General features: G+C 34.9%; 3 protein-coding genes and 1 non-coding gene across 4 annotated transcripts; 1 reads left to right on the top strand and 3 right to left on the bottom strand.

The window, feature by feature from the left end:
- Positions 1 to 11,490: 11,490 nt before the first annotated feature.
- LOC146138103 (uncharacterized) lies at positions 11,491 to 48,936 on the top strand. The gene is made up of 9 exons (XM_083394517.1): positions 11,491 to 11,612; positions 11,695 to 11,801; positions 12,583 to 12,746; positions 14,811 to 14,939; positions 33,215 to 33,308; positions 38,739 to 38,860; positions 40,673 to 40,776; positions 44,774 to 44,954; positions 48,068 to 48,936. Exons 1-9 carry the CDS (start codon positions 11,491 to 11,493, stop codon positions 48,233 to 48,235), a joined length of 1,191 nt encoding a protein of 396 aa, XP_083250643.1. The 3' UTR covers positions 48,236 to 48,936.
- Positions 22,717 to 22,791, bottom strand: Trnaa-ggc (transfer RNA alanine (anticodon GGC)). Its single transcript has one exon. It is a non-coding gene; the product is annotated as a tRNA-Ala (tRNA).
- Positions 48,937 to 57,300: 8,364 nt separating the features above from the next.
- LOC146138102 (protein O-mannose kinase-like) lies at positions 57,301 to 61,930 on the bottom strand. The gene is made up of 6 exons (XM_083393954.1): positions 61,755 to 61,930; positions 61,326 to 61,464; positions 60,982 to 61,143; positions 60,416 to 60,625; positions 60,236 to 60,339; positions 57,301 to 58,054 (listed from the first exon to the last, which is right to left on the bottom strand). Exons 1-6 carry the CDS (start codon positions 61,907 to 61,909, stop codon positions 57,733 to 57,735), a joined length of 1,092 nt encoding a protein of 363 aa, XP_083250080.1. The 5' UTR covers positions 61,910 to 61,930; the 3' UTR covers positions 57,301 to 57,732.
- A 3-nt stretch (positions 61,931 to 61,933) lies between these two features.
- Positions 61,934 to 135,268, bottom strand: LOC146138101 (ectopic P granules protein 5 homolog). The gene is made up of 51 exons (XM_083393953.1): positions 135,042 to 135,268; positions 125,415 to 125,482; positions 124,967 to 125,086; positions 120,686 to 120,826; positions 120,430 to 120,540; positions 120,099 to 120,336; positions 118,783 to 118,934; positions 117,794 to 117,928; positions 117,400 to 117,564; positions 115,588 to 115,711; positions 111,691 to 111,811; positions 111,403 to 111,513; positions 109,778 to 110,022; positions 108,016 to 108,167; positions 106,907 to 107,033; positions 104,673 to 104,824; positions 104,462 to 104,611; positions 99,789 to 99,903; positions 99,587 to 99,725; positions 99,359 to 99,499; positions 99,128 to 99,273; positions 98,902 to 99,058; positions 95,702 to 95,893; positions 95,500 to 95,646; positions 94,937 to 95,056; positions 94,738 to 94,869; positions 94,470 to 94,634; positions 93,644 to 93,740; positions 92,507 to 92,671; positions 92,334 to 92,444; positions 89,563 to 89,702; positions 89,364 to 89,507; positions 89,045 to 89,165; positions 88,729 to 88,956; positions 88,239 to 88,369; positions 88,036 to 88,175; positions 87,774 to 87,978; positions 84,672 to 84,887; positions 83,199 to 83,291; positions 78,587 to 78,761; positions 73,806 to 73,968; positions 71,764 to 72,008; positions 71,525 to 71,708; positions 65,485 to 65,660; positions 65,268 to 65,412; positions 64,752 to 64,846; positions 64,471 to 64,661; positions 64,316 to 64,410; positions 64,120 to 64,251; positions 63,955 to 64,052; positions 61,934 to 63,330 (listed from the first exon to the last, which is right to left on the bottom strand). Exons 1-51 carry the CDS (start codon positions 135,085 to 135,087, stop codon positions 63,136 to 63,138), a joined length of 7,497 nt encoding a protein of 2,498 aa, XP_083250079.1. The 5' UTR covers positions 135,088 to 135,268; the 3' UTR covers positions 61,934 to 63,135.
- Positions 135,269 to 144,179: the final 8,911 nt, after the last annotated feature.

The following is a 144,179-nucleotide window of genomic DNA, read 5'->3' as shown; positions in this document are numbered from 1 at the left end:
TAGGTTAAAATAAAAATGGCCCTTGTAATAAGATCAAAAACAGATTAACGTAAACTTCGGAATAATTCAAACGTTACAACTCCGCCAAGGCAACTAAAGGTCCTATATTTTAATAAAATCGACACTGGATTAACAGCCAGAGCGGATTTAAGCCATCAATGGAATTAACAATAAAACGGAATAGGATATACACCATAGGAAAAAGACCTAAAGCGGAAAACTATCAAAATCTGTTGAATTAACACCCAATTCGTCAAATTATCATCCAAAATTATCGGAATAACACCAAAATACCCCAGAATAAGATCTAAAACTGTCGGAACATGATCGAAAGCTATCAGAAAAAAACCTAAATTGGTTGGAACACGACCTAAATAGTCACAATTAAATCTTATCCTATCGGATTATAACCTAAAGCCGTCTGAATAAGACCTAAAACTGGCGGAATAACCACTAAAGGCGCCGCCTTAAATTAAGCTAGTAGACTAAGACATAAAGCTTTCCCAACAAGACATAAAGCTTTCGGACTAGGACATAAAGCTTTCGGAACAGGACATAAAGCTTTCGGAACAGGACATAAATCTTTCGGAACAAGACATAAGGCTTTCGGAACCAGATATAAAGCTTTCGGAACCGTAAAGCCGTCGGAAAAAGATCGGAATAATAAAGCTGTCAGGATAAGGTCCAAAGCTGTCGAAATAAGACCTAAAGCTGTAGGGAAAAGGTCTAAAGTTCTCGGAATAAAACCTAAAGCTGTCGGTATAATATCTAAAGCTGTCAGAATAAGCCGTTAAGCCGTCGGAATAAGGCCTAAAACTGTCGGAACCAAGTCGGAAATTTTTCCCCGTTTATCCCCGGGCCATCACGGAAAATATTTATATCCGGCTAAAGGTATATAACCCTGACAATAATCGGTGATATATGACATATTTTTCTGGGTTATTTCTGTCGAAGCTTCATAATCATCGGCGCTTCCCAGAATTTTGGTGATAAATGTGGTTTTCGTAACTTATTCGGCGATTACCATATTTTCTGGGAAAAATCGAACCTAACCACAAAGTTGTTTTTTTTTACTTTGTAGACTCGCCTATTTTAACAGTTTCTTTGCTAAACCAAAATTTTAACCTATATCATACACATATGTAATAATGTTTTGGGGGTTACTATTTTTACTTGGGTATAAGTTAGCTGTTATAATCTTTATAGTTTTCTTGTTTAGGCAACATATTTAGCAAAGTTAAGAAGGTATATTTAGATATGCTGAAAAAAAAGATGTTAATTGATAAAATTTATTACATTAGTAAAGGTTAAGTTGCCTGAACACAAATCTTTTGGAAAAGTACTATTCGTACCAACGCGATACACATGGTTTCCTACTGAAGGCAACAATACTGGCTAGGTTACCCGCTGATTCAACTTCGCGCCGACCTTTCCCCGCTCTGTCCTTGCAATTTATTATATTGCGTTTTTTTTTTATTTACAAACGGCGCGCATATTTTTGAACTCCAGACGTCCGATTGGCCGATATACGGATGACATCACAATCGAGTTTGAACGTTTATTGTTAAGACAATTGAAATCACAAATCAGTTGAAAGCTATAGGGCAGCTGAGTGTTAGACTTTTTCGTCAGTTGTTGTTTTCTTTTTTTACCTGCCCTAAAATTTTTACCTTAGCCCTAAAGATCAGGTTAGCTATCAAATATATGTTTAGGATAGTGTAGGCTAAGCTATATTTGAAGTTTTATATCAGAATAAAAAAATAAATTCATTGAATAAAATAACTTTTAGCAAGAACTAAATTTGTATCTAAACAAAGTAGGAAACAAGCTCCATTTTTACATCTGTTGACAAGTTTATTTCTGTGGCAGGTGCACATCCCAGATTTTTTACGCAATCTAAAGTCACATCTAAATATTTGTATTAAGTGAGCATAAAATCCTGACTAAATACCTGGAAATCTTAAAAAAACTAAAGATATCGACATAAAGTGCCAATAAATGCCAACACCAACATGGCCTCTGGGATTAAAAGCTGATGGATGTTAAAGATTTTCCTAATTGGGGCGGCTGCTTATCAAAATTTGCAGGTAAGTTAGTTAAATATCATACTGTATAAGGTGCATGTGATTTTTATTTATTATTTCATATGTTGGGCTCTAATGTTTTGCCAATAGTTTTTTTTTAATTTTGTAAACGAATAATGTGTATTTTTGACTGATTTTAACTTGAAATAATTTTGCTTGTCAACAAATAATAATCGTCCTACTTATTAGTTACAAGCTAATTTTTTAGGCCTTCTCCTGTTCATAGGTCACAAAGACCAAACTGCATCTGTTATCGACTACAAGGTGCAATAGACTGGGATGGTGGCAGAGGTGCAAGAAGACAAGCCAATACCATTGCTAATAAAGAAAACACAGAACCTGTGATGACCACTCCCTGCGAATCAAGTCCGATATAGCTGAACCTGTGTTGACTGACTCATTTTCAGAATCTATATTTCTGACAGTGAATAAATCATACAAATGGAACCTTCAGACAATTATTGATGTCTTTTTAAACTGCAGTTTGTTATTGCCTTGTACAGTTTCTATTTCTGTGTTTCTTTTTGTTTCTTTCCATATTTTTAACGTGCATGAATAAAAGCTCAATGTAAATTTACCCATGGTGTTTTGCAGATTTATAGTCGTAATTTGACAGGATGCCCAACCATATTTATACCTTATGGCCATGACTGGGCCATGTACCTGCCGGTGTTGAATTTCCGTGCTTACATAACCGATTTATCACTGAACATATGTAGTTGGCCCTTGCAAGGCGAGGGGATAAAACAGGCATGGCACATGGATAATTTTCCGACTGGGAATAAGGCCTAAAGCTGCCGGAATAAAACCTAAAGCTGTCGGTATAATATCTAAAGCTGTCAGAATAAGCCGTTAAGCCGTCGAAATAAGACCTAAAGCCGTCGGAATAAGGCCTAAAACTGTCGGAATAAAACCTAAAACTGTCGGAATACGGCCTAAAGCTCTCGGAATAAAACGTAAACCTGTCGGAATAATGTCTAAAGCTGTCAGAATAAACCATAAAGCCGTCGGAATAATGTATAAAGCTGTCAAAATAAGACCTAAAGCTGTCGGAATAAAACCTAAAGCTTTTGGAATAAGGCCTAAAGCTGTCGGAATAAAGCCTAAAGCTGTCGGAATAAGGTATAAAGCTGTCAAAATAAGACCTAAAGCTGTCGGAATAAAACCTAAAGCTTTTGGAATAAGGCCTAAAGCTGTCGGAATAAAGTATAAAGCTGGCAGAATAAGGTATAAAGCTGTCGGAATAGGACCTAAAGCTGTCGGAATAAACCTAAAGCTTTTGGAATAAGGCCTAAAGCTGTCGGAATAAAGCCTAAAGCTGTCGGAATAAGGTATAAAGCTGTCGGAATAGGACCTAAAGCTGTCGGAATAAAACCTAAAGCTTTTGGAATAAGGCCTAAAGCTGTCGGAATAAAGCCTAAAGCTGTCGGAATAAAGCCTAAAGCTGTCGGAATAAAGCCTAAAGCTGTCGGAATAAGGTATAAAGCTGTCGGAATAGGACCTAAAGTTTATTATGTAACTTTGGTTTATAGGTTTAAAATTATGAGCGGGTCCTATTTTTTCGCAATAAAATAGTGTGACGTTAAGTTATTTTAACCTCTCTACACCTACCTAGAGACAGTAATATATAGCAATATATCTCCCTTTTGTAGTGTTCGCCAATATGCTATTTATGTAAATCGAACCGCTAGTAAACTATAAAATTGATACTACGAATCACTTGTTTGTTTTTCAGGCCTAAACAACCCAACAATCGGGTGCTTTTGTGGGAAATTAATGCAAAAAGTTAATTTGAGTTTAGATAAAAAAGATGATGAAGAAGGTTGTAGATTTTTGTGATTTTGGCCCAAGGGTTGGGGTAGCATTTTTTGAAGGGCGTTTGAAAAAAAAATTCAAGAATAGTGTTTTGTTAATGAAATATTTACTTCCGGGTGTAGAATGTTAGTTTTGTTTATCGTTTATCTTTGGTTTCGGAGGAATCTAAAATATTTTTTTAATGGATTGCAGGTTTTTTATTAATAGGGGGGAAATAAGTTTTATTTGGTTTGGGGGGAGGGGGTAAAATCGATAGGCATTTTTGTTTTGTAAAAATATTTGCATCTACGTCAGAATTTAAGGCAGGAAATTTTCGGCCCATATTTGTTTTTGCTTGCAGAAACAAGACAAGAGAAAGTACAACTTAATGTAAAGCGTAAAACGAATAAACCAAATTATAATACGTAATACTACAAAAAATAACCTGGTAGAACTCTATTTATAATGACCCAATTATTGAATCACCCATGAAAATAAGGCCCTGAAATATACCCCATGACAAAATATACAACAACCGCAACCCCGTCTAGTTATATGGGCCGAAAATTTATTTTCGGGACATATCTTGTTTTTGCCCGAAAATGTTTCAGACCGATATTTGTCCGGAGCTTTATAGAAAAAGTATACATCGTAGAACCTTCAAACTTTCAGACATGGCGTAGAGTGGTATGTAGGTGCTTTGTAGAAGTTTATGAGGCTGCACCCCCAGGGGCCTTTGCTTGGGGGGCAAAAATCTGAAATATTGCGTTTTGGCTCTTTGTAGCTAACGACTGCCATTTAGCAGCAGAAAAACTTTCATACAGAATTCGTTCATATTCGCTTGCTTTGTCCAGCTTGTAAAGTGACGAAGCTACTCACCGCCTGCTGCGCTTTATTGTCCCGCGCGTGAGACTTTCATTGTGCGAAGTGGCAGGTCCAAAACTGGGCTCGTGCGACTTGCATTTTAAAAAGAGGCTTCTCTCTAATGGTCTTAAGAAACAACTTATTTTACCGCTGCAAATTTAAATGCGAAATCTGGTGGCGACTCCAATCCAACATAACAACACCAGGCCTACACAACTTAAAATTGTGTGTTGATATGTTGGATTGGAGTAACATACTATACAGGTGCAAATAGCAAATATTCTCCAAATACAATTTTTCCAATATTCTTCAAATCGTATTTCATCGTATTGTCGCGGTAATACATAAAGAGGTAAGGCCGTGAATAAAGTTTCACCCACCGTACAAGAGTAAAAGTTTGCAAAAGTATAGCAAACCATAGGCGTTAAACCATTTTTAGTCTTTAAGAGAATAATAATATTTGCTTTTCAAACACGTAAGCTGGTCAAAATTTAATAAAATGACCATACGCATTATCTACGTAAATTCTATTTATCAAATATATGTTTCGATCATTCCCCAAATTCTACGCCATATTTGAACCCCTTTCGCATCAAAGGCATATTTTAAGTGGGAAGTTTTCGGCCCATATCTGTTTTTGCTTGCAGAAACAAGTTAAGGAAAATAAAAAACAAAATATATAACATAAAGTACACAATACAAAATATTAAAAAAATAAAAATAAAAAAAATAAAATAAAAAAAATAAAATAAAGTAAAAATTGAAAATAAACACTAAGCCCTGAAAATATACCTCCTGACAAAATATACAACAACCGCACCCCCGTCTAGTTCTTTTATGTTTTTTTTGGTTTGTTTCAGACCGTTTTTTGTCCAGAGTTTTACAGGAAAACTATAATTTGGTGAGACTTCAAATGTCCATAAAAGATGGAAGCGTATATGTAAATGAGCCTTTAGGGGTTTAGAAGTCTATTTACCCAGGGGCCTTCAGCTAGGGGTAGAAATTGGAAACAAAATATGACGTCGTCGTAAAATTGGTTTTAGCTCTGTACTCCCACCTAGCGGTGTCAATATTTCCTAAAAAAAGAATCTGGTTAAAACGACACCGGTTATACCGACCGTCTCGCGTTAATACGCGACAAAGGGGCACTGTTCAAAGCATCGAAACAGATTCCGCCAAAGGAGTACATTCTGCTTTGGAACGACAGACACAAATATGTCAATATTTACAGCCGAAACCTAAACATATTCCCTGCCATCGGCTGATATATGCAATATGAAAACTGACCATTATGTTTTTATAAGCCTTTAAATTTGTGTATTTTTTTTATCAATCATTAATGCATTAGGCAAACCATAACATAATCAATTCTTTGAAACGTATAACGTCACTCTAAAAAAACACGTACTACGGTATGTTGTGGCTACGGTATGTTATGGATTCTACACTAAAATCTAACATTGCATAACGTTGTAGCCCTAGTATGATTTAGCTCGTTTTAATGGAATCGTTGCGCAATTTTATAAGATTTACAAAAGTCAACTTTGTATCTCATGCAGCCCTTTGTAACAAACTTACCCATTTTGATTTAAACGTTTAAAAAACGATCTTCAATTGAAAAATCATTTTTTCAAATTTAATGTCACAATGATATGTTATTGCAGTCTTAGGATTTTAGGAAAATCATTTTAAAACCAAAATACAATTTATCAGCGTCTTTCATCCATTATGTCACGGTTGGGCGCACAAACGTTTGACGTCTTTTTCGCAGTTGCAGTCTGGGGGAGTTTATACTGCTCTGTTGTGTAAATATCTTTGGTTGGCTGCTTTATCTTGAAACTGATGCCTGGCCGCACTAAACAGACACCGCGTAACGCAATATAATTTCTCTTTATTGTCGCATACAAACTGCAGTGATGTGGTTCTAGTGACCTCCAATGCACCTCATGAAAACGAAAATACGTAATAAATAGCGAAACATAATTATCAAACCGAATTAGGCTACGCTTAATCAGAACCGGAACCTTTCACGCGCTTGCGATTACCCAACAACGTTTATTTATTGCTTCACTACCGTAAAACTATAATTATTCGCAAGGATTAGGAAGAATTACATTTTTGAATTTTAACTGGAAAAATTAATTACACAAAAACCGCAAAATTTTTCGCTTGAAATGGTAGAATATCATGGGCAATTATAAAACGAAATCAGTCTTTGAATATAACGCCACAAATTTTTTGTGGTCTTGGAAATTTCGTTTCCTGTTTTAAAAGAACTAAACGAGTTTGCCGCAATCTATTAAGTGGAACTTGCACTAAATGTTTTATAAATGTACAGAGCAAAGTATTTTCACTTTTAGCCAAAACACACACTTCAACGAAACATTACAATCTCCATTACCAGGATTAACATTTAAAACGCAAAGGCTGGCATAAGTTTTGTTAAAAGTCGAATATTGGACAAGATCCATTATAAGTGTGGTACAACTTTAATATTTGGTACAGCTGTTTGGAATGTAATTTCGATAGCCATAATTGATTGAAAGGAAAATGTTGTGGTGGCTGTTTCGCGCTAATAAATGACAAAGTGGCACTTTGATTGCAGCCAAACAGATTACGTCAAAGCGTTGTATTTTGCTTTAAAACGCCAGAAGCCAGTATGCCAAACAAATACAGACAAAACCTAAAAGTCTCCCTGGCCATCGGATGTCATATGCATTTATGGAAACTGTTTAATATGTTACCATAAGCTTTTATATTTCACCAGTTCATCGGAATGTATAACGTCATCTTGAAATTGTGTGCGCATTCTAAATTTTTGTCTTAATAAACAAATACGGAATACGGTAGGAAACAGTCTAATGAATTCTAGACAAAAATCTCACAGTTTTAAGAAGGAAATGTAATTTTTGAAAATCCGCAAATTATTTTGACTATATTGGTAAAAGCAGTCATCTATTTATACAACGAAGATGATATAATGATTTTATATTCACAAGTAAACAAAACAAAATCTGTTGGGGAATACTATTTACTAGGGGTGATGGTTTAAGGGGCATAAAAAAAGCCGGAAACGTCATGACGTTTTTAAACTTTAAGAAACTTGCTGTTGTCACGCGAAACAGACCGCAAACAAGCAGCTTAAGTTAAGTGTTTTTGCGCAAAGCGCGAAAATGTTTTTTTTAATTGTTTTTACCATGTTCATTGTTCTCATTTAAAAACGTTGTTTGTTAATTGTGCCTTGAGGGTCTATAATCTGGTACTCATAAAGTTAACCTTTAAAACTTGACATATTCGGCTTTCCTCTTTAAAATTTATGTTTATTATGTAAATTTGGTTCATAGATTTAAAATTATGAACGGGTCCTATTTTTTCGCAATAAAATAGTGTGACGTTTAGTTATTTGAAGCTCTCTACGCCTACCTAGCGACAGTAATATCTAAGAATATATCTCCCTTTTGTAGTGTTGGCCATTATGCTATTTATGTAATTCAAACCGCTAGTAAACCATAAAAATGATACTAAGAATCACTTGTTTGTTTTGTGGGAAATTAATACAAAAAGTTGATTTGAATTTAGATAAAAAAAGATGATGAATAAGGTTGTAGATTTTTGTGGTTTTGGCTCAAGGGTTGTGGTAGCATTTTTTGAAGGGCGTTTGAAAAAAAAATTTAATAATATTGTTTTGTTAATGAAATATTTACTCCCGGGAAGAGAATGTTAGTTTTGTTTATCGTTTATCTTTGGTTTCGGGGGAATCAAAAATATTTTTTTAATGGATTGCAAGTTTTTTATTAATAGGGGGGAAATAATTTTTAGTTGGTTTGGTGGAGGGGGTTAAATCAATGGCATTTTTGTTTTTGTAAAAATATTTGCATCTACGTCAGAAGTGAAGGCAGGGAATTTTCGGCCCGTATTTGTTTTTGCTTGCAGAAACAAGACAAGAGAAAGTACAACTTAATGTAAAGCGTAAAACGAATAAACCAAAGTGTGCTTTATAATATTACAAAATTAACCTGGTAAATAACTCTATTTATAATGACCCAATTATTGAACCACCGATGAAAATAAGGCCCTGAGAAATACCCCCTGACAAAATATACAACAACCGCAACCCCGTCTAGTTCTGACTGTTTTCGGTTTTATTTCAAAGGATTTTGCTTCTATTCCGACAGGATTCGGCCTTATTTTGATGATTTTAGGTTCAATTCCGACGTGTTGCGGACTTAGACGTGTGGTTTTACAAGTTATTCCGTTTTAGAAAGTACTCCGTATGGTTTTGGTTTTATTCCATCTGAGGTTTTAGTGCAAAAAGTAAATTATTCCAACGTAGGTCTCAATACTAATTAACCCTTGTTGCGCTATAGGTAGTTTTTATTCAGGCGTGAAACTTATTCCGCGTTTGGTCCAATTCGGTATTATACATAAATAGTGCGTTGTACTTATTGTATAGTGTCGGTCGTGTTGTGTGTTCCCTAAAAAAATATTTTTGAACCATTGTAACGTAATACGAATTCGTTTATTTATGCGATTCCTAACATCGACCATTTGTAACGCATTTGTCAATGTGCGATGGTTAAAATTGTACTGGATAGAGATCAATTTCAAAATGAAGTTGATTAAAAGCTATCTGCGAAACACAATGGGGAAAGAGCGGCTACCCTAACGCTTTTGAGTATTAAAAATGACGTTCTGAAGTCATTGAACTCATGTGAAATAATTGCCAAATTTGCAGAAATCAAAATGCATTGAACAGACCTTTGAATGATATTGTTGAAGTTTAATATTCTCCTTGCAAATAAAACATTACATTACATTTTTGTTGTTGTAGAATGTAAATTAAATCTATAAAATATTCAATTACTTCCCGGTAATTATTTGTAAATCAAATCGGCTACAGGCCGCGCACTTAGTTAATCCGGCACTGGGCTTACATAGGTTTCGTGCGTAACCTGCCAAATTTTATTGCGTTTTGTACGAGTACACGTGCATTTTGTGTCTTCCGAGACTATGTCACGTGGCCTTCCCCTGGATCCGCTCCTGCTAAACACTTCACTTTGTGGTAAAACAGAAAAATTGTCGGTTAGAATTTATTTCGGCCCTGCGCCGAGACCTTTACAGGGCACATCGCAAATGACCACCGCATGTTAGGACCAGTTAAAAAAAGGCATAATATTAATTTTCACCATCAGCCTTTCCCATCATGTAATGTCACGCGCCTTACAATATTCGAAAGGTTGCTGTTTACCAAACCGACCATCGTAATTTAAAATAAACTACCAGTTGTGACCTGGCCTGGTCGAACAGCAATACCCAAAGTACAAACAACTTATTTTTTTTAAAGCAAAAAAGGGATGCAGAAATATATATATTGCCACTATCTCGCAGTATTCGTTAGCGATTTTTGTAGCAGCATTAAAATGTAAGGAGAATAAGAAATAAAATTAACTAAAACAAGTGTTTTTAAGACAAATAAACTATTTTTCTAGGACCAATAAAATATGTTCAGCAAACCCACTGCGCCAAAATAGATGCTCTATGCGTTTTTGCCGAATAGTGATAATATCCCTTACTACAGCAAAATAAAAAGAACCTTATCCCTAGGACGATTGTATTTTGACTTGTCAACAGGGAGCCATGCCCCCCAAAATATTTATGTATATTTTACTCTTAATAGTGTTTTTTAAACATTTATTACCACAACAGTTGATCACAGGCATGCCACACCTTCAATTGTCATGCAATGTTACGTCACAAACGATGTAGTTAACATTACGTAACAATACATCAATGTAGTTTTACTACTTTTAGTCAGTTTTTTCTATTTGAATGTTTTTTTAGTATTGCGTTAACACTCAGTCAGTTGCTGCTCGAAACTGTTTGCTAACATATTTATTTGCGTTCGTTACGGCAGTTAATACGAAGATAAACAAAAAAGTTCAAACTCCCCCACCCAAATTTTGGTACGCCACTGGTATGAGCAAGAGAATTACCCACCGAGGCCTTTGGACAAATATGTTGAACAGTATTTGCTGTCTTTTTTCTCTTGTGATTTGCAATTATCACATTTCCTATTTCTATAGCTTGGTCTTTGTTAATTTTCTGCAATTATTTTTACGTTGCTTTTCAAACGTTTACACGACATTTTTTATATTCGCATTTTTATAGCTGTTTGTCGGTTTAAAATGACAAAATATTTGTATGAGTTTTGTATTAATCCGAAAAAAAACCTGATTATTGTGTTCGACTTGTAGTCGGCAATATATCAAAAACGTGTGGTTGACGACACCAAGGCACTAATGCAGTACTTCAAACAACAATATTTTGTTTAAATCAATGTAGTCAAAATAAATTATTTTTAGGTCAAAATTGTAAATCTTCAGGTCAAAATTTCCTATTTTTTAGGCCAAAAAATAATCTCCCTACTGATCACTTAAAGACGATGTCGCTAAATTGTTTTCCTATTTGCAAAAGCTTTAAGAAAAATCTAGTCTCCTTTCACATCGTGTAAAATTTGACACCACAACGAGATCTATAATCCAATGCGTTCAATTTAGACAAATCTAAAAACTTTGAAAGCCAGTTACATATTCTATCTATTGTGACAAAACAATTAGCAAATATCACCATAAATGTTGCATTTAAGGTTAAGTTTTTTATAATGTTTCGTTAAATTGTTATGTCGTCGTTTCGTTTTCTGCGTTGCAATGAAGAATTTAGTTTGTTATTTTTTATATTTTAAAAAAATATGATTACCCCGATACATCTTGAGGATACACATAAACGTGTAAACCAAAAAAAACCATCCAAAAAGCAACCCAAACCCTCATGTGCAAGATGTGTGACAACTAGATTTTTAGAGGATCCCCGGTAAGTTTAACTTGTATTAAGATTTTATGGTGTTAGTATCTCTCATAGTAGTACTTTTTGACACATTTGAAGTTTTCTTAAGTTTTGACATAAATGGAATATCAACGTACGGAGGTTATGGATTCGCGTCAAGGCCACCAGGAAACCGCCATTTCATTCCACGACGGGCTAAACTTAAAGCTTCCGGGGGTATTTTGAATCTTATTAAAATGTTGTGTTAAACGCAACTTTGCAAAGCGTTTTTATAAATTGAAAATAATTGTCTTTACATAAACTGAATTAAATCATAAATTTCTGTGTAAAATAGAAACCGTATTTCATGATAGCTTTGCTATTTTTACGAATCTTCTTCGACCGGTTAATAAACCTCGTTAAAACTTCTTGGCACACGTTTTTTATATAAAAAAAAATTCAAACCTAGACTAGGCTACTATAAGGATTGCGATTCATGGAATTTTATTGACTAAATATTTAACTAATGTGCTTTTTAACTTTGTAGCCTACTAAACGTTTTCCGTTTTTCGTAACAATGGTTTGAAATACACATGTCAAGGGTTAATAATATGCAAGCATTTCATTGCTGAAATAGGGTTTAGATATGAAACGAAATCAAGGTGAAACTTCCTTGGAAAGGTAAAACGGCGCACAGTTTAACAACCTCTGCGTTTGACTATCGAAATTTAAGTTATTGCAAACAGCCTAAGCCTAATAATAGTCAGTATGATTTACGCAGTTATTGGTTATGACTATGAAGTTTGAGTCATCCAAAAAAATTGTTTAATATCATATTGATACATACCGTACCCATTTTGTTCAAAAACATGATAATATAGGCTACATGTTACTCATATTGTATTTTAAGGTGTTTGTGGCTCGTACTGGCTTTTTTCATCCTGCTTCTATATAGTTGCATTTAAAAACAGAAAACTTTTATGCACTTTTTTACTCAATAATGAACGATTTAATTTAGGTCGTTCAATTTCCCTTTACGAAAAATGGCGTCTTATGCAATATCAAAGCAACTGTATCATGAAGCGATTTCTGGACCGACATCACATTAACGTATCTGTGTTGCCTCCATGTGTCAACTATGACTTGTGGAAGTATCCAAAATGGAAAGCTTTGTACGACAAGGTAAGTACTAGTTAATCAATTACATATTAAGAATATAACGTAAGAAGTATTACGCTATAAGCCTCCGACCATGTGCACTGTGCAGTTTGAAAAAAAATATTATGCAAGGGGAAAGTACCAGTGTTGTAATTTTGAAATGATTTAAGTATCGGTCAAGTCATTTGTAAATAACTTAATTTTAAGTGAAGTCTTTTTAAATAAATAACAGGTCAAGTTCCAGTCAAGTCATAATTAAACCAAGTCAGTGTTTATTTACACCTAAACGTTGCACTACATTGTGCTACACATTCGGTAACTATAAATTTAATAACATATGATGAGTTTTTGCATTCGCATGTAATCTGTCCTATACATTGTAAAACGGAAATGGCCAAGATTATCGTTTGACTGTTTGCCGTTGATTGTGTATGGAAGGGTTTAACTAAATGCTTTCCCACAATGACATCTAATCGACTGTCGTGGCATAAATGAGGGTTTAGCTAAAATCCTTACAGTAAAACACTGTTAAGTATTCCACATGTGTGGAAGCGGCGGTATAAAAGTATAAAGCAGCCGATGGTTTGAAAAAGATTATGACAATTTAGCATGCAACCAATGTGCATATTCTTGAGAAGGTTTGTTGTTACGATATCCGTGTAGGATTCCTGATGTTTAATAAAAGTATGTTTAGGATACGACTAGTGCGGTAGCAGTATTTGTTAGACTTGTGTGATATTCAAGCAAACACGTAATTCCGGTATTAAATGGTGTACAACGTAAGAAAAATTCGTATCGTGTTAAAAAAATAAAATCTTTTGCATTAAACGCCATAGTTTGCGAACTCAAATTGTGCGTGGGTGCCATATCATTTGTTCAAAAACAAATTTGCCCAAAAGACTTAAGTCAAGTCATTCACTTGAGTCATTACAACACTCTATTGAATCCACAGCTGTGTTATGCGTGGAACCACGTAAAAAGTTTGCTTTTTAGGTGAAATATTACACGGCGCCTTTATGCCGAAAACTCTGCCATAGCATATTATAAAACATACTATACAAGGAAGAATATACGCGCGAACCGCGAAAAATTTTTCAATTACACATAGTTAAAGTTGACAAAAAATATATTTCGACAGGCATTTAGGACCACATTGGGCACGTGAGTCTTTTTAAACTGAGCCAAATTAAAAATCGGCCCACAACTACATGACAACACTCAGCTACTAAAAAGTAACTCGCGGCCCACTAAAAATGGCTCTGCGGCCCACATTTGGGCCGCAGCCCACAGTTTGCCGACCACTGCCGTAGAGTGTGCAAAAATGATACACGCAATATGACGTCATACTTTGACAGTATAAAACAAAGTAGCTAACGAACTTGTTATTACGTTTGGAGTTGTACGAAAATGTGCAATTTAAAGAAGGCCACGAGACGTCGCGCAAAGCGCTAAAAAATTGCGACTATATTTGTTTTAAAATGCAAATTTTAATTTAGATTTAGAGGGAAACGCAACACATTGATTACTTTCGACCGAAGCGCAAAAACTATATAAATAATAAACTAAATTAGTAAACTTTCGTTTACTAAAAGGAGAGAGTGCAATAGTGCAGAGGACGCTATTTGTCTGTAAAGGTGACAAAAAATCGCTTTGATATACGACAAAGACAGAAGAGATTCGCGCGAAGCCCGAAATCAATTTTCGTTTTGGTAGTTTAAACACGCTAAAAATCGAATTCGGTCGAGTCATGACTAGACCCATCCCTGAAAAGAGTGTTTAGGATACAACCAAACATGTAGAAACAGGCCCTTGTTTTCGCTTAGCCTATAAGGAAAATAAGCCGCAGGCCGGATTAAATTGCTTAGCGGGCCGTATGTTGCCCAGGTGTAAAGTGGGACGTGGCATGGCCATTCGCGTGCAGCTTGGTACCATGGTATTCATGTTGCTCATGTGCAATGCAAAAAAGTAAAATAACCTTATCATTTCCGTTTGCTAATTGCCTGAAATTAAACTTATTGATCAAATCTGAATAGCGTGGTCAATTTTTTTGCATTTAAGGTTTTACAGAACTTTTTCTACTTTTTGCAGCCTTTGGACGAAGACCCTTGCCCTGATTGTGATGTAAGGTTTACAGCTGATAGCAATGGACGGTACAAACCAAAGATTGCACCAGCCAGTATACTAATGCAATCGCGTTGGAAAAAGAGGCCATTTTTGGTAAAAAATTTTATGATTCATGGTTTAGTCTACAAGTTTCGATATTATTTTTCAGGTTATGATAAATACCAAACAGGCGATATACTACAACGTAATATCTCCAATAATAACTGTTCCTAACATTCGGCATGAAAATTGCAAAATAACCTACACTAAAAAAAACAAACAATTAACTTCTTCTTTTCGTGCATGGGAATTTTCATCAGTTTAAAATTCGTCACCTTTCCTTACCATATCCTACAATGATTCATAACTTTTATTCACAAGTTAATTATTTAATCAATGGCGCCATGTTCCAAATAAAGTGTTGTACGAATTGACATACTAAAAGGAGAAAGAGCCTACGTTTTTGGCATACAATTTTAAGTGGTTTAGCTCAGAAGTATCCCCCAATGGCAACCCAATGGCAAATCCACATACTTACTAGTAAGAGCCCTTTTCTTAAATGAAAAGAGCTAAATATAGTAGATAGGGCGTTTACAAGTGACGTCAGGCAGCATCGCCGACACATTCGAGGCCTCGATCACATTTTAGTTAAAATTATAGGTTACAAGTTTAGTCAAATTTGGTTTCAATACTATAACATTGTAATTATTTACCGACCAAAGTCTTGTAAATTGCACTTCTTGCCATACCGGATCAGTGAATACTGAAGGCTTTGAATAGAATACTAGACAAAATACCCGGCGTTGCCTGGGTTAAATAGAATATTTACCGATTATTCGTAAGATCATCGTAAAAGACATAAATAATGCAAACATATTTTTTTTAAAGTCATAACAAATTTGCTTATGCCTAAACGTTTGAACTGAGTGTCACTAAATAGAAATTTCAAATCATGTGATGTGTTTCAAACCATTTTTTTATCGCGTGGTTAAAGTCGGTTAACCTAATGCTCTGATTGTACAATATATTCAATAAGTATTGCAATATGAAGCGGGTCTGTGCGCCACTTTGAATTAAAAATGCAATCTAAAGCTGGGTACCTTATGCTGAAAGTACAATTTCCCTCGCCTTTTTCTGTGTTGTACGCCAGTTGACCTCTACATTGTTTGTAAAGTGTTTCTATTTGACCGTAATGGAATCTAAACAAAAAAGTAGCTTTGCCACCTGTGAGGTTTGAACTCACGCCTCTCACCACGTGCGCGAAAAATGCAATTACGAAAATTGCACCCGATCCGTCAGAAATTAGTGCAGTTTTAAGCAAAAAGGTCTACGACAATCAGTGCATTGAAAGGATTAAAAGGTCTGACTTTTAGACTTTGAGGTCTTGTGTGCAGAGCCCTTAACGCGTCTAATGTGAACCAGCCTTAAGAAGATTAAGTTAAATAATACTGACCCACCCTAACCCAAACGCTAACCAGCACCCTAACCCAAATATTGTACGTTGATTTAATAATTATATAAACAATTTAGGTCCCAACACATCAATGTGTGACGTAACAACCCTATAGACGAGTGGTCGGCAAACTGTTGGCCGCAGAGCCATTTTGAGTGGGTCGCGAGTTACTTTTGAATAGTTTAATGTTATTATATAGTTGTGGTCCGCGTGATAGCCGTGCATTCATTGCACTGTATTTTAAAAGTTCAACTGGCTAAGAATTTATTTTATATGGTCTCAGCGTGGTTCAGGCCCACAGGCCAAATGTGGCCCTAAGAGTGCCTGTCAAACTATTTTTTGCCAACTTTCACTACATGTTAACGCAAAAAAAATTTTTTTTGGGCAGTCATGCACCGTGTAATAACTGTGTGAACTTAGACTCCCTGCAAAATGCAATTTCTACCAAAATATATCTAATTAATATACTTTTTTATTTTTTTTGATAGAAACATTTATTCAAATTTTAAAACAAGATTGACGTAATGTACGTATATTTTTTATGTGTTTATTGCGAACTTTTTACGTGATTAGGGGCCGTCATTTATCTGTGGAGATGATATAGTATCAATCTTCTATGTATTAAGACTAATGTATATAAGTACACGTTTAAGGTAAACGATTTGCCAACTGAAACCAAATTGACGCATCTTTCTTTGCGTTTCGCGATAAACTTTGAATTGCTTGAACTACGACGCTACTTGTGAAGTCAAATGTGAGGATTCTTATGTACTTTTATAAGTTATATACTTAAATCTATCAGCTCAAAAGCGATATTCTATGATTTCTTGCGTCGTGTGACTCATAACTGTAATTTAGAATTTCTATTGATTTATACTATAAATTCCGTTATTTCGAGCAATATTCAAGTCCTTTTATGTGCCATATGCGTCAAGTATCCTTTTAATTGAAGTTTTACCAATTTATATTTTTTATGTTTTATTCGCACAATTAAACTTAATTTTAGCTTCATATTTGTGCACGAGTTCATTTGAGGACAACAAGTGTTTTCAATAGGTAATAACAATTATTTTACAAGGTAACTTTGTGACGTCATTCTAATGCGTCCATCTCAAAACAAATATCCAGAATCAACAACTATTTTCGTAGTGGTTTTACATAGTGGGCCTTCAATAGCTTTAAAAAGAGTACAACCTTTCACGAAAAAGTTTGCCGACCACTGCTATAGATCCTGGACGAGAAATTATCTTATGCCCACCCACCCGAGTTTGGGCCTTTTTCCCAAGCGTTCAAATAATTATTAAATTACCGCAGACTATTTGGGCTGGGGTTCGGTTAGCGTTTGGTTGGGTGGGTCAAGTGTTGTTCATTTTATCTCACACTTTATGTTATCTTTTGTGAATTTTCAGCGAATATTTTTAATTTATCTACGCTGGAGTTCACCTAAAGGTCCAATTAGTGCATTGCCACGACCTCAAGGTCTAAAAGTCAGGCTTTTGTGCCCTTGGATGTCCTATTTGTCGTAGACCTTTTTGCTTAGAAATGCACTAATTGCTAACGGATCGGGTGACAATTGAGCGGCGTGGACTTGGCTTGACGTTGCGTGCGCAGCATAGCGCTGAAAGTCTGAAACAACAAGGCAGAGCGACGACTTAAGGCCCGCTAACACTACAGCTGAGGTGAACAAAGCGTAATTTTCGTTTAATTTTTATTGTGGCGAGAGGTTCATGCTTTGCTAAACTCAAGCCCCATGCAGCTAGCAAAAATTACGTTTGGGAACGATTTTCCCGCTTTGCTCGACTGCCAGCGAAGCGTGAGAGTGATTTTGCTTTGTCTGTTACGCAGCCAAAGTAGAAACGCTATTTCGCGCTCAGCTCAGCTGTAGTGCAAATAATTTCACGCCCGGCTCAGCTCAGCGCAGCTGTAGTGTAAACATGCATTTAACACAGGGGTGGGCAACCTGTTCAACACAAGGGCCAGTTAGGAAATGTACTGCTTACAGGAGGGCCGCACACCAAATAAACACTAATTCATATTTTCAGCTTTTACTAGAAAAACTAATGAGCTACTAGGCTGCAGCTACGGCAGTTTTGTCAGTACTATCTACTTGTGGATTCTGAAATAACTTTTTCTGCAATTCCAATGACGCCTTTCTCGTACGGATCGGCTAGTACAATTTAATTAGCAGCCTTAATTCAAAACCAGCTGTTAAACATAACATCTCAGTTGTATATTTCAACAGGTGAGACATGACCACCGTGCTATCTGAACTCCACTTAATCGAAACTAAACAAACTGTCATAGCATTTCAAAGTGCATACTGTCAGGTCGCTTATAGATTTATTGTACATTCACATAATTTAGCATATTTCGCTTTCAATAAAAGAGCTTACAGCGCAGTAAAAACACGTGTTACCAGTAAGGCATACATCTGTTGACTGTTGTGTTTAATCCAACAGCAGCGTGACACTATATAGCACAAGAGCGACTTCGATGGAGATTAGCTGAGTTGAATGTCGGCTAGATTTGCCAGAACGGCCACGAAAGGAAATGAGTATCTAGGTGAAATATTTAACACTTTACCAGGCGAACACGCTATAATTACAAGCACAAACAGGGGCGTCGTTTCTCTACATCATTTCCTTCCTCACTGGAAAACGAAAAAGGTCTCGAGCAGTTCGTTGGGCCGCGCTTCTTCTTTAAAATCTTCCCAGGATCCGATCACGAGTCGACCAGCAAACGCAGAATGTTTGACATTTGTGCAATATCGATCCAGCACGTATTGGAAATCGTGGTGTTCAATAGAGCGAAAAATGTTCATGAATTCCTTGTCTTGGCGGCAAACGGACAATTCCAGGGATAGCTGATCGTACGACACGATGCAAGTCTGAAATGGTACTTAAAAGGCACAATAAACAACAATGCAAAACACTTTTGAATAGCCTATAATGCAGAAAATTATCGTCTTAAAACGCAGTTCGAATTTCAAATAGCAAAACTGAAGTTAGTTGCTTAGAGTCTTTTGCTCTAGAATACCAATTAAAAGGGGGTAAGGTGCTAATCTCAAAAACGCGAAAACAAATTACATCGCCTAGTCCACATTAGATGGGTTCCCTAAAGCAGACATAATAACCTTGGCGCAAAAGGTTATTCTAGAAAGTTACTCTCTGCATGCTAGTAACTTCATGTGGGCTATATGACGGTTATCTCACACCGTCTGAAAGGTAAATGAGGCATCAAAGGCCTTAGCAATCATGGGTTTATAATACCCAGAGCATTTTCGCTTGCAGTCACAAATGAGATAAATCTCGCGTTATGTTGGGAATTGGCAACAAGGTTTGGCCTTCTGCTCTGTTTTCCTTCTTATAAATCATAACGGTTAAGTGACGCAAGAATTTCAGACAAAGTGATCAGGTTATTTTGGGTGAGATATAAAACATCAATCACCATAACACGTGACCAGAGACAGTAGCCGCAGTGGCTTTGACACTTTAGAAGTAACGACTTCTGTAAGTGCTGGTTGAGATAGAATCTATCCATTTATTGGTTTTGAGATTAGATATCACGAGAGGTGTTCGCAGTCAACCTCGATCGTAATATTTTCACCTTAAAAACTTTATCAAAAAAAAGGGCCATAATTTCGCAACAATAACTATAACAGTCTTGCGTAACCACTAATTTAAAGCGTCAAACGATTTTTCTCTGCATTACGGCTAATCAAATATCAAATTGACAAGCAATAACGCTGGCATAAACTTGTTAACAAACGTTTCAACAAATCATAACTGATCGGCGTAGCTTAAAAAAATACTTACAAACGAGAAAACTGCGCTAGCAAACCAAAATAATTCATACATTCTATGGAACCTGACAGTATGCATAAAATTTCATTCAGAAGGATTTATTTGCATGTTCATATCACGTCGGGGTCACCAATGTATATTTCAACAGCTGAGACATGACCACCGTGCTATCTGAACTCCACTTAATCGAAACTAAACAAACTGTCATAGCATTTCAAAGTGCATACTGTCAGGTCGCTTATAGATTTATTGTACATTCACATAATTTAGCATATTTCGCTTTCAATAAAAGAGCTTACAGTGCAGTAAAAACACTGTGTTGCCAGTAAGGCATACATCTGTTGACTGTTGTGTTTAATCCAACAGCAGCGTGACACTATATAGCACAAGAGCGACTGCGATGGAGATTAGCTGAGTCGAATGTCGGCTAGATTTGCCAGAACGGCCACGAAAGGAAATGAGTATCTAGGTGAAATATTTAACACTTTACCAGGCGAACACGCTATAATCACAAGCACAAACAGACATGCGTCGTTTCTCTACACAGTCAATATGCGTGGCAAAAGTCTGTTACACCTTGACCAAACTAGAGACAAGTGTAATTGCTGCAATACAATTCTTAATCATACAACGTGACACAAGTAAAACTTTATGAATGAAGTTTGTTTTCTAATAGATGCTTCCCATTTGAGTTAGCGGTGTAGCCTATGGGTTACATCGCACTTCAAACAGGAAACTGACAGAGCAAAAGTCCCAACGTGGTGCACACTTATAGCTCCCTTATTTAGGAAAAAATAGCTGGTAGAAGGTGAAAAAACGCGGGCCGCACGTTGCCCACCCCTGATTTAACACATTCGCTGGCATGCTTCGCGTTGCAGTGGCAATTCAGTAATCACTACCCACTTCGCGCCTGTTTGTTTCCGCCGATTTTTTGGGCGATTTTGATACAAATTACATAATTAATGTCACGCTCGAGTTACCACACTGTAGATAACGAAGCGTAAAGTTGTCTTTTTCGTGTATGCGTTTTCGCCAATGTTGTTTGGTTACGTCACAGATAATATTGCGCATTTATTTTATTATGTCGTTTGTTATTTTACCTTGGCGTTATGCATATTACTAGTGTAACTAGTGTTGACTTATAAACCAGTGGTTCTCAACCTTTTTTATCTTACGAACCGGTAAAATTTTAAAACAAATTTTGCAGACCGGTGGACCTTAAAATCAAAATCAACCCAAAAAACAAATATGACAAAAGTATGCAACTCAACAGCAAAGAATGAAAACTTAAATTAAATTGCTGCTGTCTCTTTGATATCACACGTGTTATACGTGGTTCCTTTACAGTTTTTACATACAATTGGTAATAACATTTAAGACTTAAACGATCAGTAGCCTACTTTTAAACAGTTGGACACAACACTTGCATTGTGTCGTACGATAAAGTCCAAACTAGACCATTAACTCTATGTTACCTCATAATGTTACAAATTACGAAGCTGGCGAAGTTCTAAATTTGATGGACAAGCCTTCAGCATCTTGCATTTTGTCGTTGAAATTTAAGATATTTTAGAACAACTGTGCATCAAGCGGGCCTTGGATCTTTTTTGCACTTAAAACGTGTTTATTTAAATTACGGAGTCTGTAAAGTGTTTGCGCAAAGCGCGAAAAAAAGCGTTTGTTTGGTTCAAAATTCGAGTTCACACGTCGTCATTCATACTACTAATGAAAAGTGTTATAAAACTTCTTTTGGGAACGCGATAATATTTAAAGTTAAGCTAGCTCAGTGTTTGTAAACTTTTTGAAGTGAAGACACAACTATAGCGAACGAAGCGAGCGCGATTTTTTTTTGGTATACCGGCTTTCTTTTAAATTTAAATTCTTGCAAGTTTTTATTACCTTGCCGAAAATAAAAATAAAAAAATGCTAAAAAAATATGTCCAATATTTTTAAATACGTTTTCCGGTTTTCCGCGACGCACTTTGCCAGCTGTCCACTGTGCAACGGTAAAGAAGTGCTGATCTAGTTGAAAAGACAGCATCAAAACGTAAAAAAACGGACTTCGAAAGATCTTTCGCGCGAAGCGCGAAAATTTTTCGCACTTGTATAGTTAAAATAGTCAAAAAGTATGTGAAATAGTGTCTATAATTTGTCAAAGAGGCGGCTGGCCGGATGAATTACATCGGCGGACCGGATCCGGCCTGCGGGCCGTAGGTTGCCGACCCCTGCTCTAGAATTTAGATGCCAAAAAATTACAAGTTTGAAAATTTGGAAAACACTTAAAAAAATTCCAACTATTAAATCATTTATTCAGTGATAACAAATTTCTAAAACAAATTAAGTTTCTTCTAATTCGAAAAACTAACCAAATTGTTATTGTTCCGCTTGAAAAAAAGCGGTTCACTCCAGCATGATGTCACAACTTGTATTTTACTGAGAAGTCATGCTAAGTTCGAACTTTTAGGAAAGAATGAAACATTCACACATATGTGTGTTAATAGCTGAGATCTAGCCCTTCGAAGCTGCTTTTTGACCAACGACTACGGCTTACGTATAATTAGTACACCGAGAGCCATCGCAGACTCACTGAGTCTGTTGATCTATGATGCAAGCAGGGCAGACTAGAAAAACAACTAGCCTGCAGTGAGGTTCGAACTCACGACCTCCGGTCAAGCCGGGACCGTCGCTCTACCAACTGAGCTATGCAGGCTCAGAAGGGGACGAGTCGAGAAACAACCATACGCCAATGCTTGCTCAATTTGTTAGTACAAGCAGCCTCATTGAAGGGGATCCACAGTACCATATCATTTATTCAATGAAACATTCACACATATGTGTGTTAATAGCTGAGATCTAGCCCTTCGAAGCTGCTTTTTGACCAACGACTACGGCTTACGTATAATTAGTACACAACAGATAGATCAACAGATTCGGTGAGTCTGCAATGGCTTTCTGTGTACTAATTATACGTAAGCCGTAGTCGTTGGTCAAAAAGCAGCTTCGAAGGGGTAGATCTCAGTTATTAACACACATATGTGTGAATGTTTCATTGAATAAATGATATGGTACTGTGGATCCCCTTCTATGAGGTTGCTTGTACTAACAGATTGAGCAAGCATTGGCGGATGGTTGTTTCTCGACTTGTTCCCTTCTGAGCCTGCATAGCTTAGTTGGTAGAGCGACGGTACCGGAAGTCGTGAGTTCGAACCTCACTGCAGGCTAGTTGTTTTTCTAGTCTGCTCTGCTTGCATCATTGATCGACAGATTCGGTGAGTCTGCAATGGCTTTTCGGTGTACTTTTAGGAAAGAAATAAATGTTTATCAAATAAAACGTTGGTTTTTGAAACGCCACGAAACTTAGATTTCATACAAGTTACAATTCAATAAATATTCTTCATATTTATTGATCCACATTTTTGGATTTAACGCAACTTATATTGTATCCGAACCGAAACTTTATAAACCCGTTTTGAAATAACAATGGTAAAAAAATTACGTTTACTATGTTAAAATTGTCAAAAAATATAGTTTTAAAGGCACTCTCAAGGCCACATATCGTACGCGGGCATGAACTACGCTGAAACACATGGCGCCCGCATAGGGGGCAAGGAGGGGCACTTGCCCCCCTGGAATTTTTAAAATGCGATTATTAGTATTATTTGTAAGTGTAATATGTATTACTTATGAAGGTTTAAAACATTATCCAATGACCCCAGTGGCGTATCCAGGGGTGGGTTCTTAACCCCTTTTTGTAAGTGATATTAGCGTTTTTTTGTTCGTTTTTGTCACGGTTTAACAAACTGTTCGAAGCGGCGTGCGTTTGAAGTTATTGGGTAACGCGTCTTAAGCTAATGCGAAACTAAAATGGAGCGCAAAACGCCGTTTTTTTTTGTCTTTTGTTTGGTCGACCGTAAACGCCGGATAGTTTTTCTCTTTCGTTACTCGTTTAGTTAGGTTAGGAGGGCGATTATTTCTTAACCTAAAAAATAAAAAAAATTTACCCAAAAATTAAAATTTTGACAAATTTTGACCTAAAAATATATTTTTTTAACAAAGTTTAGACCTATTACATTGATTTAAACAACATATTGTTTTTGAAGTACTGCAATAGTGTCTTTGCGTCGTCAATCATACGTTTGGCCGGATCGCCAAGCGGTTTAATCCGGCCCGCGGCTTGTTTTCCTTAAAGTCGGCCTACATACTAAGCGAAAACCAGAGTGAGTTTCTACATGTTTGGTTGTATCGTAAACACTCTTTTCAGGGACGGATCTAATCTTGACCCCGCAAAATTCGATTTTTAGCTTGTTTGAACTACAAAAACGGAAATTGTTTTCGCGCTTCACGCGAATCTATTCTGTCATTCTCGTATCTTCCGTGCAATTTTGGGGAAACTTTACAGACAAATGGCGTCCAATGCACTGTGGCAACTCTCTCCAACAAAAGTTTAACAAACTTAGCCTAATATTTACATATTTTTTGCGCGTCGAAAGTAATCTGTTAATACAGCTATATTTGGAAGTTTTGTGGACCCCCGGTTGAGAACCGCTGTTATAAACTATGCTAACAAACGTGTGCAACGTTCCAAGTAAAGACTTAAGTTTAACAATGCCAAATTTAGGCAGAGTTCGCAAATATCGCGTTTGTTGTCGCAGTAAGTAAAAGATAGTTCAAGTTTAATTTACCTGCCGGAAAATAAAAAAATAAAACTAAGTACATTTCCTTCATAAAGTAAAATTTTAATGTTTCCAACTAAGACTATTATGCTTAGGAACATATTGATACCTGTTTACGCGTAAAATTTAAGTAGAGTTCGAAATTTACGAAGAATTGAATTTTTATTTTTAAGCCGTTTGGCCTCAAAGCCTAACTTATTACAATGTGTTTACCCACGCAATATTTAGTAGAGTTCGCGAAAAAAGCTTTATTGCATCAGTTAACAGTAAGCATTTGTTTTTTCAATGAGGATTTTTATCACGTTTGACGCAGTTTAGCACCGGGATTACGTATTTCCTTAAATATTGGCAGCCCCTTGACACGGGGTTCAGGCTTTCCACTAAGACTGCCGGCAAAACCTACGCCTTACTTTATACACCAGGGGTGGGCAATTATTTTTCACAAAAATTGATCTCAAATTCACGCAATATGACGTCATAAAACAAATAAGTTAGCAAATTTGTTATTACGTTTATGAAGTTGTGAGAAAATGTGCCATTTAAGTCGAATTTAGAAAAGGCCACAAGACGTCGCGCAAAGCGCGAAAAAATTACGACTATGTTTGTTTTAAAATGCAAACTTTATTTGAGATTTTGAGGGGGGAGCATTGAGCACAGACAAAAAATGTACATTCCTCGATGTATTGGCGTTTATCAAGTTGTGTCCATTTTAACACGGCCGTTTTCGAAATCTTGCCTTTTAACATGGCATTTAAGAGACGTAAAATCTCAGCACAATTTGGTATAAAGCGTCGATAAAACCCAATTACACCTAAAAGGCCACGTAATTCACGTGCGGTTTTGGGTAAAAGGAAAAATTTTGATCACTTTAATCCTTGACTTCACCGGTGACAACCCATATGCGTTGATGTGATGTCCCAAAAAGTTCTCTTTTTTTTGCGTTTATGACCAAACCATTTTGCCTTAACAGGTTTAATACAGTGTGTAAATGATTTTTATGTTCCCTCTCAGATTTGCTATAAATCAGTATGTCGTCAATATAACATTGTACAAATTCTAAATCCCGAAATATGTTATCCATGATTCGTTGGAATGTTAAAGGTGCGTTAGTTAACCCAAAGGGCATTCGCAAAAATTCGAACAATCCGATTGGCGTGCAGACAGCGGTTTTAGCAATTGAAGACTCTTCCATATGCACTTGGAAATAAGCCTTTTCAAGCTCAATTTTGCTGAAAACAGTGTAGCCATCTAATTCGTTGGTGAAATCGGTTAGAAAGCCGATTCCGTACCTATCGCGGACAGTAGTTTTATTTAGCTCTGTGTAGGCCTAATCACCACAAATCCTGGCATCACCGTTAGGTTTTTGCACGAAATGGATTGGACTTGACCAAGGAGAAGACGATGGTCTAATAATGCCACGAGATAAAAGATCTTTGAATTGATTTTTTAAAACTTTGGTTAACTCTGGTGAAATGCGACGTACTTTTCCAAAAACAGGGTGACCATAAGTTATGATCTTATGTTTAACTTTGCATTGAATCGGGTTATTTTTAGACAAAGGTTGTAATACCTCAGGATACTGTTGCACAATATTATCAAATTCATTAGGTGCAGAACCGGTAGCAGAATCACCCCATAGGCTGATTTAGGATGAATTATTGAAGGATTAACTATCAAAGATGTGTTCGCACAGGATTCTGATTTATCTTTGGGTTCTACAACGGTTACTTCAGAAACCCCTTCGGACGGCTTACTGACTTTTACGTCCTGACTCAAATTTACGTCATCGCAAGATGCGACTGTAGCAGGTTTAATGTCAACTTGCTCAACATTTTCTTTTTCAATCTCTAAGGGAAATTCACTGAAACACTGTTTGATTGACGATTTAGGTTGAGGTGACAACGAATAAGTTTCAGACTTAATGAAATCGCTAGGATTGTAAGTAATGTCGTCAATGCTTTCATCACATGATGACAAGAGCGCGTCTGTTTGAGTAGCACAGTCAGCTGTTAAACTTACTTCAGTGGCTGGTTTAATTAGGGTCCAACGAAGTATTTACTTTGGAACTTTGTCAACGACGGCGAAAAGTACAGCTTCGTATGACATTTACAAGCTGTGTGCGAAGTTTTGTCAAGTAGTTGTTTTTTTGCGGGCCCATGCGATGCCCTTCGCACTTCGAACTTTGACGCAGGCGAACGCTTTCGAGCAACAACATTATTCGTTCTGCAAGACGCATTTAATTTTGTAGTGCTTGGCAATAATTTGTTTCGGTAACAATCCACAACTAACTTGAAATGACGCAAAAAATCACATCCCAAAATTCCAATATCTAAATCACAAACTTCAAAATTCCACGGAAATTTGCGATGCAAGTTGAAATCTAATCGTGAATGCATTAATCCATAAGAACGTAAGGGGTGATTTGTGACACCACGCAAATTACAAGGTTTTTCTACGAAATAGTTTTGCGCAAACCACTTTGGAATGATCGAAAAACCCGATCCAGTGTCCACAAGAAATGTTAGATTCAAGAACATCTCATGGACAGTAAATGGTTTAGCGGGGTTCCGGTTCCGTACAATATTTTTCGCTCATTTTTGTAGTAGTATTGGCAACCAGGTTGACAGGATCTCGCATCTATTGCAAAACGAGAATGTGCCCAACACAAACCACCTGAATTTTGAGAGATGCTCGGTTGACCAAATCGCGGCCTAAATGCATTGTCGCGACCATTGCTATAGTTATAGCGTTTAGAAGAATTAAAGGTCGGACGGAATGGTCTGTTAAAACTCCCGTTTTTCCGATAATTGGATCCACTTCTATAATTGCTGCGGAAATCAGAATTCGAATGAAAAGTCTGTTTTTGCAAATCAGAACGCAAAGCATTTATGTCATTCGATAACTGTTGAAACTGATTTTGAAATGTCTGATTTATCAACATTTGCGATGACACTTTAGATTCGGAATTAGAAGGACCAGTAATATCAGGTAACTCAACACGGTCTGACAAACTAGAGCTTCCAGCACTTACTGATAAAATAGTGCCAGCCTTGTGACTTAAAGATTTCAAGTCACAAGTGTAATCACTGGCCAAAATACCAAAAAAAAAAAAAAAAAAATAATAGTTCTTACATTGATCGGCAAATTGTCAGAAACAAATTTTTAATTATTGACTCAGACGCAGATGTCAAAGGTTCCGTCGCAGAAACTAAGGTTTTCATCGCCGTTAAAATCTCGGATGGTCGTTTGTTAGCAAAATTTTTCTTATCTAACAATGCGTTTATACGACTATCCTCGTCGAGATTGTACAACTCCAAAGTTTGACGCTTTAACGTAGTGTACGGACGCCGTGAAGTTGAAAATAAATCACTTCCAAGTTTGTCAATGTACTCTTGACCAATACTGGCAATCGCATAATTAAATAACTGATGTTCACCGACAATATCAACGTCAGCTAAAATTCTTTCTAACACTCCGAACCACGACGATGGGTGTTGGTTCTTGAAGGTCGAAAACTTCGGAATGTCCAAGCGCGGTATTCGGGTGCGATTCGCAAATAAGCTACGATCGTTTCTAAGTAGGTCTGACGACAGTGGATCAAATCCCTCGTTTAAACCCTGGCGATCAGTATTTCCCAATAGGCCTATATCGCTATCCGAATCACCGTTTGAATCTATTACAGATATTCCAACAAACTTTTTATGCGCTTTTTTCCGGCGAGACGTACTAGTTAATAGCCTCACGCACAACACCTTTTGATGTTCCACACTCCAAGTAGTGTTCGAACAATGTAGATCGTTTCCCGAAGTTATTTCCGATGAGATCAGTTCCTCCAAAAGCTGGCTCCTGCAGGTCCCAATCACGACAGCAATTTCAAAAGAAATTCTATTATGAACAACGTCGTTTGATCAACTGGAGTTGTTGTTCCAAAACACGGTTGATGTTGGAATGGTAGTCGTTGCCGGTGATACCAGGACGTAGTCTTTCTGACAATTCTTAACCTTTTAAAACAGGTTTAAGAAAATTGCCAAGAAACAACTCGTTCAAGGTACTGCGAAAATAACCAAACGGCTAAATCGTAAAACAGATGTTCTTGAACTCTTCTTTCCGCCTTAGGGTAACCCAGATAAACGCGGTTTAACCCTTAATTTAACGCTTAAAGGTAGCGAAACATTACTATAGAAACTGATGTTCGGAGACACGTCGAGGTCACCAATTTGTGGGGCACGAGTTTAGTTGTTGAACTCCTGACTCAATTTTAAGTTGACTTGAAGGTTGCGAAGTTAGTTTACAAGCGAAAAGCGGTCTTAAATAGCTACAGACAATCCAACTGCTGACTGCAGAGGTAATCGCAGAACAGGCCATTTAGCATTTAACACTTGGGTGCGAGTAGCGTTGCTTCGCATAGACAATAATTCTCTGACATAAGCAAATACATCATAAAAGTTACTGTAAACACAATAGGTCTTAGTCGGTATATTCATGCACTCTACAGTGGACTATTTTTCAACCATGTATTGTGAGTGAATGATTTATACGACACCCCTATGAGTGGATTGTTGAATATCTACGTTATTCGAGTTCTGTAAATTGACGCAATACAGGCAGGCAGGACTCGGGACTAGACGAAATCAAACATTTGACCGGAGTCGGACTCTTGTTTGACTGAAGCTTTACACTTGATTCATTAATTAAAAAGTATAATTATAAACACGACTGGTTCACTGCATCAAAAACCACATAAACACAAATGTTAGACTGGCGGTTGATTTTGGTTCTTCTATACTGCTATACTTTTAGTTCATATTGCTTATTTGTTAAGCAGTGTTTTTTCTTAATCAAATACTACACGGCGACCCCCTCAGACAACCCCTTGCGACCCCCAGGTTGGGAACCACTGCTCTAGGGCAAGGGGCACACTATCAAACTGTGGTCAGCTGTGAAATCTTTTAAGCAACAGCTTTTGATATTTGTTTCAGATATCACCAAATACATGCTTCGCTTTCCTTGCTTGAAAGTGACTCTGAGAGAAGTAAGCTGTGATGATGATTTGTCATGCTTTGTCGAATTTCTGGAAAATTTAGACACTAGGTTCTGTAACAGGTTCAAGGAATTTTACAAAATCAGTTTAGTTATACAGCTAACTATCATCCCTTGTCTGCTGATGTTGATGGCACTTGAAAAACCCAAAGTTGCACTAAATATGCATTGCCTGGTGTCTAAAATGCTGGTAGAACTGTGGAATATTAAAGGAAATAAAATTTGCATCGCAAATCCAAATGTGTTTTGGTTAAAACTAGTAACGTTGGAAAGGTAGCTATTTATAACCAGGCTGTTTAAAAGGGTCTTTACTTGCTTCGCTTTTACATACCTTTGTGAGTCGTTGTTTTCATCAATGAAGTTTGTAAAAGACAATCATAGAACGAGACTCACAAATGCTCATTTTCATGAGCTTTTGAGGATATCAAGAAGTGACAGAACGCCCTGAATCGATGCTATTGTGAGACTAAAACCAACTCATCATTTTTCTTCTTGAAATAATCTTGTAGCTGTAGCACACTTTTGACTTTTACAAAGTTATTATTTGTTTATAAACTGTTGCTACCAGGCATAAAAATATTACAAAAAACAGATCTAAAAAGAGATCCATTACCAGAAGAGCTGTTTTTTATTGTTATTGCTAAGATGTTTCTTGGTAGGCTACATTTACATAAATAAAGCATTTTAACTATGTTTACTATGTTTACTATTCGTATTTAGTGGAACTTTTATGTTGTGAGGTTTGGCTGTGGTGGATCATGGCAGAAATCATATAAACACCCCTGGCTGACACTTTTCCAGCAAACACACTTTTAATGAGAAATATATATATATATATAAAAGTGCGTACTTTAACTGCGAAGGGCATTTTTTTAATTTGGGCGGTTTAAAAATGAATTTTCGAGGATACAACACTCATTCCGAATCAATTTAAGCATGATTTATGGCTCATTTTGAAGATAGTGCCTCCTAGTTTATATCATTAAAGTTTGAACTTGTTGGCTCAACAGTTAAATGTTAATATCGCTGAATATTTAATATATATATATATATATATATTTTTTTTTTAAATATTTTTTGGCAAAAGTGTGTTTGCTGGAAAGGTGTAGACCAGGGTGGTCTAAATCCAGGCCCGCGGGCCACATGTGGCATCATTGTTTGTGGCCCGCGAATGATTACAATGCATCAAATAAATCCAAATAACAAACGAACAGTAAACATACTGCAATTGTTTGGTTAATATGAAATTTTTTCGCGCTTTGCGCGCACCATTTTTCCTAGTCTACTAATCTACGATTTCATTTGCGCTCAAGTTCGACAAAAGCAGCAAGTTTATGGAGCTTATATGTCTTTGAAGATGATTAGTGACATAAGAGTATAGGTCATTAAAGTAATTTGTGGACGAGATTAAGAGACTAAAATAAATGGGAACACACAATAAGACCTAAAAAGCAATAATACCTTAAGCAGAAAAATCTGTAAAACCATAGTATTAAGACCAACGACATAATACAGCTAAATACGCAGTAATATCCAGTGCAGAATAAGATCGAAATCGTTTGAATAACACCTTATTTGCCGGTATAAGTTGTAAATCCATCGGAATAAGGCCTAAATGGCCAAAATAATGCCTGAAACTGTAGGTAGAGGGTTTGGGACGATCGAAGACCGTCGGTCTGACAACGGTCATTTTGGTGACTAAGTTTGGACGCCCTTGTTTGACCGGCGCACCGTGCCGTTAGGGTGCCGCTGTTTTGGCACCGGATTTTTTGCTATGTTTGGGGCTATTGGTTGAATGGTTTAGGGCAGGGGTGTTCAAATGATATCTGCCATGATCCACCACAGTCAAACCTGACAACATGATGATCCACCAAATGCGAATAGTAAACATATTGGTCACGCTTTAATTTTTATGGTGCTTTATTTATATAAATGTACCCTACAACATATTGACAAGTTTTAAAAGTCAAAAGTGAAGTGTGCTACAGCACCAAGAATGTTTCAGTGAGAAAAATGATGAGTTTGGTTTAGATCAGCTTTATGGGCCGCACAACATGTTAACTGAGAATTGTGTTATTAAATTGTTAGAACAACTTTTAATCAGGCGGACCTCGGATCTCTTTTTTCACTTAAAAGCGTGTTGAATTACATTTAAGGAGGCAGTAAAGTGTTGGCGCAAAGCGCGAAAAAAGGCGTTAGTTTGGTTTAAAATTCGAGCCCAAACGTCGTCATCCATACTAATACTAAATGTGATAAAAGTACTTAGAAGAAACGCGACAACTTTAATAGTTAATCTTGTTTAGTTTTTGCTAACCTTTGTAAGTCAGAGGCACGGGGCGAGCGAACCGAGCGCGATTTTTTTAGGTATACCAGCATTTCTTTTGAATTTCTTGCAAGTTTTTATTGCATTGCCGAAAATAAAAAATGGTAAAAATATATGACCAATATTTTTGAATACGTTTTCCGTTGAAGCGCTGATCTACTTCAAAAGACAGCATCAAAACGTAAACAAGTTTGACGTAGAAAAATCCTTCGCGCGAAGCGCGAAAATTTTTCGCACTTACGTATAGTTAAAATAGTCAAAAAGTAAGTATTTTATTTTTTCAAGACTACATTAGAAGATCCGCGCAAAACGTTGAAAAGATCCGGAACCGGATCGCGATCCGCCATTTGAACATGACCGGTTTAGGGTTAAAATTCTTAGGGGAGTTAGTGATATACTTAGGAGTGGGGTTTAGGGTTAAGTAAAGTGTTGTTTAGGCCTGATTCTGTGCATTTAGGTCTTGTCCGACGGATTTAGGACTTAATACAATTAGACCGTACTAAGACCATTAGGTAAGTCTTACTTTCCGAACTGTTTTATTCTGACATTAATGTTGTTCTTATCTCAGTCTTATGAAAGTACAAATAAGCTATACTTAGTCATAAGCAAAGGACAAAATGTTGTTTAATTTTTAAATAACTTCGCTCGAAACACAACCTGTCAAACTTTTAAAAGATTATTTCCAGAATTTTTACACTCGAATATAGAAATGCAATTTTTAGCCTTTTTATAGTTTCAGCATACGCTTGACCCTAGGATGGGTTCAGTTTTTATCAAGACTAAATTGGTGTAGGATTTTCGTGCAGTCTAACTAAGGTAACCAGGATTTAAACCTCTTCATGATTGTATTGTTTTTTCCTTAAAAAAAAAAAAAAAAAAAAATGCTAACCCTACCTTAAATATCTTTTCAGGTTTTAATTTGGCATATCTTAGATGCTTACGGTGAAAGTGTATTGCTCTCTACGATATTTGAATTTTTTTAATCATGTTCAAGCTTTTTAATTCAATATTGCAATTGCAACTTATGAATGTTGTTGTGGTAAAATTTCCGTTTTAAGAAAGTTTTCGCTTATACCCTGCCTTGTTTTTTTTTCTAGGAAACAATAATTCTCATTGGTCTCCCACAACACATAACTGTGGCATACTTTAAGGAAACAAGCTCGCAAGTCTATGTTGAATACGTTGATCCAGGTAACAGGCCTAAGATTAGGACTATGATACCATAACCTAAACATCATTAAAGTATTCTATGTTGTTTTAACAACGGTAGTTTGAGCAGTGCTGCGTAATTAGTTGAAACAACTCGGTTGCGACTTAACTATAATGTAAAAGTCTACTCCCACTTCGGCTCGGCGTTTAGGAGTATTATATTTGGGACATCATATCAATGTTGAAAACTATCAGATGACCAGGCCAAGCAATTAACACTGAAGTGCTTTTCGCAAATCCATTTTACAAACAAAACGAAATGAATAGAACAAATAAACAATGATTCAGTACGAGTTCGATCTCTAATTAATAATTTCACGATAGCAATAACGAACACATAAATCTGCCAGCTGATCGAAAGTCAGCCCTTCATGCTCGAAATAGACCGCTTTTAACAGTTGTTGCTGGTAATATTTTTGTTTGTTTTTTCTGACAACGTTTGGGTTACTTAAGCATTTAAAAGAAGCTCCTGTAACCAATTGTGGTTGACTTTAAGATTCAAAGAAGATTTTACTTTCCTAGCAAGTAGAGCGATTAATTTTTGACCAAAAAAATTAGAAATTTTTATTTTTTGACAAAATTTTAATTAATTAGATATACGTTAATTTAAACAACATATTTTTATTTTGAAGTAAAGCATTAGTGTCTTGGGATTGTCAACCACACGTTTTGATGTTTTACTGACTACGGTCGAACACAAATTAGTTACTTTTTTTCGGGTTTATGCAAAACTCACGAAAATTCTTAGTTGATATTTTTGTCATTTAAAATAAAAACTATAATACTAACAAAAAAAAAACGAGACGCTGTTGATTGCAGAAAAAATGTTTCGTAAACAGTAGAAATACAACGTAAAAAGAATTGCATAAAATTAACAAAGAGCTAGTTATGGAAATAGGAAATTGGATAATTAAATCACCAGCGAAAAAAAGACAGCAAATACTGGTCAATACATTTGTCCAAATCAGAGATAATTAAACAAGTATATAATGCAATAACCTAGGCCTGGGTGGTAAATTCTACAAGCTTGTGTATACCCTATATTGGCCTAATAAAGATGTAATACAGTTAAAATGTCGTTGAATATAACTCAACACTTTTTAGATAAAATTTTAACTCAACAACAACAAAAAAGCTGACTATAATTTTTTTATTTTTGTAAATGATCTGTGCATTTTTAATTGATTTTGACTTGAAATAATTTTTGAACTTTTACCTAACGTTTAAACGTCAAAAAATAATCGCCCTAGTTATTGAGTGTGACGTAACACTTGCATTGGGAATTGGGATGTAACACATATATATTATAAAATGGAAGTCAGCACCGCAGCACTACAACAGTTCAAAAGTACTGGATTTTGGTTTATGCTATCGTAAGCAAAAATTACATGCGCTCGACCAGTTTAGCATTGTCAAAAACAAAAACACGCATTTAAAGACTTGCTTCGGAGATGCAGCAGCAGAAATTATATTAAAACAAACAGGTAAAAAGTGATTTGTTGTTGTCTGTTACTTCACTCAACTTAAGGTGCACTTTGGCAGATACACTGAATTATTAAAAAGTACTAACTGCAGATATTACACCAGAAATATGTAAGGGCTCCGCGACTATCTGAAAGCATCAAAAAGGGGCCAAGGGTACAAAAAAGTTAGGTCCTGGAAAAATTCGGCCCTCAATTTTTTCAAGGGTTAAATTTTTGTATGGCTTTTGCTAGCTGTAAGCCTAGTAAAATGTAATTTTAAATATACATTCTAATACACTTGAGCAGTGTTCCCTATAAGGTGCGCAACAGCCACCCCAGCCAAATTGCGCAGTAAACTTTGCCCTTTGTGCAATTTAATCAATTCTCAAATTAAAACGAAAATACCTTCACTTTTTTGCCACAACCGTTTGAGCATTTCGCATTGGCCAATCTATCATTGATGTTTGTAGCTAAAAGCAAGTAAACAAATTAAATCCGCACTGACGATTGTAAAGATAATACTTTAATGAGATAAAAGCGAGTTTTGATTGTGTGCTATAAATAGGCTTGCCATACGTCCCGGTTTAACCGGGACAGTCCCGGTTTTAAGGCCTTGTCCCGGTGTCCCGGCCGGTTAATCAATTTGTCCCGGATTTTTCAATCAGAGATTTACAACAACAAAAAATAAAAAATGTTAGCCATTTAGCAATTCTTTCTCAAAACTATAAAAGTAATACTTTTTGCTTGTCTTTCTATTCTTTTCTTTGTTTCATACTTTTGTCGTAATTATATTTTGGGTTGATTTTTTCGTTTTTGAAGGTCCACCGGTCCGTAAAATTTGTTGTAAAATTTTACCGGTCCGTAAGCTAATAAGGTTAAGAACCACTGGTTTAGACGATGCACGTGTTTGCTTTGCGTCTAAACAGGACCGGATTAAGGTTTTCATGGACCTGGGGCTGTAGGGCATGAAGACATCAGGGTTGGTAGCCGATGTCGCATATACGGGCGTTCGCATAATGTCGCATATACGGGCGAATTTCTCTGCCAAAAGTACTGTGTGGTGTAAGGCGTCAGAATGGCGTTCTATCAGATTTTAGTTGGCCATTATGAAGTGCTTGTGTTGCCCGACAGTTATGACGTCATATCATGTCTTTATCGTGACGTCACACTAATCAAGTGCTGTAGTAAATAGTTCATATTTGGCTAAATGTCTAAAATAGTTCCCAGAACTGTACGTCGAGGGTATGGGACGATCGGTGGCCGTCGGTCAGGCATCGGCTGTTTTGGTTTGGACGCCCTAGTTTGACCGGTGCCCTCGCTGTTTTAGCACCGGATTTTTGGTCGTGTTTTGGGTTATTGGTGGGTAATTGTTGGGATTATAAAATGGTTTAGGATTATTAGGGAAGTTAGTGATGTACTTCGGGGTGGGGTTTGGGGTTAGTTAAAGTGTTGTTTAGACCTGATTCTGACCTATATAGGTCTTATTCCGACGGATTTCGGATTTGTTACAATTTAGACTGTAATACGAATATTAGGTATTAGTCTTATTTTGGTCTTATTCCGAACTGTGTTCCATTCCGACGTTGATGTTGTTCTTAACTCGGTCTTCTTATTACTGTAGTCCGTGGTGATATCTCTATAACAGCGGTTTCCAAAAGTATTGTGGTACACTAGTGCAGTAACGATTCTTTCTAGAGTACCGGTAACAACTTTTTGACTAATGCGAACTATTCGCTGACAGCGGATAGTAGGCTTTGTGATGTCACGAGAGACATCATAAAACACGCTATATCGAATAATAAAGCATAACTAAAGACAATAATGATGATAGATATAATGTTTAAAACATAGACTAATGCTTAAAAACTTAAAGACTATTTCTCCTTGCGGACCCTCTGAAACTTGGGAACCGCTGCCCTATGGAATATAACTTTTTATAAAAGATGACATTGGTTGGTCCTATTAAATTGTTAGTGATGGGCCTATTTTTTTGGTGGGCCTGGGGCTGCAGCCCCCTCAGCCCCCGCCCTAATCCGCCCTGTGTCTAAAGGTTCGATTTTGCTGGACGGTAATTCGTTGCTTCTTAAATTTTTTTTAATACTTATGATGTCATTAACATTGTAGTATATGACGTCATATCCGTCACTATTTTATGACGTAATCAACGTCAGACGGAAAAACGCGGCCTGAGTTGAACATTCGGGACTCCCCCTTTTGGAATTTCTGGATACGATCCGTTAGAAATTAGTGCATTTCTAAGCAAAAAGGTCTACGACAATTAGGGCATCCAATGGCAGAAAAGTCTAGACTTTTAGACCTTGAGGTCCTGGCAATGCACTAATTTGGACCTTTAGGTAAACTCCCGGCGTCGATAAATTGAAAATACTCGTTGAACATTCACAAAAGATTACAAAAAGTGTGAGATGGCATTGATAACACTTGACTCACCCCAACCCAAACGCGAACCCTAACCCAAATAATGTGCGTTAATGTAATAATTATTTGAATGCTGGTGATAAAGCCCAAACTCAGGTGGGCATAAGATAGCTTCTCGTCTATGGTACCATAGGATTGTTACGTCACAAATTGAGGTATTGAAGCCTAAAGCGTTTATGTAATTATCAATTCAATGCACATTATTGGGGTTAGGGTGCTGGTTAGCGTTTGGGTTTAGGTAGGTCAAGTATTATTAAACTTAATCTTTTGAAGCACATTGTTAAGTCAAATTAGTGCATTGTCCGAGACCTCAAAGTCTAAAAGTCGGACTTTTTGATCCTTTGGATGCACTGATTGTTGTAGACCTTTTGGCGCTGGTCCAGAATCCTACCACATTATTAAAACAACACACAATATTTGAGTTAGGGTGTCGGTTAGTGTTTGGGTAAGGGTGGGTCAAGTATTAATATATTTATTATTTAATAATAATACTTGACCCACCCTAACCCAAACGCTAACCCCGCACCCTAACCCAAGTAATTTGCATTGTGGTAGGATTCTAGACCAGCGCCGACCTTTTTGCTTAGAAATGCACTAATTTCTAACGGATCAGGTGATTTTCCAATGTTTAACCAAAATGCTTTTAAAAATCCTCATTCCATGGCATCAAAGCGAAGCCCTAAGAGCACCACATAAGAAAGTACTACACTTGCGGTTCTTTTAAAGCAATGAGAAACATAAAATATGGTTTAAACAATATACTACCAGACTGCACAGCTTCATGTAAAAATAAAATATTGCATTATGAATTCATAGGCCACAGCCTAGCCAACCATCATTTGTAGGAAAACAAACATATCTAGAATTTAGATGGGGTGGGGAGGGATTGTTTTCTGTGATGCGGATTACTGTTTATTTTATTTTGTGTTGATGAGTCTTTATAAATAGCATTACTTGATGTTATATTATATAACTATATTGTTTCTAAAGTATTATAAGTTTTTTCACTTTTAAAGCTCTTGTTTAGAGCACAATAAATGACTCATGGCAGATGCTGGGCCACTGAGACACCATGTTATTAATAAACGCCAGTATACCAGTTAATCATACTAAAATACTCTTTTGATGAAAAATAAACATGCATATATCTTGGCAGCCTAAACGCCCCCAACTTGGTGTCCATAGTATGTAGGAGATTGCCTCAATCCATAATCACATCATTCACAGGAGGAATTCACAAATCAAATATGAATTTTCGTTATATTATTCATGGAGTGTCAGCATTGTTAAAAAGGTTTATTATTATTACATTTTTAATTTCATTCACAGCTGTAATGTTTTCAAAACACATATTAATCGTTACCGAGTGGTCTGATCCACTTGTTAGTTAGGAGTTTAGCGAGATTTGGTTAATGAGAAGTTGGTTCATAATACCAAAAGTCATGCGTCATTAGCAAGCTTGTTCAACTTAGCAAGGTCCGTTCTTAATTCCGCCCCTTACATCTTTTTCAAGCTGGACCGTCTGGAGATAAACGTGGTTCTGACGAAGTTCAAATGTGGATGCATTCCTATCTATCCCCTAAGATTGGAAAGCCAATCAAATTCTACCAAGCAGCTAAGGGAATAAACTTCCAGGTGAATCTTTTAGTTGCTAATTAATGAAAGTAAACAATTTTTATTATGACTCTCATGTCATAGAAAGGTCTTAGCTTACTTTAGTCTATTCATATTTATGTAAATGTAGCGACTGTAAATAATAACACCAATGTGTCATGCTACCCACGGACCGGAAAATAAAGTAAATTAAGAATAACATACGCTATAACTAGGGATGTTCAAAGTAGAATATAGAATCCTTGGATTCGAATCCAGATGGGATTCGAATCCAATTCTGGCGTTTATTTCGGGTAATTGGAACCGATATAATTTAATGCTTTACCGCGGATTGTTGCGCCTAATTGCACAAGCGCATGTGGTAAGTTGGCCTGTCGCCGCGGCGTCCAATTTATAGTGCTTGCTTTAAATGTAACCTCGTAGTGCAGTGTCAGCGTTTTTTCGGGCGACCAATTACCGCGTATCGCGATAAAGTTCGTCTAATAATTAAGTGTCAATCAAGCGTTATTGGGCGAGCGGCTAACGTATAATGTTTGGTGTGGAATTTGCAATTTCCCTAAATGCGTTAAGTTGAAAAAGTAACATAGCGTTGCAAAACGTGCTGGCCGTCCACAAAATGCGCTATAGGGTTCCTTAAGGTCAAATTTAGGCCAATATTCAGTGAAGTTATGGAGTTATGGACAACATAATTGTCAAGAATTCGTTATGTCAATAATAACTTTGTATTCTTTGCAGTACATTATTTGACTGCATAACAGATCATGCTAGTCAAAAAAGAAGCACTAAGACCCAACAATGCTTTCAAAAACAGGACCGAATTGCTTAAGACTTCTGTGTGCAGTGTTGCATTGTACTCACTATTGGCAAAAATATAAGTTTTGGCAACAACCTGGACAGTTGACATATTACAGTTTTCAGAACGGCTTCAGATGACAGTTGTTAAGAATGTTAAACATATGGGAGATTTTTTTTTAATTATAATATACACATGTTAGCAAATTGTTTGGGCGATTTATTGCTGTGATTGTAGGCCCTGTAGGGTAAATAAAGATTAATGCCTTCCCCAAACAAAATCGAGGTTAAATAATTTAATAAAAATATACTAGGATTCGCTATTCTGAGTTCGTTATTCTAGATTCGAAATCTATTATTCTAGAATACCTTGGGATTCTACTTTGAACATCCCTAGCTATAACAAATATTTTGATAGTATGTAAATATTGAATCATGAAATCTATTTTAACAAATAATATTGAGTGGTGTGCATATATTTTTGTTTTGTATGTGTCATGTCTCCTTCTATAGGCTAGACCAGTGGTCGGCAAACTGTTTTTTGTGGGCCGCGAGTTACTTTTGAATAGCTTAGTGTTATCATGTAGTCGTGAGCCGCGCGAGAGTACATTCATCGCACTTTCTTTTAAGTTGGCATATTTTTATATTTGATCAGCTTGGAAAGGCCCATGTGACAAATGTGGTCCTGAGAGCCTGTCAAACTATGTTTTTGTTAACTTTAACTATATGTAAACGCAATTTTTTTCGCGCTTCGCTTCTTTCGGTTTTATAGTAGGCTATGCTTTACATTATGACATGATAGCGTTTGGCTCATAAAGTCGCCGTGTAGTATTTTAACTTTAAATCAAATACCCTGTATCCGCCACTGTTTTCGTAGTAGTTTTACGTAGTGGGCCTTCAATAGCTCTGAAAAGATTACTTTGGGCCGCGACAATAAAAGTTTGCCGACCACTGGGCTAGACGTTAGGTGTTCCTTCATTGTGACGCATGATTTAGTTATAGAAATAGACAAATTGTGAAATTTTGTTTGTTTAAATTTAGTGTGACAAAAACGATGTTATGTGTCAAACGTGGATATGGTATTGGGTGTACTTTCGATGTATTAGAAGAGTAACCGCTGATGTGATGACTCGACACATATACAGGTATATATGTACATATGTTGGAGGGATTTAACATGTTTACACTGGTGTGGGCTCAGATTGAAAACTTTAAATACGGGGTTGTTCCTAAGCAAAAATTTACACTCGCCAGTTTGGCGAGCGGCTATCAATCAGCACTCGCCAGGACGAAATAATACTCGCCAAATTGGTGGCACACCATCTGCACATTTCCGTCCTAGCGCGGTCATTTCTTGGGTTATCGTTAACCTGTCTTTTCTATACGTAAACATCAGAGATTGGAAACTTTAGATTTTGCGCGGGAGAGACAATTTTGCAGCTTGGCTGTAATAAAGTTATCTGTTAAATTTGCTTAACTGAAAATGGAATACTATACTGAAAACCGTTAGCGCGACGAAAGTTTTGCGCATTTGAGCGATTTTTCGCGACTGATTGCATTTTACGTTGATTTTACATAAAATGCACGGCTATGAGCGGCGAGCACGGCCGAGCGGGTACTTTCCAACCAGGCGTAAACATTAGTTTTTATAAAAGTCTGGTCGTTTAGTTTTATGCATGTATGAACAAATGAATGACCCATAAAGCAGTTTACGCTTAAAACAATGATTTTTAGCCGAAATATTTTTTATAAACTTTAGTGAAAAAAATAACACTGACAATTCCTCGCGCTCTTTTATTTTCGTATTCTGTTTTATGTGCTTGCAGGATGTTTCATCGCAGGTTGCTTTGCACCACAAACAAAACGCCAAATTTCGCCTAACACTATAGTTAAAAAAAAAGCAAAAAATGACAAAATAATTTTCGCAAAGTTAACAACCACATGCACTAGAGCAGGGGTGGGCAACCTACGGCCCTCTTTGACAAATTAGACACGAGTCTATTTTAAATGCTTTTTGACTATTTTAACTACGTAATTGCGAAAAATTTTTGTGCTTCGCGCGAATGTTCATTATACGTCCGGTTTGTTTACGTTTGATGCTGCCTTTTCAACTAAATCAGCGATTCTTTACCGTTGCGCCGTGAAGGCTGACAAGTGCGTCGCGCAAAATATTGTATATATATTTTTTAACATTTTTCTATTTTCGGCAAAAAAAGAAATATCGGTACACCAAAAAAAAATTGCGATCGCTTCGCTCTCCAGATGCGCCTTGACTTAAAATAGCAAACACTGAGCTAGATTAACTTTAAATGTTATCGTGTTCCCTCAAAGTAGTTTTTTACTTCGCACTCTCTTTGCGCTATAACTTTAATGCCTCTGTAAATGTAACTAAACACGTTTTTAAGTGCAAAAAATATATGAGGCCTGCCTGATTCGCATTTTTTCTAACATTTTAATAACACCATTCTTAGTTATCAATTTGTGCGGCCCGCAGAGACCTTTTTAAGTTTCGTTTTGGCTTGCCAACCCCTGCACTAGAGGTTCTGTGCGGCGCGACGCCCTATAGTGGGTCGTTTCTATTTTCCAAGGGCGTCCGCAATGGTTTCGATACGTATCTAAACTTAATTACGATATAAAATTTATATCGTAATTACGATATAAGACAGTTATTTTTCAAGCTTTAGCTTGGCTGACCGCTATGAACTTTAAAAGATCGCAACAACATACTTACATAGACTAATTACTAATTATCAGCTGTAGTTACACAATTAAAGGCGATATTTTGAATATCGAAGTGTTCATGGGTCCGTTTCAGTCCCTCAAAACATTTTAAAAACGATGCTTACAAATATTATTATAAGACATTTGCTTCGAACTTATTGTTACCCAAAACTTCAGCAACTGCTTATAATTTTTTTCAATAAATACAGAAAAGTAATTTTTTTATCGCTGGGTATGTCCAATAAACTTTTCCAAAGGCGTCAATGACCGGGTTAAACCTTAACAACGTTCAAGTTAAGCAATAAACCTCATAACTGTTTACCACTGCAGCAATGACATCTTTGGTTGTTTGCCGGTAAACAACTTTTTTAAACGGGACAAAGAGTCTTTATTACGAGCTTCAAACGTGAGTTCGATCAACCTTATTATTTGTGTAGTGTTGCATGTATTTGCACCTTAGTGTTACGGAAATAACTGGCGCTAAGAAATATTTCGCTCAGTAGTGGTGCTTAACACAAGTTGTCCTACACCAACTAATTAAATTTCCCGCTGAATCCACTCGCCAGTCGGGCGAGTGGGTGTCAATCAGCACTCGCCCGGAGCGATTTGCACTCGCATTGGCGAGCGGGCGAGTGCTTAAGCCCAATCCTGAGATATTGCATGGAGGATATGCTTTACAGTCCAAAAAATACCCGGCTGAAAATGAAATTCAGACTAAAATTTGTCAGCTAAAGATAAACCCCTACGGAAGTTGTAAGTTGCGCAATTTAATTAAATGCACAGCTTTCAATAAAGAATTAAGACACTGTGATTTTTGTTAAATGCACAGCTTTCATTGAAGAAATAAACACTAAACTGTTTACTCTTCTTTTTTATGAAGAAAATTGTTAAATTGCCTTTATTTCATCCTCATCATCACAAAAAATCTTTAAAACTTTACCCTTGGTTTTTGAACAAGTGTTTAAAAATATTTTCTACAAAGATGTAAGAAGTTTCAATTTAATCACTTAAATGCTTATTTGAGCATAGCAATATCTTTATGTTGGTATTGAATCAGATTGCGATACATTTTGTTCAAAATGTCGGGTATCGGTATCTAAAGAAAATGTGAAGTCCCTATTCATGATCGAATAATTTCTTTATTAGTTTCACTTTCTTCTGGTACTTATGTTACCTGGTATTTGATTACTTTTGGTACATAGCTTTGAATTTTCTGAATAAGACTAAGAAGCTTGTTTATTTTACCCAAAATACAGCCTGTTAGTTGTCTACCTTAGTGTTTTTAGCTCATGGTCTACAAACAAGCCTCAATATATAGCAGGGGTAGCCAACCAGTCAGACAACAAGAACCGCATTTCTTACTCAGTTAACCGCAAAGAGCCACACCTCACACATGGAAAGAAAAGAATAGCCTATCACTCTATTTCTTGCTCACTTCCACACTCCACAGAGCGAACACACGAAACGTGAAAAAGAGTGCATTTATTCGGTTAAATAGACAAACGTTTAATTTAGAAGGAGACTAAACGCAAAAAATGCACATTTAACGATATATATATATTGTCATTTATCAAGATGATTTGAACAAATAACCTGAGAAACATTGACTCGCAGCTTCATGGCTGTTTTGCGAGGTGAAAATCATACTTTTTGCATTTATCATGTTTTAAAAGTTTTACTAACAATACATGGCCTCAAGGCAAACAGCCTGTCTGAACCTGCAAATAAAAATAACTTTGTCAAACGAAATCACATTCCAAGATATCATAAGTGCATGAACGTCAGAGCCACATAAAACTGGGTGAAGTGCTGCTTGCGAAAAAATCAACAAAATATTTGTTTTGCTTGTTATGCAAAATAAAGCTAGGAATTAAATAAATTATTTCATTTTTACAGAGAGCATATTATTTTATGACAACAATTTATTTTGTTACGACATTGAGTTTGGACATATCTGTATAATGTTAAAAAAAAAAATTCATTTAAAATTATGTTAGTTTGAAATAAGTTGAGTGGAAGTTCATTAATTTAAAATGGCTTGTTTACATCACTGCACTTAACTGCGGCTTTTTCAGTTTAAATGAGCTGTGTTCAAAATCGACTCAAATACAGTGGAAAGCAGTGGTTCTCAAATTTGTCATATTTCTCCGGTACAAACCCTAACCATGTCTATTCTTCCCCTTCAAACATCACAAAGTATTCCACCTTTTTATTTATTATTTTGGTGTACCCCGCAAACAGAAAACAAATCTACAGTAACACCGTCTTTGTCCAAACAACTCTGATGTATATTTCCTTCATAAACAACTAATGTGTAATATATATTAGTTTTGATTCTGTATACTTTTATGTATGCAGTATATATACCTGGTTAAATAGTGCTGGTATCTGGTATATATATATATATTTATACATAAACAGAATAGGATGTGAAAGGCGTAGCTTGGAAAGAGTTCATCTCTTTAATTGTTGGTTGGCTGATCTCTTCAAACTTGGATTTTATACAAATGAATCCCCATCGCAGACAAAAATTGCTCAATTAAACACGCCGCAGCGCCCTAATGGCACATCAAGACCAGAACAAAAACGAAGTCGAATGCAGGTAAATGCAGTATCTCCTATTTAGTGGTGAAAGTAAGCCAGAACAGCCTTCTGGTTAACAATTGCTGCCATAACAAATGCTGAAACATTTTACCGTAAATGTATTCACCTTTCTCAAGGCGATGTCCCAAAGTTTTTTTTTTTGCTCATTTTTGTCATGTAATTGCAAAATCGTGACTCAAATAGTTATAAATCTTATTTTCAGTAAAAAAGTTTAAGTAGACATGGATGAAGGCATGTTTGCTACTCCAAATCCTTTGTTGCCATCTTTTTAAATATATACTAAAATTTTAACTGCATATTTGTGCACGGGATCAAACAAAATAGCAGGTTTCTTGAAGTTGCCTGTGTGTGCTTTTCACAAGGCCATGTTCCTAAACTAAGTTAGCCTTTTTTTAGTTGCATACTTTCCCGACAATGAACGCCAACCCAGGATTTTTAAGGTTGCGTAGAGGTCCTTGTACCACTTTTTTCATTTATTTTTGTCTACATAGATCTATGCAAGCAATACAAAACGTACAAGAAAAAAAAAGAACAAAAGGAGCGCTAATCCATTCACGAAAAGGCATTGTGATGTTTTTTGGTCCTTTTACATTCTTGTTTAAATTTGTAACCCATTTTGTTAAAAAAGATTCATTTATGGGAGAGACGGTCTTTGTATTTTTGCACTATATTTTTTCGTTTAAAAGTTAAATGACAACTACTCCAATCCAAGCTGGATTTCTTATCCGAGATGGGCTAAATAGGTACCAATCAGTGCACTTCTTTTTCTACATCTTTATTTATTACACACCATAGGCCTAACTGTACACACGCAAGTGGCAAGTTAAGGCACGACACATTAATAGCACTTGCTTTAAATGTAGCCATGTAGTTTGACATTAGCAATTTTTTAGGCAATTCATTAAGTGTCAATTAAGCGTTATTGGGCGAGCGACAAGCGTGTAATACCGGGTGCAGAGTTCGCAAGTTTCTTAAATACGATAAGTTGGTTCCAATGGCAGTTGTTTATAGTGGTAAAACATTTGCGAGATTATTTTTTTATTACAATACACACATGTTGTTAGCAAAGGGTTTTCTGATTAATTGCTGTCACTGTAGACCTTTAGGCCAGGCACGTAGGTTGACCTTTTCAAAGGGGTTGTCACATGATCAGCAACAAATAACCTAGGGGGTCTCGGGGTGTGACATGAGCACCCCTAGCGGGTACGAGTGGAACTGGAAAAAAAATTATGTTTTTTGTTCTAGAAAAAAAAAAGGGGGGGGGGGCGATTATTAGTAGCTTCGTTCTGCTCTTTGTTTGTTCGACATTAGAAAAACGCAACACCTCGTTGACGCATTCAAGTCACATAATTTTAATTGCGCGCGAACGCTATGGAATTGCTGTGTCAGAACAGCTGTTGCGCTTCGTTGTCAGCAAAATTAACGATGCCAACAAATTTGATTATATTTGAGGTTTGGTATGAAGCATGCAATGACCGATGGTATGAAGCATGCAATGACTTTGCCTGTTACAACTGCGACGGCTGAGCGTTCCTCTTCGAGATTAAGGCTAATAAAAACGTTCAATAGACCGACATGTGGCGAAGAGCGGTTGACCAGCTTAACGCTAATGAACGTTCACAAAAAAATAAGTAGACAGTAAATTAACGTTCAGTGAAAGCGAACATTTAGACGCAAAGCGAACACGTGCGTCGTCGACACTCCCTGACAGGCGCCAGCTGCGAAACCGCTTTATCTGCAATCGTTAACTTAAGGCGAAAAACTTATCAGCAGCGCATTTCCTAAGTTCCATATACGGAACAATATACGCTAAATTACAAGCACGCCTTTCGCCACATGCACTACTAAACAAAGATCGTTTTACCCGGGTGTTATTATGCCATGATTAGCGCAACATTTGCCCCTAGCTGTGTGCCAAGCCAGCTAAAAAACGAGATAATATGTTGCGCCAATTTACACTAAACACGTGGTCTTGGGATATGCTTATAAAGTAATTTTGCGGTAACTATCATAAGATAAAAAAGCGACTCTGAACAGGGAATCTTCTTCAGTTACAAAAAATACAAACATCGGATATTAGCGCAGACAGCGAACAGCGAGAAACACTAGCTGTGATTAACTCGACGTTTTTAGCGGAAAAAAAGGAAAAAGGACTAAGCGTTATCAATTGTCGAATACACATTTGCTAATCAGCCAACCTGACCGAATAACGAAAGGCGGAAGAGATTTTTTTTACTTAGCCTTTTTCTTGACCTAATCTTCCAAAATAAAAATAAAAGCATTGTTGTTGTTGCAACAACAACAATCAGCAACAACAATCAGCAACAACAATCAGCAACAACAATCAGCAACAGCAACAGCAACAGCAGCAGCAGCAACAACAAAATTTCAAATAAATATAAGCAACAAAATTTCAAATAAATATAAGCAACAAAATTTCAAATAAATACAAGCAACAAAATTTCAAATAAATAGAAGCAACAAAATTTCAAATAAATATAAGCAACAGTTTTTCTGTAAATGTATTGTTATATTGATTTGCCCTGAAACACCCCGATTGTTGGAATGTTAACGCTTGTAAACAAACAAGGAATCTATTTTGCTCAACAACATTATATTATATCACCTTACAAACGTGCCGACTGCTGATACACTGCACCGGGGCTCCAAATTTGTTATATTTTTTGTGAATTATTTAACTAAAAAATAAAGAATACTTGTAATTGTTGATTTTTGTGCCTACAATGAACTCGTATAACGGTAGCTGCTCCAATAAGGCGCTGGTCAACAAAAAGTGTTCTTGGCCACGCTGGGCTCTTTAATAAATTTACAACTTTCTGTTGCATATTAGTTTAATATTTTTGGTATGACCTTTGCTATCTGGAGTGTATTATATTGGCCGAAAATTCATTTTCGGTACATATCTTGTTATAAAGTCAACTAAAAAAATAAAATAAAAAAAAATAAAATAAACACTATGACCTGAAAATATACCCCCAACAGAATAATATATCACAACCGCACCCCTGTCTAGTTTTAATTTAGTTTCGCTTTTCCGTTGAATACTTAAAATAGGGCGATTTTGTAAAACCTTCTACAATGCATTTGCAGGTCGCATTACAAAGGATTTTCAAAAAAACATCTGACTCTTGCTTTTCTAAATCTTACGCAATCCAGTCGTCAGATGAAGACGACGAGAGCATAACCAGTGCTATGGCCATATCGTCAGAAGAACTTGAAGATGTATCTATAGCAACTTTGTCTTCGTTAAGTGAATAAACCCATCGTTTATTAGTATTACACAAGGTTAAATTAAAACAAAATATAAAGTTGTTTAATTTCATCTCACATAATACTGTTTAATAATAATAAGTTAAAATTTGAAAAAAAAATGTTGACTTGTTCAATTTTCTTTAAAGTTGTAAAATATTATCACTCATAATTAGGTCGAATATTAATTTGTCACAATTATATCAGGTCAAAATCGTTCACAAAAGGCACACGAATCGTTTACAAAATTACCAAAAACTGTAGTAATCTTTTCAGTTGAAAATTTAACATTTTAACTGTATTTATACCACCTTCTTAGGGCTATTCGTGGTATCTGCGGCCGGCCGAAATCATCTCGCAAGCTTGGTTATCAGGGGTGTAGCTGAACCTCGTTTTTACTTCATATAGTTCAGGGGTCGGCAACCTTTCGTATACAATGTGCGAGTTTATAAAAAATGTCAAAGTATCAACTAGCGTGCCAAACATTTTTCTATGTTTGTTTTGCACTGGCAACCAGGGCTGCGGAGTCGGTAAAAAACAGACCGTGTCCAACTTCGGCCAAAAAATTTCGGAATATACTTCGACTCTTTTAGCTTTTTAAAGTTTTTTAACCACGTAAAACAGTGGTTTTCAACCTGGGAGTCGCGACCCCGGGTGGGTCGTTTGCCTTTTCTCTGGGGGTCGCGAAGACGCTGATTAAATACCAATCACTATTACGAGAATGTCAATTAATTGCCATAAAAAATATCTGTAGATATTAGTGAATGTTGTTGACAGTGAGTGTTTAAACATCAGCAGCCAGGAAGAAAGTTTCGAGACTATTATTTTAACAGTGTAGGCTTATTTTTGAGTTCCCGGTATCAATCATAGGTAGCCTACGGCAGTGCTTTTCAACCTTTTCTGGAACAGTACACACTTTTACGTTTACTGAAGAACTTGTACAGTAACACACCAGCCATTGCAATTGGTCCAACAACTAAGTGAAAACTCTAACCTGTAATCCAAGTTGCAATTACTTATATTGCGCTATGTTTATTCTCAAATTCAATAAAGACAGAAAAATCAAAAGCTAAACAAGTGTTTACTGTACTGCAAAAAACTGCTATCCATTGTCGCAACAACGGCGTTGTGACAATAACTAGTTATTACATCACAATAACCATTTTATCACGAAAAATATTTGGGTATGATGTCACAAGTAGAGCCCAATCTCAGGTGTGCTCTGGCAACAACAGAGCCACGCGAGCACGCATAGACAAGCTTGTCGCCAAGATGCAACACTAGCCATCTCACTGATGCTGCCTTGTGCATGAATTTTATAAATGAGTATTTTTTTGAACAGAGTGGTACTATAATTTTTGTTATTTTTAATAATATTTTTTTGTTCTATTGCGCATACACAAATGTATCACATATGCAGGAATCTTTTTTTTTGGAGGGGGTCATTTGTTAAAATGGGTCGCGGTATGAAAAAGGTTGAAAACCACTGACGTAAAAGATAGTCTGCAGAATATTCCTTAACATTCTTTCATGAGAATTATAAGACACTTACATAGGCCTCCTCTTTTCTCAAGAAAAGTGAATGGTCCCTCCGAGGACGCTTAAAAATGGCCTTTTTTTCGCATTTCGAGATAGTTGCTTATACTTTCAACAATACTTTTAGGCGAGACGTTGTATTTATTTCCAAAAAAATACTGTAGTCATGAAACATGCCGAATTTGCTGGCAGCCCGCCAAGCAATTTAATCCGGCCCGTGGCTTATTTTCCTTAAAATGCATAAGCGAAAACAAAGACTATAGTTTCTACATGTTTGGTTGTATCGTAAACACTTTTCCAGGAACAAATCTAGTCATCACCCCGCCAACCTCTATTTTAAGCCTGTTTTAAATACTAAAACGGAAATTATTTTCGCGATTTGCGCGGATCTCTTCTGTCTTTCTCGTATGTTCGCGATTTTTCGGCATATTTACAGACAAATAACGTCCTATGTACTGTGGCACTATCTCCAACGAAAGTTTACCAAACTTAGTGTAATATTTACATATCTTTTGCGCTTCTGTCGAAAGTATTCCGTCTTTAAAATATGAACGAAATACCGACCGTTGTTTTCTAAACTCTGAAACATTATACCGATTCACATTTTTTCGACCAAATTTAGTTAAAGCTATGTTGTGTGTTTCTCCTCATTTATATCCTCTTTTCAATATGGCCGTTGTACCGCAAGATCGGTAATTTAAAGCCTTAAAAACAGAAAAAAAGTTTTTTTGTGCGAAATTTCACGTAGGCTATTTTAATATTAAATTTTGGGTCAACGCGCCCCACAACTTGATAAACGCCAATATATCATGCAATGTAGGCTATATTTTTTTATCTGTCTTCAATGTGTCATCATGCCCCTCTAATTCTAAATTAAACTTTGCATTTTAGAACCAATATAGTCGCAATTTTTTCGGGCTTCGCGCGACACGTTGTGGCTTTCTTTAATTTTGACTTAAATTGCGCATTTTCGCACAACTACTTCAACCGTAATAAGAAGTTCGTTAGCTTATTTGTTTTATTGCGTGTATTTGAGATTCTATTTTTGGCCATGGTCCACCACAACATTTTAAGTTTCTCATGCGTCCCGCTGTTAAAAATAATTGCCCACCCCTGTTCTTGATTGTTATTGCAAACATTGCGCCAGAAAAAATTGAAACATAACCTCACATGTAAAAAGGCCTATTAATAAAACAAAGGTGTGTGATTATTCACTTCAAAAAACGTAGGGTTTTTTCGTAGCCGCCAACAGCAAAACAAATAGATCAATATTTGCGATCGAGTCGGCCAGTAACACCTAATTTCCTATCGAAAATTAATCCGAGAATCCCAAAACAACCAAACATCCCGAAAATCAGCATAAAAAAGAAAATCAGCACAGAATTACTATTAAACAAAATTCGATTACTGTTAAGTTCAATTATTGCCTAAAAATAATAACTTAAACAAACTCGAAGGCAAACGAAAAAAACAGCAAAAATTAAACGTTCTCTGAACGTAACGTAACGTTAGACTACTGTAGGTTAGAGATAGTGAGCAGGAGTCGGCAACCTTTTTTGCACTGCGGACCGGTTTAAAACTAAAATTTTGTCGCGGACCAGCCTTAAAATACAACAAATGTTCAGGAAAGAAAAACTAATTACAATTCAATACGAACTGCTTGTTTTGCCGCAAAGAGATGCTCCCATCTAGGAATTATTGAACTTACCGAAACCCGCGGGCGGATTGTTAAGGTGATATAACGTGCGCCTCAAATCATTTGGCGTGCCCTGAAAAATCATCTCACGTGCCATAATTGGCACGCGTGCCAGGGGTTACCGAACCCCAATTATAGTTTGAAAAAAATGTAGTGAATAAGATGTGTAGCGGTTTGCGCTCCATATTGTTACCGGGTTTAAACTCCGGTCATTCAATTGAAACAGTCTGTTGGATTGTAACGTCGTCACAAAAGCCTGTGTGAATTCATCAAACTGTCAACATATTGCTATACTCGTGTTTCGTAAATTCCTTAGAATTTCCTGTTTTTCTTTGCGTGGCAGAACCGCATTGTTATGAAATTTAATTAACGCCATCTGGTATAAAGTATACAAGGGATTTCATTTTATACCAAAAACGAGCAGTCTCAAACTGTTCACTTCTGGAGTCTAGATCGCGTACATTGGAGGTAATTATTGTACGTATGTCGCAAGTACCTGTAAGTACTGTTTGTCGTTTGTTTATTTGCAATAAATATTATTCCATTGTGGCTGCGCCCCACAGATGTATATTTGCTGAGCTTTTTTGGTTGTGTTTTGCGGTTATTCTATTTACCATATCGATAATATTATGCATGATTGGTGTAGCCTACAACGATTTTCAAATAAACAAATCAAGGAAAAATCGTTGCAAGTGTTGCAAACAAATGCATTTTTTGCTCATCCAAAACATCCTTGTGGGAATGTTAGGGGATAAACACGAAGACATTTGCCGTCTTGGTAGTCCGGGTAGTTTCAAGATAACTGTCCATGGGGATTTTGAAGGTACAGGTAATTTTATTGAACCATAACATGGGTTTCAATCAGATGACACCAACCCTGGTCGTTATCTTCCACGCTTTATCATTTCAAGAAAAACATAAAAGCGAAGTCCACCAGAAGATTTTATAGAATTTAATGGATATACACACACTCCCGTTACCAAAACAATCTCTGACCTTGATATTGAAGCAATTGGAAAAACATCTCTCAGATTATTCTGAGATGTCTCAATCAAGCAGTCAAGCGTCACGTCAAGCAAATAACACAAGCTCCATATATTTTCTTGATTTGCAAGACGAGGCTGATTCGGTAAAAAATTAAATCGGGGAAAGTCATGCCATATATTTCCATACAAAGAACCAATTCGTTTGCAAACAGTATATAGTTAAACTTGCCATTTTTTAGAAACGTAAATCCGGGACGAATTTTGAAAACTGCAAATAAACTTAATGTAGACCTAATACAAAAGAATTTAATGCAAATAATTAACTTAACGGGGTTGCGGTTGTTTTATATTTTGTCAGGTTTTTTTTTTCAGGGCCCTAGTTTTAAGGGTGGTTTGTCTGAGTAATTTAAATTGTAGCCGAAAGTAATGTCTGTATTGTGAATCAATGAGTTGGGTAAATACTTTCTACAATTAAAATATGATGCGGCCATCGTGAAAGCAGCAATAATTTTAGGCCGTAGGATAGCCTACATCTTGGCAAAGGCACTGTGGACCAAATCATTCTAAAGCATAAGTTAAACAAAATGCAAGATTCCATCAAGCTGGCCTGTTAAAACTATTACATATTAGGTTGTATTCTGCGTCATTTGCTTGAGGCGCGTGTTATTGCCGATGATTTAAAAAGGTTACTTATCATATGTTACTAAAAAGTAATGTTTGGCTTGAGTGCTAACTAGTGCGTAAAGTCGCAAACATTTTAATTTTTTCTAAACAAAACATTTTAATTTCTCTAATCGTTAATTGTTATAAAGCATTTAGGCTATGTTGGTCGTCCCTTGACTTTTTTTTGCTTATTGTGCCTGAAATGGGTTAACTAAATGACAAATGGAGTCACATTCTTTTTAGCCTGTGTGGAAACAGCATTTTTTTTATCGGATGACGTGTTATAATTCATCGCATTTATCTGTGTGACTGTGAAACTTCTAATTGTTCGTCTTCACAAACTAAAATTTTACAGTTGTTGAAACAAAATTGCAAATAATGTGTGCTTATTTGAAATAAAACGACTAAATACCAATCGGCTAAGCACGTCAAACATCTTTCACTTAACGAAAACCAGTGACGTATATCAATAGGGAACACTCACTAACGTAAAACCTGAAGTTGTAGCAGCCATTGTTCGCATTGCGAGATATTCAGCAAATACGTAATCCTGGTACCATACTGCGTCCAACGTAAGTCAAATCTCGTTTGAAACTGAAAATTGGTTACGGGTACAACCCATCATTTCGCAATGGAAACCGGGAAAACAGGTAGAAGTGGAAACTCCTCTGCGAACATTTCGTCGGGCGTTGACGCTGATGGTAGCTGCGATAAATCTTGAGCAGTTATGAAATTTTTGATCGCATATTAAAGCAAGGCCCGATTGATATTGACTACAATTAAGCTATGGCTCATTTTGAAGAGTATGTCTTGTGGTTTATTTCGTGAAAAAATTAGCGAGAAAGTTTGAAAATTGGGTGTTAATATAGATGAATATTAATATTCATAAAAATGAATATTAATATTTTTTCTAAAAGTGTGATTGCTAGATTGCTGAAGCTATAATAAGGCGTGTGTGAAAATTTCAGATCTCTAACGTGAATATTAGATGGTATTTGGGGCATTTGAAATCGAGAGGCCATATGTCGAACTGGAGCAGTTATGAAATTTTTGATCGCATATTAAAGCAAGGCCCGATTGATATTGACTACAAGCTATGGCTCATTTTGAAGAGTATGTCTTGTAGTTTATTCGTGAAAAAATTAGCGAGAAAGTTTGAAAATTTGGTGTTAATATACCTGAATAAAAATGAATATTAATATTTTTCGCTAAAAGTGTGATTGCTGGAAAGATGTAAGCAATATAAGGATTGTGTAGAAATTTGAACTTTGTATCGTCACAACTTTTGCAGATATTGCCCAAAACCAATCCAACGCGCCAACTTCGCCCAGGTCCATTGTTCGCATTCAGCAAATACGAATCCTGGTACCACACTGCGTACAACTTTAGTAAAATCTCGTTTGAAACTGAAAATTGGTTACTATTAAAACCGCCGCTTTAAATGCGTAATTTTGCGAACTCTACCTAAATTTTGCGCGGTAACAGACATCAAGAAGTTTTTAAACATATAAGTCTTAAGTTGGAAACATTAAAACTTGTTTTTGTTAAGGCAATTGTATATTTCAACAAGGCGAGACATGCCCACAGTGCTATCTGACTCCACTAAATCGAAACTAAAACAAACTGCCATTGTAATTTAAAGAGCATATACTTAAAGGTCGCTTATAGATTTATTGTATATTCACATAATTTAGCATACTTCGCTTTCAATAAAAGAGCTTACAGCGCAGTAAAAACACGTCTCGCAAGTAAGGCATGCATCTGTTTGACTGTCGTTTTGTAGAATTCGGATACAACTAACGTTGCAGTAAAAGGGAATGCGTTGGGGATTAAAACTAGCCAGTTAATGAGCAGGATGCAGGGAACAGGAAATACGCCAGAAAGAATTTAGCAGACTTTTTAGCACACGCACAACAAACACAGTACGGTAAATAACAAATACAGACGCTGGTTCGCTACACAATCAATATCTTATGATTTTAATTTGATTTGTTATGCTGAAAACTCGCGACATTTATCAATCCAGAATTACTAACAAACGTTAAACTTTAGGTTGTAACAGCAATTGTTTAGACTGAATGATACCGGCACCAAACTGCGTCATACGTGAAAAAAATCCTTGAAAATAAAAATTACTTACCGATGAGAGGTTTGCGACGGCGCTCGCTTACCTTCCTCAAAAAGATGTCTCCCAGCACCCGCCGGATAATATCCATTTATTTTTTCTTACTCACCACGCAAAAAATGAATCTAGCCCCAGCAACCGTCCCCCAGAAAAATATTTCTCAACACCCGCTGGAAAATAATTAATTTATGTTAAAAAAATTTGCTTGGCAGCCTTTCCAACCAAAAATCAAAAGTAAAAAGTATTACGTAATTTTGAGAAAGAATTGCTAAATGGCTAACTCAAGAGTTATACATTTTTAGTTTTTTTCTTAAATTTGAAAAATCCGGGACAAATTGGTTAACCGGGAGGGACACCGGGACTGTCCCGGCTTAACCGGGACGTATGGAAAGCCTATATATAGTGTCCAATATCAGTATCGTGATTGGATGGTTATCAATGTGTAATGATGCAGTATTTTTAGATTTTTTATGCAAAATGTCCTAATAATTTCAAAAATATTTTAGAATACCGGTACAACACCCCATCCGTCAGAAATCAGTGCAGTTCTAAGCAAAAAGGTCTACGACAATCAGTGCATTCAAAGGATCAAAAAGTCTGACTTTTAGACTTTGAGGTCTTGGACAATGCACTAATTTGCATTAACAAATGTGCATAAGAAGATTAAGTTTAACAATATTTGACCCAACCAAACCCAAACGCTAACCAGCGCCCTAACCCAAATAATGTGCGATAATTTAATAATTATAACGCTTCAGGCCCCAATACCTCAATTTGTGACGTAATAATCTTAAATACAATGGACGAGAAACCATCTTATGACCATCCGAGTTTGGGCTTTTTTCCCGAGCATTTAAAGAATTATTAAAATAACGCACATTATTTGGGTTAGGATTCGGGTTAGCGTTAGGGTTTAGATGGGTCAAGTGTTATTAATCCTATCTCATACTTTTTGTTATCTTTTCTGAACTTTTAATGAATATTTTTAATTTATCTACGCCGGGAGTTTACCTAAAGGTCCAAATCAGTGCATTGCCAGGACCTCAAGGTCTAAAAGTCTAGACTTTTCTGCCATTGGATGCCCTGATTGTGGTAGACCTTTTTGCTTGAACAATTTAGGAAATTTTCATAAAATTTAGGTTTTTGTAAATTATATGGGTTTCTTTACCGTTTAGAAGAAAAGTTTCCTTTATAATGAATAGAAACGTGTATGTTCTTCTTCTTATGAGCCATTAACCAACTCTCTAGCACATCAATTAAAATAGTTTTGGCCGTGTTGACCTCTGCGTGACCTTTAGGGGGAGGTAGTCAGGTCCAGTCAAGGAGGCAGCTCCCCAAATCCATTTTTTGATGGGTTTAGATGTTTTGTCAGCACTTTAGATCCCCTCAATTTTGATTTAAAAGAAAAATGAGTTTTCACTTTACCCACTGTGTAGCCTGGCCTATATCAACCGTTGCCTGTGTGGCTTTATTAGTTGGAACTCGTCCCCGTATGCCTTGGGACTTCACTGACTTTCTAATTTGTTTCACAGAGTGCTTGAATCTTTTAAACTATGACGGTTTTCTGTTTTAACTATATAGTGTTAAGGTTAAGGTGCCGATGTCGTAATACGTATTTGTGTGTTTAAGGTATACACTCTTTGTGAGTTTCTCTTGTAATATAGTGTTATGGTAGAGCGAACAACACTGAGGGTGGCTTTGATGTGTTGCTGCCTCGCTGGTCTATTTTGATGAAATGGAATTTAGCAAATGGTCCATAATATTCTGCAGTAAAACCAGGGCTTTGGAGCAGTCGTAAATGTTAAACGGCTCGGGCTCCAGCTCCGGAGCTCTCATTTATCATAGGTTAGCTCCAGCTCCGGAGCTTATTGATACCACTGCTCCGGCTCCATTACGTCAAAAACTGAGGTTTAAGGCTGAACACTTAATTTGCAATATTTAGCATTTCAAAATATTCACAAATGAAACACCACAATGGTTAGTTACAAAAGGTGCGCCAAAGAGGCAATAATTCCTAATTTTGTGAAGAGTTGCTGTTAAATTATGTGAATTCAGCTATTAGTGGAAGGCTAGTAGCATAGCATCTTATGAAATACATCGGAGCCGGAGCTATTTTTTAAACAACTGGCTCCAGCTCCTGCTCGACGCTCCAAAGCCCTGGTTAAAACATTGAGGCTTGTTTTATTGTTAGTAAATCAAGTGACTGCACCACCGCCATATTGACTTAAAAACAAAAAAACATTTAAATAGAAACAACTCACAAAAATAATTATGTTAATTTGATTTATGATGCAACTTTGATTAGTATCACTTCCACCTTTAGTTATTAAACCTCAATCACTAAAGATAGTGAATATAGCAAACCTAAAATGCTAAACAGAATTTTTGAGAAACTTCTACTTATATGCACCCTTAACTTCTTTGGTTAGCTAACATACTAGTAGTTATAGGTTTTTCATAGCACCAATTTTATATTGTGTAGCGAATATTAATTCGGTGTTCATTCATAAACACAATTTCCATACAAATTGTTAAACACCGACAGATATGTTTGCAAGACTGAGGTTGCATTTGTACGCTGACAAGGTTCAAGTTCTTTGCAAGCATCATGTATATTTTGTAATAATTTTTTAACTTTTGCAATTTCAGTTTCTTGTGATACGTTTCCAGGTTGTAGTAAAATCCCTGAAATATCAGGTATCTTCCATACATCAGATTTTAGTGATGCTTTCCACCCTTTTGCATTTCTACATTCATTGGTGGTATATCGTTGTTCTGGTGCCAAAAAGCTTCTATTCATCATTTTGCAAAAGCTCTCAAACCTGCAATAAAAATTCCCGAAGGTTATAAAATAATGATATTTAAGTAAATGTATACAAGGCTTGTCCAGTAGGTTTAATAAAACTCGAGTCGGAGTGCTGCCTGGAAAATACGGTCCGCAATATATATAAAAAAAATCAAGCATTAACCAGCATAAAAGAAAAAAGAGGAATCCACTATTTCACTTGTTTATTTATCCATAGTATTCGGTTTGAAAACTTTACCCTATGCTATATTGATTCAAACGCTTCTGCACAAGGAAAAGTCCATCTCGCTCTGCAACCCTGACTAAAAGCGGCCATCCAGTCACTGCATACTATGTGTTAAAATACAACACTCTCTAAAACCTGTGAATCTTGTTCCCGTTATGTTATAAAGTGTATAAAATATTAGCTTGTTGCTCTGAGAAAACTCCTAATTTGGAAGTTTTTTTTAATTTATTTAAAAAGCATTCAACTTTTTTCATTTTGGGGAGTGCATAATATTTTTTTATCTTAATCGATGTATGTAGATTGTATGGGTCCTAATGAGACTTGACTTGGCTATACATAAAGATGAAATTAAATGTAATACAATTTAAAAAAATATGTCAACTAGCTGTCAGACAATTACCATTTTCCAGATTTTTGACTAATTATTGTTTGCGACAGTTACATTCCAGTTAAGTTCGCATCCGTTAAACTTTGCAAAACAACATCGCAAGAAATCTATGTTCACTGTTTTCAGCAATATTTATAAGATATCAAAAATGTTAAAAAAAAGATGAGTTGAACAAGTAACCTTTCAGTGCCATAATTTTACCATGCATTGTCAACTGATGCATCTAACCAGGGATGGGGACCACAGTAAATAACTTAGGCTCCAGCTCCAATAACTACTCAGCAAATGGCTCTGTAGGCTTACCTTTTTTATTTTTTTCAGCACCAAGATAAATAATTGACATTTGCCTTACTAAATTGCTTAATTTTTTTATATTTGAGCTACTACAGCAGATAAAAATTACATAGCTTCAGCTCTACGAATTTTAAAAATTGCTCGAGCTCTGCAAATGTAATAAAAAATAATAAAATGGCTCTGGCAAAATCCTTGGCTTCAGTTTCCCAGCCCTACATTTTACACTGCCTTTACATCTAGCTTCCATAACAACTGGCCCTAATTTTTGGTGAAAGTGTTTGGAGGAACTTTTATCTCCCGCTTGCGTTGGAACATTGGGACAAAGGTGGCCAAACTGTGGCTGGCATCTACACTAGGTTTTATGCTGTTCATCAGTGTGGATTTTGTTCGGTTCATATATTGCAGGTTTCCAAATCCAGTTAACTTTTTGGACAACCAAAGTCATTGTATTCAATGTCCATTGTGAAAAACAAGTTCTGTTGAAGTCGCCTACTCAATATTTTTCTTATGCAATTTTTCCAATAAATCTAGTGGGCAAAGGTGTGTGTTTGAGTAAAACAGAAACGCATTGATTTTCTGCCCATGTGTAAGGTGTGTCTCTTTGCAATGTAAGAAATGTGGATATAATGTGTAAATAGGCAGCTGAAAACCTTTATAATATTGGTTTTATTTGGTTTAAAATGACAAAACTTGTAATTTGAAAAGATGTGTAACACAAGGCACGTAAAAGAAGTACCCACGTTGCTCGCATTTATTTGGTCACATGATGGCATTATGTTGTACAGGCCTGCTCTACCTTAACTTAACTGCCTTGAGTAGTTACATTAGCCCTAGAGTTTGGCGTCTTTTGTGATTTATATATACCTTGTATTATAATAATTCATATTACACTGTATTTGTGATGCTGAATCATTAAACTCCCGCCCAACACATAAGTGCAAGGGCCACAGTTAAGAAACACTGCAGGAGACCTGATATCACAGGTGGAATATATTAACACCAAAATCTATATCTGGAAAATAACCTTCTTGGTCGGCGCAGACCGCACCAAGTTATATAAGAAACAAAAAAATTAGTGTCAATGTGCAATCAGCAATGCCATGGAAATAGCATATCATAGTCACTTTTTATATTTTGCATTCCAGTGATGCAAAGCCAGCTGTCAGACTTTCACCACTTTTTCTCTTAAGATCTAGATAGAAATCAGACAATAACTAAAATATACATTGGAACCACTTATATTTAGCAAAAATAAAAAATTTAAATAGCAAAAAAAAAAAAAAACTTACAGGCAAAAGGCAATTTGATTTTTTGAGGGGTCATCAATTGGCATTTCATCAACATCATTTAAAACAACTCTCATGTCGTTAGTTACTAAGAATTGTCCCATTGCCTAAAACATATAACATAATGTTTAGATAAAAACTACAAGTTAGTTTCATTATACAATGATATTCACTTATTTTTACCTGGTTGCTATCATGAAGATCGCAATGCACTCTCGACAAGGAATGAAGAACCACAAATGCTTGAACAAAATTAATTGCTAGCATTAATTTCTTTTGGGGGGAAATATTTAAAAAATATTGACTTTTTGTGAAGTGATACAGGTCTCCAAACTTACTGCAGTATTCAGTTAAAAGAAACAACTTATTGTCCTGATTACAATAACCAGTAATCTGAAACAATGTAAACAATGATTTGGCCTTAAATCAATGTAAAATTATAGATATTTAGGACAGTATCTGAAAGTAAAAACAGATGTTGCTTTAACATTTTTTATTTACGCCACAAATTAAGTTCACAGAAAAGTAGTTGAAAATAAGAAAACTGTTAAACATACGGAGGCATTGTTTTATTATGTGGCCCTAAAAAACTCCTAAGCAAGCAAAATTGTTTTGTGATTAATCTTTCTGCTAAATTACAGTTGAATTATTATTAATGCGATTAAAAATGATTGTAAACTTACTTTAGACTACATTTAACTTTAATTTTTTTGGTATGTAACAATGGATCAAAACAAGCTGTCAATTACCTGTATTGCATGTAAACTGGGCTGCAAATAAATCAGATTAGATATGCCTGCATGTACTCTTTTGATTGTATTTTGCCAATCAATCCTATCAGGCCTCAACTCAACAAGAGCAAATGGTATATGAGTGGATGTTGACTTATCATACCATTTAACAGAATAAACCTGCAATATAATGACCATTTTAGTAGTTATGCTCTAGAATTGTAAAATGCAGATGAAATCTTAAGTAAACATTAGTAAATATACACAAAAAATATTTTGTTTGTGGTAATATCTTAAAATTAACACTTTTCAGGGATGATAAAACTGTAACTTATGATAAAACACAAGATAGCCAAACCTACCATTTTACCAAGTCCCCCTTGGACTTTTTTTTTCCCAATCTGTAGTTCATCAATCATTTCACACCCAAGCCATGGAATACAAGTCTTCATAGGATCAACTCGAAACCAATATTTTGGGCATAATTTGGGTTGAAGGTAGCTAAGATTAAATTGACATCTTGAAAACATTTAGATAAGCTATTTGCCAGTTTGCTATTGTAGACATTTTACCTTGCTATTGTAGACATTTTACCTTGTATTCATACGCTAAAGCATAATATTACTAAATTTCCTGATAAACATAGCTTTTTACATTGCTCAGTTTTCTTTTAATTTTCAAGACAGCAAAAGGAAATTGTTATTTAACATAGATCAATGAACTTAAAAATGCTGTCTTTAAACATCCATAAAAAGGTATATTTTGTTGCCCTTAGCATAAAAATACAGTACCTCTGGCAGTTGTGAGATGTTCTTTCCTGAAGTTTGTCACTTTTGATATGTTTTTTTTTAAGTAATGTTCTGGTAACAAACTCTTGTAGAAATTTGAAACATAACAATACTACTCCTATATACAAAATATTCTGATAGATATACAAGTGCTTCATGGCTTAAAATAAACTCTGGCAGTATGGAAAGAATTGTTGTATTATTGAAATTGCCTCAGGGTAAATAGAACTTTTGCCTGGGAGGCAAAACAACACTTGTAATGATTCGCATGGAAATTCACATATTGTTATGAATAACAGTAATGTACTCACGAATACATTATAACAGTGGTCTCCAACCTTTTTAATAAGGGGCCCAAGATTAACAATTACATTGCGACGCATATTGTTTTCAGATATCAATATAAAAATATTTAGAATAGTACTAAAACAAAGTAACACAAGCGAATATGCATGAACTGTAAATAATTGCAGAGAACTGTGCTACACATTTGCAAAAAAAGATTGCTTTGGGGAAGTTTTATTTAAAAAATGAATTTGTATTTAACACACGAAAATTTGTTTCAACAATATATTACATCCAGGTTGGGCCTGCACAGTATCCACTGTTTTTTTGCAACGCGTCTTCTATTTGTATAAGTATAACCGCATGTCATGCTCTACTTCCAAGCGAATAATAGGTTTGTTTTTTTAATATGCTTATTGCATTGAATCCCACTTCACAAACCATGTTATTGAAAACGAACGGATCAGCATTGTTCAGACGTTGATTGCATCAAAGTCCAAAAGTTAATATTCGTTGAAACTGTTGAATATTTTACTTTAAACGAGTTATACAAAATGCGTTTTGCTGCATCCACTTTCATAATAAGGAATATAAAGCCTAATTCTTATATCTGCAAACCATGTTACCCAAGTTTAATAACAAAATTTAAAATAATTTGCCAAAGTGGGACATTCGCTGCGCTAAATCTTAAAAACCTAATTTTTATTTAATATCAAGTTAAGTGAGCAGCTCTTGAGAGCTTAAAATGATATTTTATGTAAAATATGCACTCAGTCACATTTACTAGTGTGATGCCAATGTCAAAAAATACAGAAATAGTGAAACAGCAGGAATATGGTGAGTCATAGCAACCAACAAAAATTTTTGGATCGCGACCCACAGGTTGGAGACCACTGCATTATAAAAAACACAAACATATGTAAACAAAACAATTTCTGTATAAATTTAAGACACGGATCTAAAATTTCCAACTATAATTTCATTGGTCAATTTATCCCAATTATAACAAAACCATAGTAACTATTTAATTTTAAACTGTCAACAAAGAAATCATTTTAAACAACACAACAGAGGTGTCACCAGCACAGTTTACTCAAATTTACAGATTGTCCATTAAATGAAATAGGTATAACAAATGTGAATAATAACATGGCACAAATTTCAAAAACACTTTTCGGTAAGTTATTATTTCTAGATTAGGGTCGTTCATAATGCTCAACACTTCTTCAATATTACTTATATATGTTTCGTACTGCTTGTTGCTATTTGCGATGTTCTTCATTTCCCTCAATGCCTTGAGACAAAATAGAAAGTTTTCAAGTCAAATAAATGATTCAAATAGTGTAATCAGCCAGTCATGCAATCAGTTAAGTCATAACATCAATTGTGAACAATAGTGTTTTGTTACTCTAGGCCAGAGTACCATTATTGTGTCTTTTTAGAACCTTGGGCAATACATAATTACGTTAATACAATTAACATATATTGCACCAGCTTATTATTTTAGCCCAATTAAAAAGCTCCAGCCTAGTTAGCGCATGTAGTGTTATTGGGTTAATCCTGTTTTCCCACATTGTCTTGTAAACTAGTTCCAATGTATTTTTGTTTTATTCTTTCACTTCTATATGCATTTTTTGCTCAGTTACAATATCATTACCCTGATGAAGGTTTCCTGTACAGGTTTTTGAAGCGTTGGTATATTTATTAAAATTATTTTTCCAAACAACGATTTTACAATTGATATAATGCCTGGAAGCATATTCAAATAATTTTTCTAAATGTTGCAAATGAAGAAAATATATAATCATGTGTTGATAATATCTAAAAAATGACTACAGCACTTGCATACATTAAAAAAGAGCATCCCACACATCACAATCTTCTGTAAAATGTAACCGAAAATCGAGATTACACTCACTGTATCTGCTCGTCCAGTATTTTCATCAGATTTTTCATAAACCTTTGCAATCCATTGCTTTAAAAACAAGTCTTGCGATCGAGCTATTAAGCGGAATTCTATAAAAATATTTACTAAACATACAAGAATTCTCAAAGATTTTTTTGAAATTTTACAATTAAAGACCTAAAGTAAAAGGTGATTGACTGCTAATCCCAATACTTCCCAACATTCCATTTGTTTTTTTATCAATTAAAAAATCGTGCAGGATAGGTAAAAGTCCAACTATAGCCCCTGCAATATCATCATTTGACACACCTAAATTAAAAATAGAAATATAATCTTGAATGAAGATAAAATATAATATTTTTTATTTAGTTACCAGTAAGTTCATTTAATGCAGCAGAATTCCACATAACCGAGCACAAATAAAGAAAATAATCTACTAGAAGAATTATTTTGCCTTCGTTCTTTGATCTGTTATAAAAAATAATTATAAGTTATCCAAAACTAAACCAGTTTAAAAAGCATAATTACAGTGGAGGAACATCTGATATCCATGCCAAAATTTTATTTGTCAATTCAAGCAAATTGTTAATTGTAGTTTCTATCATGTTAGTATTCCTTTTATTTAAACACCCCAAAAAATCAGGTACAAATTCGACATCCAGCATGACAGCATATAGGGTCAGCAATGAAGAGGATGCAATACATATTCTGGTAAATTCCTAATTAAAATACAAAGTGACTTAAACATTTAAATGAACAAAACTGTGCTACTTTTTCAATCTAAACAAAATTGCATCTAAAAATCTTACCTCATCCACATTTAACTCTTTTAACTTATTTGTAATAGTGATCCAACAGTTAGTGTACCAAGAGTGCGATGTCTCATTTGGAGTAATTTTTTCTACTAAAACAAAACAAGTCACTTTAACATACTTCCAATGTAGGAGAGTGAGTTTACTATAGCTTGTACTTTAGTTAATGTTTATGTCACATGTGTATATTATAAACTAGGAACGGCCATTTTAGAAGGCACAACAATAAATTATGACTTCCTTCTGTAAACCGAAAGGCTTTCTTGCCTATTAATTTCAACTTGTGCGACATTGACAAAATAAATATAGTGATTTTACAAAAAAGTACAAGCCAATAAGGTATGCTTTCAGTTTTTTTAAAACTGGGGGTGCTACCCTGTGCCATTTGCTTATTTCTAATCTTTGGAAATTCATTAAAGTATGTTTTACCACTTTAGTGGTTAGACTTTTTTCTCTTAACAATAAACATATATACGACAGAATTTGTTCGTTAAAGTAAAGACCTATGATTACCTGAAATACTTTCAATGTAACTCATAATACTTGATTCAATGATCTGTACTGAGTAGCTCCTTTCAATCATTTTGCTACAAGATGCACTCATACATGCAAGTATAGTATTGGAACAAATTGTTCTTGAACGAAGATAAATGCATGCCTATAACATAAATATGAATTAAGTTCTAAAATTTACCCAATGGTTTAAAAAATGTGGGTAAATAGTTGTTACCTGACATTGGTCACTTTTTCTATTCAACCGTTTTACACAACATTTTTCACATCTGTATGGTCTTGATAAGGCATCAATAAATGCTTCAAATGCCAGTTTTTGAAAAGTCATGGGTAATACATTAAGGTAATCAAACAAGTTAAAAATCACAGACGAAAAACTTATTGATGGAATTTCTAAAAAAAAGTAAAGTGTTTAAATTCTTGACTAAAAAAATATTTTCTTATGTTACAAAGCGAGAATGTATTAAATACTAGAATAACATTTAATTCATTATTAATCTCTTATAAAAAATGGCAAAGTTTGTCTGCAGGTCAGTAACTGGCTTTGATATTAAAGAGCGGTGACGTCACACTGTGAGCACGAGTAAGGAAGTGAATTGCCACCTAACAAAAGGAGCGGAGACATCAAAGTGTGCTCGCTTTGCCATGGGCACGCTTGCGACATATCGCAAAACTTTTTTCAAGTTCAAGTACCTGCGTGGACATATCAATTAAACTAGGTATATTGCCGTAATAAAAATAAATTTTAATGTTTACAACCTAGACATTTTTAGCCGTTGGGTTCAAAACAAACACACAATATTGCAATTTATTACTGTTTTAACAAAATGTAAAATTTATGGAAATTTCAGTTTACGAACACGACTAATAATATGTTTCACATTACGCAGATATATGCGATAATTACTAACATGCCATCCAATTAAATGCCGCTTTCACACAAGCTTAAAGGTGTGACTCCAATTGTGGGAAAGTATTTCGTTAATCCATTTTAGGCAAGGGCAGCCAACACATATGCTGTTTAACAATTTAAGCTGCATGTTTTCTATGAGCGGTGAAAAGCAAAATAAAACTTCACATGTTTTAAAATGTTAATTTACCGAATGTGTAACGCCGTGAAAAAAGGGGCTTAAGTTTCTTAGTGATTTCCGATCGAAATACATATCACAAAATTTTGCTACATTGGAGCCGGTTGGGTTAGCGCCTATTTACTAAACCATTCTAAGAATAATGGCACCGAAAATGTGTATTGGTGGGCCGACCATCGCCTTTGGTAAAATGTAATGGTGTTGCCACAACAACACTGTCTGTGTGCCAAAAAGGTTTTATTTTAAATGTGCATTTGGACGACCTAATTTAGAAACAATACCAAAGCATTACTTTTCGCTTACAACCTAAATTTCTACAAGTAATATTTAAATCATTGGTTATAAAGATATGAGCACACTGACATGTTATGGGTCAACATAATATGAAATGGAGATTAACAGGGAACAACTTGATGGCCACCCGAGAACGATTGGCACCGCGATTACAAATATGACGCCAATCGTTAATTGCCACTTTTACACGGACCGTTTCCATACCAAGGGTTTTCTGGTATTGTTGGATATATTTTTTTCGGCTAAAAGCATAGGGTCGACCAACTGCCTTGCCACCGCTGTTTTACTATCATAAGCTATCCAATCATAGCGAAACACCAGAAAATTAAAAAAAAATTATTTACACTTACACGGAAAATGGTACACCATAAATATGCAAAGGTTATCAACAATCAACAGCTTGGTAGCTTCATACATTTGTAAACACGCAAAATGGCGGCAATGCACACAATATATATCGAATTTATTGCAAAAGGCTGCATATTATTTTTGTAAGTAAATACCCTATTTAACCTGGGCAACGCCGGGTATTTGGCTAGTGCAAAATCAATTATAACCAAATTACAAAAATGCTAGAATGAGATGGTGCCATTCTAAGCAGAAATAACTTCAAATACAAGTTAGTTAACTACAGTAAATAGTAAAATGGAGTGTAGTCATATAAATAGCCAGGGGGTTCTAATGTTCCAACGAGGTGGTGTATTTCTACTATATTTAGTAGTGTGATAAAAAGTTGTATATCAGAAAGGAATTGAAGTAAGTATTTTTTAGATGGACTAGTCTAGTACAAACATAATTAACCTATTAAGATATTGCTTTCTTTATGTGCAATGTGATATGATTTAACTTAACTTATTATTTTTATGGAATTTTTGTCTACCACGATTCCCTAATAATATTTTTTGCTTCCCTTGCAACTCCTGTTTTTTCTCATATGTTTCGTCAGGTTAAAGCCAAGTGAACATGCATGGAGTTGAATACATTTATCATTAGTTTCCGTAAAGACTTTATTAATCATGTTGATAAAAAACACTACTTCTAAAGCAAATAGGAAGCGTATTGGGCCATGCCGTGTCAATTCACACAGTCAAGAAATTCAACCTCTCCGATTTTCCTTAAATTTTACACACCTTTTCACTATCCTATATAATGAACACCTGCAAAATTGAGCGTAATTTGTCAACAAACGCCAGAGTTATGAAGCTTTGTTAGTTTGTGGGGGTCTGCCAAGGGGCGCAATTTTTCTATTTTGGACCATGTTTGACGCCCTATTACTGCTAAACTAAATAAGGCAACTCCCCAATTTTTTTACAGGTGATAGTACTTCTACAAAATATTTAAAAAAAAACATAGTTAACATTGTCACTCTAAAAGGTCAAAGGTCATAGACATACAAAGTTGGCCTTTCCGAGCACACGGATAAAATTTTCCCTAATTTTGAAACCTCGCAAAGACCCCATTTTTTATTGCAATTGGCTAAAAATGGTTGAAATGCTGTTTATAGGATTCTCTCTGAACTGCGAAAATTTCAGTACAAAATATTAACGGGGTTAGGAGATATTTATTGTGAAACATGGGTTGAAATGAAAAATAGCAAAAATTACAAAATAAAAAAAAAATTAAGAAAAATTACAAATAAAAAAAATTAAAATGTATTTGTAATTGTGTTTTAAACTATTGTTACCTCATAAAACACAAGTGTTATACTTGTGACTGTAATGTACTACTTGATAACTGGAGTATTTTTCTATTTTTTGGCCAGATTACTGTATAATTTAATTAAAGACCTCAACACAAAATTTGAATTGGAAAAAGTGATATGCATGGTGTAAAACAATAACAGGCACAAGATCACATCATAGCTTCATTCCACAATCATGTCAGTCTTTAAAAATGCGTTGACTGTCAGATGATATTTCATTTGCCCTTGTGGATGTGAAACAAGGTCAATCAGAACTGCCGAAAAATAATACAAATGTAGGCCATTAAGCGGCTTGCAGACTTACACATGCAGCTAACCTTTTGGTGGTTCCACCAATTCTATTACATGGACTTTTGCCATGAGAATTAGAAAAGAAATGCCACTCAGTTTCAGTTCCAAAATCCATTGAATGATTGCAAAAATACTTTTTTGTGGGTTTTGTATAGTAAAGCAGTATCATCATTGAAAAAGATCTTTTTTTGAACCAAGTGATTTGATAATAATTGGAATTATTTGGTCAATAAATGCATGCACTATGCTTGTTAAATGTTCCAAATAATCTGATATTGCAAGCAAGCAAGCTTTTTGACGTTAAAGCTCCATACTTTTTGTAGTATATTACAAAAGGGTGAAGGGTTGTTGAGTGATTATTATCGAACCCCTACACAGCATCTTGGACAATAAATGAGTAGTTCTCAGCAATATCAAGTAGGGTTGGGCATTTGACCGGTCAAATACTCGCCAAATTGGTCAAATACTAAACACACTATCATAATGCAATTGAAGTTAAAAATAAACCTTGATTTTAACTTTAAATAAATACAAACGTTTTGGCTCAAGTGCAATGTTTTATTTTTAGACTATCAATACGAATTTTTGCAAAACCATGCACATCTTGCAAGCAATACTATAGCAGTATATATTGTAGTGATTTTTACCATTACTACAACCACCAGGTTGAGCCAACAAGTTTATTACCGAGATTTAACAACAAGTAAATACATCAGTAAAAAAATATTTTAACTCCTCATAACAACTTTTGTGACTCTGAATTTTGTAAATCAGCGTGGTCCAACATCTTTTCATCGCGGGCCAGAAACTATTTTTTTTAATCTTGCGGGCCAATGTGTTTAATAGCGATTTTTAGGCTTATTGCTTATGGCATATATACTAACTTTATGAAGTTTACACCTTTGTTCAGCTACGGTCAGCATCACAATTGAAGTTAACGCAACACAATAAATGTTTCATTACATGTGATATTATACACTTTTGCTTAGTGGTGCTACAAATCACAAGGATCATCCACAAAGTTTTTTTTTGTCAATTACAATAACAAAAATTGAAGTAATATTGCTAGATGGAAGCTTTCGCGGGCCAAAAAAGCGCAACTCACGGGCCAAGGGCCTGCAGTTGGACCACACTGTTCTAAATCATCACCAGGGTCCATGAAAGATAAGGCATTTGGTTCTTCTAAATTTTTAAGTAGCCTCAGATTGTGGTATACCCCAACTAGTATTGACAAACGCGATTCATTATATAGGTGCATTTATTCTAAATAAATAAAAGTACTTTGCTATTACAAACACTTTGTTATTACCACAGAACATGTGTTTGCATCAGGTAAACCCTACCATTTCATATTTGAATTGTTTAAAAAAGTTACAACCAAGATTATTAAAAACTCAAATTTACAACATTTGAATCTAATATGAGTATTTGACGGGTTAAATAAAGTGCGGTCAATTGACAGGCTTGCCAACCATAATATCAAGTAATATTACGACATTTAACAATATATTGTAGTTAAACTAAAACATTGACCACCTCTATTTTAGGGGTTCTCAAACTTTTGGTCCGCACCCTCATTGGCTTAATTTAGCAAAACTCTTGCCAAATGTAATTATGTCAGCATCTATGTCACAATCAAGTTATTATTTCACAATTTTAAATTGTATAAAATTGAGTTATAGTTTGCTGCTAGGTTTAAATTCATTGCCATTTCAGAAAATAAGGTTTTACATAGCACAACAAATGAGAAAATAAAGTTTTACATAGCATGTGCACGACTTTTTTTGTAAATTATACAGTAATCTTGCCAAAAAATAGAAAAATACACCAGTTATCAAGTTGTACATTACAGTCACAAGTATAACACTTGTGTCTTGTGAGGTAACAATAGTTAAAAACACATTTGCAAATACATTTTAATTTTTTTCATTTGTAATTTTTGTGTTTTTGTCCAAATTTGACACAGAATTTCTATCAGAAAACATTGAGAACCATGAACTTAGTAAATATGTGGACAAAATTTCAGTGCAAATTTTCACTGGGGTCATGGGTAACCGGTATATTAAAATGACCCCACTTTTTGCTTTTTTTTTTCATTTCAACCAACCCCTTTAATATTTTGTACTGAAATTTTCGCAGTTCAGAGAGAATCCTATGAACAACATTTCAACCCATTTTTAGCCAAATCCAATCAAAAATGGGATGTTGGCGAGGTTTCAAAATTAGGGAAAATTTTAGCCGAGTGCTCGGAAAGGCCAACTTTGGATGTCTATGACCTTTGACCTTTCAGAGTGACAATGTAAACTATATTTTTCTTTAATGTTTGGTAAAAGTACAATCACCTGTAAAAAATTGGGTTGTTACCTTATTTAGTTTAGCAGTAATAGGGCATCAAACATGGTCCAAAATAGAAAAATTGAGCCCCCTTGGCAGACCCCCCCCCCAAACTAAAAGCTTCAATAACTCTGGCGTTTCTTGACAAATTACGCTCAAATTTTACAGGTGTTCATTATATAGGATAGTGAAAAGGTGTGTAAAATTTAAGGAAAATCGGAGAGGTTGAATTTCTTGACTGTGTGAATTGACACGGAATGGCCCTATTCTTTATTTTATATTTCCCAATGTAGAGGACGTCAACTTCTGGTTAAGGATCTCTATGGATACAAAGCTTAAACTTAAGGTTTGGGTATATAAAAGCAGCAAACTATGTGACACAATAAATAACTTTTGTATGGCACAGCTCTGCCCATTTTGAGATACAAACTAAATTACTGAGGTGGAAAAAATTATATTACAGCTGTGCTCTCCCGCATAACATTGTAAATCCCCCACAGCAAACTAACTACGTTTAAAATAAAAAAAATTACAATACTTTATTGCACCTTCCCAACAAGCCATGTCAATGCTCTCCAAGCTGGAGATTACAATACCATAGACTCTCTGCTTTATTTCAGAAGTACAGAGGTGTGGATCTATAGAACTTTTCTGCAAGATTCGTCCAATGCATTTAACATAGGATTGTTGCTTTAATGTGTCACTTGGGAGTGCTTTAACATTTTCAGGTGTCTGTAATATGATTTAAAATATTAAATGGAAAGGTAATTCAACACAATGTACCGACCAAGTTTGTTTCTTCATGGATCAGCGGTATCCTGCAGATGATTTTAAAAAGTCTAAAAATGATACTTCTTGGGTCAGCCTTTAAAGTTTCAACAGAGGTACTCAAAAGAATACTTGTCCAAGAGTACAAATCGGAAACAATATTTGCAAGATATTCCACCTGATCTACACCAATGATTTCCATTGAAAATCCTTCCAACTTGTGTATCACCTCTTTTAGCCTTAAAATATTTTTTTCATATGATCCTGCAAATAGGTTAATACAAAAAATGTTAATCTAATTGTTGAGTAGCTAAAACATAAAAATACATTATTTATACCTAATGAAGGCTTCTATATTTAAAAATTTTGACACGCCAGGGAGATTTCAGTAAAACCTGTTAGTCTTCACAAGCACACATGTACTATTTAATAACTTAGTTGCGACTCAATTGTGAATAAATATAGAAATAAATGTTATTTTAACAGAAACACAAATCATACAAAATTGGGAAAGACAGTGAAAGAAATTGTATATGGTTTTATTTACTTTAAAATTATGCTAATACAGAGTTTGAATTGTCAAACTGGCACAGAAAATAAGAAAAAATTGTTAATGGAAAATAAGGAAATGAGTTTTAATGGAAAATAAGTACTTTGTTCAGGCCTGTTCTAACTAAACACATAACCTTAGCTGAACATTAAAAAGACTTTTCAAAACACAAATCAATTGAAAGACATTTAATGATTCAAATACTTTGAGATTACCTTGAATGTTATCTTGTCTACAATCAGACTTTGACAAGTAGATTTTTTTAGTTTTTAAAAATTAAATTAGAATTAGAGCATTTAAGTTTTTCAGAATTAGAATTAGATCATTTTACTTTTATTAAAATACTTAAAATTAGAATTACCGAATCCTTGAAAACCAAAATTAAAACTAGAAGTTGAAGTTGAACTAAAATTACATTTAATTACAATCAATTTAATTTAAATTGCAATTTGTTCTTGAATCTGAACTGTAAATATTCTGTGTTAATTTTTCTATGTTTAAGCATAGCCCGCCAATGCTTTTCACCTACAAGTCATTCTGACCAAAGAGTATTTATTTTGATTCTTTGTTTCGACTGTGATACTGAAAATACCATTGTACAAAGTAACATTATGAGTACAATTGAAATTAGATTAGACATAGGATTACACAAGCAATTCACAAACTGGACTACAATTAGAATTAGCCGCATTTTGCTGTCTTACATTGAATTAGAAAAACTTGAATTATACAATTCATTTAAAGAAATCCATTTATTTGGCCTTTTTTATTAAAGTTTTCAGAAAACTAGTGTTTGTTTAATGGTAGCCAACTGCAACTAGTTGCGAAAATAAATGTGGTTTTACATATTTCGGCCTATCTTTGCCTTGTCATAATTTTTTTATTAAAAAGGGTTAGGGTAAACAAAAAAAGTAAAAAAAAAAAAAAACTTTATACAGAAGAGTCTATTGTTTACTGCCCTTTACCAACAATCTTAGAAGTACCATTAATCAAAGTTTGGATATTATTATGCAAATGACATTATTAGGTTGTTCTAAATTAAGGTGAGCCGCTTTATGTACTATATTATGCATGGTTTAACCCAACATGTTTTGTATAGATAGTATTGTTGTCCACATGATATATGCCTTTAACACTAATTTTAAAGAATATCCTCAAACATGGTATTTTTAATATATAAACTGCTGCTACCAGGCATAATATATTAATCAACAATGGCTCTTCTGGTAATTGTTGACCAACGTTTCGGCAACTTATTCAAGTCGCCTTCTTCAGAGTGAAATAAATGAATAGGTTGCCATAACGTTGGTTAACAATTACAATTACAGCTTCAATAATTTTATTGAAATTATTGAATTACATAATATTTAGGATTTTAGACTTAAAACATTATTATAGAAAAGCTAGGACTGCTAGCTATTTTGCTCTGAAGAGTCACAGGTTACAAATCATTTTTTTCTCCACAAGTGCAGCCATGTTTTTTCAGCAATAGAATAAAACCTTCATCTTACCCAAAGTAAAAACCACATGCAAAAGTCGGCACAAAATTTCTGAAGAATTGTGCATTTCTAAAGTGCTAAGGCCAGGCGTCTTGTTGTTTGGGAATGGCCAAGAAACGCAAGATATAACATGGCAAATAAAGTCTTTGTTTAATTCATTATCTCCATCACAAACCTAAAAAAAGAATAATCAAAAAAGTTAGTCAAACTATTTTCAAAACAAAGTAAAAAAACTAGAAGGGGGTGCGGTTGTTGTATATTTTATCGGGGGGTTATTTGCAGGGTTAATGTTCATTTTTTTTATTTTTAGGGGGTTAGTGGAGCTGTATAAATAGCGTTACTTATCAGGGTTGCTTTAAAATATTATTAATTTGACATTGGTTTGTGGTTTACTATGTTATATATAATTTCCATAAATTACGAAAATTTCCACCCTTAACTTACGTCTTAGATGCGAAAGGGAAGTGGCCAGGGTTTCATTTTCTCATACATTAGTAAAGACTGTGCAAAATTAATTTTAGAATATTTCGCAATCAAAATATTTTTTTTATTTATATTTTTGCTGCTTTAAAACTAAAATCCCATTCTCAGGGACAATGACAAACTGGCACTTGACGCATAAATACTTTACCCTCAAGAAAACTTTCAAGCTTTTTTTGACTTATGGTCCAATCTGGCAACATAGTTCATGAACGTCATATAAAAGAAGCTTCTAGCAATGCTTCCCTGCGTTTTATGATGGGTGAAACTTTATTACATGGCCTTGCCTCTTCATGTATTACTGATGAATTACTACAAATATATTTCATAAATAGAATTTACAGAGATAATGCGTATGGCCATGTTATTAAATTTGGGCCAGGTGACATGTTTAAAAAACAGATATAATCATTCTCTTAAAATAATTTAACACCTAAGGTTTGCTATACTTTTTCCAATTTGACTCAGTAAATTTTTACCCTGCCTTGGTCAGTAAAATCACTGTTGTAACATACTTTGAATCTGTTGTTTTTAGCAATATGCAAAACTCTTTTATGTGCCTAGTATGCAACCTATTAAATCGAAATTTTTGCAAATTTAAACCAAATAAACACAGTGTTCAAGATTTATTTTGTATGACGCATGACTTGACTGTGTAACGCCATCCCTAATATTGTATTCAACTTTAGTATTTTGCTTCCTTGTACAATTTTAAGTTGGGCAGACATGGTGTTAATGTGTTTGATTGGAATAACATGCGAAACAGGTGCAATCAGAGAGGTGTACACTGCCTCCAGGTTTCGCACTTAATTTTGCGGGAGTAAAATATGTTGTTTGGTAAGAGCAAAAGTTATTTTACTAAGAAAAGCCTTTTTCCAAAAGGCAGTCGCTTCACAAGCTTTTATGATTGCAGCGAAACAGATTAGGCCAAAGCGGTGTATTCTGTTATAGCACGCCAGAAACTATATACCAGGCCAACACATGCTAACGAAAGTTAAACGCCTCCCTGGTCATGAGATGTTATACTGATAGCAGGGAAACAGATTACACTAAAGTGGTGTATTCTGCTTTAAAACGCTAGAAGTCAAACAAAAATATACACAACTTGAACGTCTCTCTGGCCATCAGGGGTTATATGCAAGTATAAAAGTTTGTATGTTTCTACGAGTCTTTAGATTTCACAGTATAACAAGTTCTTCGAAATGTCTAACATCACCTTGAAATTGTCTTAATTTTATGTCTAAATAAACAAACACGGAATACGGTAAGAAACAGTTAAACGAATTCTAGACTAAAATCGCACAGTTTTAACAAGAAAAATGTAGCCTAAATAAATAAACTGCAAAATATTTTGATGATCATGGTAAAAGCAATCATCTATTAATGAAACGAAGATGATAAAATGATTTAATAATCACACAAAAAAATCTGTTGTGTGGAATTTTATTTACTATAGGGTTGGTATGGTAATGTGGATACCCTTCGATATGAAGTTGATTGTACTAACAGGATATGGTACTGTGGATCCCCTTCGATATGAAGTTGCTTGTACTCACCGATTAAGCAAGCATTGACATATGGTTGTTTTTTGACTCGCTCCTCTCTGAGCCTACATAGCTCAGTTGGTAGAGCAACGGTCCCCGCTTGACCGGAGGTCGTGAGTTCGAACCTAACTGCAGGCTAGTTGTTTTTCTGGCCTGCCCTGCTTACATCATTGATCGACAGATTCGGTTAGTCTGCAATGGCTTTCAGTGTACTATCTATAGGGTTGTTGTATTTTTTACGTAATTTATGATAAACAGAATTATGGTTTAAGTAAGGCAGGGTTTCCCAAACTTTTTTGGACCACGGACCACTATTAGTGAATTTTCGCGGACCGCAATACAAAGCAAAAAATAAATAAAACCAAATTCTCTATATTTACAAACTGACAACATCAATGGGACGGATGAGATTGCTTCCCTCTGCTTAAATCATTAATTCATCATGAATTCAAAGCGCAACCAGTAAGATTTACGATACTGGATAGCAAAAGATTTCGAAATCAATAAGTTGTAAATAACTGCAACAATTTAATTATTGTTGAAAGAGTAGCCTACACATACTGTAAAACAGGGGTCGGCAAACTTTTTCTAGTCACGGGCTAAAACAAAACTTAGAAAGGTCTCTGCAGGCCGCACAAAATATGTTATTAAATAGTGGCTACAGAATCAGTTTTGGGGGTTGAAAATCTGGTGCTTATAAAGTTAACTTTCAAACTTGACATATTCGACTTTATGTTTAAAAAGTATGTCTATTATATTAATTGGGTTTATAGGAATTGTGGTGGGTCCTATTTTTTTCAGTGTTAAATAGTGTGACATGAAGGTATTTAAAGCTCTCTACGCCTACCTAGTGACAGTGAAATCTAGCAATATATCTCCCGTTTGTAGTGTTCGCCAATATGCTATTTATGTAAATCTAATCGCTAGTAAACCATTTAAATGATAATGCGAATCCCTTGTTTGTTTTTAGGGATGAGATAAATTTTTTTTGTAAATATGACATATTTAGTCGCTGTAAACAAAAAACAATAAATTTTATATTAATTTTGAATGTATAGGCTAAATGAAGTTTGAATTAAAAATGAAATAAATTGTATTGTTTTATTTGGATGGATGGAGGTGGGCACTAGGCATTAGAACAAAAAAAAAAAGGTTTTTTGTGAAAATTTTTCAAAGATTAATCTTACTTTTTAAGGTAATATTAAATAAAAAAAATTAAAATTAATTTTTGAATATATGCTTTCATGTAAAAAATATCCCGAAATTACAAAAATTGCATTTTCTTTACAATAAGATCAACACTGAAAATGAATCCCTTGCCAAGCTATCCCTTTTGCATCTAAGTCATAAGTTAAGGCAGGAAATTTTTAACCCAATCTGTTTTCGCTTGCAGAAGCAAGTCCAAGTTTTAGGGTGTGTATTTGTCTATCAAAGGAGCTTTTGCATTTGTAAAGTCATAGGTAAAAGCAAGACGTTTTGTCGGCCTATATCCATTTTTGCTTACAGAAACAAGTCAAGGGAAACTACAACTTAATATATACCGTAAAACTAACAAACCAAATTGTAATATATAATACAACAAGAATTAACCTGGTAAATAACCTTATTTATAATAACCCAATTTTTGAACCACCTATATTTAAAAATTAGACCCTCGCTTTGGTATGTTTCAGACTGTTTTTTGTGCGGAACTTTATAGAAAAAGTATACCTGATAAATTTCAGACATGGCATATAATAGCTTAACAAGTCTGCACCCATAGGGACCTTTTTTAATTCTTTACAGCCATCTACTTCTGTCTAGCGGTAGCAATACTTCCAATGCAAGATACGTTCATATTCGCTCGTTTGTTACGCTGGCGAAGCAACAAAGCGACTTGTTCAGCTCGCCAAGCAAGGAAGCGACTGACATCATGCTATGTTTTTTTGTCCCTAGGGAAATAGCCGCGCATGTGACATTCTTAGTGCGAAGAGGTTCCTTTTATAACATACTAGATGAAAATCCCGGCGTTGTCCAGGTTAAATAGAGTATTTAGCACTTCAGTTTTTTTATAAACAGTGTTCCCTCTATGTTCTTTCAACAAGCGGTCACCAAAACTTTACGCAAGACCTAAAAATGACTGCACAATGTGCTCAAATTATTAAACGTAAAAGTGCCCAAATAGACTCCGTTGAAGAACTTTTTTTGGTCTTCACTTTTTTAGTCTTTCAATATCTCCTTAAGTAAATTCACCTAAAGCGACGTGACAGACCACATAATCATTGCTCAGCTTAGTTGCCATTGAACAGAGCATCTTGTCAAACTTGTTAATTCTATAAAACTTTGCCGACCGCAAAAAATATAATTATTTTGCAAACTACTTCTGTTTTTTTAACTCTAAAATATAATCGATAATTAAGTTTGGCTTGGTTTGTCCATTGGATGGATGTTTTTGTTGTGATGGAAAGATGAAGCAATATGCGAGCACAAGAGGCGTTGCATTAATCTTAATTAATTTTCCCCAGACAAAAAAAATGAGTCTTTTCCACTAACACTTGCATTAAACAAAAAACAAAATAAACACCAAGACCTGAAAATATACCCCCGGCACAATATACAACAACCGCACCCCCGTCTAGTTATTTTTTCATCATTATAGTTTTTAAAAAGAAATAATTTCATATTTAAATAAAATTAATTGTATAACCTGGTTTTCAACAAAATACCATCAATATTTCTAATGCTAATACTTGGAAACCATTTGTACTACATGCATAGTATAAAATTTACCTGAACAATTGTCTCCATAGAATCAGTGTCAGGTACGAATGCATGCCAAGGACAGTCCCAAATAATTTTATAATAAGCAGCAAAAATATGGTTTGGATGGTCATATTTACTAGAAACAGCAATCTTGCAAAAATTGTCCAAAATATAAAACAAATTCTTCGAAAGGTTTTTTTTCCTAAAAAAAAGTGGAAGATAAAATGATAATTATACCAGGGGTGTGCAAACTTTTGTACTAGCATGGCAAATATTTGTATCCAAATTATACCGCCGGCCTAACTTGCAATTTTATTAACTTTCTGTTGGTAACCACAATGAAACCTAAAGCATTTATTCTTATTGCAAACAGTTTTTAAAGCCTCTTTTATATAATCTTCCATTTACTTTCCTAACCACTGAAGCGATATTCCCTTTAATTGACAAACTGGCAACACAAAGTCCATTATACAGGTATTCACCAGTTAGAGGTCAGCTCGTATCTGCTGCAGAAACATCTGCTTATACTTTGTTTACACTAGAAGAGCGTTTTCTATCTATTGATAAGACACACATGTTTCTTGTGGGAATTTGTAATATAAAACATTCCAAAGACAACCTTTCTTGGGAAACTCTCATCTCTTCCTTTAATGGCAATTGCTTAAAAGTTTAAACAAGTGTAAGGTAACTAGAAATGAAGTTAGTGTTTATTATGTCTTATGGCAGTGGTTCTCAAACTTTTTTGAGCAGGACCCAAATCTGGATTTTTATGAAAATTTTACAACCAAAGCGTCGAACATAAAAAATGTATTCTATGAAACAATAATTTATTACAAACAAATGATTGATTTATTTTAGTGAGTTTGATGAAACTGAAATTTTTTCTTTATAATATCTTCAATGCCCCGCTCTATTTTAGAGAGCGCAAAGCAAAGATCTGCACCAGGATCAAGGCGATTGCGAGCTTGATTTTGGTTACCATCAGTGCCAAAAATCCTTGTTCGCAGAGAAAGGTGGCCGCAAACGGGATCAGAAAAGCCACTGCTTCATTGCGAATTAATGGCTTTTCCTTTTCAACCAAAGTCCAGAATTCTCTAAATGACGCTGTGAAAAAAGTTGTTGATGGAACTGATCATGATGCAGGTCGTTAAGCTCTTCCTGTAGTCCTGCAATACACTCTGATAAGTCGTCAAGCTTTGCCATAAACAGGTTTCTGACCCAAACCGGAGATGCCAGATTTATATCCAGGATGTAGCAATTGAACTCCATGGTAAAGTTTTTAAATGCTCCAATAAGATCAGTTTGATGTCATCAAATTTTCTAATTGCAATTTGATGCCAATCTTCAAGATACTCGTTTAAGGATGAAAACGCTGCTGTTCAACCACGCTCCAGTTTTTTTCGCCCAGAGTTGCAGATTTTCTTTAAAGCAGACAGCTTCTCAGAGAGAGTAATACTGTTGTGATTTCTGCCTTACATTGATGTGTTAAGATGTTCACTGCGGTGAAGATGTCGTTTAAGTGACATACCTATAAGATCCACTTCTTGTCGTGGAACTGAATGGTATGACTATGTTTTTTTTTTCGTTGCAAAGATTTGCAGCCGTGTTCATAAATAAACTGCACGGCGCAAGAGTTTACAGAAGGACATCTCGTATTGGAGCAGAAATGAGATCCTATTTCCCCCCCATCATTTTTTTTCCATTTTTGTCAGGGTTTTACTTACCGTCCTAAGTGGCAATGTTTTAAATGTAATTAGGTCACACGTCTTCAGCTAATGCGAAATCAAAATCAAACGCAAAACGCCGTTTTTCTTTTTTTTGTTTGGTCGACTGTAAATGCTACATAGTTTTTCTTTTTCGCCTTTCGTTATTCTTTCTGGTTGGCTGATCAGCAAATGTGTGTTCAACAATCATCAAAAATAAATCAAGCTGTCTCCGCCTTTTACTCGCTAAAAACGTTGAGTTAGGCGGTGCTGATGTTTCTCGCTGTTTGCTGTCCGCGTTAATATGAGATGTCGGTGTAAGACCGGGGTCGGCAACCTACGGCCTGCGGGCCGGATCCTCCCAACGTCTCTTTGACAAACTATACACAAGTCCATTTTAAATACTTTTTGGCCATTTAACTACGCAAGTGCAGAAAATTTTTGCGCTTCGCGCCAATGATTTTTCTATGTCCGGTTTGTTGGCGTTTTGATGCTGTCGTTTTAATTACAACAGCGCTTCTTAGCGTTGAGCGATGGAAGGCTGCCAAGTACGTCGAGGACAAACAAAAAATGTATTCAAAAATATTGGACATATATTATTTAACATTTTTTTAATTTTTATTTTTAGCAATGTAATAAAAACTTGCACAAAATTTAAAAGAAATGCCGTTATACCCCCCCGAAAAAAATCGAGCTCGCTTCTTGCCACATGTCACCAGACTTAAAAAGGTTAACAAACACTGAACTAGATTAAAATTTGCCAACCCTGATGTAAGACGTCCTTGTATTTTAGCTGACTTGACACACAACTCGGTGCAGATGCTGCGCTAATTGAATAACACTCTGGAAAACGATCTTCGTTTAGTACTGCAGGCAACAGATGTGCTTGTAATTTAGGTTTAGTTTTTCGCCTGAAGTTAACGATTGCACACTAAGTGGTTTTGCAGCTGGCACCTGGCAGGAGTGTTGACGACGCACGTGTTCGGGGTCTTTAATTCGCTGTTTCTGATATTTTTTTTATTTCTTATGACGTCATTACAATCGCTATTTTATGACGTCATATCCGTCGCTATATAATGACATCATTAATGTCAGGCGGAAAAAACAGGGAAGTTGAAAATACATAACCCCCTTTTTGGATTTCTTGATACGCCCCTGTAGTAAACCCCTGTCGAGCACCAAGTATCACAGGAGCACCGTCAGTGCATAAGCTGACACAGTTGTCCCAATTAATGCCTTCTTTTTGTTGGAAGTTGTCTACAATGTTAAAAATATTGGCGCCAGTTGCTGTTGTTGTCAGTTGTGTGCAAAACAGAAATTCTTCTTCGAGGTCCATGTCACCCTCGTACCTCACATAAACAATTAGCTGCGCATTCTTTCCAATGTCAGTTGACTCATCGAGTTGATAGCTCCACTTTCCTGCCTTCTTCATTCGGGAGACCACTTGATATTGTATATTCAGTGAAAGGTCTGTGATCCGACTTTCGCTGTAGCTGTTCGATAACGAGACTGACTGCAATTTCGAGACCACGTTGTCATCGCATAAGAGAGTTTGGCCACGTCAATGGCTGCAGGCTTAACAAGCTTTTTCATTGATAGAAAAAATGTTTTCCTTGTATGAATACTTACTCATCCTTAAACGCTAACTTTTAACAATACTCCCTTTAACTAATGACCTAGTTCAAAGAAACAAATGCGTAGCTCGCATCGAAAGAAACAGGCCTGTAGCTCGAACTAAAACGGACGAGTTTCTGTTTCGGATCTCTAATTGGGAATAATGTTACACAATTTTCTCAATTATAATCCTAAGTTTATAAGACACTAAGACAGCACTATAAAACCTGGTCTAACAGAATTCTGTTTGGGTCGCTATCTGTTACGTGTTTATCAACACTTAAACACACAAATTGATTAACTGCCATAAGCCAAATCTTAGAGTTCATTAAGTTATTTTACGATGTGATAAATAGGGTTTTAGATTACGCGTTTCAGCTTTCGTTTGCCAAATATGTTCTTCAGTTACATAATATCCTATTTGATGATGTAAAGTTTTCCGTATTGTTGTGTGTAAAATTCCTGTGTTTTCCTGCTTCAGTTCGCCTCGTTTCAAACTTGACAAGTAACCTTTAATCTCGTAATCTATAACTGTCAGTTTTGAAGGCGGTGTTCTCACGTTCTGCAAAACAAGCCACTTGTTTTGCTGGCGTCTGACTCCCGCTGCAAATTGGCCTTAGAATGGCCGCTGTAATGCCTAAGCCATGTTTTCAGAGTGCCGGCCTATTGGCCAAATATGACGTAACTTTTGTGTTCTTTTTCTTTCTACGTATTGGCTATATACATGTCGTTTCTTAGCGGCTTTGGGCTTTTCTCTAGAGAAGTCTTTTGCGAAGTCTTAGCCAACAGTCGCTGCAATAGGCGGTGGCTGTCTGTCTCACATTAACTTGAAAATTAATATACGTTCACTAATGCTATTTGATAACGTTTTACTGCACATTGCAACAATATACTTTTGATTGGAATTTTAGTAGTGGTTATGACAGGTAGCATATCTGACCAGAAACCTTTGCAAACAACAAGAACTCGCGCGGTTGCGTCCCGCCGGGCAACTGTATGGGGTCAGTGGCCAAGCCCCAGTGCACAGGTTGTGGCGGGGCGTAACAATATCCAAGAACCACTGTCTTACAGTATAAGATAAAAAAATTGAAGTTGCAAGGTGATAATTATACTGAAGCAGTGAGGGGAGACTTCTTATAACATAATTATTACCTTCTGTTCGGTAGTTATGCCTATAAATGAGCCATAAAACTATAGATATTATCTACTATTTTGACTGCGGGCTGAAAATTGCACACCCCTAATTTACAAATTAAAAACAACTGGGTTATACTACAATGGACTTGACCAATTAAAACACAAAGATCATCGTAAACCAGTACATTGTAAATAAGTCTTCCAAAAGCCTTGTTAGTGAATCCGTAATAATCTTAGCCAAGTAGGAATCATTGGTACTCCACGGCCATTGCAATTCTCTAGAAATAATTAAACAACATATTAATATACAATACCAATAGATATAATAGTGGAGTCACGAACCAAAAACCTTGATGGCTTGATTTGCAAAAAAACTAACATTAAATAAAGATGTGTCATTTAGACATTTTGCTTTAGGCTAACTTAGCATTAGCAATAATACCTTATTTCTACACCCTTGACCATATTCATTGGTCATTCAGAAAAAAAGATAATAATGGAACAAAATATTCCAGGCTAGTAAATCTGCTCATTAGTAAAAGCTATTAAAAAAGTGGTCTACAATGGTAAATATAAGGTCCTGTCTTAGGGATACCAGCAACAGTTTGAACACATTCTTTAAAGACAATAAATTAACAGTTACACTTACGATCCAAACAAAACCTGGGCAACGTACAGACAATTGTTAAAAATCGGCGGACTGTCACTTATTTTTTTAATTAAAACATTTTACCTCAGTACTTGCTGTGCATAATTGACAACTTAAAGAAAACGCTTGACTAAACTTTAGGGTAGTTCAAGTTTTAAAATTTAGAAAATATAAGGTTTTGTCAATTTTAAAATCAATAGTTTAGAGCAGTGGTCGACAAACTTTTTCTTTTCGCGGCCCAAAATACTCTTTCCGGAGCTAGCAAAGGCCCACTAAGTAAATCCACTACGACAGGGGATAATCCAGGATTTTTGTTAGGCCTGGGGCATGCTAATTTTTAGAACGACTTCACAAAGTTGCGCCACACACAATATTTTTTTAAATTTTGTACAATAAATGTACGGTTATCAGTCACGCCGCCCACAACTACATTATAAAACTAAACTATTAAAAACTAGCTCGCAGCCCACAGTTTGCCGACCACTGGTTTAGAGCGATTTTGCAATTTTACATGCTTAACATTAAAATAAAATAAAAAAGCTGAACTACATTAAAATAAAATAAAAAGCTAAACTACATACAAAGAACAACAAAAACAGACAGGTTATTGTTGTTCTACAATCTGAGAAAGAGTAAATACAACCTGAGCCAATTACAAACCATCTTTATACCTGACCCACGGCCCTTACAAGGAATCACACCTGATACCAAATCTTCACTTCCTAAAACCCCCACCCCCAAAATGTGAACTGTCCTTCATTCAAAAGGTACTAATATAATCTTTCAAACTTAAATTGTAGTCCCCTGTTTGCACAACCTCTCTACACCAAAAAAGTCCATATTAACAATTTATACCAAGTTCTCTAAAGCCGAAAATAGAATATATTTCCCATGATAGAACAATCTAACTGTCTGTTTAAACTTTGTTAGGCTACTACAGCCAAAGTAGCAATAACCAATAAACTACTACATTAAAATAGTAATTAAAATTCACAACAAATTAGATTACCTGTTATCCATTTCAATAGGCTCAATCCAAGGATTGTATAAAAAATATACTTCAGAAAGAACAGACCAGTGCCTTCCAAAATATCTGATATTTTCAAAGTAGTTTGAAGGGATGGTCCCTTGCTGGTCATGAAGAAACATGCTTTTGCTTAAAAACGCCAACAACTTAGATATAGGGGAAATATAGGATGACCATCTTGAATAAATATCACTAAATCTAAAAATAAATTTCACAAAGTTTTACATCCAGTTTTCAAGGAATTATTTGGTGCATTTCCTTAACTTATCCTTTTTTCAAATATTCTGTTGGACAAACATAGGAAAACATGGAAAAGCTAGATATGAATATTGTTCTGTCCCAGGGTTTAGTTAGCGCAGTTGTACCAGGTTCTGCCAAATGCCCAGGTGTTGAAATTTACTTTTTGAAAGCATTGTAAAATAATTAGTACAAGTTTTCTGTACTAGGTTAACCCATTAGATATAAGTAGTTGTTTTATGAAAAAAGTTATCATGGAGTCGAACGGTTTAACTCTTTCAGATCATGTTCGATACAACTCTACATATTTTTTTGGAACTATTTTCAGTTTAAAGCAATTTAAACTTTCAGGTTCAGCTCCGTTTCAGGTTAAATAAAAATACCTTGTGTTAAATTATGTGTTGCATAAATCTATGTGTTTGCATAAAATATATAAATAAATATATTAAATTCTAATTGATTTTTTGTAATTCATATTTAATTGCTATGTTTTTCTTAATTTTTTCACGCTATAGTAGCGCTTTCACATTTTTTTTAAATACCAGACTAATTCAATTTATTTCTCTGGTACTCTTTTTCACATTATATTAGATAAGTTCCAATATGGTTTCATGTTTAGTTTGTAACATCATATTGCAGTAAATTGTTTTTTCACATGTTGGGTCTGGCTAACCTTTAACTTTCTGTTGAAAAAAATAGGTCAGTTCAAGGTTCGGTTCAGTTTGACTCCCAGGTAATTCATTATCAACTATCAAAAGACATGGCTTAAAAGGGTTGAAAGACACTCATGTACAAACCTCAGTACTAGATCATTACTAGATGTTAGGATTGGTAAAAAAAAATTAAAATTTAAGTTTTCCCATGCTATGTATTTTGACAACAGGGATGGCTAAACTAGAGAAAACAAATATCTTTATTTTGTTATGGTAATAAAGCTTAAAGTTTTGTAGTAAGTCATTCATTTTTTGGTTAAGTAAAAAACTAACAACACTAGTAAAAAACACAAATAAAAAAAGGCAAAATCACAATAAAGAAAATGCCATTACATCAGCATTATGTAAATATTTCTGCATGCCTGATAAACAGTTCAACATATCAAATCTAAAACAAAAACATTAAGTTATAAAATGGTTCTGTTATTGACATGCATGTATTACGTTATTTTAAGTGGTCATCTTAAAACTTTCCAAGGTTTCTAAACAAAAATCCTGTACTGTCCTTAAAAAATTTAAATTTAATATAAAAAGAACTTTTCCAAATGTTAGGGACATGTTACAGTGAACTCATGGATAGACCAAAGTGCTTTCAATTTGTGACATACTCTATGTTGCAAAATTAGGATGATGGATATAAAGTTTTTTTAATTTTGCATCACCATAATACTATTTTTCATGCCAACATTAAAAGCTAACACATTTTTTTGCTTTTAAATATTTGTGTTACGAAATAGAAAACTATAGGGGAAGTTCAGATCACAGGTTGCATGATATCATAATATATTTAAATATTTCTTGTTTGAAATTTGTACCGCCAATTTGAAGAAATACAACAAGGAGTATTTACATAAAAATTGTTCAGAAGACAATTCAAGTGATTGATATTGAATAGGCTCAATTGATATATTACAGAATGATTTATTTCTATATCGTTACTTGATTTCTATGGTATTATGTGCAGTCAGCATTTTGTGCATTTATCCCAAATGATGGCCTCCGACATTAATTACCATCCTGCATCCTATTAACATTCTTTGATTCTAACTCAAATGTGATCTGTGTTAGGGACTCTTGATTTTCTATTTACATTTTAATCTGCACACGCTATATGTAGATTTTTTGCGACATTTTGTTGATTTAAGCAAATTAAACATACGTTAGGTCTGGGCAGTCCAAACCCAGGCCCGCGGGTGACATGTGGCGTGCGACATCATTGTTAAAATTATTGTATTGCGTTGAGTTACGGGTGTAATCAAATAAATATAAGTGATCAACAATCAGTAAGCATAGCCTACTGCAATTGTTTAGTTATGATTACATTAAATAAACCAGTTTACCATCGCTCACCAAATTCGGGTCCAGGGGGTGGCAGAAACACTTAATTTTTAAGATGTGTTAGACCGGTTTGAAAGTCGCAGTATGTCCTATATGGAATTTTCTAAAATGGCTGTTTTGCAAACATTTATAATAAATTTGTGTTTTGATTTTCGTTTTTCCAAAATAAATAAGCAATAAAATATTTAGCGCTTCTGGAAAGTATTGTTTTACAGGTTTTCACTGTGCCTGAAGGCTAACACTCTGACCCTTTCATGATGCAATTTCAGCCAAATTCATCTAGTTAAAAAATATTCTACGCTTTTTAACCAAAATTAAAAGTTTTGTCAAATATGGAATTTTTTCGTTGATCCGCTCCTAGCACACATGTAGCACTTTTTGTGGCAGATAATATGCAAGAAATATTATGGACCGCGATGCTGTTAACCTTGGACCACCCTGCTTTAGGTCATTCCCATATCCTTAATGAGAGACACATAATTTTATTTTGCGTTTCAGTGTTACAGAAAGTAGGAGAACTGGTTACTGGTTCTGAATTACCAAAAAATGTTTGAGATATTGGTATGGCATGTTGCATAAATAAGACAAGGTTACAATCATAAGCATAGATAAACCGTTATTTTTAGAGTTAGATAATCACTGTAAAATTAATCCATGAGTTTAGCAGACATTTATAAATGGCTTCCATGTTAACCGACCTGTCAAAAGGCCAACTATGTATGGAAAATAGTGTGTTGCACCACTTTTCTGAAAAATCCTTCTACAAATAAGAGCAAAGCTTTTCTAGATTTCACACCTTTTTCTGCTGCTTTTTGATCTGTATTTTTTAAAGTATTTTGCAATCAAGTTGACAACATCAACCAAAGTATTCCAATCTATCCTTGGAGTAGGGCAATCAACTTGCATTGATAAGGTATTTTCATTTGCATAGTGATGGTCAAAAAAAGGGAGTTTTAAAATATCATCCCAAATTGTTGAAGATATTTCTTCAGTGGAAGAAACTGAACACATCTGATGGTTTGATCTCAGCAATGCATAAAAAAAATTTTTATGCTTACCCTCCAGTAAATTTTCAATGGTATTCTCCAAAGCTTCCGGAAATTTATATGACAAAATATGTTGCAAGTGACTTGCATACAACCCATGTATGGATATGTATGAACTCAGATGTTTGACAGGGCAAGACAGACCATCTCTCCTGTACCAAATGGAATATTTGGTTATTTTAACTACTTTCTTTAACAACTTTTAAAGCTAATACCTTTGTTTAGAACCTTCAATTAAATTCATTTTACATCTGCAGGATACAAGTCCCTTGAAAACATGATGTAGCAGCTTCAGTCTATCATCTAGCATTGGATTAACGTCATTCATCCACAATAAAATGTCAAACTATGACAATAATTTGATCCTCGTTAGCAGTGTTTGACAAATATAAATTATGTATATTGACAACCATTTGAAACAAGAAAATAGTTTTTACCAAAACTAATTGCACAATCATAATTGCACAAATCCTCTTTATATTTAAATTCTGCACAAAATTCGCTTTAAAACATAAAAAAAAAGGGGTTCCCAAATGGAATTATTGACTTCTACTTTAGGGGACATTAAGCCACAGAAATCAACTACAGCAGTAGAAAACACTAAATTTATTAGATTACAGGGAATGATGAGGCATTTTTTGTTAAATATGTGGTAAGACTGGGTTAATGCTAATGAATTTAATCAATTTGTCACTTCAAGCTTACCTTAGTCAGTAGAACAAATATTGCATCACAGTGATCTTGAGGACTACTTGATACAGCTTCCACAACTTGTTGGTACATCTGAAGATACTTAGCAACTTGCTGTACATGATTAACATTTTGAATAACACCAGGTGAAAAGTATGTTGACAAAAGAACTCTTGAAGAAGGGTTGTTAAGTATTTCTTCTAATGTCCAATTTGCATTTTCACTAGATTTTAAAATGAATTCCTACAAATTAACAAAAAAGCTATATTTGTTAAAAAATATATACAACTTATTCCTATATAACAAAACTAATTGAAAATGTCCTACATACTTGACCCAGCATATCCATACAGTTGGAGACAATATGTTTGATCGGATTGCAAACTTGAATTTCTTGTGAAAATTTTTTTACAAGAAAATAAAATAGTTTTACTCCAGCATTTCTTATTGAACTACAAAACAGAATACAAATTAGGAATACCAACTTCGGTCAACCAGATTTAAAACATAGACTAGTACGGGAGTCGGCAAACTTTTTTACATTGCAGACCAGTATTAAACTGAAATTTTATCTCGAACTGAACTTCAAAAAATTTGATTTACTTTTGAGCATGCCGACTACTGGACTAGTGTTAAAAATTGCAAAAAACCTTAAAGTTTTGTTGGTGTATAAAACATTGTCCAAATTTGCTTTCAATGCCGCTACTACACATTCAAGATGTAAAGCAGCATCACAAAGATCTTTTGTCTTGTTTTCACTGATAAAATTGTTTAGTGCTTCTTTGTAATAAATCCTAAATAAATTATTAGGGTTATCCAAATGTTTTTACATGAAACCAGTAAACAGACCTATTTGATTGTAAATTATGGGATGTTGAACTGCTAAGAGCCATTTCTTTGAATGTTAAGTGAACTTGAGCAGGTCCAGAACATTTATGAATAGATGCAAAACCTGCTTGACATTTAAGTGACAGCCACACTCCGGACTCCTAGAAATGGTTAAATAAAATAAAAAATATGTATTTGTTGGAAAAACATCGTATTTAGTTTAAAACTTCACAAGCAGTTCGAAAAATATAATAGGACTTTATCATTTATATTACAAAATTGTTTGATCTATCCAACAAAATATTTGATAAATCAGGATTGTTTTATTCCTACAACCCACAATGCATAGCTTAAAAAGTATGTTAAAAATTCAGCCATGTGGAAAAATATATTAAGTTGGCCTTGTGAAAAAGTTTGAAGCAAGTGAGCTATATATGAAAAGTCAGTTATGATACTTTAGAAAAGATTGAAGGTAGTTATAATTATGAAGTTTGTCATGTACATTGTACACTGTACAGTCATTTAGAAATCTGCAAAATAATTTTCTGTAAAATGGATAAAAACTTTAGTCAGCATTTCCCAGGTGAAATAAGAATATTCAGTTGGACAACTAGTGATGGTAAGTAATTAACACTACAATATGCAAAATTAAAAATCCATCATTATTTGGGCTTATATCACTCTTACATATTAGGTTTATTGTTTTCCATATTGTAATCTTTTATTCATGTTGGAAGAAACAAACAGAGCCCAAAGGGTATAAGCAAGAGTATTTCATACTTGTGAATAATTTCTAAAATCTTTTTTTTATTTTTCTTGTGTTTGCAGTTTTTAAGCAAAACTGATGATGCATTTTGTGTAACTACAGTATTCTGCTTTCTTTATATAAAGTTTTTTTATATCTTTTTAACACCTATTGTGGTTCTGTTTAGATCTTCTTGTTCTAGCCAAAGAATATAATAATAAATGTGTCAATAAAATTGTAACCAAAAATAACATTAGGGAAGCATCACATCCCCATCAAAGGGCTAATAATTAGATCTATTTAAAATGTGGCACAGAGTTTTTACTTTTTACCGGCTAAAAGTTACAACACTACATGGCACTCCACATTCAGTAAATATAAATTTTATAACATGTGATATGTACAATAAGAACAACCCCTTATAGGGATTATGTGGAAGCAACATATACTTGCGAGTGCACTATAAATTTTTGCAACAATCTGCATGAGTTTTTAAAGTTAAGACTTAGTGAAGTTAAAACTTTCAAGCTCACAGTTTGTTAAAGCGATGAACAAAGCATTATACAACCTAAAGCAATGCTGTTTGTTGTGTCTGAAATAAATTACGTGATGATGAACCAGGGAGACACAAGCACATAGTCTTATTTTAATCAAGGCCATCAAGCTGTGCATTTTAATTACAAATTGTGGTACATTCCTGTGCAAGTTTGAGAAGTCCGGTGTTGCAACTGTTGACTCAAACAAATGATTGTGGCAATTTGACTTAAAACCAAATTGGTTGTGAATTATTTCTGAAATTGGTTAAAAAAAAAAAAAAAAAAAAAAAAAAAAAAAAAAAAAAATTGCCTTTAGCACACAACAATTTGCTAAGCACATGTCAAAAGCCTGTGGCATATATTAATTGGCAATCACTAACAAATGTAAGACCTTTAGGATACAGCTGTATAGTAGCAGCAATGGTTTAACTTGAGTGAAATTCGAGATAACATTTAATCGTGGTGTGAAACGGCATTCAACATAAGAAAAAAAACGCTTGAAAATTATAATGGCGTATTGTTTAAACCGCTGCAAAAATGCAATATTTTTCAAACACTGCCTAAACTTTGCATGGTTTGTTATACTGTAAGAAGCCTTATTCCTATCAAATTATTCATGATTAGGTTTGTTGTACGACATCTGTAAAAGTTATCTGATGCCTAATAAAGTACACCAAGGATGCAGCAAAGGTGGCAGCAGTAATTATATGACTTTTGTAATATTCAACCAAAACTGTAATCCAGTTGAATCTTGGCCGCCACAAATTGTGGAATGCAGTTAAGCCATTAGTGACCTAGCTTGATACCTTAAGCAACACAAAACAGTTTCTTTTCCCGTAAAAATTATTTTTTTGCATTTTGCATTGATTGGAAAACATGTGGCCTAAATTGTAGAACAATAATGGCGTTGGGTGACTTGTGTTCAAAATGAGTTAACAAAATGGTTCTCCACAAATAATAGTAAAACCCCATAATGGTACAACCTGTATAAAAGTGGCATTTAATCAACTGGCATGGGAAAAAAATTATAGCAATTATCTGTGTGACTGCAAAAAGTCAAATTATTTGTATTGGAAACTTAAATTCAAATAAACTTTGGCAAAATATACAAAAAAAAACACTTGAAGTAAGACTAATAAGAAAAGTCGTGTCTCCAGAAAACGCAATACTTAAAATAAAAAAGATTTTTTTTGGGGGAAAAACTAACAACAAATTGTATTAAAATCTTCACAAGCTTTCACAAAACATTATTTTAGCAGGAAAACTCACACTCGAACAGAGATCAATAAAAAAGTTTGAAGAAATTAATGCTGGACTTAACGGGGATCTGGGTTTAAGTCAGACTATGCCTTTTAGTCGCATTTATTCACACAACCTCCTGTTAAGCGGTTTGTCAAGCACAGTTGTGCAATAGCCTGTTAAGATTGTCATACAATTTGTTACTAAATATTTTAAGATTTCGAATTAAACAAGTATATACGGCTTTCAACAAAAAATGTAATGTTATTTACCTTCATATAGTACAGCTTTGGAAGGTGTTTGAGATAATCGGAATCTGCTTGCTCCAAATTAGAGAGTAACTTTACAAAATTACTTCCAAAGTTAGAAATTATTTCAAGATCCTAAATACAGATTGTCTTTATACAACTAAAATATAAAATATACAACAACAAATTAAATATACCTTACTAACAACCTTCAGAACTGTTTCATACTTCCACAACTGTGTAACTTCACACAGCTGTACAGGGGAATATACTGTATTACATGTTTGTAGATAAGGAAGCTTCTGAGGTGGTTTAAAGTGTTTCAGCAGTTGTGAAATGCTATGTAAATTTTCTTCTGCAGACTGTAAAACAAAAATCTACTACATTGTCAACATCATACACATTAACAACTAATCAAACCGTTTTCTTAAAGCCATATCTACAATAAGCCAAACTGAAGGTCATAATATACTGATCAATAGTATTTGGCACACATTTTCAGTAGAAGGCATTTATTTACCATGACATGACTTCATATTAGGGTTATCACATAGGGCTACAAAAAGCTAGCCTGCAGTGGTTTTAATCACATAACCTCAAACAAAGAATGTTTACATTACAATTTATTAATTTGGCTTGCTTGTTGCCTGTATAGCAGTTTGGTCCTGAATGGCCAAGATCATGACTTTGAATGTCACTGTAGGTTAGTTTTTTTTTTAATCATTATTGAAAAAAATCCTTAACAGGCTTAATTGTTTTTGATGCGCCTTCCTGATCGCACCTTGTTAAACTAACATGTTATTTTTTAAATCAATTTCCAGTTAGCCTTTTAATGTAAAATATAAACACTGTATACCAGGGATGTCCAACCTTTTAACAGAATGGGCCACATTTTCACTTTAAAAATTTTGATAGGCCGCAAAACCTCTCAAATTAAAGGGGTGACGTCATAAGTTATGTCATATCGTGACGTCATAAAAACAACTTTTATAAGCACCAGTTCTTCGAGAGTGAACTCGTGCGCAAATTTGCAAGTAATCTCGACTTTATTTATGTTTTTTATTATGGCGAAGCTCGAAAATGTTGAAATGTGACATTAGACTCGATTATAGTTTTAGAAAAAACATAAGATTAAGCCTACATCAAAAACTGCGCGTTCTACATAATTTGATGATAGTCAAAACAATTGTTTTTACTAAGGCTATACTGAAAGTGAGAATAATTGGTGGGCCGCATGTAAATATCAGGCGGGCCGCAGGTTGGAGATCCCCGCTGTATACCTTAAATTGTTAAAAAAATGTTTGAAGTTTAATGACATATTAAAAAGCATTTACATTGTTTTTTTGAAGATTGAAACAAACTTCCTTAGGAAGTGGAATGTCATCTTTAGCAGGTTGCCAAACAATCAGTTTACTTATATTTTTAGCAATCCTATGACAAAGAACACATATATAAAAAATAATGAAAAGTCTATAGAAAGACAGGAGTGTCCAACTCTAACATACCGACGTGCCAAATTTTTTCCCATAACTTCTTCCCGTGCCAAAGTTTAGTAACTAATTCTTTCTAATAATAAAAGCGTTTTTTTACAGATAATAAAAACGTGTAGTTAGCAATGCGCATTACTGCATCTAAATGTTCGTCGGTGAGCTGACTTTTGCTTTTTGTTTCTTTACACCAAACTTTATAGTTTTGTCAATACTAGCCTCCTCTACAACTTAATGTTACAGTATTAGAAGAAATTGTTAGTTGTTGTGATTGCTGCAATTGTTTTATATTGCGAATAAACAATGGCAATTTACTGTATAAAACATTAAGTATTTTTGTACAATTGGCCGAATAGCAAATTAAGTAATTTAGGGGGGCTTGCATGCCATTTTTTAGTTGGTCGCATGCCACATTTGGCATGTGTGCCGCTTGTTGGGCACACCTGCTTTAAGAGAAGTGGAACTAAAATCAATGAGTTCCCAGTGGTCACTATGTCAAATGTATAAAAATTAAAAGAAACCTATATTAATAATGATACAGACTGCAATTATATTGCATAACAATCAAGTTTAGCAACTATAAAAGTTTTTTATTTATTTTTAGTTCATATTAGAAACCTAAACTGTAAATTATAGGTACTCTAAACAAAATAAATAAAAATAACTTAGGTACATATTAATGTTTAGAAACTTTTCCAGCACAAATTCTTGCTTTGTACGAATCAGTGCAAGCAATTCAGGATTATATTGAATGGGTAAAGATGGAAGGTAAAGATTACTTTCATGAAGCTTTGGCTCTTCTAACCACAACTTTAGGGATTGAAAAAGTTGAACACAACTGAAAGAAAATAGTTTATTTTAAAACTCATAAAAATGATTTTTCCTGTTAATACAAAATATTATTTTATAGAAGGCAGTTTCTATCATTACAAAAAGCTCACCTTTGATGATATGATTTCATACCTTCGGCATACAATCTACCAGTGATAGCGGAAATATGATATTCACAGATGCTTTCAATTTTTTTTCTCAGCTTGTTATACGCAGGAAGCATTTGAGTAGATGAAAAAAATCTATATACCAGCAAAAACATAGGGTATGACTTGGTAAAATACAGTAAAATTACAACAATGCAATGACCTGAAACCTTGACTGCCACCTCCATCATTGGGAATATAGATAAATCGAAAGAAAAATTGAAGCCAAATAACCTCCAACATAGGATGCTGTATTGGAGTGTTTAAAGCAAGTTCACACCACCTATAAATTATTAGCTTAGCAGCAGTGTACATAAATCATCGAATAATAAAAGTGCAATCACAAATGTTCAAAATAAAATATTAGATTTTTAAAAGATAAAATTGAAACTGCCAAAACTTATTTGATGTTTTTTTTTTCATTGATATATACAGTAGTGACAAGTTTGCATAACTACATGGCAGTTAGTTAAAGGTACATGACTATTTTTTTAAACTGGATATATTAATTTCATAATTTTCTATAGGCTTTAATGTTCAAAGAAAAATGTTTCCTCTTAAAATGAACTGGCCTTTGACACCATATTGTTACTCGAAACAGTCAGTGACTTTACTGCCATCTAATAGCAATACAGTAGTGGCATTAATAGCGTTGTATTCTTTTGGCAAACTATTCCTGGTTAATAGATATGCTTGTAACCAGGTAGAAGTTAAACACAAAATTACTTGAATAAAGTTAGGTCACTTATACGTGGTGAGTATTGAAGTTTCAACGATTCAGCAGTTTTTTTCAAACATGTATCTATTCCAAGATGTGCATTGGTAGACAGTACTGAGAGAACATTCTCCCAGAGCTTGCTATCATTCTCATATCTGACAGAACACAACTTTAAATATATGGTAGATTTTTATATTACAAAACTAGTACCTTGTTTCAGCTTCCAAAACTGCATAAACAAAAAAAAAATGTTCATTTAAGTTGGTGAGCATAGTAGGCATGGAGGAAAAATTTTGCCCAGAGACAAAGTGCACAAAAGAAGCTACAAGTGAGCTTGATTGGTTGATTTCCTTAAGAGATGAATTTGACCTCATATTTAGAATTTGCTGATATAAAAGACACCTGTTTAAACAAAACCATGTATTTTAATAGATATTAATAAAGTGCATATTAACAATATGTATTGATTAATATAGTGGCTATTGCCCCTATGAGCCACAATAATACTGAATGTACTATTTAACCCTAAGAAGTTCGGTCTGGGTATATGCATACTTTTAATTTGCATTTATTCATAACTTATTGTTTTTTTCTAGCTTGGCCTTGTTTGCACTACAATCCTTATTAGGCTGACTGATTTCGCTAAGGCTTCCTAAAAGCATCTTGTGTGCTATATATGGGTGCTGTTAACGTTGGCCAGTACAAATACAGAAGGACTTGATCACAAAATACACAGTATAAGCATGTTTCAATGTCTGTTATCAGTAGCTTTAATTTTCTATATAAATACAGCATATTTAGAACACAAAAAAATCTTTGCCATGATAGTTACAAAATATAGTTTAATAACGTTGATTGTTAAAGTAAGCCTTACTGACATTAGTCAGCCTACAAGAGATTTTCCAGCAGAAAACACAGGACATAATATACCTGTTCTTAAGCGTACTGAAATAATAGCACACTGATTACATTCAAAGCCTCTTAACAGAGTATATTTTTCTTTGTATTCTATATAAAAAATTCACAAAAAACACTAAATTTTAATAAATATTTTCTCTATGGAACACAGCTAATTCATAACAATAAAAAAAAATGTGGGACCTAACTTTGTGGTGCTGAATTTGAATGTTAGCTTTTTTTTCTAGAAGCTACAGATTTTTTTGCAATTTAGCTTTTTACTTTTAAGCAAATTTTGCATTATTATTGTAAAATGATAGAGTTTATTTAATAATAGCGATACTGTCTATAACAGCGGTTTTATTACTTCGCACCTATAGGATACATGCAGCCATTAGTGACTAGCATGTTAAGTTGTTCACAAAACAGTAATTTAAACAAGTTTGTGGATCCAGCGGTAATCTGCAGACATGTTTTTGTTCCATCTTCACTGGTAGCGATGCTTCATGGTCATGAAGTCCTGATGAAATCCCGAGGTTATCAGGGAATTCATTAAATTGACTATTGAGAAAATCAAGCTTGATGCTCATGTTGTACTAACCAGAACTTGGTGGTTATCTGCTTTTTTGTTACCTTTTTACTGCCACAAAATAGACATGCAGCTTTCCCCTTGGTATTCATATTTTTGACGAATTCTCATAACGTACAAGGGAACGAATCAAAGGTCCATCGAACAGATTCACCTTGATTTTGTCACACTACAACTTAGGAAGTTCAGAACGTATGTACTGAAAACATTCACTATCGTTATCCAGTGACTTTGCAAACTGTTTTATCAATCCAATCATTTTGACATCTTCACAAATGATCCAGTTGTGCTTGTGATACAAGTTAAAAAACCTATTTTATGTCATTATAGGTTTCTATAATATATACGAGTGACCAACAGAAACTCCACAATAACGGTTGTGATTGTGGAAAAGAACACAATTGAAGCAAAGCTTAAAGCGGTCCACAAACAGTCTCCATCGTGTTGGATTTAACAAGGCAACACCTAAATGCTTGAGCAGACCAGAGATATTGTGACAGTAAACAAATTGCTTCTGTTCTAAAAAAGGACATCAAAGACTGGTTTCACTTTCAGAAATAAGAAACTTTTGCACATCAATCAAGAAGATTTTTTTTTTGCAGTCTGGAAGCAAGTATTTTAAGTTACCAGTTTCCATTTATTTACTTATGACATTTTAAAAATAAGCTGGCAAGAAACCCATTTATATGAACTGTTGCTACCAGTCATGGTAATATAAATCAAAAACAGCTCCTCTGGTAATTGTAATTGTTAACCAACGTTTCGGCAACCTATACAAGCCGCCTTCGTCAGGGTGATTGACACTGAACGCTCGTACAATAAATGGAAAGGAAAAAAAGAAAAAAAGAGAAATAAACGCGAGCAACAAAACGATAACAAAGTAATTAGCGACTGCCTCTAGTCCTTCAGCAGGTGCTTGAAGCATGCAGAAAGCATCACGTCAGTTTTGACGTTCATGGTGTTACCCTTCCTATGAATATTCCACGATTCCAAAAATCTGCACTCTCATACCATGCTGTTTCCCGAAACCACCAAATTGATTTTGGTGGCGCTTCAATAATAGCACGAGAATCAGACTACAGGAAAAGATTATTTTTGGAATCGTGGAATATTCATAGGAAGGGTAACACCATGAACGTCAAAACTGACGTGATGCTTTCTGCATGCTACAAGCACCTGCTGAAGGACTAGAGGCAGTCGCTAATTACTTTGTTATCGTTTTGTTGCTCGCGTTTATTTCTCTTTTTTTCTTTTTTTCCTTTCCATTTATTGTACGAGCGTTCAGTGTCAATCACCCTGACGAAGGCGGCTTGTATAGGTTGCCGAAACGTTGGTTAACAATTACAATTACCAGAGGAGCTGTTTTTGATTTATAAGAAACCCATTTATTGCCTAACTTTGACATATCTGACATTTTGGTGATTTTTCAGGGCTAATTGCTGGATTTGGAAAAGACTCAAATGCTCAGGATCTATTTTGGGAGAACACCCTCTCTCAGTTTTCTGTTTCTGTGCAAGAATCGTATCTAAAAATCAGCAGGGTTGCATCAATGCTTATTAGCCTCCTTTGTATCAATTTACTTATGTAAACATTAATTTTCCATGCTTGTCCGAATAAAAACAAATGCAACAAAGAAACATTTGTAGCATACAATTTTTTTTATGTCTAACTACAAATAATATATTACCAATCCTGGAACCTAAACACTCAAATATCAAATTAGTATAGCTTTACTTCTATTTCTATATTTTTTCAATTTTATTTTATTTTAATTTTGCTTATTTTATATTCTAATTTATTTTTGTTTTAATCCCTCTGGTATGCAACTAAATATAACTCTTGCAATTTTTGAACAAATTAGTTTAAATAAAACGCTTTCTAAATATGCATTTAAGACTGCCATTAAACGGTAATAAAGCAGTACCTTAACTTGGTAGTGCACAGATTTCCAACTAGTAGAGAATGTTGGCATAATACATCAACAATTTGCTTAAGATTAGTATCGCGATACCAATCCTGAAAGTTGACAACCATTTCCAGCCAGTACAAAATGATAGAAGAAGCATGCTCTTTGTTTGTAGCTACAAAGCAACATATATGATGTTTTAGAAAAAAATACTGAAATATGTTGACAAACAGTATGCCTATACCTTCTTTCAAATGGCAAGAAAATAATGAAATAATTAAACTACAAGGCTGCAGTTGGAAATGCAGTTTAGGATTAAATTGAACAGCAATTTCAGGCCAAATTTTTTTTTTGTTTGAATCCAGTATAAGTTTCATTGTCTGCTTGAACCTAAAGTAAAAAGAATAATTATTAATTGTGAAACGAAAACAACTGTTTTGTTGCTCCATTAAAATCACAAGAGGTTACAAATTACCTTTCATTTTCGCCTAAGTTCAACTTTGCATTATACACAAGTGGCAATGTACAAAATAGACAGTTAGTAACTGCCCTAATTTCATGTAGTTTAGACAGGTCGAAAAGAAACTCTATTCCCTTGTTAAGAAACAAATCCAACCTAATAAAAAAATACTTTTAAAAAAGTACTACAATAAAACACTGGAACCTTGAAGAAAGAAGGTTAATATCCTAACAAAAATCATACTTGTGGCCGATATCAGTCATCATAATTGACACATATTTTGCCATGTTACTGCCTTCATCTATTGCTTTATTGATTGAAGTCATCAAACGCAGATCATGTTTAACAAATGTTTCAGATTCTGTGAAACGTTCTTGATTGCCTGCAAACAATAAAAAATACAAACTCCTAGAAAAAGCTTAAGTCTAAAAAAAGCCAACTGTACTTTTATTCATATATTGTGATTGATGTAGCTTGAGTTGCAACAGGACATCCCAACACCACTTAACAAAGCCTTCACTAGTTGCAGAGGGGTACACTGATGAAGCTACTCTTGAAACCTTAAAAAAAATAACAAGTATTAACATGTGAGTGTAGTAAGGTTAAATTAAAGATTTTAAAATATGCATATTAATAAAAACATTTTTTTTATTAAATGCAGAACAACTACAAAATGCAGTCTCACATTCACAATTATATTTATGCAGACAGTTTTTTTTTTCTAAATAAGCAGAACAACCCATTGAAAGGAAAACGATTGCCTGAATTAAACCATTATAACGTTGACTATATTACAAATTAAAATTTGAAAAGTAGGATGACAAGTTTGTGTTTTTCCATTGTTAATGGTTCTACACATATTTAACCAGCTTTGGTTTTACCAGAGAACCGTCAACACTAAACTATTTTCAACATAAGCTTGGCATTTCAACACTCAAGTTTGGGTTTAGTGATTTTAAAGCAGTTTTCACATCAGTAGATACAACTTACTTTAGTCTTTCACAGATAGTAACATCACCCCCCTGATATGGTGAACCAAAAGAACTACTTGTTGCATATTGTTCAGATTTTTATTCTGGTTTTGATAAGTAGATGTTACACAATAATTACACATGTAACACGGTCACAAAATATACACTGAGATGGTCAAGTTGAGAAGCTCATCAGAGATGCAAAGTTTGATATGTCGATGACCAAATTTGAATTGGAAGCATGGAAAGTTTTGTTTTGGAAAAAAAAATGTTTGGGTAACAACACAGCCAGTAAAAATATAGAACTTATCAGCAACATGGTTTATGCTTTTAAAAACCTTGGATGTAACATGGGCATAAAAACACTATATTCACAAATGTGAATCAGTTTACTGAAAATCTAAGCGCTATGAGTGACGAATGGAAACAGGGTATCAAGGATGTCGGCATGCAGCCATGGTGGCTGATCACAGCTGGACTCCGAAGAGATATTTTCCAAGAATATATAAATGTATGGTCTTCATTCCATTTCATTATTATTCAATACATTCTAAAGACATTTATTAAATCGGTTCGCCCAATCGGTCGCATGTTCGCCAAAATCGGTCGCTGGCAGAGCAACGTCGTCGTTGACTAACAAAAGGACCGGCGATTCCCCGTCGTTTGCTCGTTTCTCCACGGACGCACGCGCGACATATCATAAAAAACCTCTTAACACAACACGCAAAACCATTTTTTCAACGGGTTACGGGTTTGTCTGACGTTGGATGCAGCTTAATTTGGCGTTTAGTGCAAAGGTTTAGCAACTTTCACTTTTTCAAATGCAATACTTGGCAAAGTTTCGCAATATATTGCAGCTGTTTAACAGTAAGCATTTGTTTTTTCAATGAGAATTTTTTTCATGTTTGACGTAGTTTAGCACCGGGATTACGTATATCATGCTATCTAAGTTCGTAAAATATTGCGTTTATTGCAGCGTTTTCCTAACATTCTTTCATAAGGAAGTAGGACACTTACACAGACAACGTACTGCAACCCTAACCGAGTATAAACTCTGCAACATTTGGACTAAGTTTGCAAAATATCGTGTTTATTGCAGCGGTTTGAACACTAAGCAAATTAACTTTTCAAACTTTTTTTTTTCGTTGGATACACAGTATGGTTCCTACCGACAGGCGCGTAGCGTGACCGTTTCAAAGGGAGGTGTCCCGAATTTTCAACTTAGGGAATTCCCCTATTTTCCTTCTGACGTTAATGAATAATGACGTCATAAAAAAATAGATTTTGGAAGAATCATAATTCGACTATTAGCAGCCAGTTTGTTAAGTTCCATGTACGGGACTAGCGTTAAATTATAGGCACGCCTTTCGCCACCTGCAATACTAAACGAAGATCTTTTTTTTTCGGGTGTTATTATGCAGCGATTAATGCAGCATCTGTGTGCCAAGTCAACTAAAAACCAAGCTGCGGTTGAGGGAAAATATGTTGTGGCAATTACACACTAAACACGTGGTCTTAGAATATGTTATAGAGATCAATTTTGCGTTAACTATCATTACATAAAAATGGCGGCTTTAAAATGCGCACGATAGTCATCATTATAGAACCCCTTAAGAATCTGCTTCAGTTAAAAAAAATCCGTTGTTGACCAATATCGAATAATAGAGCAGACAGCGAACAGCGAGGAACATTAGCAGCGCCCATCTTCGACTTTTTTAGCATGAAAAAAGAAAGACGGTTTGACTTTTTAATTGTCAAATTCACACTTGATTTAATCAATCAACCTCAACAAATAACAAAAGTAAAAAAAATATACTGCGTTTTACGGTCGACAAAAAAAATACAAAAATGGAGTTTTGCGTAAATTTTGATTACAATAGTTTTTTTGAAACCCTAGCCCCCTGAATACAACACTATGTGACATGATCAGTAACCCAAATCACCTAGGGGGTCTGGGGTATGGTGTGAACAACCTCCAGTGAGTATCGGCGGAGACCGAAAAATTTTACGTTTTGTGTATTCTAGACGCTAAAAACGGCGATTATTGGGAAGCTTACGGCTGTTTAAAGTCGTCTATTTGACGTTAGAAAAATTGCAAAACCTTGTTGACTTAATCACACCCCATTGTCAAGTGATTTCAATTGCGCGCGAAACGCTATAAAATTGCAGTGTCAGAACAGCCTACTGTGACGTAACAATCACAAACTGTTGCACTTCGTTGTCAGCAAACTTAACGATGCTTATCAACAAATTTGGTGATATTTGTAGTTTAATTTCGCCGATGGAATGAAGCGTGACTTCAAACTAGCCCATTTAGAACTCTGTATAATTAGTAAATTATTCAGCTGAAACTGTACAAGAAAACCACACAAAAAAAAAGTTCCGGTAAGACGGCCATTTATGGTCAGTTTAGCGGGAAACTATAGTTCGCCGACGTTTTAATCTATGTTTCAAAATGCGACGGTCAATCGCTCCTTTTCGAGATTGAGGCTAATAAAAACATTCAATAGAGCGATCTGCGGTGAAGACGTTTGCTGTACCTTACAAGCTTTTTCTACGTTGTTGAGAAAGTTTCGTTTACCAAAAAAATATATTTTCATTATCAGGCTTGTTTAAAACTACAATACTTGAGTTGGTAACAGACGAAATGCTAAATGAAACAACGATAACGAGTGGAGATGAGGCGTTGGCGTCGTTTTCAACGCCAGGTGCAATGTTGCCGATGTAACATTGCAGTAATCACGGTTTTAGTTTTGTGATAATCGTTTACTAAGAATTCAAAGGGGGGTGTCAAGACTCCTAGACACCAGAGCGCGTTTGGGCCTTTCCTTTACTGACCTGTTACAGACACAAAACTGCTTTTTATACCTTAATTTTTCATTTTTACACTGGTTTAACCAAATGCAAAAATTAGTGGGAATTAACGGAGACCAAGAATTAGATTTTTAGAGCCATGCAGATAAGTCACAAATTAGACATGCCATTCCATTAATGCCGCTTTCACACAGGCTGTAGGGTGTTACTCTCATTGTGGGGAAGCATTAGGTTAACCTTTTTTTTAGACACTTGATATGACATGATTTGAAACACATCACATTATTTGAAATTTTTTTTTTTTGTTAGTGACACGCAGTTCAAACGTTCAGGCATAAGCAAATTTGTTATGACATTACAAAAATATGCTTGCATTATTTATGCCTCTTACGAAGTTCTTATGCTATCCGTAACATTATTTTTTTGGTATATTCTTATTACCACATTCTTCCATAATCATGGGATATAAGTCATGAGGCCAGCAGTTTAACATGTAACAACGTAATATACAATAGTGACAAACACAATATGTTGGATTGTTTCTTTTTTTAACCAGACAAAATTTAGGTAGACTTCATACATTATGGTTATTATTGTGGTGTAATTAATTTTTGGCAAATCAAAATAACTGGAAAATATTCTATTTAACCTGGGCAACGCCGGGTATTTCGTCTAGTACATCCTATATTTTTATAAACAGAGGGCTATAATAAAAAATACCATTTTTTTTAAATCAGTTAAAAAAAAACGACATGAGTGAGCAAAATGAGTGTCAATTTTAGACTCAGTGTTAAATTATAGAAAATTTCCAAATTATTTTTTTTTCTAAACCAGTGAAGTGCCTTTGACACTGATTAATGAGCATAACCAAAACATAATTTGTTAAAGTTTTATAGGAATAAGTTTTATGGCTTGTTACATTTTGTGAGCTATGAAAAATTGGTGCGATAGAAACTGTGTATATACAAGCTGGTGCGCTGTCCAATTAAGTAACAATGACTTAGGACCTTCAAAAATGTTCGGTAGGTTCACTTCAATTTGTCTTTTTTTTTGGTTTGTTAAATTGCCCAAAAGAATTTAGCTGGAAATAACATAAGGATGGTAAGCGCCTTCGTCAATGCAAAAAGTACAGGCAATCTGTTTTGTACCATGCTTTGACAGCTCATTATTTAAAACAAGAAAATACACAGTAATGAAAAATATTTGATACCCATTACTGTAACAACAATGCCCCAAAAAATGTAGCAAAAATACATTTTAAGTAATATTTACACATTTTTAAACCTTTAAAAAACATTTCCAGAATTTTTCTTTAGTAAGATATCAATAATACCTGATCAAAACTTTTCACAAGAAGACTACCTTGCCGTTTAAAAAGTTGCATGTGAGAATTGCCTTCAACAATTAACACAGCTAGTTCGCAATGTATTGAGTGAGTAAGAAAACAATCATCATCATCAGAATGTTGGCCAAAATTAAGTTTCTGTAGGTTAAAAACAACATTTACATGTGTTAACCAAAAAATCTCAATTTTATGCATTTACCTTTATCACAAACTGAGCAAATTGAGATTCTGTGGAACTTAATTCCTTTGAAACAATTAAATCGAACAATATTTTAATATCAACAGTTGATGGCTTCCACAAAGAAAAAACAAGACTGCTAACAGAGTACATCACATTTGTCCTAACTAAATCTAGAAAAAATAATAATAAAAACAATAAAACATTGTTAAATAGACCGTTAATATAAGCAGAACTTTTAAATTGCTTGCTAAAAAACCTACTGCTGTGGAAATTATTATTTTTTTTTTCTTTATTGCATGAACAAGGACATTATTTTATTTTACCACTGAAACAGACAATTATAAATGATTTCAAAACCTCAGGTTGGTCTTATTTTAAACAACTAAGGATACCAAAAAGTGGACCAAATCGATTAGTCCAAGCTATCTCATCAAGGCGTCATCAAACATAAATTGTCATAAACAATGTTGAATTGGAAATTTAGGTTAGGCACTTAGAGTGGCCACCTATTAAAGCTACAGCTTAAACACAAACAACATTAATTTTGTAAATTAATAAAGAATCATTAATACAAGACAGGTTTTAATTTGTAAATTAAATAAACCATATCCCAATGACAATCAATAAGTTAAAATTGAATTCAATAAGACTAGCATGTGAGAGATTATCAGCATATCAAATGTAAAATTTTGATAAAAAGTGTATCGATCATAGAAAACAAAATTTAAATATTGATTGGCTCCAAATTATACTTTTTAGTTTTTATTGATAGAATGAAATCTGTTAATTTAGGCACTTTGGCAGACCGCCCAGTGGAACCAGTTGACCTGTTAAAAAAATATGTGACGTTGTGACAATCCCCTACTTCATGGTCTATTATAAAATAAGGGGAAACAAAAAGGTGGTTTTGAAAGCAATAATTTATTCCCAAAATCTGTACAGGAATTCCTAACTAGGGGTCCACACAGTTTTGTTGAGAAACAACAGCATTTTTTTAATTCCCGTAAATCAGGAGAAGGTCGAAAAAAATCTTTTTCATGAGAATAACTGTGGCAATTCGTCACCTCAAGGATATTTTCGTAGATGTGACACGTTATTTAGGTGTCTACCTCCGACTGAGTTTATCACAGTAAACAAGACTGCAAATATGATTTATTATATTTTATTTCATTTTATTTTTATAGAAATTATATAGCAGTAATGTAAACTCAAAATATAGCTAAATAATACAGGTACCATTCAAAGATAGAATGCGCCTTGTGGCATCCAACAAAACTAACACTTGTTCTATTATCTATTGTGGTATTTTTACCAATAAAACCTACGGAACACAAACATATCAGCAACTGTGCCACAATATCTAAAGCAGAATAAATAATAAAGCCAAATACACAGTAATATCAGCGACAGAATATGATCTAAATTCGCATAAGAGGGGGTCATCGGAAGTTAGGGTTGGAATATTAGGAGAGTACATGATAAATTTAGGGATGGGGTTTGGGGTTAGGTAAAAGGTAGTATAGGCTTTTGGTCTTATGGAGGGTTTAGGTATTAGCCCTGTTTTGATTGGATTTTGATCTGTGTTTTATTATGACAGTAATGTTGTTCTAATTTCAGTCTTTTGACTGAAGTCCCTTTGGTCATCTTAAGATATTTTAGGAAGACTGTAAAAAAGGATATAAAATAATGTAAACCGTCAAATACGGCGCGTTTAATCATAATTAGCTACTTTTTCTCTGGGCAGCCTAGGATATTTGCTTTTTATCTATTGGCTATCGTCATATATTTGGTAGGTGTGCCACCAAATTTTTTAGCTCTGTTTGTGTGCCGCAAGTTAGAAAGGTTGCGGAGCACTGCCTTCGGGGACCATAGACCCTAGAGAAGAACCACTGCTCAAAACACTCCATGCAATGTAATTATTACAATTAAGGATTTTCTGCACTTTATCTGTAACTTTAAGAGAATTTACTTTTACAATGAAGATAAATGCAATGTAAATTTTGGGAAATTCGCTCAAACTGTTCATGAGGATTTTGTGCAGGCATTTAGCTGTGGGTTGACAGCCAACACAACTTGGTTGCCAAATACATTTTTGAAAAAAATGGATAAATGTGTGCAGCATGATGTTGATGGATATTTTTTTCATACAACACATAGAATGATTGGTTTAATCAAGTGATGTATACCACCGTTTAAATACATTTATCTTGAAAATAAGTTTAACTTATTTTGAAGACCAGTTTGTCACTTACCAAAATGTTGGTGTATGAAATTCAATATGGTTGAAATGACAAAAGGATGACAAACAGAAAGGGAAGACAAAAGTTCCCGTCCAGTCTTGCAACATACATCCTTTGAAGGTGTGTAAACAAACGATACCTAAACAAAAAATGGTAAAAACAGGTATACAACATAAAATTATTCAATAAAATTTAAAAAATATATATATTTCGCCTTATGTTTCTGCAGAAAAGTCAGCAATGCCAAAAAATCTAGTTGAAATGTAAAATATAAATAAGACGCCTTTAAAATTACAAAACACGTCTGTAAAGTACACAGGCAAAAACAAAAACATAAGGAATGGCAACATGCAACACTGTGAAAAAAATGAATTGATAGGCATGTTATCAAACACTAATTGTATCATTTCTTATGACATTTATTTCCATTCACTTGACATTTTATTAATGTAAATTGAAAACAAAACAGTATCAACACCATGGTAAACACAATAATAAAATCAATAGAAAGTTGTTGTACTAGGCACTTTTTAAACACATACCAATAAATATTTTCCCACTGATTATGCCCAGTAAAGTTGACAAAGAGTGTCGCGAATGTAAAGGCTTAAACACCCAGGTACTTTTTTACTCAAGTCGGCAAGAAAACAGTATGTTTGCTGTGCAATGAAAGTGTTGTCGTATTAAAAGAGTACAACAAAATATCAAAGGTTTGTAACTGTGAAAAACAATACCAGTCACTCTTTCTAACAGTTTCCTGGAAAAAAAATAAAAAAAATACCCACCAAAGTAGACACTTGGCTTCCTTTAAGAACCCCTGAGCTATACATAAAATAAATCTTAAGACTTTTGGAAAACATAGGGTTTTTCGTAAATTTTTCAAAACATTTAAAGACATTGCAGCAATGCTGTATATAGTTTAAAGTGACTGATTTGTTGTATTTTTGATTTAACTAGCCACCAAGGTCGTGTATAATTCTCACCTGAACTACCAGGGCAATAGGCCAGGCACAGGTAAGTTTATGTGTTATGCAAATCATTATTCATGTTCTAATGGTCTGTTTTCTAATTGTCTTTTATTTTCATAGTTATAGCTATATTGGCCTATTTGTCAACCTTACGTTGTAAATGTTAATTGCTATGTTGTTGATCACATGATGTTCGTTGGATTGCCGAGCCTGAGCAACATTAGCAAATGCGGTAAGAAGATATATCATTTCATCAGCTGACATTTCACACAGTTGCTCCTGAAAAGCAAGTTTTGTGTCCGGATCTGTAATAATTTAAAAAAACATTTGGAACTATTTTATAATTATTAACATTTTTTCTCTCAGCGAGCTATAGACACCTTCTTAAGGACTAGAGACAACAGTAGTGATTCTTACACTGTGTGCCACAGCACACTAGTGTGCCTCAAGAAATTTTAAGTGTTTGTAATTTCTGGAAAATATTATAAAAAGGCTACATGCAAGCAATTCAGATTTGAATACAGTATTCATTGCGAAATTGATAATATTCAAACATTTACATAAAGTTTGTTATGTGTTAAGAACGATTGTAAAGTTACTTTATTGTTGTTCTGTTAAAAGTGTAAGGCGACAAATGTAGGAATTTCTTGGCCAATCATACTTTTAAAATAATTTTGTCAATCAGATTTCTATTCATACAATCAAGATTTGTCTGTTGGTCTTTAAGGATGTTGCGTGTCGTAAGAAATGTAAAAAGAGAAGGTGAAAAAGGTTTATCACAAGCCATATATATATTGGCCTCATTTGCTCCAAATTCTCATAAGCAGTGTTTAGGCTAAATGCATTTTTTGTGCATTTGGGCATTTTTTTCACGGTAGTGTTTTTTACTTAATTCGACAGTCAGTTGCTTACGAAGCCTACATTATGACTATTTTGTAAGCATAATTACATATTATACCCTAGGAAGCCTAGTTTTACTTCCAAAATTTTAGAAGTGCAGAAAATAGTTTTATCCGAGCTACATACAGATAAATAAGTGCCCAAATTTATTTAATCCGAGCTATGTACGAGTAAAAAAGTGCCCAAATTAGTTTTATCCGAGCTACTTATGGACAAAAAGTTGCCCAAATTGGTTTTATTCGAGCTTTACATGCAAAAAATATACTTAAGTTATTGTTATACAAGCATTGTTCCGTATAACAGTAGTTCTTTACCGGAGAATAAGCTCCACCCTAAATAGAGCGCCGGCCAATTCTCAGGGCGTCGCAAGTACTGTTACAATTTTTTATATGTTGGGCAGTAATTTTTATGGTTACATGTTGTTATGCTTGGTGTGATTTCTGCCTATATTCGATGTCTTATGCTTTACATTGCAATTACATGCATGTGTACTATGTAGTTTAGTAACTGCAAAATTTGGTTTATAATTTTGTGATTGGCAAGTTTTTAAGCTACTAATTTTTAATAGTTCACAGTGTCTAGGCCTACTTAACACATATTTGCCTCTTTTATGACCGATTTGGGCTTAGGTTGTCGGTACCAGGTGGTACAGTTGACGGGAAGGTTTGTTGGCAGTTCAGGTATTTCTTAACAAACAGATTAGAATAAAACCCGAAATAGAACTTATGTGCGACCTAAGATTGTATACTGTTTGTAGGAGGCCATAAATTAAGTAACTATAGAGTCGCAACTGAGATGGTACAACATAATATGTAATAGTAATTAAGCGGCTGGGGCTTGAGGTATACTTTACATCACCTGTACAAAGCAAGTCCAAATTTTTAATCATACCCAGTTTAAGGCTACATGTTAATAAACTGGATAATTTCCCCATTTGAACTAGGCAACGCCGGGAATTTTCTAAGTCTGGTTAATTAACACCTAAGTAGATTACATTATAAAGCAGCCTGGTAACCTTGAACAAATTCAATCCATTCTTGTTGTGAATAACTTGTTGCAACCAATTTGTCCACTTCACTTCTTGAACTTGCAGGAACAATCATTAAAACATACAATGTTTCAACAGCTTTTAAAGACATAGTTTTGAATGGAAGATCAGCTATAAACTGGTAGATACCCAATTGAGCAAAAGAAAGTAGCTTTGAAATACAACGCTTACAAAATTCATCAAATTCGAGTTGTAATCGATTCAATTCTTTCCTGAACACATAATTCAAGGATTTAAACATAGTTATAAAACAAAACAAAAAAAATGTACAACTTTAGAATGATAAACCATAAATTTAACAACACATTTTTATAGTTATATTTATAAACGTGATTTAACTTAATTAAATACTTCTTCTCTAAAACATAGCAACAAACATAGTATAGAAATATTTTATTTTAAAATAGACCCATTCCAATTAAACCTGGTTAAGCAAGATCAATTTATAACATAAAAATGGTCTGTTTAGGGCAGTGATTACCAACGGGGGGTCATAAGATGTTCTCAGGGGACATAATGCACTAGTTTGTCAAACAAAAAAATTGACCAAAAAAACAAATGGTATGAACATCCCTAGTGGGTAAGGGCGGAGCATATACAAATTTTACGTTTCGTGTATTTTAATCACTGAAAACGGCGATTATTAGGAGCTTTGGCTGTTTAAAATTGCCTGTTCGACGTTAGAAAAATGCACCACCTCGTTTACGTATTCACAGCCGAATGTCACATGATTTCAATTTTTTACGAAAAACTAAGGAATTGTGGTGTCAGAACAGTCTCTGCGATGTATCAATCACAAAAATTAGCGATGCTTATCAACAAATCTGGTGATTTGTAGTATTTCGTTGATTGTATAAAGCGTGCAATGAATCTGCCTGTTAAAACTATGACGAGAGAGCGCTTCTTTGAGATTGAGGCTAATAAAAACGTTCAATAGAGCGACCTGCGACAAAGAGTGCTCAACCGGCCTAATGCTAATGAACGTACACTGGAACATTAACTATTCCATGGATGATATTATACAGGAGTTCATATAAAAATAGAGAAGAATAAATTAATTTTCTTTGAAATGCACATTGTTGTAGCTTATGCGCCTGTTTTCTCTACGTAATTGAGAAGTCTGTCCGGTTCACTAATAAAACATCTTTTCGTTATCAGACCTGCTTGAGTCGGTGACAGGCGAAAAGCTAAAAAGTGAAATTTCTGTTGAATGATACCAGAATGCCGTTATTTGCAGCAAAACACAAATCTATTTTGTGTGTTCTCTGCGCTACCTTTTTGAATCAAAAGTTTTGTCAATTTATCACTATTATTTACAGGTATGTGTGATTAGCCTGAATTTCAGCTGCATATTTGCGCAAGAGTTCGCTCACAAGCAACAGGTGTTTGTAAGATTAATTAAACTATGACATAACTGAAAAAAAAATATTGTCATACAACATTAGTATGCGGCACACAAAAAGTTTTTTTGCTTATTGCAGGCTTCATATCATTTTGAGTTGTACACGCCTGTATTATACTAATATTACATTCATTATTATAACATAATATACAAGATTCCTTTAAAAAATACTATTGAACACAGAACACACCTTAGTTTGGATTCCTCTAAGTTTTTAATCTGATACATTTCCAAATGTTTAGACATTAGCAAAATAATATTTCTCACTGTTTGAGCTAACCGGCGGACAAATTGTTTGTATCTGTAAAAAAATGTACACAATTTGTACAACCTAGTACAAATGCACAACAATATCAGATAATAAAAAGTAGGTAAAATCATTTAATTCAAAATTAAAATGACCTACTAAAAGAAACTAAAGGTATTGCAAACTTAAAAAAAATAAACATTTTTGTATGTTATACTAATAATTTCATACCTTGGAATCCCATATATGGTTAAACCGTTACTAAGAACATTGCACAAAGCATCAGTTATGGCCAAAGTTTTCATAATATCTTCACTTGACCAATTGTCATGTGCATGAAAATATGACCCATCTACATTGAAAAAAAAAATATATATATATATTTTATGATCATATTATCTAAAGCAGTGGTTCTCAACCACAAATGTTAATAGAGGGTGCTGTTTTTATTTTTGAATGAATTTAGATTGCCCCTAAAACACATATTGGTCGCTAAATCAAATTTGTCATCCGATTAAGACGTCACAAGTAGTAACACTCAAGGCTTCTTTTCAATTGTGTTTAATGAACAAACACATAACACAGATTTGTCTTAATAAATAGAGACACAATAAGTTACTGTGTTTTTATAACAAAGCTTTATAGCGATTATAAAAAATGTAGTGTTGAGTGGACCGTTTCCGTCCATGAAAACCTCTTAAAAAAAACACTGCTTACAAATATTATTATAAGACATTTAAAAAAAAAAGTAAAATACTTATCGCTGGGCACACGGCAAGTCCAATGAAAAAGCCATCAACGACAGGTATAAACATTTAAAAATTACTGTTTAAGTTAAACAATAAACTTTATTAACTAGGGCGATTATTTTATGACCTAAAAATGGGAAATTTTGACCTATAAATATATTTTTTTGACAAAATTTTGACCAATAAGAAATACATTGGTTTAAACCAGTGCTCTTCAACGGTGTGCACGGTGACCCTAGGGTGCCCCAAAATATGCATGGGGTGCACCAGTACGAAAAGGTATACAAGGGTGCATCACAAAATTTTTTGAGGCAAAAAAATCGTCATTATTGCTCATTGTTACTTTTTTTGCAAAGTTTTGGGGAGAGAACAGTGTAGGAGAGCGAGTTTTTGAATTGTTAAACCTGAAGTACCCGATTGGGCGTCAGTGATGGTCTACAGAACCTCTGTATTTTTTTTAAATGTTGATGTCTAGTTTTAGTTTTGTTGTCAGGTATAATATTAAAATTTATTATGTAGTGAACTATTTTGTCTGTGATGTCTTTATTTAAATATTTTACAAAAAACTTATTTAAATATTTTACAAACGAAGGCAGTGTAAGGCTTAAAGATAGCGAAAGCTGTGAAACTGAAACTGAAACTCCTCTGACGTCTAATGCTTACAAAGGCGGGAGAAATGTGAAACGCAAAAGTCAAACAGTAAGCCTGTTTATATGCACCTTTCTCAGGCAGATTAGATTAAGGTTCAAGCCGGCTTGAAAAGTAATCCGTTCCAGCGTCGTAATTACATGGCGCGAAATTCAAGCCAGCTTGAGTGTACAAACTGCACTGATATGCATTATTACGTAATATTCCAGTAAACCTCTAACGCACAACCAATTTTTCGGCTTAGGCTACTCCTTGCAGCAATTTATTGCTGCTTGTTCGTTTTTATTAACCTAACATTGAAAAAAACCCAAGAATTACTTGAGTTAGGTTTGCCGATTAAGTACGTTTTTGACTGTCTTTATTGTGCTTCAGTTTACCAGGCACACATAATGTAAGTGCAGGAAAGTTAAGCTTGTTTGTGCTGGCCAACGCTATATACAAGGCAAAGTGGACAAAAGAAGGTGATAAGATGTACCAAACATTAATGAAAACTGTATTTAGCGCTGGCCTAGAATCCTACCACAGCGTTGAGACAATTATTAAAGCAAAGTACAATATTTGGGTGAGGGTGGGCCAACTACTATTTAAACCTACCCAAACCCGCATCCTAACCCAAATAATGTTATATGTTGTGGATTCTAGACCAGCGCCTATGTCACAAATTAGTATCTGATTCTAACGAGTGTATGTAATGTTCTTTCCTTATGCGCTAAACTTGTTTTGTTTACGACTAGCCGTTCGTGTTACGTCATAATGCCCCAAAAGTGGCGTGATGTTTACTGCGTTAAAGCAGGTCATTCAACATCAAACAATTCCGGCCGTCAGCGAAACGAACAGATTAAGCGGAGAACGGATTGAAAACCACTCCTTTTGTCAGATTAGGAAACGAGAGAACTTAATTCATTCCAGCGCCAAAACGAGAGAGAATGAATTAACGAATCAGATTCAAATCCGGCTTAAACGTGCATATAAACAGGCTTATTGTCTGTTAAGATTAACAGTGAGCTTGCAAAACCGCATTTTTATGTAAGTGCTTTATGACCGATTTAACTGTGTAATCATTCTATGACCTGCGGTCAAAGGTCACCGAGCAAATGGTGCCTTGACATTGTAGAGTCCTTACTGCAGTTGGTGTTACTACCTTGTAGCGGTAGGAGCACATATTGTTAGTTACTTGTAAGTGTTTGGCAATGATGCTCAACTTACTGATTCTGTTTCTGTTTTATTAACATTGTTTTGTATTGATTCTATTTGAATAAGGAATCCACTTGTTTAAGCCTTTGCGTGTTTTAATAAATTCCTGTACGTGTACACTGATAAAGACTTCAGTATCGGATCGGATCCATTAGTTTTCATGGTAGCAGAGGATGGTTACAGGAAACCAGTTGTAAACACGAAATATGGCAACAAGTGCAAAGAGATATCCACCAAAGTTTAAAGACGACTTGCCTTATTCTGCATGGAAGAAGAAGGTACAAATGTGGCAGCTTGTCACGGGCGTCGTCAAGAAAGAACAAGCAATTATTGTTCTACTGGAGGGCCTAGAGGGCAACTCGAAAGCGGAAAAGGCTGTTTCGCAATTAACGAGCGAGGAACTACACGCAGAGAATGGAATGTCAACGTTGATTGGACAACTCGATGCAGCATTCAAGACGGAGTCTGTAGATGATGCCTACTCTACATACACCAAGCAATGACAGGGATCCATCAACGGTGTCGTAAAAAAAATAAAATTCTCTTAAATGAGTGGGTGTTCATTGCATCTTACATCACAAAGCTCTTGTCGCAAAGAAATTGAAAAGACGAGGTAAAGAAAAAAATATTGACGAAACTGATGCCGGTACGAATTTTGCAGAGATAATTCAGGAAGTTGTTGATATTCTTACCTACATTTGAAGCCGTGTAATAAAACGCAGGATATTCACTAAGTTGTGTACACAAATGGACGCGTCATTCACAGAATTGCTCATGCATACGGAGGTACAGTGCCTTTCAAGAGGAAAAGTTCTTAGCCGCATCTTTCTGCTTAAAAGAAGAATTGGGAGTATTTTTGGGAGTATTACAGAGGAACATAACCAACGAGCTAGCAAATCAATTTTTGGTTTTCAAAAGTTGTGTATATGGCATCCATTTTTGAACACCTCAATAATCTTAATCTGAATTTGCAGGGGAAGAAAGGGGATATTTTTAAAAGCATGTCCAAAATCAATAAGAAGAAACTACCACTGTGGCAGAACCGAGTTGATCAAATAATTTCTCTGATTTTCCGATTTTCCACAACTTCATGAAAGAACATGGAGGCAATTTTCAGAGCAACTGTTGCCACTTATTTATGCCCATCTTAATTTGTTGCAAGAAAATTGTGAGAAATATTTAATGCTGAACAGAATGCCGTACTTAATGCCAGTTCTTGGATATTACAACCTTTTATTTATGACGGACCTACTGCAGAAATTAACAATTTTATTGATCTCCAATCGGATTTTGGTATGAAAGTATTATTTAAAGAGACACCATACACTGAATTTTGCAACAACGGTTTTAAAGATTAATTGTTTTGATACATCAAAGGGGGCCAAGGTAATGTATGAATTGCTTAAGAGGCGACAGTGGATTCAAGCTTGAGAATCACTTATCTAAAGAAACTAGGACAAAAAGAGATATCCTAATGTGAGTAATCAGCCACAAAAAATAAGTAGCCAGACTATGAAACTATTTTTGAATAGGATACCTTCTGATATCGTTAGACCAAGGATGTTTACCAAAAGTTTTTCAAATGGAACTTGCTCAAACAAAATGATAAGATCTTCTTCTTCAGGTAGAAGGTTCTGAAACTCCTCTTCTATTTCGCCAATCTATTAAAAAATATTCACAATTTAAGATAACTAGAGGACCAAATTTAAATTTGAGGCATAAAAACAAGTTGAGTCCAGTTGATCTGATAAAAACAACCTAATACAAAAAGTTAAACAAAAGTTAATTCTTAAAAATAAAACTCTCGCAATATTGTAAAACATAGTTGAATAAATTGAAACATTGTATTTGTTTCTTCCTACAAGCAGCTGAAACAGGGCATAATCAAATTAGAAACTTAAATTTATATAGGTTAAATTGGCCAAACTTTCAATTTAACGTTGACACCTTGCCACATAAGAGATTCAAATTTAACTTGAAATAAAGCATTTATGTTTCAGAGGCTGTTCTCGGCCGAACCCTTGCAACAGCTGTGTCAAACCCCAAGGGTTCGATCTAACCCTGGTTTAGAACCACTTTCTTAAAATATGTTCTGGATAAAAGTTTTAAGTTTGAATTGTGTAGTTTTTTACTTAGCCCTATTCGAAGCAAACCAACTTTGGCAAATGCATTATGGACAATTATAGAAATTTTATCTGATGTTTTGAATGACCTGGAACCAGTGCAATATGTGATTAATGGAGGTGACCTATTTTACAGGAACTGACATAGCCCACAATATATTGCCAATAACAAGTCATCCTATGTTGTTTTCCGTAGGTGACGAATCCGGAACACTATCAACTAAAATGGCCATTCAAGCAACAAAAACATAGGGAAAGACTAGAGAAATTGTCTACACCTCCATGATGTAAAATCTAAATAAAGGGGTTTCTTTGCAAATTTAAAAACCAAGCAAAAATTTATTAAAAACTTAGGTCACATCCCACTAAAAGCAAATATACAGTCCTTCATGCCCCGAAAGATGCTGATGTCCACATTGTTTAAATGACTGCCCAATTTTTTCAAAGAAAGCAACACAATTGTAGTCAGAGATAATACAAATCTTCTCTTGATTTCATGTCAACCCCTGTGCTATACTAACTTTAACTACCTAAATGTGGGGAATTTTCATACTTTAAGTAAGGGAATCTCTCCAATTTCGCACTTTCTTTAATTTTGCAATAATGTTCTTCAACTTTTGCAACGTTTTGACCTTTTATAAGCTTTTAACCTTTTGTGTGTGTCCACAGCCTAGCGCTGGGTGGATTCTCTACAAAATTCAAGCTCTGCCAAAATATCTAGTTAATGCCATGTTTTTTTGTGTGTGCAAATTTATAACATCTTTGCCATGCGACCATCATATCATGAGGGACAACTATCCAAATCCCTAAACAAGATAAACACAACAGATGCTTTTTTTGATCCGTGTGGACTTTTAACTGCTTTTGGTGAAGCAATTTATTTGTGCAGTCATTAGTGCTAATCTCATTTTGTTCGTAAGCATCAAGTTTCCATAGAAACCTCTTGCCATCTTGTGACTGGTTTTCTTTGTGCAAATTGCAAACCAGTTTATTTGAGACAGCCTGCTGCTTAGCAGTATATAAATTAGATGTCACAAACTGGAATCGGATCGACACTGCTACCACGCTGGTATCGGGTGAGTAATGACATCCCTACAGGTGGCCCTTAGAAAGGGACTGCTAATGCGACAGTCAATAGCTATAAGGGTGTGCACACCTGACATACAATAACATTAATGGATATGAAAGTTACAGCCAATAAATGTTAAAAAAATAACATAAATTACCAATGTCCAATCAGAGTTTAAATTTTCTTTTTCAGATGGTGTTCTTTTAAAATTTGACAAAAAATCAGCTCTTCCTTTAACTGGAATGAGCATAAGGTAAAGCAAGTAAATAGAATGATCAATCGCTGTTTTGTCTTTGAAGCCTAATAATATTGGTCCAGAAATCTGCAGTCAAAATAAATTCATTAAATAATTCTTTAAGAGGTACCTCTAAAACCAAAAATTATATATAGTTACATAGCATAAGTGTACTCAAAGAATATATTTTAATTTGAACTATTTTGATTTTGATTTTAGACATTTTACCTCACAACTTTTCTATTTTTTGTACTATGTCATTAAAATGCTATTTGTTTTTAAGTTATGCAAATAAAGTATGTTGTTGGGTTCTTACTTGGACAAGACCATTCAACCATAAGTAAAACTTTGGTGGACATCGAATAATATGATTTAGAACGAAAAGTTCTTCACGAAAATGTCTTCCAGATTCTTCACCATCTTCGCCTGATTGAAGCATTGTGACAAGTATCTAGTAGAATTTCAAAGTAATGAAGTAACCAGGAGTTTCCAAAGCAAGTCTAGTTTTGCTGTCAAATTGTGTTTGGTAAAAGCAGAATAGTCTAACAAATCTAGCAATTCAGGTTAGACACTAGTAAAATATCTTGATATATATTTTACTGACAAAGGCATTGTCAGTATATCTAAATAAACAACAGCACAAAACGGCTTGAAAACTGCGAAGAAAAAAATGGAGTAAAGGCATAAGAAAATGGTAAAACATGCCTTGGTGTCACTGAAACCATTGTGTTGAAATGCATTCCATAAAGAACAGTGAAAAGACCAACGGGTGTAAATATTTATTTTTAGTTTGCGCAATGTATAAATCTTTGTTTAATTGACAAATCAGCATTGCATCATCACTATGCCATATTCCACTTTGTAATATATAATTAATAGTAGGCAATAATTTTTAAAATGTTATGTTGGTCAGTTTGTTGCCAAGTGGCCTTTCCACATGTTAGACATTTCTGAAGATAGATGGAAAAAAAGTAAGAATTTATATACAAAAAATGGTCCTGCCTCAAATTAAGTAGCGTTTCAGGTTCTTATTGTTTTCTTAAACTTCTACTCCAATTTCTGTTCGCTTTTCGCAGTTTTTGAGCCATTTTGCGTTGCCGCATCTATCAACGGGTGCTTGTTGTTTTTGGACAGGGATTCTGCATGTTGAATGTTACTAGAACTTGACTTTTTTATGTTTTAATTACTTTATTTTACTACATTTTATGTACCTTTCATCATCTCTGCCTAATAGTTACTGTTGTGATGTATAATCAGATACTGATAATGCCTTTGCCAGCGAAATATATATCCATATATCCTTACCAGGGATAACCATCTCTGCACATCATTCGATACTTGATTCCCAATTGGTAACAAAAGACGTAGATAAGAAAACAAAAGGTTACAAACTTGTTTTAAATCGCCAAGAGCCTCATCCACAAGTTGCAAGAAAATTGATAGTTTTGAAGGAGAACCTAGATATTTAGGTTATCCATTTAAAATGTAAAAGGCTTTAAGTTAGTTTATTCGTCATCTGTAAGTTATCAATATTTTTTTAAAGGCAAAGGTTGCCACAGTGACATAGTTGGGTAAAAACTTTTTCAGTAAAGGAGAACTTACTCATATTAAAACCAGAAATTAAGTGCAAATAAACTAATACCATCAATTTTCTCATAAATACTATCCAATTAAGTAATGTACAGCCCAAGTTGGTTATCCAACACCTAACAAATTTCTGATGCAATATAATTACCTTTACAATAAGGTGTTGAAATATACTGCGCAGTCTTTAGTTAAACACTACTGGCAGCAAATAAAGTTACAATTATTACAATGGTCTATAAAGCGCTAAAATAAACCATGTAGTCAAGTGTTCTAAACAATTTTAAGCCATGGCCCCTAGATGTCTCATGCCCCTTATGTTGTAATAAATAAATCATATTTCAAAATACCTGAAACTGAAATTGAAATAGAGCTTAAACACATTCCAGGATATAGCAACTGAGTGTTTGTACAAGGTGACATTTTAAAGACATGTTTTATGCTACAGGTTATCCTTTTTAAATAGCTATGATTGTTAAAAAGTATGGTGTTCACTAGGTGGCTGTGATTTAGGGCAATTTAAAATTTGATACAGAATGATGAAAAAAAAAACGTGTTTAAATGTCACATTATTTTTCTGTTTAAAAAAAACTATGCCTAATGGATTACAAAAACAAAGACTACCTCGACTACCAAGTATAAAATTTATTCCTCCCTCCTACAATATAAAATTGACCCAATACGGAAAATGCATGTTGTGAACCACTCAATGTAGACTATTTAACAAACTAGACCAGGGGTCGGTAACCTTTTCAGCTAAGGAAGCCATAAAAGCTAAATATTCTTGGTTGTATTCCCATGAGAGCCATATAATACTTTTTACATCTAGTTGTAGGTTGGAAAAATAGCAATTTGAATATTTGGGGATTTTATGATTCCATTTCAGGGAAAGAATGTTTGCTATGGGACAAAAGAAGAACCAGAAAGTAGCATATAAAAGTAATTATGCACACTTAGTCCAGACCAGACTTGTGTATGCTTATTCAACATATATATTTTTTAAGAAGATCGGCAATACTTAAAACAGAATTTCAAACCTGCATTCATCATCAGATTATTTCTGTGACATTTGTATTTTTCAGTTTCATCATACACAAATTTCTCACAATGCAGTCTACACAAAGTACACATGTAAGAATTAGTGAGGTTTTCATCACTAGCTAGATTCCTTGTTTCTTGTAACACAGTTGAAAGCTTTATGAAACACTTCTCATCAAATGTAAATTTTTCATACAAGTGTGTAGCTGACACCTTTTTTTGATCTTGACAAAAGGCCTTTAAATATTTTATATGAATTAGAAATATATTTTAATGGTAATTATTCATGAAATATGCTTTCACCATTGATAAAAGCATTAAATTAATAACCTGAGCAGAAACTTTGCCTTCTTTCACCACAAAAATTTGTTTCAACAGATCATTTATTTTATCATTTTGTTTTTCAATATCACTTTTAGAATTCAGAAGTCTGTTGTAAGCCTAAAATGATAAGTATTTATTGAAAAGATTAAAATCACATTGTAAAATTTTGTCCAATAAAACACATGAAATAAAAAAAATAATTTTTGGATAATATTAGATATTATGGTATAATTGGTATGTAAAAAATATATATATTACAAACCTGGTAATAATTTTTCAAAAGGAGTTCAAATCTAGAATGAAATAATGACGAGTCTTTAATGAACTGATCAGTGTATGTTTCGTCATTTGCCAACAACAGATTGTGATAATAGGTTTTAAGAATATCATTGGTAAAAGGTTCCTAAAAAATTAATCATGTTTATTATCACATTTCTGTTGTGATAATAACATGTTAGCAGTCAAACCTGAATTTTTAATTCACTATGATGTATTTTAGTTTTAAACACATTCATAGGAAAGATTTAATATAACCATGAAATGTTTCATGAAATCAGCTTTTCAGACTAAAATGGAAAAAACATTTCAAACTATATAAGTTACCAGGCTCAAATATGAAAAGTTCAGTAATATGTTGATAATGAGTATTTGATATTGGAAAGATATAGTTGCATTATATTATCTTAGGAAACTCAAATAAGTCTCGAGTTTGTTTGTTAAAACAAACAACCTGTCAACATGATAAACATTCTACATTTGAGAAAAAAAATTCTTTAACCCTTTCGAGACTCTCGGGACATATGTGTCCCACGCGCCACCTATATTTACTTAAACTTATAAATACTTCGCACATACTGCATTGTCCCGATTTCAACTTTTTAAGTTCAACTGAGCCTTAAGCTACGACGTGGTTTCGCGCTTCTGTGATTTTCACCATTTTGTATGTCTGCAACTGAATCAGGTTGTTTAGCTTGTAGTTAAATTAATAAATTTTGGTTAATTTTTGAGCAAAACTAGCTTAGGTTGTATGTAAAAAGTTGTGTTTATTTGATTTGTTGCCGAGCTAGAAAATAAAATTTGTTTTTGGGATATATTTGTCCCAACAGACCATTTTGCCGGTACAGATATGTCCCATCAGGCCTAAAGTTTTGTTTTTTTTTGTTTGGAGAAAAGATAAATGTCAGGTTATATTAATATAAAAATTAACTATATCGCATTAGGAGTGCAATGGCTAGACATTACAGTGATTCTGAATTGCTGGCTGCTATGGAATGTGACAGTAACATATCATCGTCAGACGAATCCGAGTTGTTGAGTGATTCAGAACAGATGCTGAATATTCACCAGACGAAACTGAAGAAAGTGAGGATTTCTCCAAATCAGAAAGACCTTCATCCAGTCGCAGACCTAAAAGAAGACCCCTTACACATGAACAAGACATGGAAATTGAAAACGATTCAATGGATGATTAACAAGTAACACAATCCACTATTATTAACGTCGTGTGGTCTAATGTGATAAAAAAACTTTCTGCCACACATAATTCCTTCTGAAACTAGAGAGTCATCCATTCACCCCGACCTTCCTGGGAATTGCACTACAATTGACATATTTTTTAAAGCTGTTTCCGAAGAGTTGGTTTAACCAAATAGCACATTACACCAACGAAAGGCTAAAAATCTTTGCACAGAGTAAAAAGAAAAAAATTCCCCCAACAAATTCCTTTGAAATCATGCAGTTATTTGGCTGCTTCTTTGTCATGAGTTACAACAAACTTCCATCTAAAAATCGTTATTGGTCAGGACATCCTTCGCTGGGAAATTCACTTTTGAAAAGCACATTTTCTAGAGATCGATTTAAATTAATTATGTCCAAGTTCTACATCAATAATCCAGAAAAACCTCAGTCAGCTCAAAAACTATACTATATTGAAGAAATAGTTTCCTGTTTACAATACACATTTCAAAAATATAGACAGGATAGTCCCTTTCAAAGCATTGACGAGTCATAACAAAGTTCAAAGGAAGATGCTCTTCCAAACAATATTTTCCACTGAAGCCAGTGAAAAGAGAAATAAAATTGTGGATGTAATGTGATCCGCAAACTGAATATAGCTATGATATACAGGGAAAAAAACTGAACTATCCAGTGGCACACTTGGCGAAAGAGTGGTCACTAAACTCACATCCACAATATAAGAAAAAGATGTAACCTTGGCATTCGATAGGTTTTTTCATCTGTATTTCTCATGGACACCATACAGTTTTCGGCAGTGAGAACCTGCATGAAATCAAGAAAAAACCTACCTGCATATGCAAATAAACTCAAACGGGATGAATCTGACTTTAAAAGCAATTTAAATGGAACTCTAGCAGCAAGATGGCTAGACACAAAGGAAGTACTGTTGCTAAGTAACTGTCATACGGACACTGTAGTGGTGGATGTGCTGAAAAACCAGAGAGATGGATCTACAAAAATAAGTGTCCCGAAGCAGTTCACTTTTATAGAAAGGTCATGGGAGGTGTTGATCATGCTGACCAAATGGCAGGCATTTATGATCTTGATCGAAAATCCACAAAATGGTGGAAAAAGGTCCTTTATCAATAGTTAATGTTTGCTGCTGTGAACACAATGACTAAAAACGAAATGGTAAAAGACCATTTTTGGATTTCCATGTTGAGTTATCAGGGTCGATGATACAAAAAGGGCAAAGGGATACTGCAGTACGACATCGCCAAGGTTCTGGTCGGCGATCAAAGCGTGTCTGTATGATGGATAATGTTGGAACTCATCTTCCTGAACAGGGAAAAACTAGGCGAAGATGCAAAGGATGTAGGCATATTCGAAAAGAAAAACGCATCAAAACGACGTGTTCCGAATACAATCTTCCATACTGCAAAGATTGTTTCAAACGCTGCCACACATAAACGTATTTTCGGCTGATTAACGTCGTGACTTGGAATTTAGTCTTTGAAAAAATCGCTGAATTTCGGTCTAATGGGACATATGGTATCCCACCACCCTAGGACCTCTATTTTTCATTGTTCAAGGTTTGTTTGAATTTGTGTTAAAACCGTTTGTTTAAATAAAAAATAATATCAAAATTTGGAGATGCAGATATGAAAGAACATATTCCGACTCGAAAGGGTTAAGGGAGTTATACACTTTTTATAGCCTTGTTTAGACTACATTTGGACATTGGCACACCACAAGTTAAACAATGTATGTATTCTGTCTGACTAACAAGCTATGAATACAAATTTATAATGTCAAAATAACTTTTGCACAATAAATATTTGAGTGAGCATGAACAAAAAAAGCTTGACTTTTAAAATATTTTAAGCTGTTCCTCAAAAAATAATAGTTTTGCTGTTATTCCATACTTTGTAATTCAAAGTATGTCATCCTTAATAACAACACATGAAACCAATGCAACTTGTCACTACTTTGTGTAAACCACACCCAAGAAACACAATTTATTGGCTAAAGTCTAAGTCAGGTTTTAAGTTTGCAAATACATTTTTTTAAGCTACTAACCAAATGAGCTCGGTTGCCTTGGTTTTATGAATCTGAAGTAAATTTATAAAAAAGCATACAAAGGCAAAGCTTGCCAAATCTTAACACCCTTTTGATTAAAGCAACAAAGTGCTCAACAGGCTCTGGAAAAGTTAAATGCAATGTATGCTTTTTGGGCTCAAGCAAACTTGTACATGGTTTTGTTGCAGCCATGGTTAGGGTGCTCCAAGCAGGTCTGCGAGAAACCTAATCTGTTTATTTAATGTCCTTTAAATGAGAAATATCAAACTATTTATGGCAACCAAATAGTCTAATTATAGAAACTAACATATCATAATTATTTAATACTGTTGGGTTTATGTTTTTTTTTTAATTTTACCTTTCTAATCCACGCGTTAAATTATCTAAACTAAACTATTTTACAAAGTGCAAACGAACCACCGGTTGGGCACCCCTGTTTTATATGACCAAGTTAAGAAATAAAATCTTATTTCGAAGAATTATTAAAAGAACAAACTATACAAATAAAAGATTCAAACTATACAACTAATAAAAAATGCAAAATGTATAGATATGCAACAAAATAAATCCAAATGATTAAAGGTCTGTTACACTCCAATACCAGTTGATTTGTGCATCTGTGTAGTTTCAGGTTCCATCGATCAATGGAATCTAATATACGTTACTGAATTCCATGTATATGTTACTGAAAGCACCGAAACATTGTTGTTGTCTGCTATTCTAATTGAGCTAAAGAAATTTGACTTACAAGGATAACGACTGAATATATAGACCTTGTACAATTCAAGAAGCTGTAAGTACAACTTAACTAATGTTTGGCCTTAAAAGTAAAAAAAAAAACAGACAATATCTTACTTTTGTCTAAAAAGAAGTGCGGTCTTTAATAAAAGCCTAAGCTTAGGCCTTTGAATGGCATGCTAACCTTGGTGTTTTAAGTTTAACAGCATTTGCCAATCAATTTTACACATAACTCAAGAAGATTTAAAAATCAACTATTTTAACTTACTAAATATGGCGTTACTTCACTTTCTTGTGTTTTTTCAGAAATATTTTGATTAAGGTTAGATGGTTCAGTACTTCCAATTTCCCAGTCTTCATCTTGTAATGGTAGACAGGCTGAAGAAATCTAACAATTTTTAAATTAAAAAAATGATCATATAAAGTAGAGATTTCCAATAATATCAGATCCGAAACCCGTGCCAATTGGTAGTATCAGAGCCAACCCTTGATTAGTGATCCAACACAGCGATTTTACCTTGAAAGGTGAATTTATCAAAAAGCAGGTTAAAATTGAAGTAACCAAACCAATAGGCGCTAAAGGAAATTTTTGCCTAATAATGTAGAAAAAATACCTTTTTTAGTACAGAAAATAATTATTTGGTATCAGATCTGACCATAAAAAATATTGGAATAGTATAAGACAACCCTAATATGAAAAAATAAATAAAACTTACATTTTCAGGAGTAAACTTGGGCGGTTCTGTTTCAAAATATTTAATGTCTTCATTAACCATCAGACTGTCTGCAAAATAAGTATATATATACAATATATTCCAATTAATATAAATTGATGCCAATGATTTAAATATAGATATTTAAAGCAAAGGTTGAGTGATACATTTACTTCTTGTATTTATTACAGAACAGGGGTGTCAGGAATTTTTAACTTAGTGAGTGTTCTAACTTTTGGTCTGATGTTAACCAGTAATGACGTCATAAAAGGACAGTAATAACTACGAATGTCAAAAGTAGAATAGTGTATACTTCTATTTCAACTGAATTTCGCTGTTTATATCAGGTGATTGGACCTGGTATAGCGGAAGGTTAAACTTATTAAAAGATACACAGTGGCAAGTGGAGATAAATGCCTATAGCAGTTAATTCCAAGCTGTTCTAGAATGATAGGTTTGCAAATTCAGAATATTGAATCCTAAAATATTTTCAATTAATTATATTGGCAACAATAGTTTTTTTGTTCGAACGCAAGATAATTTATAGATTTCTGGGTAATTTTTGACCACGAAATCCAAATATAACAATCATTTTGTCAAATTTGCGCTAGGTCTTGAGATATCAATAAATTTAAACTACAATGGAAGACAAAATTTGCCACGTTTAACATCTGCTAAAAAAACAAAAGGCAACTAAAATATTTTCAATTAATTATATTGGCAACAATAATTTTTTTTTCGAATGCAAGATAATTTATAGATTTCTGGGTAATTTTTGACCACGAAATCCAAATATAACAATCATTTTGTCAAATTTGCGCTAGGTCTTGAGATATCAATAAATTTAAACTACAAGGAAGACAAAATTTGCCACGTTTAACATCTGCTAAAAAAACAAAAGGCAACTATCGGTCACATGCATACTTTAAATGTTGCTTAATAAGTATGCATGTGACCGATTATTTGCAACAAAATGCTCAAATACAATTAATTGTAATTGTAGCACCATCTTTCTTCAGTATAAGGTGTTAAAAACACTTGAAAGTTATTGCAGCCTGTATAGGTTGTTGTACTGTACGAGTTTATCTTTACATGAGTTTTGTTTTTCTCAGCTTTCGGCAAACTGTGCACCATCAAACAGTAAACCAGGTGAAGCAAGTGTAATATTAAGTTTATCATTCTAATTGGCAACAGCCCCTTTGCATTGCTCACCACAAATACATACTGCCGCACTCCATTCAGCTATCACACCATGTCAATGTCATATTTTGTAGCATGTTAAAGCAACCAACCTATTTAACCCACATATTTTCAAAATTGTTCATATTTCGTACATGTGTAGAGTTTTCCAACCTGATTACAAAGAACTATATTTTACCAAAATTGTTTGATGGTTTAAAAAGTTAAGCTGTTAAGAAATTTTGGGTATTTTGTGCTTGGTGAACCGTGAAATTCATTAATTTTTAGTCATTCAAATTTAATCTAGCTTAACTTTTTAATGAATTGAAAAATTAAGTTTATTTTAAGGATAATTTGCACTGTGTTATTGTTTCAGACATAAGGTCAGAGGTCAAGTGCAGGTCAACTTTTGTGTATATTGAAAAATTAGTAAAGCGGAACAAATCTTGGACATAAAATATCTCAAAAAAAACGTTAAATTAATTTTTTTGTGAAGATGTCTATGGAAAACTTATTCCAGGTACTTTTATTTTACCCAGTTTCATTGGTCTTTCCAAGGGATACCACTGTCATAGATCTGCATAACATGGCCATCTAAAAAGGGAGCAATATTTTTTCAACACAAGGTCTGAATTACATAACTTTTTTAACTACATAACTGTGACATTAAGCCCGTTTATATGCATGTTTAAACCAGATTTGAATCTATTTTGTTACCGTATTTTACGAACCATAAGGCGCAATCTAAATCCTTTTTTATCCTCATAAATTGATTGTGCGCCTTATAAGCCAGTGCGCCTAATGTATGGATCAAGTACGGCGGTAGTGCCTTATTGCCTACACTCAAAACCAGTATGGCAGAATGCTGGCGACTTGGTGACTATGTCGGCCGAAGAATCAGCTAAAAAAATTGGTGCAAAAAAAAATTAAAGTTTTTGGAAAATTTGTTTTTCCTAGATCCAATTTACAAAATACCTTGCGGTTCTTTCCACATATATTTAATCACATCTATTTTTGAAAAGTGAAAATATGTAACTAAAAACATATACACACTACATTTGGCAGAAATTAATTTTGTTGTGCCATTTTGAAAAACGTTGCATTAGTGTGAAGCACGTTGTTCAGTGAGAAAACGCCAGTGTAACGCATAAAGATTGTTTATTATTATTAAAAAAGTACACAATTTTGATAATAGAGTTGTTATGTGTTTGCAGTTTTACTTCTGATTGGCAAGGGCCAAGTACTTGTATAATGGGTTGAATTCCTGTACATTGAGTTACATTCCCCATTCCTGTTAAATGCACAGGTATAACATTCGCATCGGCATATTAGGGATGCACCAGGCTATGCTTATCCCCCTAAGGCCTAAAGTATATATCTTTGGTTGTTTAAAATACAAAAACGCAAAAAAAATTCGCGCTTCGCGAAAATTTTAGCCCGAATTTGCTCTATCTGTCCCAAAGGAAATATGCATACTATGTTGCAATGTGTCATGTTACACTGTGACTGCGCCAATTTCTATTAAGTTTTATTATATATATCATTATTTCGAGCAATATAAATTGGTCCTAATTATCCTAATTTATCCAAAGAATATTTTTTTCATGCTTTTAATCTGGTTTTGAGCTACATGTTTTCAAACAAGTTTGCCTGAAACAGCTTATCTATGTAACAGTTAAAGAGTAAGAAAAGCAAATATGTGCACCCCAAGACCTCAGGTTGTACCTTCACATGCCCCTTATGTATTTGTTATCAACTTGATATCACAAAAATTTTTGGGCCTTCGGCGCAACGTTTGTTCTTTAACGCAGTAAAACATCACGCCACTTTTGGGGAATTATGACGTAACACGAACAGCTAGTCGTAAACACAAAACAACAAGTTTAGCGCATAAGGAAAGAATATTACATACACTCTTTAGATACTAATTTGTGAGAGGCGCTGGTCTAGAATGCACAAAATCGAACATTATTTGGGTTAGGATGCGGGTTTGGGTAGGTTTAAATAGTAATACTTGGCACACCCTCACCCAAATATTGTACATTGCTTTAATAATTGTCTCAACGCTATTGTAGGATTCTAGGCCAGTGCCAAATACAGTTTCATTACTCATGTTTGGTACATTTTATAATATTCTTTTGTCCACTCTGCCTTGTATATAGCGTTGACCAGCACACATAAGCTTAACTTTCCTGCACTTACATTATGTGTGCTAGGTAAACTGAAGCACTATACAGTCAAAAACGTACTTAATCGGCAAACCTAACTCAAGTAATTCTTTTTTTTTTTTAATTTTAGGTTAATAAAAACGAACAAGCAGCAATAGATTGCTATTGCAAGGAGTAGCCTAAACTGAAAAATCGGTTGTGCGTCAGAGGTTTACTGGAATATTACGTAATAATGCATATCATAAACGGGATTATTGTTTTATTAAATAACTTTATTTTCAAAATATATATTTGATTCCTGAAGTGTCTATGGAAAGCATATTTCAAATACTTTTTAAAACTTGGGTGAATGAAGTGCATTATTTCATGTTTTTTATATTAGATTCATTACAAGTTTATAGATTATGTAGTTTTGTAAATTGTTTATCTAAATTTATTGGAAAAGTACTTCTTCAGTTATTCAGTTAATATTGTGACGTAACAATTCCTAAATCTAAAAACGCGTTTTAACACTTGGTCGCTCAATACCAAAGCATAAGCTCCCAATCTCAACCAAGATAAAACAAATTTCTCATTCAGTCATTTAAAGATAACACAACGACGAAGCCTATGTAAAAATAAACATGCAGGCAATTAATAAATAATACGGGTATACCCAGGCGCGTAGTGGACCGTTTTAAAGGGGCGTGTCCCGAATTTTCAACTTGGGGAATTCCCTTATTTTTCGTCTGATGTCAGTGACGGACATGACATCATAAAATAGTGATTATAATGACGTCATAAAACATTCTAATCAATAACAACTCAACTAACCTCCAGCAAATGCGAACATGTGAGTCGTCGGCATTCCTGCCAGGCGAAAAACTAAACCAAGACCGTAAAATATAGGAGTGATTGATTTTGAAAGAATCATAAACTCTTAGCAGCGCAGTTTCCTAAGTTCCATGTACGGGACTAGCAAAATAACAGACACGCATTTCGCCACCGCATCAACTTCACACTAAACACGAGGCCTTAGAATATGCTTATGGAGAATAATTTTGCATTAACTATCATAACTTAAAAAATTACTTTAAAATACGCACAACAGTCATCATTATACCACCTTTCAAGAATCTGCTTCAGTTAAAAAAATCCGTTGTTAACCAATATCGAATATTAGAGAAGAAAGCGAACAGAGAGGACATTAGCTGGGCCAACATTTTAGCGAGAATAAAGAAAGACGTTTGTCTTAGCGTTATTAATTGTTGAATTCACACTTGATAAAATAACCAGCCAACCTCAACAAATAACAAAAGAGGAAAAATATACTGCGTTTAAGGCCGACCAAAAGAAAGACAAAAATAGAGTTAACACATTCAGATCGCTATTTGAATTTCAGATCGGACTCACCCTTTACAGCACAAACGCTCGGTGGTGAATAGCCTGCTACACCGAGCTTCAAAACTTTGCAGTAACCATATGGACGAAACCAACGAAATTAAACATGTTAAGAAGGCCTTGAGAATAAACGGATACCCCGACTGGTTGTTCAAACCACAAAACAAAACAAACCAATTAACAGCTAAACCAGAACCTAAAGATCTGGTCATTATTCCTTACATTCCAGGTCTGGGAGAAAAACCAAAGCGCATTCTGAAGAGCTACAATATTTCTACATCTTTCAAACCGGCCAGAAAAATTGGAAACATTTTACCTTCAACCATAGGCGCCGAACTTTCAAAATTCCAGGGCGTTTTTTTAAATCAGTCCAAACTGCTTTTTTAAGCATAATCAACAACAAAACACAACAATACTTATGAAACAGACTTAGTCCTTCCGTAAGTTATTATTGAAACAATGCAGTTTGTCTCTCGGAATTTTGTCATGCGAAATTGCAAATACGTGCTAAATGATGAAGGACAATATATAGTGGCAACCTACTCAGCTCATAACAAAAAAATGGTCAGTCAGCGAACGACACAATTTTTACGCAAACACGTTTATTTATTCACAATACTTAATTAGAACGGGTTTAAGTTATACTTAATGACAAATCGTAGCTTATCTGAATAGCTGGCGAGAAAAGCGAGCGCAAGATTTTTTGTGGCATATCTGGAGTTTTTGTTGAGTTGCTTGCAAATTTTTATTACATAGGCCTCATCGTAAAGTTGTTTTAATTTTTCGTTTTCTTATCGTACTAAGTGGCCTATCCACAAAGCGCGTTTTAAGATTAATGAATTGTTATCTCACATGAAGTAGTGTGCTAATATGGCTTGATGGGTTGATGTAGATTTTACCAAATAAGGTTAATCCCCAAACACAGAATTCTTTTGTAGGCGATTTTGTCAGCTTTCGTGCGATTTCGTCAGCCTTTAAGCCATTGATCTACATCTGGGATCGGCAACGTTTTTTTAGACGCGTTTCAAAGCTATACCTCAAAGGTGGTCCCGTAATAAATTTTAACTGACAGTTTTTTTTTTAAAGAATTTTTCATAGTTAATCGTTTCAGAATATTTGTGGCGCTTTAGGGGGAAATCCTACTTCAAAACATATACGTACCAGATGCCTCAATAAATTTTAAATTTATGTATAAAAAAATGCTACAAAAAACGGATGATAATTTACATTGGCGGGCCGTATTTCGCGAGTTCAGCACCTTGGTTAATATATCTGCAGGTGTGAATGGATGTTTCCACACGCTGTAAGTTTCGCACATTATAGTATCTTTATAATAGTTTTTCAGAATTGAACATTACACATTAATTGCGCATAACTCGGTCAAATTTCAGGGTGTTTTGACGCTAAAAACGCTCTGCACACCCACATTCGGCGCCTATGCCTTCAACTAAAGATCCAGTTAAACCAGAAAAACGTCAAGGGGCGGTTTATGAGATTCCCTGTGGAGGTTGTTCAGCAACATACATAGGGGAAACTAAACGTTCCTTTCATACCAGGAAACTCGAACACATGCGTGATGTCCGCCACAAAAGGGCATCCCGGTCAGCTCTGGCAGAGCATGCGGTTGAACTTCGACACGTAATTGATTGGGATAATTGTAAAATTCTAGACTGGGAACCACACTATTACAAAAGACAGTTCATTGAATCATTCCGGATTGACAAATCTCTTCATGGTATCTGGCAATCTACTCGTCGTTGTAGCTATACGCAATAGCTGATGCTCGTTGTCCGATGGCGCAGTCCTGCACCGGATGACTCCGGCCCGTCACGGCTTATCGCATACTTCAGCGACGTCTAGAATTATTAATCTAGGTTTTTTCAATTTTTTACTTCTCAGTATGTCAGATGGCTAACGCACTCTCGTTTTAATTATTAACCCTGATGAGGTCAGCATGGTATCTGCTGCCGAAACGTCGGTTTATACTACGTTTACACCAGAAGAGCGATTTCTATCTATTAATGGAGTTTTGCGTTAGAGTTTGGTTACGCATTAGCTTAAGACGTGTGACCCAATTACATTAAAAACATTGCCGCTTATAACCTTGACCAAAACACAATAATATCACTCACAAAAAGGGGGGACACAACCCCAGTGAATACGCCACTGTGTCACATGATCAATAACCCAAATCAACTAGGGGATTTGTGTTAAGAACACCCCTAGCAGGTACGGGCAAAGCCCGAGAATTTTACGTTTTGTGTGTTGTAGATGCTAATAATGGCAATTATTAGGAGCTTACGTCTGTTTAAAGTCGTCTATTTGATGTTAGAAAAATTGCAACACCTCATATTCAAGTCCGATTATCTTATTCACCCGATTTCAATTGCGTGCGAAACGCTATGGAATTGCAGTGTCAGAACAGCCTCTGTGACGTACCAATCACAAACTGTTGAGCTTCGTTGTTAGCAAAATTAACGATGCTATCAACAAATTTGGTGATATTTGTAGTTTAATTTCGCGATGGTATAAAGCATGGCTTCTAAATCGCCCTTTTTGAACTCTGTATAGTTAGTAAACTATTCAGCTAAAATCTCAAACATGGCTGATATTGAAGTTAAGACGGTCATTTACTATCAATTTAGCGGGAAGCTATAGTTCGCGTCGTTTCAACATATGTTTCAAAATGCGACGGTAAAGCGCTTCTTGTCGAGATTGAGGCTAATAAAAAAAATTCAATAGAGCAACAGCCTGCGGTGAAGACGTTTGCTGTAGCTTACACGCCTGACGCCTGTTTTCTAAGTTGTAGAGAATGTTCGTTTCAACAATAAAATATACTTTTGTTATCAGGCGTGTTTGAGATTACTTCAGTCGGTGGCAGGCGACTGCTAAATGAAACAACGATAATAAGCGGTGATTAGGCGTTGGCGGCGATAAGCACCGATGTGTTTTCAATGCCAGGTGCAATGTTGCCGATGTAACATTGCAGCAATCACGGTTTTAGTTTGGTGATAATTGTTTACTGAGATTTCAAAGGAGGTGTCAAGACTCCTAGACACGCCCCTACGCTACACCCCTGGGTATACCACAAAAATGTTTTATGCATGAGCAATCTCGAAAAAGCTTAAAAAGGGTCAATTTTTAATCGCTGATTTCTCAAGATGTACTTGACCAATTTCGGTAAAATCGGTATCACTTTTCTTAGAATTTCACAGAGATTCTACATATGAATTTTTTTTTTAAATCTGTGACATATGGTGCCACCACTGTACCAGTAGCAATGGAATGACCCATGCATAAAGTCTAGAGTCTAAGCACCCCCCTTGCTACGCCCCTGGTTGTAAACAGTGAGTTCAAATATATAATACCACTAAAAAAGGGGGTCCAGACTCTAAACAACTATTTTTAGCTGTAGTAAGATATTTTGTATTTTGACCTCAAGAGATATTTGCCTGACTTTAGGTAAACACACAGACTAGCCAAATAAAAAATAGAAATTGAAGTAAAACTTGCTCACCCAGTTGGGCAAGTGACTATCAATCATTATCAAATGACACATGTGCTAATTATCACTTGTCTAAAGCAAACTGTACTCCAGTTTACAAGGGTCGAGTGTCAAATCTAAACCCTTTCATATATTGTGTCCAAAATTAGCACGGAGTAATTTGAAGAAAAGATGCAAAATATCTGCAACCAAAACAACAAGCAGCCGGACTCAAGCCATTAGACCAAAACTAGAACAACACCAATGTCAAGATCAAAATAGAACTAATACCAAATACATGTAAAAACGTCTAAATCGGAATGCGTCCTAAACTAATTAAAATATGACCTTTAGAAATGACCAGAATAAGGCCTATACAAGTAAACACAACCTCTTGCCTTTATCTTTAAATTCATAACTCAGTGCCCTAATAATTTCTACACCAACTCAATTTCTAACCCAAGCTTTTACCTGCGCCTAACCACAACAAACAGGGGCAATTTTCAAACTAGGCGCCCAAATGGTGCGCCCAAAATCGCTGATGCCAGACAGGATTTCCTCAATCGGTATAGATTTACTCAATCTATACCTTCACCCCACAGTTTTCGGCATAATTATTTTGTCTATTTAGGCCTTATTTTAATAAATTGACCTCTAAATTTTAATAAACTTACCTCTTAACTTTAGGATCTGATATTGTACTTTGAACATCCCTAATCTTTACTTTCACAAAATGTTAAGTATGTGAACATTATCTAATTAAATAGGTTTTTATGACTCAGCGTATCATTTACAATTTTACAGTGGTACATAATATCGATAGATACCATAACGCTTCATATAAATTAAAAGTCGTTTCAAACAAACAAACCTTTAAAAAGAAGGTTTTTATTTCTAAAAGATTTAAAAAAAATATAATTACACCTTAAAAAGAAAGCTTATGCACTGTGTAAACCAGGTATTTTCCAAACTAAAAGTATTACAAATTAGTTAAAATCATTTTTCACTAAAGTTTTTAACATTTTTAAAAGATAAAGAAAGCTTCTTTTTACAATCATGTTCCATAAAATTACTTTGAAACTAATAGTTATTAAGAAAATATTAAATCATATACCAAAATTGGGCGCTCTTTCACTATTCTACGTAAAAATTAATAAAAAAAAACTTTCTTCAAATGCCGCATACCACAACGCATAGTGTTTGGGTTAGGGTGCGGGTTAGCGTTCGGTTGAGGGTGGGTCGAGTTATTATTAATATTAAACATAATATTACTTGACCCACCCTCACCCAAACGCTAACCCCCACCCTAACCCAAACAATATGCGTTGTGGTATGCGGTATTATTTTGTTTTGTTTTTTGCATAACTTTTCACGTACATAAGTGAAAGAGCGCCCAAAATTGTAATATTATAAAAATACCTTCAATTAAATTATCTTCATCATTCTCAAGGTAAGTACTGTTCATACCAAGTCTGTATGATAGGGTTAAGAGATTAACACAAAAATCGTAACCAGAATAACTTGATACGCTAATGACACGAAGAGCTGAAGAAAAAAAGTCAAGTATTTCCACAACACATTACTATGCAGTGAAAGTAAACTTCACAGTCAAAAAATTTAGTACTATAGTTTTAGTATAAATCACAAAAAGCAAGCAGGGACAAACTTTTTTGTAATATATTGAAAAAATACAATATTGGCCGCTGGTTTAGAATCCTACCACAATGAACATTATTTTGGTTAGGGTGCGGTTTAGCGTTTGGGTAGGTTAATAATTGTTTCAATGCTGTGGTTGGATAGACCAGCCCATTGTTGAAATACATTGAAATAGTCCATAATAGTATGTTTCATTACTATTTATTGTGTGTTTGCATCATGGTCATATATAACACAAATAAACTAGAAAAATGTAAGACCACATTTCAGATTCTTGGAAAACATTCAGGTATTTAGAAATTTAGAATGACTCTCAAACTATGGTTTCCAAACGGGGTGGCATTTGGAATGCTTTACACAGTGGTTCTCAACCTATTTAGCTTACGGACCAGTAAAATTTCAAAACAAATTTTGGGGACTGGTGGAACTTCAAAAATCGAAGCCAACCAAAATGTAATTATGACAAAAGTATGCAACCTTAAAGCAAAAAATGGAAACTTGAATTTAATGAGCAGTTTGCTGATGTATTTTTTTTTTTATCATATGTGTGGTTCTATTGAAGTTTTTCACATACAACTTTCTTAAAGTTTAAGACTTAGTTGTAGGCAGTAGCCTACTTTTAAACAGTTGGGCACAAAACTTGCAGCATTGTGACTTCTGATAAAGTCCAAAGTAAGCCATTAACTTTGTTACATCACGATGATACAAATTACGAAAGTGGCGAAGTTCTAAGTTTGATGGACAAGTCTACAACCTTTGCAATTGAGATTTAAAATTGTAATATATTTGGCGGATTGGCGGTTGAGAACCACTGCATTAGGGTACCACGACTCGTCCAAGAGATATTTTAAATTCTTTTAGACTTCAAGTTTTTGTGTTAGTAAGCTTCTTGGAACATTATTTGTGTATGTGATTAGATTGCAACAAATCAAGAGAAAAATTTTAACATATTTTGTGAAGTTCATGCATGCTGTTTCAGTTTGGTTTACTGTGACATTATACAGTATACTCAAAAAAATACTTAAATAGCAGTGTTGTAAACAAGTCATTTTGAAATGACTTAAGTCCCAGTCAAGTTATTTTACAAGTCCAAGTCAAGTCTTTTTGAATAAATGACAAGTCAAGTCCCAGTCCAAGTCATCGGTTGCGCAAGTCAAGTCCCAGTCAAGTCATAATTAGAGCAAGTCAACTTCAAGTCATGACCTTGTCGTAAAAATAAAACGTTGAAGTATTGGAATTTTTAATCTTGTACGATTATGAGCAATAACTGAACTAAAAAATGAGAAAAACGCAACTTATAGCAAACAAATTGTTTTATGTGCAAACATTTGGATAAATAGTTAATTTTATTAAAAAAAGACTTACAGAAAGCACTTCAATTCAACCCAAGTAATTTGCCCAAAAAACTTAAGTCAAGTCAAGTCATTTGCCAGAAAGACTCAAGTCAAGTCAAGTCAATTTGCCCAAATGACTTAAGTCAAGTCATTTGAAAACAGGGCGCTGGTCTAGAATCCTACCACAGTTCTAAAATCAACGCACAAAATTTGAGTTAGGGTGCGGGTTAGCGTTTGGGTGTGGGTGGGTCAAGTATTATTATATTCTTTGTTTAATAATAATACTTGACTTACCTTAACCCAAACGCTAACCTACCCTAACCCAAATGGTGTTTCATTGTGGTAGGATTCTAGACCAGCGCCCAGCGCCGAAAACAGTGACTTAAGTGCACTTATTATTAATAATAAACATAATATTACTTGACCCACCCTCAACCAAACGCTAACCCGCATCCTAACCCAAACAATATGCGTTGTGGTAAGCGGTATTATTTTTTTTTTTTGCATAACTTTTCACGTACAATAGTGAAAGAGCGCCATTTATTCTTACATATTTATTTATTCCTTGCAGTTTCAATTTTGACAACTCGTTTTGTTAGTGTTAAAATAAATGTGGTAGAATTCTAGATCAGCGCCGAATATTTATAGCAGTTATTCTAACTGCTTAAAAATTAATAACACCTACGATAATGTACGAAGAGTACGTGAATTTTGGGCGCTCTTTCACTTATGTACGTAAAAAAACAATCCATCATACTGCGGGCTCTTTATCACTATAACACTATTGCCCATTACGTTGTAATGTAGGGTACGTATTGTTATTAGTTGGTGTTATTCGATCTTAATGTTTTATAACAAACTTATTGTCTTGGCCAAACCGCAGACCTCTCACCATTAAACATTTGACCGAAACACGGAGATGTTACCCGTTAACACGCCTCTGTTAAATGCTGGTATGGCCAGACGATGTGTACAAAAGCTGTGGGCATTAAGCCAAACGAGGCGAACGAAACTAATCAACTGAAATAATGTAACGGACTGAAGTTACTATGCTGGCCGTTAGTACTGTGCATGGACCTTAAGCTATTCCTGTAAGTTGATTGCCGTTCTGATGTTATTCAATAAACTCAGATCCGTTTAATGCCTTACTGTGGCTAAGCTGTCAGAACACGCAACCTTTCAAGCAACCTTCGAGTCAACTTAACAAATGGACTCGGATTCAATCTCAGCGTAAACTAGCACCAGCTTCAAACTAATTCAGTTTATCCCTGCAGTAACATATTAAACTGCTGGTCTCATGTTATAGCCCAGTGGTTCATAAATCTTTCTAAAAATTTTGTCTGGTGGGTGGACCTGTAGCGTTGTAATGTTAGCTGTCTAGCTAATTAATGCTTTCGCACTTATACGTGACTACGTCTGTGTTATTTGCAAATACCGCGTCGTGGCACATTTATTTGTTATTCGCAATTCGCATTCTGCGTCAAAGCAATGCTAATCGCACCCCAGTGTTGTTATCTTAATTGGCAATTCGTTTCGGCTTCATTAAGTCATCGGGATTGGTTTTAGAATGAGTTCCTTTTGGGGCTCACCAGGGTCACTTACGGGCTGACAAAGTATCTTAACTGGGCCCACATAGAACTCTTCTTTAGCTATCGACTTGTGCTGTTTACAGCGTTGTGCCGTTTCGCCGATATAGTTAAAACTGGTTGTTCTTTCATAAAAGAGCTACAAGATCAAGAAGGGCTAACTAGAAGAGTAACTAAACCCGTGCTCCACAAATTGGCGACCCGACGTGTCCCCGAACACCAGTGGTATAGTAATTTTTCGCTACCATTAAGCGTTTAAATTAAGGGTTAAACCGCATTTATCTAGGTTACCCTAAGGCGGAAAGAAGAGTTTAAGAACATCTGTTTTGCGATTTAGCCGTTTGATTATTTTCGAAGTACCTTGAACGAGTTGTTTCTGGGCAATTTTCTTAAACCTGTTCAAAAAGGTTAGGAACTGTCAGAAATATTACGTCATGGTATCATCCGCAACGACTACCATACCAACGCTCGTTGTCATCAATTTAACTAAGGACGAAACCTTTGTTGGGACAAACGAAGCCTTGGACCGTAACAACTTTCTTTTGAACTTGCGTTCATGTTTGGGACTTGCAAGGAGCCAGCTTTTGGAGGAACTGATCTCGTCGAAAGGTAGGCTACGTCACGAGACGCTCCATAGCATCATCAAAGCATTTGCTTGAAATACGGAACGCTACTGATGGAGTACGGTACGGACAAATCACCACTCGGAATCATGGGAAAACGCAACTTGTCGTTGTACATGTAGCGACACGACATCACATTGTTATTTATCACAGAGATTTTTTGTTTTATCGCTGTATCACCGTTTTAATATTTCGTCATGGAAATTTTTCTGTAAAAAACATCAATTGCCGATCTAGCAAGATTTTGCAAATACACCATTTTTCACTGAGTCAGGCTTCGCCGGCTCATACGTACATCCGTTTTAATCTTAACGCATGTTTTGAAATTCGCAATATTGTCAACAATTCGGTATTTTTAGAATCGAAAAGGCGTTTGCCCTTACGTGGCTTTGCCAATCGTAGGGCTTTTGTTTTAGCCATATTGGGACAAGAATATTATTTCCGTGTATAAGAGAGTCGAGAGAAGAAAGCTTAGCTGAAACCGCCCTTGTCACGTGAATGCCTACGTATTATAATATAACCAATAACCATTTTATTGCGTATGTACGTCTTGCCTTCCTTTATACAGATCTCTTCTAACGCCTTTATAAGCTTGCGTTATAAGATTCTTTATCATTAGTAAGCTGAAACACAGAAAGTAAGGATCTCCCGCGGACAATAAAATGTAAAAGAAAGATTCTTGTCTTCGTATCCAAATATCTTAAGACTGTTTATTTATTAAAACAGATAAAACATAAAACATATGTTTTATCTGTTTTAATAAATAAACAGTCTTAAGATCTTATCATTAGTATTGTGAATTATTGTTATGATTTGTTATTATGAAGATCAGTATCTAATAAAGTCTTGTCTGTTACTCAAGGAACCAATTGGAGTGTTCGTATGTTAGAAGCAGAAGATGAACAATTCAATTTGAATGCAGTATCTACATTGTAGTCGTAAGATTGATACATCGAGGCACAAAAGGCAATTAAATGAGCACTCATTATCAACTACATCTACATACACATCTCTTTTTCTCCATAGAAATCTCTTCACTGATTTTCGTGTATAAAACACAGCGCAAATCCAATAAATATGCCTACTCAAGGTATCAATTCGAGTGCTCATGTGTTAGAAGCAGATCGGGGCTATTCCCCCATTAGTTCACCCTAAGTGCAGCAAGCAAACGGGAAACGCCTTTTACGCCGAGTGCCTGAATTTTCACCATTAAGTTCCGCAAGTTCAGATTCTGGCTCGGATTTTCCAGCTAAATAAACTCTTAATTGTTTTGTGGATCTCAGCAGCAATATACCTTCCACTTCAACAGCACCTAAGAGTACAGTTTTCAGACAATTGAAAAAAACAGACTCCAGGCCCTAGAACACCCCCATCAAGCAGACGATCTTCCAGATCAAGATCTGAGTCAAGAAAAAGATCACAAGAAAGGAGAATACATTCACCAGGAAAAAGCAATTACGGAGGAAGCAGCTACGAGCGTTACCCAGAGATTCTAGATTCCTACGACATACTTTGTCAACCAGGTCCAAGACCTCCCCTGGGAAGAACATTTCTCCTTGATGAGGGATCTTCAAGAGAGCGGTCATTTTACAACCGCATATAACTGACAATAGAGAATTGTATCCATTAATTGACGCCTATACAATAATCCGTGCACCATCTACTCAACAGATTAGACTGCAGGACGGATCAACAGAAGCTATTGTGAGGAGAACAACATTTGACAATTTTGCCACGCCTTTCTTAAGCGAATTTCGACTGAACAGACCAATATATAGTCTTGGAATTGCCACTTGCCTTTCTTAAGCGAATTTCGACTCAACAGACCAATAGATAGTCTTGGAATTGCCACTGTGCATACCCTTCAACTCAACAACACTGTATATTCCTACAACTATTAGAGGCAAGACATTTGTCGAGGCATATCAAGCACTTAGAATCTATTTAAGTGTTCCTGTGAGGAAGGAATCTTGTTACTTCAGTATTAAGTTTGCCACATGAAATTTTATTATTACCAAGGCAATGTATTTGACACGATTTTTACGGTCACGCAGGTAGTTGCCCTATAAATATTTGGAATCGTTATTCAATGAAACTGTCACACACATAATGCGGGTTAACAACTGACACCTAGCCCTTCTGAAGCTGCTTTTGGCCAACGATTACGGCTTACGAATAATTAGTACACCGAAAGCAATCACAGACTCACCGAATCTGTTGATATATGATGCAAACAGGGCAGGCAAGAAAAACAACTAGCCTGCAGTGAGGTTCGAACTCACGACCTCCGGTCAAACCGGGACCGTCGCCCAACCAACTGAGCTACACAGGTTCAGAGAGGAGCAAGTCAAGAAACAACCATACGGCTTGCTCAATCTGTGGTGCAAGCAACTTCACATGTGGATCACCTTCAAATATGAAGTTACTTGTACGAACAAATTGAGCAAGCATTGGCGCATGGTTCTTTCTTGACTCGCTCCTCTCTGATTCTTTGTAGCTCAGTTGGTAGAGCGACGGACCCGGCTTGACCGGAGGTCGTGAGTTCGAATCTCACTGCAGGCTAGTTGTTTTTCTAGTCTGTCCTGCTTGCATCATAGATCAACAGATTCGGTGAGTCTGCAATGGCTTTCGGCGTACTAAACGTTAGCCGTAATCGTTGGTCAAAAGCAGCTTCAGAAGGTCAAAAAGCAGCTTCAAACTTTCTCATTTATTAATATAGAAGTTATGATGGAAAACGGCTAATGTAGCGAAATTTAACAATCTTTATGTTGTTCAGTGATGTTTATAGATTTAACATAACGAATTAAAATAATATTATCGGTGAGTAAAGCGTTAAAAACTTTCCTAGTTTTTCGCTGACGTGATCGAGTGTGACTCGTTTTTTTCCCTAAATTGAATACGTTACCTAAATATAATCTCTACGTATATCTATACATCACTATAAATTTACAACAAAAGTACAGTTAAACTTTTGCCCCATAAGCCGCTTGCTATCTAAAGAACTTTTGCGAAGACTAAGTTAGTTTTTTTGTCCCCCAATCCAAGGTCCCCAGTGGTGCAGACTCATAAACCTCTTAAGCACACCTACATAGCATTCTACGTCTTGTCTAAAAATTTGAGAATTCTTCGATGTATACTTTTTCTATAAAGCTTCGGACAAAAATCGGTCTGAAACATCTAACGGCAAAAACAAGATATGTCACGAAAATAAATTTTCGGCCCATGTAAAAACGATTAGGCTATATAATATTCGAAGCAATCTAATGCAATCATTATAAAAAAGAAAAACAGGAAATCGGTGGCGGCTAATCAGTTGTCTTACAATAGTGATGATTTCGTCTATCAGCTAAAATGAAATACGAATAAAACATTAAACCGGTAGTAAATTTAGTCAGCTGATGTTTACAAACACAATATGACACGTGCGAAAATAAACCACCTCTTAAAACTTACACTTTTCATTTATATTCAGCATATTTTACCAATTTTCGTTTGAAGCTCCAAATATCACAAGTTTTAATTTCATCGGGTAATTCATTCCAGGTTTTAACTCCGTTAAACCGCAATGATTATTGTGATCTTGTGCTTTTGTCTTGGGTAAACAACAGTTGTTACTAGTGACAAATCTAGTTTGGTGAGTATGAGTTGTTACGTTGAAATAATTGTCAAATGTCCTGGGCAAATCGTTTTGATTATATGTGTGGACAATTTGGCAATTTAAGTCAATGAGAGGTCTTTACCTTTTAAAATATTTGTTTTTATGTCAAGTTGAGGTGGGGTTAAAAAATACGAAGTAACTTATCAATTTTACTATACGGTTTTGGAAAGAAATAATAGGTTTTAGAACGTTATCAACTGCAAATCTCCAACCTAAAATACAATACTGTAAATGCGGATGTACCAGGGCATAATAGGGTGTTAAGAACGTGAGGCTTTGCAAACAATTTAAACCTAGGCGTAATTCCTGCAGCTCTTGCAATTATACCTGAAATATGCTTAATGTGGTAATCCCATTTCAGTTTGTTGTCTACAATTACACCCAGAAATTTTGTGGAATGTGTTTGGTATATGGTGAAAGTACCCGTTTGTCATTTGAATTGGAGCATTATGGTTCCTTAACTTGTGGAAGTTGTTGATAATGAGAATCATTAAATAGTCTTTTGTGCCTCGATGTACCAAACTCACAACTACAATGTAGATACTGCAATCAAATTGAATTGTTCATCTTCTGTTTCATACTTCTAATATGCTTCGTACTAAACCTTAGCTCAGAAAACAATTACTCGACCTTGCAGCAGCAAATTCTGTTTATTAACTGGACAAGACTGGATATATATTGATATAAGTTTCGCATATGCAAGTTGAAAGTTTGCATGAAAGAGAGAAGGCGACACGAGAAAGCGGAAATGATTTATAACCCGAAGCCTTTTTGGCAGCCGGGAACTGCAACAATAAGGCGTTCACACAGGTGAAATACTTTTATCTATAACGGAAATATGTGTCACGATATAGCCTAACATTATTCATGTGTGAAACAGCCGAATGCTTTGTTCTCACAGCGAGTGTTTGGTAAAAGGCGTGAAAAAGTGACAAATCATAAATCGTAACATATTTGATAAATACACAATACAATAAATTCCAAATTATCCACTAAGTATTACTTATAACGCTACAAACTTGTAGTTAAAAATGAGGTACCGTTATTTTGTTTGAGAATAATTTAAGAATAACTTTTTAAATAACTTTTCCGAAGGCTAATTTAGGGCAAAATCCCAGTCAAACTCGATCACGGCAGACAAAAAGGAAAGTTTTAAAACACTTTACTCACCGACAATTTATTGAAAGCTCTTCGTTACATATTAAACTACACTTTTTAACATATAGATATTTAATATAAGCTCAACGCCACAAAATAACAATGCCGGTCAATCTTTGTTGGCAAGCCTGAACTCTGCGGCAAGGAGTTGTACCCTTTGCTCCAGTTTTTCATTTTATCGCTATGGAAAAAAACATGTTCTTCTGTATATATATATATATATAAGAGAGAGGATGTCCTGTTTGCCCGGTCGTTCGCTGGCAGCTATACGTCGTCGTCGACTAACAAAAGCAGCGGCGACTCCCCGTCGTGCGCTCGCTTCTCCATGGGCGCGCACGCGACATATCGAACCTCTTAACGTGACCGCGCACAACGTTTTTCAAGCGCAATTACCTGCTTAGACATAAACAATCAAATTAGGTATATTGCCCTTATAAAATATAAATATTACTGTTTTCAACTTGAAAGTTGTTTGACGTGCTTGACCGTTGGGTATTTAGTCCTTCCAGCGGTTTTAATAGTAACCAATGTTCAGTTTCAAG

Source organism: Ascidiella aspersa, chromosome 7, assembly GCF_963924565.1.
Source record: "Ascidiella aspersa chromosome 7, kaAscAspe10.2, whole genome shotgun sequence".
Taxonomy (NCBI): domain Eukaryota; kingdom Metazoa; phylum Chordata; class Ascidiacea; order Phlebobranchia; family Ascidiidae; genus Ascidiella; species Ascidiella aspersa.
The sequence above is the reverse complement of the archived record's forward strand: the minus strand, read 5'-3'. Positions and strand labels throughout refer to the sequence as shown.

Excerpts from the sequence above, each read along its gene's own strand:
- LOC146138102 (XM_083393954.1), bottom strand. The coding sequence starts at position 61,909 with ATGAAGCACTTGTATATCTATCAGAATATTTTGTATATAGGAGTAGTA. Across the intron at positions 61,144-61,325 it reads AAGGGGGACTTGGTAAAATG|GTTTATTCTGTTAAATGGTA; the intron begins GTAGGTTTGGCT and ends ATTATATTGCAG. Across the intron at positions 60,626-60,981 it reads CCAGTTTACATGCAATACAG|ATTACTGGTTATTGTAATCA; the intron begins GTAATTGACAGC and ends ACATTGTTTCAG.
- LOC146138101 (XM_083393953.1), bottom strand. The coding sequence starts at position 135,087 with ATGAACAGTACTTACCTTGAGAATGATGAAGATAATTTAATTGAAG. Across the intron at positions 118,935-120,098 it reads TAATCTGATGATGAATGCAG|GTTCTCCTTCAAAACTATCA; the intron begins GTTTGAAATTCT and ends CTAAATATCTAG. Across the intron at positions 89,508-89,562 it reads CATAATTTACAATCAAATAG|GATTTATTACAAAGAAGCAC; the intron begins GTCTGTTTACTG and ends TAATTTATTTAG.
- LOC146138103 (XM_083394517.1), top strand. The coding sequence starts at position 11,491 with ATGATTACCCCGATACATCTTGAGGATACACATAAACGTGTAAACCAA. Across the intron at positions 38,861-40,672 it reads CTAAGGGAATAAACTTCCAG|TGTGACAAAAACGATGTTAT; the intron begins GTGAATCTTTTA and ends GTTTAAATTTAG. Across the intron at positions 44,955-48,067 it reads AAAAACGAAGTCGAATGCAG|GTCGCATTACAAAGGATTTT; the intron begins GTAAATGCAGTA and ends ATGCATTTGCAG.